Below are 144179 nucleotides of genomic sequence, written 5' to 3' on the forward strand. Positions count from 1 at the left end.
AAAATGCAAAATAAAATAAGAAATTAATGGATAGGGAGACACCTGGTAAAAGAGGATGAGTTATTCAGACTATTGACCATAATCAATTTTTATAAAAGTCTTGACCTGTTCTAAGTTTGGCTTCCAAGTTTGGCTTTCCAGTTATTAAGAGCACAATGAGGTTTGAGTTTAGTGAGATTATCTTTCCCGCAGAAGCTGTAAGCAAGAGTTACTGCATACTTCTCTTAGAAGATTAGTAAAATTCCCTTGATATTTGATTTCTTGGTCAGCTCTTAGGAATCCCCATAGATACAATGAAAGTTCGAATACTGGCTCTGCACTTACAAGCTGTATCACCTGTAGTGATATAGGCAAGTTAAGGTTAATTTTTTTTCTGTGCCTATTTAGTCATTAGTAAAGTGGGGGTAATAGTATCTACTTTATAAATGATTTTGAAGAATAAGCTAATACATGTAGTGTTCAGAACAGTGTGCTTTGTAGATAGGAAGTGCTATTTAAGAGCTTGCTATTATTCCAAAAGATGTGAATTTTACTATTCAGAGTCTTTAGAGAGAGCCCTTTAGATAGCATCTTAAGGAGCTAATTCCTTTTAAATCACATATGCACCCCTTAGTTGCTGTTTCTTCAAAAGAATATTTCATATTCAAGAATGTTGCTTTATTTTTTTGAGACAGTCTTGCTGTATCGCCAAGGCTGGAGTGCAGTGGTGCTCTCTGCAACCTCCGTCTCCCGGGTTCAAGTGGTTCTCCTGCTTCAGCCTCCCGAGTAGCTGGGATTACAGGCATGCACCACCATGCCTGGCTAATTTTTGTATTTTTAGTAGAGACCGGGTTTCACCATGTTGGCCAGGGTGGTCTCAAGCTCCCGGCCTCAAGTGATCTGCCTGCCTTGGCCTCCCAAAGTGCTGGGATTATAGGCATGAGCCACCATGCCCAGCCTTTGCTTTGGTTTTAAAAGTCACTTACAATATTCAAATGCCTATGTTGGCTATTTATTTTTACCCAGCTTACGGGCAGAAAAAAATAAAAGTTTATTTAGGTCAAATTCTGCAGCAGTTCCTTTCCCTACTGCTATTACTCTTAAAGAACAGTGTGCCATCATTAGGCCAAGTTGGCGCAGCACCTACAATACTTCCCAAATTGTCTTCTCCCAGACTGGAGGGGCTCAGGCAGCTCTTCTAGGATCCATCACATTCTGCATCTCAACTTTACCCATAACACTCCTACCCTTCTTGTACCAGCGATTCACTCAACAAACTAAATAATACACCATTACCAGGTCAGTTCTTAAATAGCTCAACAACAACAACAACAACAACAAGATGTTGGTGGCATTCTCATTTTACTGGCAGAAACTGAGGCTTTCATTGGTGAAGAAACTTGCCTAGGATCACAGGGTCTTAGTTTCTCAGGGCTACCATAACAAAACACCACAGACGGGTGGCGTAAACAACAGAAATTTATTTTCTCACGGTTCTGGAAACTGGAAGTCCAGGAGCAGGCAGGTTTGGTTTCTTCTGAGGCCTGTCTCCTTCACCTGCAGAGGGCCGCCTTCTCACTGTGTCCTCACATGGCCTTTCCTCTGTGCCTATCATCCCTGGAGTCTCTCCCTGTGGCCCAGTTTCCTCTTTCTACAAAGACACCAGTCAAATTGGATTTAGGGCCTATCCTAATGGCCTCGTTTCAATTTAATCATTTTTAAACGCTGTGTCTTCAGATAGTGACATTCTGAGGTACTCAGGCTTCCACAAGTGAATTTTGGAGGACACAATTCAGACCACAACACAAGGCAACATATGTCTCAGATGAGCTCTGAACGAATTATCAGCCTAACCTCCAAGCAGATTTTTTCAGCAGACTGCAAGGTGCACTGGAGAGCTTTAGACTAGAGGCTTAAGAGGTCATTTAGGCAATATTTACAGGACTGCTAAGTGCCAGGAGTGGGGGATGTAGCAGTCAACAAAATCGTTCTTCGTTTCACTAAGTTTACAGTCTACCATGGGGAACAGACAAATACTGAACAGGCAATTATATTACTCTCAGTAAATAACAACTGGGAACGGTTTCTGGGGATTACTTTACATATGGAGGAAATGCAAAAAACGCTTTGTCAGGATCATTCCTGTAGCAAATTAGCTGTGACTAGGTCAACCAAACATGGCCACTGTGAATCATCTTGTTGGGCATAGAAATAGTTTTGCTAGAAATGGATTTCTCCACAGAGCATGGTGGCTCATGTCTGTAACTCCAGCACTTTGGGAGAATGAGGCAGGAGGATTGTTTGAGACCAGTTTGGGCAACAAAGCAAGACCCTGCCTCAAAAAAAAAAAAAAAAAAAAATCAGGGCGTAGTGGTGGGGGCCTGTAATCTCAACTACTCCGGAGGCTGAGGCAGGAATATCACTTGAGCCCGAGAGGTGGAAGTTGCAGTAAGCTGAGATTGCACTACTGCACTCCAGCCTGGGCGACAGAGTGAGACCCTGTCAAAAAAAATAAAATTAACAATCAATCTCCCATATACTTCTGTTATAAAGAAGTCTTAAAAAATTGCTCCCTTAAATCAGCCTTTTCACTGAGTTTAAATTTAGTTCAAATCCATACAAATATGGATGCTAATGCTATCATTTATTGAGTAGTTACTAGTGCGTTGCATGTAACACCTTGAATCCTTACTCAAGTCTGCAAGGTTGGTTTTATGCCCTGATTACTGATGGAGACACAAATTCTGAACAAATGTGACTTCAGGAATGCTAAACACCATAGTGAGGCACGATGGGGGGATTTGAATCTTGGCCTGAGGGTTCCAGAGCTGTGGCCTTTCCTGGGGTTACTCTGTTAATTGATTTCTAGTCGTTTCTGATCTACAAGCTGTGGCATTATAAATTTTAGATGCTGAAGAAAACTAAACTATATGTCAAGGATTAAGGCTTGTGAACCCCCAAAATTTGAGACAGGTCTCAGTTAATTTAGAAAGTTTATTTTGCCAACGTTAGGGACGCGCACCAGTGATACAGCCTCAGGAAGTCCAGATGACATGTGCCCAAGGTGGTCGGGGCACAGCTTGGTTTTATACATTTTAGGGAGACAGGAGACATCAATCAATATATGTAAGTACACTGGTTCCTTCCAGAAAGGTGGGGACAACTCGGAAGCAGGGAGGGCTTCTAGGTCACAGGCAGATGACAGACAAATGGCTGAATACAAGTTTCTGATAAACCTTTCCAAAGGAGGCAATCAGAATATGCATCTATCTCAGTGAGCAGAGGGATGACTGACCAGAATGGGAGGCAGGTTTTGCCCCGAGCAGTTCCCAGCTTGACTTTTCCCTTTCGCTTAGTAATTTTGGGACCCCAACATTTTCACAGGCTTTAAATTTTATTATTCTTTAGTTACTACGTGCTAGCATACAAATAAATAGCACAAAACCAAGAAGGCATCCACCTTTCGGTTGTCTCTTCACGTGTAAAACAACACTTTAAGTATCTTCACAACTGGCGGCGCAAAGGTGAGAACCGATACTAAAAAAACGCATAGAAAATCGTCACCTCCCAGCCTGGGCAACACAGGGAGACCTCATTGCTACAAAAATAATTCGCCGAGCATAGTGGTGCGCGCCTGCGGTCCCAGCTACTTGAGAGGCTGAGATGGGAGAATCGCTTGAGCTCGGGCAGCAGGAGTTCCAGGCAGCAGTGAGCTAAGAAGGCGCCGCTGCGCTCCAGTATGGGCGACAGCGTGAGACCCTGTCTCAAACAAAAACCAAAACCCGTTACCCCACCAAGAAGGCGCTTTTGCGCGTTGTTTTAATGCTTAATGCCTTCAAGATGCCAGCGTGGCGGAAGCAGTTAACCACCAAGAGCTCAACACTAGGGCTAAACCTCTCACTTCCGGAGTGCTGCGAGCGCAGAAAATATACGTCATGTGGGGAGGCGGGGCTTCCGCCCTACGCGTCGTATTAGACGGACACCGAGCGGGCCCATTTTTCGTGGGTTTGCGGACCCACCAGCGAAGGCGAGCGGTGTCGCAGGGACATCTTCTGGCTGTTTCCGTCGCCTGCGTGGCCCTTGCATCCCGGTCGTCCATTAGAGGCGCAGACGTTTGGGCCTAAGCGCTGGGTGAGGCGACGCCCTGCCCCTCCCCGCCAACGGCCATTCTCTGGACCTTTCTTCCGGGAGGCGGTGACAGCTGCTGGGACGTGCTGCAGCCGGAGTCTCTCCGCTTTAATGCGCTCCCATTAGTGCCGTCCCCGCTTGGAAAACCGTGGCTTCTGTATTATTTGCCATCTTTGTTGTGTAGGAGCAGGGAGGGCTTCCTCCCGGGGTCCTAGGCGGCGGTGCAGCCCGTCGTAGAAGAATTAGAGTAGAAGTTGTCGGGGTCCGCTCTGAGGACGCAGCCGCCTCATGGGGGTCCAGGGGCTCTGGAAGCTGCTGGAGTGCTCCGGGCGGCAGGTCAGCCCCGAGGCGCTGGAAGGGAAGATCCTGGCTATTGGTATCCTTAACGCCGCGTTGGGACTTGGGGTGCACGGATTCGGGGCTGGATTCCTCGTGGGGCTCTGCCTTGGGCACAGTGGCATCTGCAGGATGATGGTCTTGGGTCGGGGTCGGGGTCACTGTAGAATCTCTGTCACTAGGTTTTCTAAGTACAGTCGTCCCTCGGTATCCCTGGGGCTTTGATTCCACCCCCCCTCCGCATACCACGATGTTCAAGTTCCTTCAAGTCCCTTATATAATGGCGTGGTATTTGCATATAAACTACGCACTCCTGTAATCTTTTAAAAAGTTTCTAGCTTACTTGTAATGCCGAATGCAATGTAAGTGATCTGTAAATAGTTGTTATACTGTATTTTAAAATTTTCCTAGTTTTTATTGGTATGTTTTATTTATTTTTTTCCACCGCAAATATTTTTGATCCGTGGTAGGTTGAGTGCGGAATCGGGTGATGAGGAGGGCCGCCCTGTCTGCTTTCCCCAGCTTTGCAGTCTTAGCGGCCTGTGCATCCTGGTTTGTCACTTTGTGGCAGTGCTTTATTTTCCTCTCTGCTTTAGTTCTCTCATCTGCAAAGTAGAGGTGGTGATAGTATCTACACACAGGATTGGAATGAGGAATAAAGAAATTACCTAAATGAGAGAAGTTTAGCGCGATTAATACAGTAAATCTTAAAGTTATTATCCCGTCCGGGAGGTCAGTAAGGAGAGAAGAGTAGACTTCGACCATTAGTTTTGCTTGAGTCTTGCCCCATTTATGTTTCTTAGAGGAAGGATAGTGTGGACAGGTGTTTTACCAATTTTTTTTAATTGACTTTTTAAGGACTGTTGTTTCTGTACATGTTTGGCTGGTTTTGTCATTGGAATTAAATTCTTTTTTCATTAGCAAAACGTGATATTGCTTTTGAAATTTTTATCTTTTTCTTTGTTACGTAGTCATTTTTTTTTTGAGTATTCTGGCGCAGAGTCTGGTGATACCTTACACCAATTTCCTAAATGGGGATCTATGAGTCTAGGGGCTCGTGGGCTTGTGGAAGGAGTCCTGTAAATGATTGCGGGGGGATTGGGGACGGGAAATGGAGTGCAAGAGTGTGTGGGCGTTCAGCAAAGGAGTCCATGACTGTGGAGCCCTAATTCTTCAGTAGGTACAAAACTTATAAATAAAACTACATTGATAAGTTTTAAAACGTAATGAGATTGTTATCATTTTTTGCAAGTGAATAATCTTTAAATACATCTGTAATTGATTTTTGGCTTAAAAGTTTTTATACAGGGTGCTTTGAATTGGGGAAAGCCAAAGGGTTTTTTGTTTTGTTTTGTTTTTTGTTTAGAGCATATGCGCTGTTGCTGCCCTCAAGCGGTTCGTCAGTATCATTGCAGTCTAGATTTTCTCAGAAATAAAGGGTAAAGGTTAGTTTTCAGTGACAAGAACCCTTAAAACTTCAGCAAAGATTTAGATCATTTTATGTAGCAGCCCTTGTGAAGAATTACTAAAGAGGACTGTGGCCAGGCTCAGTGGCTCACGCCTGTCATCCCAGCACTTTGGGAGGTCAAGGCAGGAGGATCATTTGAGCCCAGGGGTTCAAGACCAGCCTGGGCAACGTAGTGAATCCCTGTCTCTACACACAGTTAAAAAATTAGCTGGACGTGGTGGCCTGCACCTGTTGTCCCAGCTACACGGAAGGCTGAGGCAGGAAGATTGCTTGGGCCCAGAAGGTCAAGGCTGCAATGAGCCGTGTTCATGCCTGTCTCTGAATAAATAAATAAAGAGGACTGTGAAAGACATTCTAGTCATAATGACAACCTCATATATTTATAATAACCTCGTTTATGTCAAAGGAGTATATCTGATTACTTGTTCTACAATTGGTTTTGCTTTATTTCATTTTCATGGGAGTTCAGACACCTGAAATTATTTAGATTTTATTCTATTGTTTGTTAATGACAAACTTAACCGTTATTATACTAGTTTCATAATTTACTCTTGTATCTCTATAATAAATTGTTTGGTCTTTAAACCATCTATATAGCTTAGTGTCTTATTTATACAGTCTAAATGTCTGTGTCAAATAATGCAGAATTAAGTTAAACTTTTGTCTCTTAACAGATTTTAATGTTTGTAAGATGCATTTAAGTGTATTAGCAAGATATTACCATCTCTTTAGGCTATGTATACTAATGGAGATTAATTACATTTTAAGTCACCTAACTAAAGAACTAAAGAAATTTATTTTTTGTATTGAAATGTTATTGGTCTTTGGGTCTTATACCTAAAGTGATTTTTGGCTTTGCTGCAGATTTTAACTTTTCTGTCCGCAGAAATTTAATTTTGCATATATAAACTTACTGAAATTAGACAAGTCAAATTATCAAAATATTTTCAGATTGTCTCATTTTTCATATCTCTTGTCTAACAATTTATGTGAATATTTTCAGATCATCTAATTTTACATATTTCATCTCTAAGAATTCAAGCCAAAATTCTCAACCCTAGCTGAGAATTGGCACTACCTGTAGTTAATTGAAAAATAAAAAATAAAAGAAGACCTACCTCAGTCTCTATGATTTAGAATTTTAGGCCCATGGGGTTTAATAATCCGTATGTTTCAGAAGCTTCATATCCTATTCTAATGGATAGCAGGGATGAGAGCCACTGATCTGGAACTAGATTTCCTCACTTAAGTTAAAGTTTAAAGTACTAGGCCAAGTAGAAACTAATTTAATCCTATGTAATAGTGAGCTCCATGGCTTTTCCAGACTATACTTGCAGCAAGCAGAAACATCAATCTAATACAAGACAGATGTGCATCAACACCAAGTTCTACCTCTGAGATGTATCTTTTATCCGACCTCTTCTCATGGTCTCCACCACTACTGTCTGCGTTAACTTGGGCTATTGTAACTCATTTTAGAACTGGTTTCCTTATAATCTGTTCTTCACATGTTCATCAAAGTTATCCTTAAATCACGTTCTAGAAACTTCCCAGTGGCTGTATCACCTTTTGTCCTGCTGCACTGGCTTCATGGAGATAGGGACTATCTCTGTTTTGTTCATGGCTGAATTGTTTGGTGCCTATCCCTAGGGTCTTGGATATGCCTGGCCCATGGTATTGCTAGATATTATAGAAATGGGCATAGCAGTAGCTTGCTTTCCCCTAGGTATTTTGTTACATAATGTTTTGTAAGTTAATTGTTGATGGGCCTACATTTTTTTTATGTTAGTAAAAGTTAGGCTATGTACATTCATTTAAATACTAAACTGTTCAACTTATTTAATAGCAGATATTTATTGTGTGTAAGAGTCCCTGTGAAAGCGAGTGTGGTGCACAAATTGCCTGGGCAAGCCATGGAGCACACAGGCTGCGTTTTTTCTCTGCTAGAGTATAACCTCCATAGGGCCAATACTGTGTTTTGTTCAGTGCATTGGATATGCCAGTGCACAGAAAAATTGCTGCCACATAATAAAAACAGAAATAACTTGATAGGGATTCCTTCAATGTTCTTTCCTGTATTAGAAATTTACCTGCAAATATTAGTATCAGTCCAGGTTTCTCTCTGTTTTCTTTTTTTTTTCTTTTCTTTTTTGTTTTTTTGTTTTTTTTAAGACAGAGTCTCCCTCTGTCGCCCAGGCTCGAGTGCAGTGGCATGATCTCGGCTCACTGCAACCTTCGCCTCCCGGGTTCAAGCGATTCTCCTGCCTCAGCCTTATAGGTGCACACCACCATGCCTGGCTAATTTTTGTATTTTTAGTAGAGACAGGATTTCACCATGTTGGCCGGGATGGTCTTGGTCTCCTGACCTCAGGTGGTCTGCCTGCCTCGGCCTCCCAAAGTGCTGGGATTACAAGCGTGAGCCACCGCACTCGGCCTCAATGTATTTTTTAAATAGGAATGTATATGAGGAGGAGGTCTTCATCTAGACTGAGGAAGGGACCCATGGACTGAGACCTTAGAGTAGGAGAGAACTAGGCGGAGAGAGGGAGAAACTGTTTCAGGCAGAGGAAGCAGCATATGAGAGGAACCTGGAGGCAGGAAGGAGCTTAGTGATTTCCAGGGTTTGAGGAAAGCCCAGGGGCAGAAAGTGAGCAGAGGCCAGATCATTCAGGGCTTCCTAGACCAGGAGAAGAAGTTTTAGATAGTATCTTGAAGGCAGTGGGAAGCTTTGGACGGTTTTCACCAAAGATACGTTGGTGAAATCTAGTATATACCTTCAAGATATATTTAGAAGGTAGAATTGATAGACCTGGTAATAGCTATAGGGGGCGATACCCTGCATTCTGCCTCGGGTGAATGGCAGGGACATTCACTGAGATGGGGGCATGAGCAGCTGAGTGGAGAAGACATGGAGTTCAGTTTTGATCATGTTAAGTTTGAAATGTCTGTGAGGCATGGGGTAGAGATGTCATCTGGGCTCTCTGTTCTGGGGTCAGGAGAGCACTCTGGGCCAGACATACACATGGAGTCAGTGCGTGGTGTATGTGGAGGGGAGTGGAGGTTGATAGTTCAGACAGGAGGAAAGAAGAGGACCTGAGAAAGATCACTGACGAAGTGAATACTTTAACAGTGTTACAGGAGCTGGCAAGGAGTCTGAGAGCAGGAAAACCAGCAGAGCGTGGTGTCACTCTTTCTTTTGGACAAATATAAAATTTTTTGAGAAGCACCTTTTAGAAAAGTTAAAAAATGTAAGAAAACTTCAAGATGAAAATATAAATTATGTTTAATCTCAGCAGACATAATATCTTAATATTTTGGTGTGCGAACTTCTAGTTTTTTTATATTTAACATATATACTGTATCAGAAAATGGAGTTATACTTTATATATTTTTACAACCTGTTTTACTATCTTTAATAATATTTAATGACTGTCTTCCTTATCATACATGTTCCTGCAACTTCCATTTTTAAGGGCTTTTTGGTATTCTAGCAAATAGGTCTGCCATAATTCCTTTTTTTTTTTTTTTTGAAACGGAGTCTGTCGCCAGCCTGGGGTGCAGTGGCACGATCTCGGCTCACTACAACCTCTGCCTCCTGAGTGATTCTTCAAGTGATTCTTCTGCCTCAGCCTCCTGAGTAGCTGGGACTATAGGCACGCACCACCATGTCCAGCTAATTTTTGTATTTTTAGTAGAGACAGGGTTTCACTATGTTGGCCAGATGGTCTTGATCTCTTGACCTTGTGATCCACCTGCCTCGGCCTCCCAGAGTGCTGGGATTACAGGTGTGAGCCACTGCGCCCGGCCTATGATTAGTTTTTTAAAAAGACCTGCTGTAAAACTTTTAAGTTGATTTTTATATTTTCATTATTATAAACAAGCATTCTGTAAATAACTCTCATTATATATCCATGATGATTTTCTGAGGATCGATGTCTGGAAGTGGTAAAATAGACTGCAAATTTTTAAAAAGTTTTTTTCACTTTTTAAATTGTGAATTGACAATTCACAATTTGAATTGTCAAATTGTCCTCCAGAAAATTTGTGCTAATTCATGAAAATTCTTCAGCAATCACTTATTTTTTTTAAAGAAGCAATTCTTTGCAATGAGACTTCTTAAAAGGATATGTCTGTCTTTGTATGATTTTCAAATTCTGTATGTGAATAGGGGTAACAAGAGCTCAACTAAAGTTAACTGACTTTAGGTAGATCCCATGAGAGCTAAATGTTTTTCAATTTTAAATGAATAGTGATAAGTATTTAGTGTTCAACGTTTGGATAATATCAGTTATTAGGAAATTGAAGTTGTGAGGATGAACAGAAAAATTCCAGAGTTTTTTCCATTAACAATTCTCCCAGATATTAGCATTTGGTTAAACCAAGCACTTAAAGGAGTTCGGGATCGCCATGGGGACCCAATAGAAAATCCTCATCTTCTCACTTTGTTTCATCGGCTCTGCAAACTCTTATTTTTTCGAATTCGTCCTATTTTTGTGTTTGATGGGGATGCGCCACTATTGAAGAAACAGACTTTGGTAAGTGTCATATAGTTTTTGGTGTCAAATAATTTTTTTCTTTCTGCATTCTTAGAAAAGTTCACATAAAATTTTTGTTTTCTCTTTAGAATTTTAGAAACAGACTTATTTTGACATATAATTTAATTACGTCTACTTTTTTATCTTGAACAATTAATTTTTCTTTTAAAAAGTTTTATGAGAGTTCATCATGGGTACAACGATAAAATTTAACTTTTAAATAAAACTAACTACTAAAAACCTTGCCGTTGAGAGTTTTGCCCTTAGAGGATCTTGTTAGGTGTTCTATATTTATTTTAAGGATGCGGCCATCACTCAGAACACTGTGGAAACCCTCTTTGGGAAGTGCCTCCCTGAATCTGAGATCAAGTATCCTCCGTGATAGCAAGCCTTCTTTTAAGGGGAATTGGATTTTAGGAGTAAGCAATGTTATGTGGTGCGAAGTGGTAACTAAAGTGGATTATCTAGGAAGGAAATTGACCATGATATAGAAGAGTGAGAATGAGTTGCTGCTTTATTGTTCTGGAAGTAGTTTTTAAAAATGTTTTTGGAAGGCTGGGGGCAGGAGGATTGCTTGAGCCCAAGTCCAGCCTGGGCAACACAGGGAGACCCCATCTCTAAAAAAATGACATAAAATAATGTTTAAACAGTCCAAATGACAGCACCCATTTGGATATATGACTTTTATTTGTTGAAAATACCAAAGTAATGAAGTGATGACTTTGTAATCATACCAGACAGATACTCTCTAATTAAGTGAGGATATGGGATAAAAGTAAGGTTTTATAAATGCTGGGGGACCTTTGTTGCCTCAGTAAGAGTGTCTAGTCTTGAATGTTGCAGTTTTCAGTTACCCGAGGCATACTGTAAATCAGGTACTTTGTGGAAGGATTAGAAAGGAAAAGAGAATATCTTGGTTATTTTCATCCGATATTCAGCCATAAGCACAGGGACTATCCATTTGTCACTACTTGAACATTTCTTACAAGATATTTCTATACATTTTAGAATTTCTTATGATATGTAATCTTGAATATTGAAGGGCCGAATTACATGTAAGTAATGCATGTTTATAAAAAGCAATATTAGAAATTGTTTTTGGTGTCACTGTGACATTTTATAGAATAAATAAATAATTCCTTTTGGGAAGCATTTAGGCTTTCCACTTCTGGGGCATATTAAAGGATATTTAAAAGAAACTGAAAGTAAATTAATAGTTTCCCAAATATATTGTATAGTAGTCCATTAAGTAATAGATGGAAACTCTGGGTGTCCATTATGTAGCAGCAACCTGAAGATATTCGTTGATATGGCAATTAGGAGGAAATGCTAAAGCAGCCATAGTCTGAAAACTCAGACAAACCAAATTCTCTGGGAAATAAAATCACAGCAATGTTTCTAGTGGTCTAATATCCTGAAGTGAGATCTTACATTCCTTCTTCTCATAGGCGAAGAGAAGGCAGAGAAAGGACTCAGCATCCAGTGACTCCAGGAAAACGACAGAGAAGCTTCTGAAAACATTTTTGAAAAGACAAGCCATCAAAACTGCCTTCAGAAGCAAAAGGCAAGAGGAAAATTATAGTCATGTTAGAGATGAAGTTTTAAAAAAGTGATTTTTGTCTTGATTTCCTGCGATTCTCTTTCCTTATCTAATTTTGACTCTCAACAGAAAATAGAGAGTGAAATGAGACAAGTAGGCTGCCATTTGACCTGGTAATTTGGAGTTGTGGCAATTCTCCGTTCTGTGAGAATCAACTTTGCTAATGAGAAAAAAAAGCTGTCGTGTTGCATCATGTACACTTTTTACTTTGATTATGCTGTTCTTGACTCTAGGTGAGCAGCCCCGCCGTGGTTCCTTCCTTTCTCTCGGCTGCATTTATTTTCCACAGCAGTGGCCTGAGGGCAGCCAGGTCAGGTCCCTGTTCACCATCCTGAGCAGGGTCTGCATAATCTGTTTAAAGATTTGTGTACTTTCCAGAGATGAAACACTACCCAGTCTTACGCAAGTTCGAAGAGAAAACGATATCTATGTTTTGCCTCCTTTACAAGAGGAAGAAAAACACAGGTAAATGTTTAACTACTTAAGAATATTATTTTAGTCATTGCCATATTCAGACACATTTAAACCTTGATGTGTTATCTGCATGATAAGGCGTGTGAACATTTCTTAATGCATCTGAAATAGGCATGCTCTATACCTTTCAGAATATTTTTCAAAGACTAAGTTTTTTATTTACTATTCTTTGTGTTTTGGTGATTCATGATTCTTATTCCTCTTCATTCTAAAGAACTTCTGCCAGGGCTGTGGATTTAAAATTCTCCAAGGCATGAATTTTAGTTTTGCTTACACTTTGGTTACACATGCTGTCTCTAGCTGCTTTTCAATCCAATATGGTCTCTCTCACCATGATGCGAAAATATCACAACCCATGACATTCTTGTTGCTAAATCTAGCAGACGCTTTGCACTTCTTAGTGTGCTCAACTTCTCTGCCCTAAACACCATGCCACACTGCCCCGCTCCCCCCGGCATCTCTCTGGCCCTTTCTGCTTAGCCTCTCTGTGGACTCCACTTCCCCCGTCTATCTCTTAATGGTTGGTAGCTTCTGTGTTTGAAGTGAAGGTGGAGAACCAGAAGCTTGACAAGAACCAGAAGCCTTTGTCCCCTGTCCTTCCCTCCACCTCTTCCTTTCCCAGGAGTTCCCAAGAGCAAACTTAGCTTTTGTATCAGCTCAGTTCTATTTGTCTCCATTGCTACCACCGTTATTTTTTCTCCAGGTTACATTATTAGCTTTTAAACTTCTTTCTGTCTTTGTTTTTGATCTTACCCTCTTTGTAATAACTCCTCCCACCAAGCCCAATCTCTGTTTTGTGTTATAGTCTGTTTAAAATCCAAATCTGATATTGTCATTTCCTTACTTAAAACACTTTCTAGCTTTTCATTTCTTTCTTTTTTTTTTTTTTTTTTGAGATGGAGTCTCTGTTGCCCAGACTGGAGTGCAGTGGCACAATCTCAGCTCACTGCAATTCCCGCCTCCTGGGTTTAAGCGATTCTCCTGCCTCAGCCTCCGGAGTAGCTGGGATTACAGGCACCTCCACCACACCTGGCTAATTTTTTGTATTTTTAGTAGAGATGAGGTTTCACCATGTTGTCCAGGCTGGTCTCGAACTCCTGACCTCAAGTGATCCACCTGCCTGGGATTACAGGCATGAGCCACCACACTCAGCTTAGCTTCTCATTTCTTTAGGGTAAAACTTTAACTCCTTAATTACACTTTCCAGTCTTATCCCTTCCTTTCTTCACATCATCCACAGGCAGGCTTTCTTTTCCTTGTTTCTATATGGTTATAAAACTTAGTTCTTTTGCCTGGAACACTCTTCTCCATGAACCTCCCACTCCCTACAACTAGACTCCTCACTTATTCATGGCTAACTCCAACCAGTGTAATTGCAGGAGATCCTGAAGCTTTCGTGACTCCTAAACTGGGTGAGGTGACTCCCTATTGCATCTCTAGCGACCTGCCCTTCCCTTGTGGTGGAAGTTATTGGATCCCACTCTAATTGCTTACTTACACGTGTCCCCTACCAGACTGTGAGACCAGTAGTGGCACAGATCTTGCTGTTTTATTCACCATTGTAGCCCCTATAACGAGCAGCACCTTGTATTTTTGTAAGGAGTCATTAAAAATCATAGATATCGTAAAAGTATGTTTGACTTTCAGTTCAGAAGAGGAAGATGAAAAAGAATGGCAAGAAAGAATGAATCAAAAACAAGCATTACAGGTATTTAGATCATTTTTGAATTCAGAATGTATTCTGTTATTTGAAATGAATGACATGAAAATGAATATTAATGAGGCATATCAAACTATGAAAGTTCCTGATAAAAAGTAAAGACAGATGGCTTTTTTTTTTTTTTTTTTTTTGAGACGGAGTCTCGCTCTGTCGCCCAGGCTGGAGTGCAGTGGCGCAATCTCCGCTCACTGCAAGCTCCGCCTCCTGGGCTCACGCCATTTTTTGTGCACATATATATGTGTACAGGTATGTATACAAATACACACTCACCTATACGTGTGTGTGTGTATATATATATATATATGGAATTTGCCATTATGCACGTCTATATATTCAAAATAAGCCATTTTTCTTTTACAACCAACCAACCAACCAATAGTAATGTGTGCTTACATAGAAAATATAGAAAACATATCATTCATAAATAACTTGTAGTAACATTTTGATATATTTTCATCCATTCTTCACCTGCCCCATATAGTTGAATACCTCTGTATTTGTATATATGTATCAAAGATATATATGTGTACACATATGTGTGTATGTTCTAGTTATCTGTTGCTGTGTAACTTAGTGGTTAAAACATCATTTGTTATCATCATCTGTCTGGGTTCCAGGGGTTGATGAGCACAGCCAGGCAGTTCTCTCTGGGGTCTCTTGTGTAGATGCAGCCAGTCTGTAGCTGGTGCTGGAGTGACTTAGCAAGGCTTCCTTGCTGCCGTGGGCAGTGGTTGATACTGGCTGTCAGCCAGTCTTCCATGTGGCCGGTGCCAGAGCACCTACTTGTGGCCTCTCCACGTGGCCTGGGCTTTTTCCCAGCATGGTGACTGTGTTCTGAGGGTGGGCATCCCAAGAGAACGTTCTAAGCAGAAGCCTTGCTGCCTTTCTGACCTAGCTGTGGAAGTTGTGTAGCATCCTTCCCACCACATCCTGTTCCTCAGAAGCTAGTTACTAAGGCCAGTCCCTATGGAAGGGGCAGAGAGTTAGACAAGAAGAGTGTCCCACACATATTTTCATGAATAACATTTTTACAAATTGAGATTATGCTGTATATATATGTTTTTTTCATAGACATTTTTCAAGTTTCTTAGTGTCACAGATAGCATTTTTTGATTCCCAAATTCACTATTTCTTGTTTATTCATATTGTTTTGTTATATCAGGTAGAAGACTTTTGAGCTAAAACCTCGAGATCCTTCGGGTTGTGGAGGTGCTGTGCTATTAATGCAGCTAGTGAGAGCAATCTTAGTTAAGACCATGGGCCTCGTGGTCAGAAAGACCTGCATTTCAATCCAAGCTCCACTGTTCACTAGCTGTGTGATCTTACACAGATTAAATTCTCTAAGGCTTTATTTTTTTTTTGTAAAACGAAATTGATATCAATGCCTTCCTGATAGGGGTGATGGGAGCATTAGTGAGGGAAAGCACAGGAAACCCTGAGCGCAGTGGCAGGTCTGTCCTACATGTTTGCTGGTTGGTACGTACACATGTAACATACAGACATGCAGGACAACAGGTTGTATTAGCTCATCTTTTTTACTAATGAAAGATTTTAAAGTACCTTTGATAATGAGTTAAAGTTGAGAAAAGTTGAATTCCTAAGGCTCATTCTATCTTGGCTTCTTGCATTTTCTGTTGTCTCAGCCTGAAATGCTCTGTCCTCAGTGAGGCTCTTTGATTTCTTCCAAGTCCCTGCTCACACATCCTCTTTTTAGTGGGGTCTTCTTTATCTATCAAATAAATCTTTTTTTCCACTTTCTGTTCATGTAATCACTCTCATATCAGATAAATCTGCTTTATTTTACCATTATCTTCTTTGTTTGTTTGTTTATTTATTTATTTATTTATTGTCTTCTCTCCTCTACTCCTAAGAGCAGGGACCTTATCTGGCACCTCATCCGATCTCACAGTACCTTAGCACCTAGAACGGTGCCTGGTGCCTTAGAGGTACCTGCTAAGTATTTTTTTCTTTTGAATGAATTAAAGAGTGAATGGCTACATTCCCTAATTTGCCTCCTCACTTTGTTGCCTGTCACAGATTATATGCAACGTGTTTAGCCAATTGTTGATTATGTAGAAGTGTGTTTATTATATAAACATAATGCATATCCCTAATGGTGAATAGAACTAAGTGTACGAAATGTAAATTTCATGGTGCTGTGTTTTTATCTTTACAGGAAGAGTTCTTTCATAATCCTCAAGCGATAGATATTGAGTCTGAGGACTTCAGCAGCCTGCCTCCTGAAGTAAAGCATGAAATCTTGACTGATATGAAAGAGTTCACCAAGCGCAGAAGAACATTATTTGAAGCAATGCCAGAGGTGAAATATACAACAGTACATTCATGCTTAGAATTAAGAACTTCAGCAAAACTTTTTATTAGAAAGAAGAGAAAATTGATAAGCAATACTTTTTTTTTTTTTTTTTTTTGAGACAGAGTCTTGCTGTCGCCCAGGCTAGAGTGCAGTGGCGCGATCTCGGCTCACTGCAGGCTCCGCCCCCCGGGGTTCACGCCATTCTCCTGCCTCAGCCTCCCGAGTAGCTGGGACTATAGGTGCCCGCCATCTCGCCTGGCTAATTTTTTGTATTTTTAGTAGAGATGGGGTTTCACTGTGTTAGTCAGGGTGGTCTTGATCTCCTGACCTTGTGATCCGCCTGCCTCGGCCTCCCAAAGTGCTGGGATTACAGGCGTGAGCCACCGCGCCTGGCCGATAAGCAATACTTATACGATATCTCAGTTAACCGTAAACAGCATTTCTGTATCTCAGAGATTCTAAGAAACATCGTATATTTATATGTTCGAGCCTATAAACATTTACTCTAAGAAGTTTTTCTTGACTTTTGACCCACGACTAGGTCTTTTCTCCTGGTCTTTGTTCTCCCAGCACCCTGTAATGTCACTTTATAGTTCTTAGCTCCAAAACATGCTTATCTTGCTCACCTCTGTATTTTCAGTGCCTAGCTCAGTATTTTTCACATGGTATGTGTCCAGTAGATGCTTACTGACTCAATTCTTAGGTTAGGTCATAAAATTTATTGTAACCTATAATATACATTGTCTATAAAAACTGATAGTAATATAGAATCTAATCACAGTGGAAAAATAAGTTCTAAATTGAAATTCCAGGTGTATCTTCCTCTGCTGCAGCCCTAGAGATGCCATTGGCTCTCCACATTCCCTCCCCCTCTTCCTGGACAGTGGGAATGGGGCTTCTTCACCTTGGAACATCTTGTAGCTCGGCAGGCCCAGAAAGCTAGAGTGGAGGTGGTGTGTGTGGTTGGGTGCTAACAAATATGTCTCCTGATCATGCTACCATTGATACTTAATTCATGTTACTATTGATGACTTCCTGTCTTAGTTGCCAGTGAGTGAGTTCTTTTTCTCTTTCTATTGCTACTACCTGTTATTTCTACCATAGTTCTCCTTTCACCCACTGTAGGACAGAATAGAAGTTTTGCAGCATCATCGATCTTAGTGCATAGATGGAGTGTTTTTTTATTTTCTACAATTTTTGAATATTGCTTAAATTGATAGCGGAAATATGAAAAAGGAAGGGTACATTTGTTTTCTCATTACTCCCTGTGTTTCCCGCAAAGAATGTGAAGTAGCACACACTAAGGTGCACAGAAGTGACATTCTTGGGTCTTTGGATATACAAAGGACAGAAGTAATTTGATTTTTATTTCAGGAGAAAAATTCAGGCTCAGTCTGTCTATCAGGCATTTTATTTCTTGAGTATGAAAGGATCTCTGGGTGGCAGTTGAGGAAGTAGAATTTTGGTTGTGTAAACACTAGTAGGAAGAAATGGGAGAAAGAGAGACAGTCCCTAATGATTTACTCTTCTTTATTTTCTTTCTGCAACCATGAAGTCTCTGGAAGTGGTGGACTGTAGGGTGGTGTGGAGTAGCAGCTTATTGGATCTGTAATTTTGATAGAGATGTTCTAAGTCATCCACGTTGGGCCTTTGTATCATCTGTACGTCGTGCAAATGTAATGTTGATAATAGTAGTGATGGTAGGTAATAATAGCAGTAGTAATAATCATAATACCATAGTTCCATCTTACTCAGGGTTTTGGCTTCTGCAGTTTTCCGTGACCTGTGGTAAACTGTGGTCTGAAAATATTAAATGGAAACTTTCAGAAATAAACGATTCATAAGTTTTAAGTTGCACACCATTCTGAGTAGAGTGATGAAATCTCACACCCTCCTGCTCCATCTTGCCTGGAACTTGAATCCTCCCTTTGTCTAGCATCTCCGTACTGTAGACGCTTCCTGCCTGTTAATCACTGAGTAGCTGTCGCGGTGATCAGATCGACCGTTGCGATATTGCAGTGCTTCTCCTCAAGTCACTCTTACTTGACTTAATGATGGCACAACAGTGCAAGAGTATGATGCTGGCAATTTGAATATGCCAAAGAAAAGCTGTAAAGTGCCTCCTTTAAATGAAAAGGTGAAAGTTCTTGAATTAATAAGGAAAGAAAAAAAATCGTGTGCTGGCTGAGGTTGCTCAGATCTACATAAAAATGACTTTTCTATCTGTGAAATTGTGAAGAAGGAAAAAGAAATTGGTGCTAGTTTTGCTGTCGTACCATAAACTGCAAAAGTCATGACCTCAGCATGTGATAAGTGCTCAGTTAAGATGGAAAAGCCATTACTTTTTGGGGTAGAAGACATGAAGAGGAACATGTTCTGATTGATGACAATCAGGTTTGGTACTTCTGCAGTTTCAGGCATCCTCTGGGGGTCTTGGAACATACCCCAGGGATGCGGGGGCTGTCTACTGTGTTAATAGAATCAATTATAGTAAATCGACATGCTTTTGATCCCAGATCTACCACTTATTAGCCCTGTGACTCTAGGGAGGCCTAACCTATTTAAGTCCCGATTTCTTCATTTATAAAATGGAGGTGATATCTGTTTCATAGGATGATTGTGAGAATAAAATAAGGTATTATATGTAAAAGCACTTAGAAAAATGCCCTCCATGGGAAATGCCTTATAATGTTAAGTATTACTATTAATAACTGATTACTATGATTTATTGTGTCTTTTATGGGATAAGGTTGTGCAGGGCACTTCACTTGCATATTTACCTGCATGCTAGAAGATTGTTTGTTAAGCCACAATCAAATGTCATAGTGACTGCTATGCATTACATGCTCAATACATGTTTATTGAATAATGATTAAATCATAAACAGTATTCATGATTTTTTTTTTTTTGAAAGGAAGTCTCGCTCTTATCCCTCAGGCTAGAGTGCAGTGGCACAATCTCGGCTCACTGCAACCTCCGCCTCCCCGGTTCAAGTGATTCTCCTGCCTCAGTCTCCTGGATAGCTGGGATTACAGGCGCCTGCCACCACACCTGGCTAATTTTTGTATTTTTAGTAGAGACAGGGTTTCACCACATTGGCCAGGCTGGTCTTGAACTCCTGACATCCGGTGATTCACCCACCTCGGCCTCCCAAAGTGCTGGGATTACAGGCATGAACCACTGCACCTGGCCATAGTATTCATGATTTTTTTTTGCCCAACTCTTTCGAAGATTTTTTTTTTAAAAGGAAGCTGTAGTTTTTCTTGTTATTCAACTTTTATAATATGAAACTACCATCAATGAAAAAAGCCAATTGTTCTTTGTTCCCTGTTGGGGAAAGGGTGGAAATATGATAATATTATCTGTATTTAATATAAAACAGTAATTTTGTTTGTTTATTTTGCCTTTAGGAGTCCAATGACTTTTCACAGTACCAACTCAAAGGCTTGCTTAAAAAAAACTATCTGAACCAGCACATAGAACATGTCCAAAAGGAAATGAATCAGCAACATTCAGGACACATCCGAAGGCAGTATGAAGATGAAGGGGGCTTTCTGAAGGAGGTAGAGTCAAGGAGAGTGGTCTCTGAAGACACTTCACATTACATCTTGATAAAAGGTATCAGGCACCATCATTTATATATTTACATTAAAAATCAAAGATATATCATGACTCTGAATTCTATAAACTAGCACCCCTGGATAATATTAATGAAATTCTATTTATGTAATAACTGTATACTGCTATTAATGGATTAACTACTATAGTGCCAAACCACTTTAAAATTAGCTAATGAATTAACTCCTAGTTGCCGATTAAATGAAAATGTATATACTTATTTATGAGAACCAGTGTTCTCTTATTCATCTTACTAGAAGTGTATTGTCACACTGTAAAACTGCATGGTGAGAAGTGTTTTAATTCTTCTTAAGGTATTCAAGCTAAGACAGTTGCAGAAGTGGATTCAGAGTCTCTTCCTTCTTCCAGCAAAATGCACAGCATGTCTTTTGACATGAAGTCATCTCCATGTGAAAAACTGAAAACAGAGAAAGAGCCTGGTGCTACCCCTCCTTCTCCAAGAACTTTACTAGCTATGCAAGCTGCCCTGCTGGGAAGTAGCTCAGAAGAGGAGCTGGAGAGTGAAAATCAAAGGCAGGCCCGTGAGAGGAACGCACCTGCTGCTGTAGACGAAGGCTCCATATCACCCCAGACTCTTTCAGCCATTCAGAGAGCTCTTGATGATGATGAAGATGTAAAAGTGTGTGCTGGGGATGATGTGCAGGCGGGACGGCCAGGAGCAGAAGAAATGGGTATAAACAGCTCCACTGAGAACAGTGATGAAGGACTTAAAGTGAGAGATGGAAAAGGAATACCGTTTACTGCAACACTTGCGTCATCTAGTGTGAGCTCTGCAGAGGAGCATGTAGCCAGCACTAATGAGGGGAGAGAGCCCACAGACTCAGTTCCAAAAGAACAAATGTCACTTGTTCACGTGGGGACTGAAGCCTTTCCGATAAGTGATGAGTCTATGGTTAAGGACAGAGAAGATCGGCTGCCTCTGGAGAGTGCAGTGGTTAGACAAAGTGATGCACTTGGGCTCCCGAATGGAAGGGAACTGACACCGGCATCTCCAACTTGTACAAATTCTATGTCAAAGAATGAAACACATGCTGAAGTCCTTGAGCAACAGAAAGAACTTTGCCCATATGACAGCAAATTCGATTCTTCTGTTCTTTCAAGTGATGATGAAACAAAATGTAAACCAAATTCTGCTTCTGAAGTCACTGGCCCTGTCAGTTTGCAAGCAACAAGTAGCATAGTAAGTGTCCTTTCAGAGGCAGTAGATAATATAGAAAATGTGGTGTCATTTAGTGCTAAAGAGCATGAGAATTTTCTGGAAACCATCCAAGAAGAGCAGACCACTGAATCTGCAGGCCAGGATTTAATTTCCATTCCAAAGGCCATGGAACCAATGGAAATTGACTCAGAAGAAAGTGAATCTGATGGTACGTGTCTGTGCTTTTGTACAAATTTGGAACGGTAGGATTTCCCGTCTGTAGGAATTCAGAGATCCTTTAGTGTAGTCCCGTTTTAACTTTTTACAGATAAGGAACAAGAGACGTAGAAAGAAAGGTGAAATGACCTTCCCAGGGACTCAGAGCTAGTCATGAAATCTTCACCTTCCCTGTGTTGCTCTGCTTTTTGTTATCATTTTTAAAGGCATGAAGTGCCTTAGTTGGGGAAGGTAGAGTTTCCGTCTAGTTTTTAGGAACTTTTTATTTTGAAATAATTATGAACTTTAAAAGGTTGGAAGAATATTATAAAACACTGGTTCCTTCATCCAGTACCTCAGTGGCTAGCATGTTACCACATTAGCTTATAATTTCTCTTGGTCTCTCTGTGGCCCTCTATATGTATATCATATATCTCCAAATCTATATACATATGTATACCATTGATCCTCATTATTTGTAGATTCCATATTTGCAAAATTGCCTGATCACTAAAATTTATTTATAACTCCAAAATCAGTACTCACTGCAATGTCTTTGTGGTCATTTGTGGACATTTGCAGAGTTGGGGAAAAGCTTGAGTTGCCACACTGTCCCCTGCTGAGGTTAAGCAAGGTGACAGTCTGCCTTGTTCCCATGCTCTGAAAGAGATGACCAGAGGGTGGGGACAGTAGGGGATTATGCAATGGAGAGACAGCCAGAAGCTCTGGCCCCAGGCCAGTTGGACCAGATTTGAATCCCTATTCTGGCACCTGTTAGTGTGGCAGCTTCAGGCAGGTCACTAATTTGTTTCTTGAACTTTGTTTCTTGTTTATAAAATAAATGGAATCTATTAAGATGGTGGTTTTTTAGGATTTAAGATAATATATATGAAATATGTTCATATATATGTTATATATGTATATGTGTGTATATGCACATATATATGTTTAGGAGCAATGACTCAGTATTGGCTAATTTAGTGTTCACAGAGACTTCATAGATGATGGCCATTTTGAATAATGAGAATCAACCACACACACACAATTTGTTCCTGGTATCTGCTAGTTTTCTTCATTCGAAAGTTACTATTTCCCTTTTGTAATTAATAAGTATTTTGTGGAAAAGGAATTTTTGGAGCTATGTAAATATGATGTTCCTGAACAAACTTCCACCCACTTGTTAGCATCCATTGATGTTTACCTGAATAATTTGTTACTACGTGGGTTGCCAAATGATGGTTTTTCTAACTCCATCATTCCTTATATATTATCACTTGACATCCTCCTATGAGGAAGATCTTTTCCTTCTCCCCATTTATTTTTATTATTTTTAATCAGTGTAGACTCCTGTATTCCTATTTTATTCAGTGAGTTATAATCCAATACTGTCATAATTTACTTTGTTACTCAAATTGTCACAGCTTTGGCCAGTGGGGGCTCCTTCTAATGGCTTTTAGCAGTTTTTTCATTATATTTTGAGCTTTTCCTTGCTTTCTGGCCAAGCTGTTCCAGGCATATCTTGTACTCACTCTGCCCTGGTCCTGGAACCAGCCATTTCACCAGGGAGCTCTGGTTCCTTTCAGTGGAGCATGGGGTTTAGACACCACAAGCTGGATGTGAGTGTGCTTATGGATCCTGAGGTGTAACTGTCTCAGGCTCTTTCAGCAACAGTGCCAGGAAGTATATTTATGTATACATATACATGCACACACACATCTATATTTCTATGTCTATCTGTACTAAAATCCATGAGTTTATACTGTTATCGGCAATTCCATGGGGTTCAGTCTAGCCTCCTGCTTCTTTATAGTTCTCTAACAATGAGAAACATTGCTCCCCTTATCCTCAATATATTTACATCTGCTTATTCTCCCTTTATTTGTAACCATCTCCCCCTCCCACTGGCCTCCTCCTTGGCCCTGCTCTCTTCTTTGCTTCAGCTGTGTCCTTGGTGTCAGCTCCCAGTCCCTGAGAGCCCTCTCTGTTCCGATTGTCTCCTTAAACCCAGCTGGACAGGCCTTGCCAGCCCTCTCCACCTACAGGGAAGGAAGGGAACCAATAAATATATTTTAAGGAGAAGGAAAGACAGTAAGAGAGGAGAGAAGGGAAGTGGAAGAGGAAGAACTATTTCTTACTCACAGCTTTATTCTGTGCTGTGTGAATAGCATAAAAACATATTGAGCAACTTCCATGATTGTTTATATACTTTGATAATTCTCCTTTTTGAATTTGTAAAACAATGTCAGTTAACTTAGAACATATTTATATAAAGTGAATATGCAAATCTTAAGAGTTTCCTACTTTCAAAGACAGTGCCAGTTTACCTAATTGAAAAGGCTTGTTTTGAAGTTACAGGCATTTGTGATTACATGTATTTAATAATAACGCTACTATTACATGTATTCTGTTATAGTCATATCTTTCCTTTTTAGGATGTAGCATTTTTCAGGTTCCTCCAGAAAGCTCTTGATGATTGCAGGATCATTTTAATGTTTTGGCTGTAGATGAAGTGACCTTTTAATTTGTGTACAGGAAGTTTCATTGAAGTGCAAAGCGTGATTAGTGATCAGGAACTTCAAGCAGAATTGCATGAAACTTCCAAACCTCCCTCAGAACAAGGCGAAGAGGAACTGATAGGAACTAGGGAGGAAGAAGCCCCTGCTGAGTCCGAGAGCCTCCCAAGGGACAACTCTGAGAGGGAGGACGTGGATGGTGAGCCACAGGAAGCTGAGAAAGATGCGGAAGATTCACTCCATGAATGGCAAGATATTAATTTGGTAATACCGTAACATTGTGCTTTGACTTCTTGCTGAGGAAGCCGGGTTAAGTAGGTTTTGAGTTTTAAGGAGTTGCTGGATGAGTATTTAGTAGCTATTTGCAGTACAACTTGTGGTTGCTGATGGCTTTGTTTTTGTGTAGGTTACTGACTGGGATAGACTCTGTTTTCTATGTGGTTTAGTGATGGATCTCTAAAGATATTGCAGAGTCTTGGTTAGAAATCCAGTGGAGTACTTCCTAAGGAGAAAGAGCTTATTGGTAATTTCAGTCAGACTAAATGCAGGCTTTTTGTAACAAATGAACTCATTTGTATTATTAATATAAATCTATAAATGAAAAAAAATTTATAGGAGGAGTTGGAAACTCTGGAGAGCAACCTCTTAGCACAGCAGAATTCACTGAAAGCTCAAAAACAGCAGCAAGAACGGACTGCTGCTACTGTCACCGGACAGATGTTCCTGGAAAGCCAGGTGGGTGCAGACAGCTTGGGCTTCCTTTACCACCTTCCTCAGACCGCGGGGGGAATGCATTGCATGAAGTGGGTATGCACTGCGCCCCCTGGTGCTCAGGGCCTGGTGATGCCCTTCCCTGGGTGTCACTGTGTGTCCCTAACTCTGCAGGAATGAATGCATTACATGAAGTGGTAGGCACTGCTCCCCCTGTGCTCAGGGCCTGGCGGTACCCTTCCCTGGGGGTCACTGTGTACCCCTCACTCTGCAGGAACTCCTGCGCCTGTTCGGCATTCCCTACATCCAGGCTCCCATGGAAGCAGAGGCGCAGTGTGCCATCCTGGACCTGACTGATCAGACTTCCGGAACCATCACTGATGACAGTGATATCTGGCTGTTTGGAGCGCGGCATGTCTATAAAAACTTTTTTAATAAAAACAAGTTTGTAGAGTATTATCAATATGTGGACTTTCACAATCAATTAGGTAAGACTTCAGAGTCTTTTTGATCACTTTCTGACACTTACCTTCAGAATTTGTCCTAGGAATTTTTCTTTCCAAGGAACTAGTTTGATGCATTGATGGAAATTGCAGGTCTACGCAAATTTTCATGTAAGTGATCTTTGGCTTATATAGAGGAATAGGATTTTAAACATTTGAATTAAGGAATTAAAGTCCTAGTATGTTTAGGTAGTTAATCATCTGACTTAGTTAAACTTTGACTAGTTACCCAAGATCTCCAGAGTGAACCAAAGATGGTGGAGAGCGGAAGCAGGGGGAGTCAGTCCTGCGCCTGGGCTTGTATTCGGGTTTCTGGCACTGATCGTCTTCTGTTCATCCAGCAAATATATGTTTGGTGACTCCTATATGCCAGTTGTTCTTAACAAGGGGGAAAGAGCAGAGAGTAAAATAGGAGAAACAGATGATAAGCAGATACATAAATCATAATTTGACAGTTGGTGGTATGTGCCATATAGAAAAATATAGCAGTAAAGGAGAGGAGAGAGTGAACTTCAGGCATCGAGAGTGCAAGTGCTGTTTCAGAGAGAGTTGTTGGGAAAGGCTTTACTCACGTAACTTCATTCCTGCAGGGGCCTGCAGGAAATAGGAAGCAAGCACTGTAGATAGATGCCTCGGGACTAGTGTGTGAAAGGGGCTGAGGCAGAAGCCTGTGGGCTGTGTTCTAGGGAAGCAAGGAGGCCAGTGTGAGAGGAGGAGGGAGGAAATGGCAAGGGCTAATGTTAGAGAATAGGAAGACCCTGAAACCCACCAGGGTCTGGTGTGCTAGGGTGTGCAGGCAGATTGAATGTGGGGCGGGAGAAGAATGAAGTTGAGGAGGATTCCAGATACTGAGCAGCTGGTCGAGTGGACCTGCTTTCAGTAAGACAAGGAAGGAGCACAGTGGAGGAGGAGAAACGAAGCGTTCGGGTTTGGGTTTGATAAATTGGAGATGCTCATTGGATACCCAGTGGAGGTGTTGAGTTGATAGTTGAATATATGTGACTGTGGTTCAGAGAGACCCAGGCTAGATAGCTTACTTTGGGGGTCAGCTTATAGAGGGTATTTAAAGCTATGAGAATGGATGACACTTTAAAAATATTAACAGAATGCCATTGAATAAAATAATTTATTTTCAAATAATAAGATATTTGTGGTTGTTGGATATAGATATAGATATACACACATATATAATTTATATAATAAAATGTTTATAAATGTTATATAAGAAATCTTAATAAAAATTAAAAAATATTGTTACTCTTTAGGATTGGACCGGAATAAGTTAATAAATTTGGCCTATTTGCTTGGAAGTGATTATACCGAAGGAATACCAACTGTAGGTTGTGTAACCGCCATGGAAATTCTCAATGAATTCCCTGGGCATGGCCTGGAACCTCTCCTGAAATTCTCGTAAGGTCTTTTATTTCTTTAATTTGGATAATTGTGTAAATACCCAAATAAGCAAATACAACTATTATTTACAGCATGAGCTGTCACAAATCATTGTTCACTGAGAAAGCAGCAGGAAGTATTGGTTGTTTTCCGTTTCCTAGAGATGATGAAATCAGAGTCAGTTCTTAGTGGTGCTGGGCTTATCCTAGTTCAAGGGTACAAAGCCAGTCCTGTGGATTTCACAGGAATGTAGAAGTTGCCTTTTCATTCATTGACATATTTATAGAGCAGCTATGATGTGTCAGACACTGTGCTGGCCCTGGGAAAAGGAGAGATGAGTAAGGCATAGGCCATACCCTCAAGGACTCCCCCCATATTCTTGGAGGTGATGGAGAAGCAAAGCAAATTGTACTTGTCTGTGTGTTTGGTGTCCTGAGAGAGGTCAGCCAGGAAGCGACTTGGAAATATAATGCCAGGAATGTTACCTCCAGCACTCCTGTCCTGTTTCTCACCGTGTGAATCCCATGACGTGTTCAGTGGTGAAGTCTTGCTCCATCCAGAACCCAGAGTCGTGCTATACTCGGGGTACGTTTATCATTTTGAAGATTCTGAGATGGTAGGACTTATGAGTATGTCTGGGAAAGTAGTTTTTTCTTTGTCCTTGATGGCATCTTTTTAAAAAGTTGAAATATAGTCACATACCACAGAGTTCACCGATTTAAAGTATACAGTTCACTGGTTTTTAGTATATTCACAAGATTGTGGTGGCATCTTTTAACCATCACTATGTCGTGAGATGCTGTTTGGTGGTGGCTGATTTAATGATCCTTGAGTGTTCTCTCCAGTTACATATCCTGTGTTTGAAAGATGCTAGGATGCTCTGGTCTGAAGAGTCAGTGATTGGAATCACTGAAATGAACGGCGAAACTGTTGTAGTGATTTCAATCTTCCAGTCATAGCACACTTACCAATGTGTTGTATTTTATGCTTTCTTCATTTATCTTTTTCTGATTTTCTTATTGTTGAGGAAATTTATATACCGGGAATGAGTTATGAGGTAGACATACATCATGGTAGGTAAATAACTTGAAAACCTACAAATAATTTTATTATACAAATAAAGTAAATACATCATAGAAAATTATAAATATGTATTAAAAAGATGATTACAGCTTACAATTTGTTTATGTAATTTTAGACTTCTCTTCACACATATATGCATATACATTACATATATATGTATACTCATTTGAGTGTGTGTATTATATTTTTTTACAAGAATGGGATGATGCTATATACTTTTTATTTTACCTGTAGCCCATTTGGTATTAGAACAAGGCCTATTGTCAACGATGATATAGATTTATATCGTTTTAAATGGCTCCAAGTAGTCTCTTTTTGGGTCTGTCAGGACTAATTTAATCAAATGTCTTTTGTTATTTCTATTTTTAAAAAGGTATTAACAGACATTGATTTGAGTGTCCTTAATCTTCGGGTTCTTATCTAATGATTATTTCAGGATAAGTGAAATAGTATCTGACTTTTCCATTTGGTTTCTTGATAACTATTGAGAGGGAATTTTTTATGTTTATAGATGGTTTGTGTTTCTGATTTAGTGAATGACCTGTTTCTGCTGCTCTACGTTTCTTTGTTCAGCAGTTTTTGCTCATTTGTTGCCTGCTGAATCGTTTTCATATTTGAGCAGTTTCTGCCTTGGTCCTTCAGCTCCTTGATGCCATATAGGAGCAGCCTTCGCTCTGCCTGGCTCAGGACATTTAGGATGAATACAGAGTAAAGAGCAGGAAGGATGGTGGGAAACCAGTAAAATCAGAATGTGGCCTCACTTTCTTTTCTGTTCTCCTCTCCTGAGGGCACCCTGGCTGGTGAGTCATTCTTAGAGTGGGGCTGCATTGGGCCTGCAGGTTGAATTCAGCTGTAGTCACATTTGGTTTGGACTACACGGTATATTCTTCTCTTGAGTTTAATTTTCAATTGGCTACCAACACTTACCTTTGGGAGATTTTACACAAAATTATGGATTCTGTTGGGGGAAAAAGGAGATCTGAAAATACTGGGCCTAAATTTCTGGATAGCCCCAAAATAGCTGGCATGGAGCAACAGCAGTTCCCCTCCCCTACCCCAAGGCCTTGGACCGGGCATGAATCCTTCAGTTTCATCACAGTTGCCTCCACTCCCCCAGCTCAGCTGATTGACAGACACCTTCCTCCTTTCATCTTTATGTGAAGTGCCTGGCCCTCCTGCTTGAAGGAGTAACCATAGCTTTGGCTTGATGAGCTCACAAGTGCGCTGATTCTAACTGGCAGTCACGATTACAGTTTCAAAAACGAAAATCTGCAAGTAAAGTAGAGGAGAATTATCGGTACTCTCTCAGTGCACTCCTGGAAAGAATGTTGTAAAAGTAATGAAGAAAAATTATTTTTTCCTTTTTGCATTTTGTTGCTATAATACAATGAAGACCGCAGTTGGTCATTTCCAACGCTAGATGGCACTCCTGCATCGGTGAGGCGGACCCTGGCCCTGACAGCCGGTCTGGGTGGGTTCCTAATGTTGCATTAGCAAGCTTGTGAAGCCGGGGAGCCTGAGCTGCAGGCGTTTTTTCAGGTTCCATTGAGTACATGGATTGGTGAGGATTATGTTAGTAACTTTGATGGCATTTATTTTTTCCTAATTGTATAAATGTTTCTGGTCAGCTGTTACTGCATTACAAACTACCTTCAGCCTTAGTGGCTTCACACACCAGTAGTCACTCATTTTGCACATGCCTCTGAAGCTCGCTCAGGCCTCGTGGGGGTGTCTTGTCTCTGTTCCATGTCGGCCAGGACAGCTCGGCTGGGCTAGGACCCCTTAAGATGGCTCGCAGGGCTGATGAGGTGGCTTCGGCCTCGGGGCCTCTCCACCTGGATGGACACTTTGTGAGCTTGGCTTCCTCGCAGCATGTTGGAGCCAAGAGCAGGAGGTCCAGGGGACAGGAAGTGGCGAGGGCCTCCCTAGGCCTGGACGGCTTGAGTCACACTGGTCAGCCATGGCCGCCCTGCTCAAGAGGAGGCCACAGGGACCCCCTTCGTGATGGGAGAAGGGTCCGAGAGTGTGTCGCTGTCTTTATCCGGCCGATTTAGGCTTAGAATGGAAAACATTGAAAAATGAATAAAATATAAAGAAGAAACTGAATGGCTGTGTTCTCACGTAGAATATTGCCTAGCACACAGCCAAATAATAGTTGTTACTGTTATTTATGTTAAATATCTGTTTACTTTTCTCATATATGTGTTTTTCCAAAACTGGAATCATACTTTAAGTAGTTATCTCTGTTTTTATATATATTTATCTGTTTTACATACATATATATTTATATATATAAAATGTTAAATTTTAAAAACAGATACATATATCTGTTTTTACAGATTTGTTAAATTTAACATTTTCTTGGCATATTTACATTTTATTAAATATTCTTCGATCCATTATTGTATTTGATTTGAGGTAAATAATACAGATACATTACTTCCATTTTACTGCTGAGAAAGAGACCCAGAGAAGTTGTAACTTCTGTGGTATAATTACGAGTGTGGGCTCTAGAGGAAGACTGTACCAAGTCCAGCTGTGAAATCTTGAGCCAGTTACTTATTTTTGAGTTCAGTTTCCTCCTCTGTGAGGTGAGGGTAACGATAGGACATGGCTTGTGTGATGATTGGGCATGTGAAATATTTAACACAATGCCGAGCACAGAGGAAGCCTTCCATAAATGTTTGCCATCATTATACATTGTGGCTAATAGTACTAAAATTAATAAAATATTCTATATATCATATAATTTGAGTTAGAACTTGAGTTTACATGTTCTAAGTTTAGTTCTTCATCCATAGTGCATGAACTGTAATGTCTTATTGCTGTGTAAGTGTTTCCTTTACTTTACAGAGAATGGTGGCATGAAGCTCAAAAAAATCCAAAGATAAGACCTAATCCTCATGACACCAAAGTGAAAAAAAAATTACGGACGTTGCAACTCACCCCTGGCTTTCCTAACCCAGCTATTGCCGAGGCCTACCTCAAACCTGTGGTGGATGACTCGAAGGGATCCTTTCTGTGGGGGAAACCTGATCTCGACAAAATTAGAGAATATCCTTTGCTTTTAAAAGAGAAGGAAACACCTTGTCAAATATGTGTTTGGTTTAAAACTTACGGAAGAGAAACTTGGATCGTTTTTTTCTTAATATCCCATTAATCCCATTTTCTTAATATCCCGTTCTCCTTTTCACTCCTTTTTTCCTCTCCTTAGTTGTTGTTTTTTGTTTGTTTGTTTGTTTTAAAGGAACAGTGTATCACTCTGTCACCCAGCCTGGAGTGCAGTGGTGCAATCATAGCTCACTGCAGCCCACTTCCTGGGCTCAAGGGATCCTTCTGCCTCAGCCTCCTAAGTAGCGCAAGCCACTGCATCTGGCCCCTCTCCTTAGTTTTAAAGAGGGTCTTTGTTTGAATAAGCAGTGATAAGCATTCATAGATATAACCACATACTTAAATATTATTGATTCTGAAAGAAAGAAAGATGACTAATCTTGTCCTTTTTATTACTGGTTGTCCTTTCCGTGTATATTTAAGTAATCATTTAGATAGATGTTTCAAAACTTGCACTAGAATTAATCCAACTACATTTTATTTTTTCTTTTAATGAAGTAGGTAAGATATCTGAAACTTGTTTTTATTCCAGTTAACCTTTTTTCATAGTCACAAGTCTTTGATGTCCTAAAGTGAGAGCTAAGTGTGTTTTATTTTAGAGAATTGAAAAGAACATAGTCCCAGATGATTATGCTGGAGTCATTTATTTTGTTTCTTTTAGCACTCTAATCTTTATAAATAGGAAAATCTTAGGAGATACGGGGAATTGAATCAAGAGTGGGTTCTTTGGACCTTTTTATTTATCACTTGTTTAAATATCTTTCAAAATATTTATAAGTCTTAACTGCATGCATATTTTGTCAGCGGTATTTCGGCTGGAACAGAACGAAGACAGATGAATCTCTGTTTCCTGTATTAAAGCAACTTGATGCGCAGCAGGTAATCGTGGTGGATCCTTCTCATAAGTTCAGGATGAAGGGTAGGCTGTGGTTGACAGCTGTTAAAGACCAGTTAACTCTTTTATTTTAGGGCACAGAGCAGACATTTTGATGTTAGGATAATTTAGATGAGAGAAGAGAAGAAAATAGAAAAAGAAAAGTTAGACTTTGGCTTCATTTTCTGTGATCACTCTTAGGGCTGAACTTTGGAGTCCTTTCATATTCATTTTTTTTCTTTGAAAAAACCAGTCTAATAACTGATTTCACACTAAGGTGTTTCTGACTAAATACGTTACCCCTTGGGCATTACTTTCATTTTTTAATGAAAGGAAGTGTTCAATCCAAAGCAATTCTGATCATTTAAGTTTTTATAAGTACTAATATTTTTAAAGTCTATAAATGAATCTTGAAAGGTAGAAGTTCAGTCATTATCGTGTATCAGTAGGAGAGGTTTTTGTGGGGAAGGAGCCCTTTTGTATGATCTTTAGTTCCTCTAGGTACGTACTTCTTGCTTTATCTGTATGTTCTGACTCACACAAAACAAGCTTTTGCCCACACTAGAAACAACCCACAAAACATATGTACAAATAAACCACTTAGCAGAAATGAGAGTGTAGCTTTTGTGATAATATATTTAAATTAAACCTGTTTTCATTAGGCTTGGATAATTTTGAAAAACATGAACAAAACTGAGACAACATTTCTACGAGTTTCTCTTTGTTTTTTGGATGACTATCTACTGGAAACATTATAAACCAACCAAAAAGGAAAGCTGTTTGGCTTAGTGTCTAGTGACTTCTTAATTTCAGATAAATTTTGTTGTAATATTTATCTCCCTTTTCATTCTAAAACTTAATGTGTTTATTTTTCCAAAATTAGAAAATGAAGAAAATGAATTAAAACTACTCATTAGTTACCTCCTCTAATACAGATGTTAACATTTAGGTTAAAAAATTTTCCTACATTTATTTGTGACCATATTAAATGTAACTTAATAGATCTAATCCTCCCCCCAACTTATTAGCGTATTTTCTTCTATGTATTGTGTGGTTTTCTTAATTCCAGATGACTAGATTATATTTCGTGAAAGAGATTTAAATAATTAGTTCAGTTTATTTGTTGGACCTTTAATTTTCAAGTTTTTATAGTAATGCTGTGATGAACATTGGGCATATAGGTTTACCCATATATATATATATATTTTTTTTTTTTGAGACGGAGTCTCACTCTGTCGCCCAGGCTGGAGTGCAGTGGTGAGATCTCGGCTCACTGCAAGCTCTGCCTTCCGGGTTCATGCCATTCTCCTGCCTCAGCCTCCCGAGTACCCGGGACTACAGGCGCCTGCCACCATGCCCGGCTAATGTTTTGTATTTTTTTAGTAGAGATGGGGTTTCACTGTGTTAGCCAGAATGGTCTCCATCTGACCTCGTGATCCACCCGCCTTGGCCTCCCAGAGTGCTGGGATTACAGGTGTGAGCCACCGTGCCCGGGGGCCAGAGAATATCTTCTTAAAAGTGAATTTGCTGAATAAAAGGCAAGAATATTTCTTACAATTGCTAATATATACTGTGAACTTGCCTCTCAAAGGTATTGTATGATGATAATGTTTTTAAAAGAAAGATATAGTGGGACTTAGAAACAGGCCCCATGAAGTTGTGTCGCTCCTAAGGAAGATGAAATGTTTAGCTACAGAAAAATATTTAACGCTCTTTAAGTATCTTAAGAAGAGATTTCTCATTTGAGATGTGGACTAAAGATTTAGTTGACAGAGATGGTACAAGTACTGCTTTAGGTATGATTTAGAAAGTGAAAATTACTATCAGTAATTCATTGGGAGAGAACTGGGTTTTGGGAGATAATGAATTAATATTTTCTGACATAGTAATCCAATGTGAGTGATCAAGGTTGAGCTTGTTGATTTGGTTTAGAAACTTGACTTACTTCTCTGATTTATTATTGTTATTCTTTTGTTATTTTTTTAGACACAGCTCCGAATCGATTCCTTCTTTAGATTAGCACAACAGGAGAGAGAAGATGCTAAACGTATTAAGAGCCAGAGACTAAACAGAGCTGTGACATGTATGCTAAGGAAAGAGAGAGAAGCAGCAGCCAGCGAAATAGAAGCAGTTTCTGTTGCTATGGAGAAAGAATTTGAGCTACTTGATAAGGCAAAAGGAAAAACCCAGAAGAGAGGCAGAACAAATACATTGGAAGAGTCATCAAGCCTGAAAAGAAAGAGGCTTTCAGATTCTAAAGGAAAGAATACATGTGGTGGATTTTTGGGGGAGACCTGCCTCTCAGAATCATCTGATGGATCTTCAAGTGAGGATGCTGAAAGTTCATCTTTAATGAATGTACAAAGGAGAAGAGCTGCGAAAGAGTCAAAAACCAGTGCTTCAGATTTGCAGAACTCAGTGAAGGAAGCTCCTGTGAAGAATGGAGGTGCGACCACCAGCAGCTCTAGTGATAGTGATGATGATGGAGGGAAAGAGAAGACGGTCCTCGTGACCGCCAGATCTGTGTTTGGGAAGAAAAGAGGGAAAAGAGGAAAACTAAGATGTGCAAGGGGAAGAAAAAGGAAAACCTGATTAAAAAATATGTATCCTCTATAATTAGTTATGACAGCCATTTGTAATGAATTTATCACGAAGACATAATAAAATTAACTATTTGCACGGTCTTTGTATTTAGTGTGTGGTTCTTAAAAATTCAAATGCTAATTTCACATTTGTTTTTTAATGTTTTACTTTTCTAGTATTTTTTAGTTGAATATTTCAAGTATCATTGGATATTATCTTGTATTCACAGGCTTTGTCTTTTCATGTTTTCATTATCTTACAATGTCTGATCCTTCCTGGCCACATGTAAAAAAAATGAAAAAGGTTTCTATTGATCAGCACTCACTCTCAATAGGCATTCCCTCTGACATTCAGACGTAGCTGAGAAGAAACACGTGCATGTTTCTAATTCCACAATAGTGGCAGTTTTACACAACTGTTTAGCCCTGCTGCCCACGGCTTTGCGTTTTCCCTCAGGTTCCACTTAAAAGCATAGCAGGAGGGAGCCTCACTGCTGGAACATATTTGAATATGTTTGCTGTGGTGTTAGCAAACAATTAGGAAACCTAAATGGTGTGCATCATTCTACCTGTTAGCATTAAGTGTATGGGAACCTCTGTACCATTATGTTTGGCTTTTAAATGAGACTTCACTTATCAGAAGCTGACTTCTGCGTAAATGGATTTGGAGGCTCGGGGCTGGAGTTGAACTGGGGTAGGTGGGTCAGCTTTAGGAGGGGCCTGCAGGGGTTGATTGTTGTTGACACAGTGTTTGTTCAGAGTGGACAGGGAAGGTTATTTTAAGACTGCTCCTGTGGAGACCTCTCCCAAGAACAACCCCCAAGCTCCTATTCGCTTCGAGTTAAGAACGATTGGAGGAGAGTACTACCAATTACTTGGAGCGTGGGTCCTCTGCCTTCAGTGCTACCTTCCCAAGTCTGTGTCTTTTTGGCATCTTTAGTATTTCCATCCTTCCTGACTTTTTCCTTCAGCCTTCAAATTGAAAATCTTCACCAATGAAAACAAAATCCAAATAGATAATCTCCAGCAGTCTTTCAACGACTCCTAGATGTGTTGTTTTTTAGGTTCCCATTTATGTTGACTTGCCAGCCAAACTTCTCCAGTACTTGGACTACAGCAGCTGCTTTTCTTTGCACACTATTTTTTCCTAATTTCAAATAACGTCTTCTGCATCCATCATTCTTCTCCAGCAGCTTCCTTCTAAAGTCAACAATGATTTCCACATAAACTCAGATCTTTTCTTCATGCTTTTCTCTGGAGGTACTTGGAGCAGAACATTTTTGGAGGCAAGGGGAGGGGAAAATTAACTTTTTTTGTGTTTTTCTCATTTCTCAGAATTACTCGTCACTGGGAGTTTTCTGCGTATATATTTGCAGGTAGAATAACAGTCTTGCTAACAAATTTAATTTGATGCCTTTAGTAGATATTTACATTTGTTTTTCACTGCGTTAGCTGGGGGAAAGGATAAGCCACTGTAACAAAAGATGCTCATATACAATGGTCCGAATAAGCTAGAACATTACTTCTCTCTTACTCAACATGTCTGGCCAGTCTGAGCTGATGAAGCAGTTGTGCACCTTGAGGTCATTCAGTCCTGTGTTCAGCCAACCCCTAGGGTGCCATCTTGCCTGAGTGGTCTGTACTGGGTGATTACTTCATCTGCATTGCATCCTGCCAGAAGGGGAAAGAACCAAAGTCCGGGGCAAGCAGAATATCATGTTAAGGGTGACTAGGAACATCGCTTTTCTCCCATCTTGTTGACCTGGGCTGAGCATATGGCCACAGCTGGATATGCTCAGAAATGGAATTTCTACCCCGTCTGTGTGCCTAGGAAGAAGGGGAAATGGATGGTCAGGACCATGAGAAACCTGTTCTGTAACACTATTTATATAACAGTTTGATATATCTTCTTTTTCTCTTAACCCTGTGACCAAGACATAATGCTTTTACAAGGGGAGAAACACGTTTAAAGACATTAACTAGTTTTGCCAAATTTACCCATGTAGTAGGTAAAACTTCTTGCCTGAACCAAAATCTTCTAACTCAAAATTCCAGGGTGCTATTGTACCTATAAAAGAGGTTGCCTGTTTAAAATAATCAGCAGCTGAACAAATTTTTTCTTGTTCACATCAAGTTGGTGTACCTGGAGCTTATTTAGGATGATGACCATCATATGCCTTTTCGATTATCTTCCAGCTCATTAATATTTTGTTTAGCTTTATCTATACTTGCTGTTAAACCCATATATTGAGTATTTTATTTCATTGATTGTTATTTTTCAGTTTTATTTGACTTTTTTTTTTCAATTTGACTCATTTTTATAGATTCCAGTTCTCTGGTGTACTTCTTGTCATCTGTTTTTGAGCATCTTAATCACAGTTACTTTAAAGTCTGTGGAATAACTCCAATATCTAAGTCACCTATGAGTTTATTTCTGTTGTCTGTTTCTTGGTATGCTTGGGTAAATTTTGACTGAATGTTGGACAGTCTGTGAAAAATTAGAGGTACCCTGTATCTTCCTCTAGAGAGGATTCCAGAATGTATTTGGACAGGCAGCAGGGGGGAAGATCACCTCAATGCAGCCAGGGAGGACCAAGTGGATTGAAGGCTAGTTTGCAGTTTTTTCTGTAAGACTCCAGCTTCTAGTTTCACCCGTATTCCAGGAAAGTCACTTTCCACGAGTGCCCTCATGTTTCTTCTTTTGCGCTTGGATCTGCTTTTGCCACTGAATGCTTCAAAAATTAGCCTTTTGCCCTAAACGGCTTAATCAGTCAGTTCTTCGACTGAATGGTCAGCACTAAGTGTCAGGCTTCTCTGTCCCTTTTTTCTGGGATCTTGGGCCCACAAATCTGGCTGTCTTGGCAGCCACAAACACTCTTCTTTTGTCTCCACAGTTCTGTGAGATTGCCTGATGCTCCGCTGCTATCCTTACATGCGATCTTCTCTCTTTGGCTTCCTCAAGAAACAGCAATGCCTGGAATTCTTGGCTGCCTTGACAGCTCTCTGATACTTTATAACAGAGGTATGTTTGTGTGGGGTGTGTGTGTGTTTAAAAATCTGCTTTTCTCATTCTTAATAGAAGCTGAGGTTTGCTATAAGCTATTTACAGCTGGAGGCAGAAGTCAGTATGTAGTTGTTAAACAGTCATGTTGGTTAAGATGCTTGATTTAGGGATTCTGCCTCTTAAGAGATGTAACAGTGAGGATTGCATGATCTTTCAAAAAAATCCTTAAAAAAGACAATGGTTTTTATTCGTCATTTATTTTGTTTTTAAAAAAGCCCCAAAGAGAGAGTATTCTCTGCCCCAAATTAACTGCTTACGAATAATAGTTCGCATTGCTTAGGATTTTGAACTTTCCAGAATGTTTTTACCTATAATATTCACCCCACAAATATATGTTGTATGACCTTTGTATCATTTTTAAAAGACATTTATATTTTTTTGAGACAGGGTCTTGCTCTGCTACCCAGGCGGGAGTTTGGTGGTGTGACCACGGCTCACTGCAGCCTCCATTTCCTGGGCTGAGTGGTCCTCCTGCCTTAGCCTCCCAAAGGCTAAGGCACCCTGCCGATATATCCTTGTTTTATAGATGATGAAACCAAGAAACATACTAAGTAAATGGCTTAAAATCACAATCTAATTATAGGCAGGAATAACTAAAATCAGGCTTCCCAACTCCTAGCCCTTCCAATACATTCAAGTGACCTCGATTCATCTGTGTATACATCATGGACCTGTAGTCACACTCCTAAGTTTAACTGTCCAATATTGCTTCATCTTAACTCTGTAACTTTCTATCAGGGAGCTTTCCAGTGGCATGGGAAATGTGTATGTCCTCTGAGAGGCACATGTACATGCACTTGGGCAGGTGCACAGGTGGATCTATATTCTCAGCCTGCCCATTCAGTCTGAATAAAAAGGAATCATGGTAGTTTGATTCCTGGGTGCAGAGCAATGCTACACATATTCTAGTATGGTTGTTGGAGTCTAAAAACAGTGTTCCAATGCAGATAGGTGCCATGAAAAATATGTAGCGTTCATTTCCTGGAATGTCATAGCCACGGAGTCTTAGAATAACTCTTGGCATCCAAGATAAAAGCTGGATCACTTCCTCCAAATAGTCTTCACTCACTTCCGGGAGTGGGTTGTATTCACCTTTAGCTCTGTTCATGAGACACTCACGTGGGATATTCCTAGCCTTCTGCCCCCTTAGTTACGGGCATTCCAGCCTCACTGCTGTATAACCAGAGGCATGGGAGCTGCAGCTGTCAGAATCCTAATCCTTTCTGCTTGGACTCGTTACCAGTGTGTGTAGTACTAAACTGTGTGCTGTGATGCTAGCCTTTCAGTCACTACCAGAGGTCTCAGCAGCAAAAACAAAAATTGTGGATGATACATTTTAACCATCTAGAAACTCAGCTAACTCGTTTAGGTATGTCCAGGCTTTCCATTTAAATATCAGCCTTAAGGCAGACACGTCTTTCTTTAATGGAAGAGATCTAAATTGGGAGCAAAACATGTGACCACTTTTGCTATCGTTTTAGCTGTGTAGCCTCAGTGACATAATTTAACCTTGGTTTTCCTGATTTGCAAACTGTAGGGAGAATGTCTTCTAACTTGCTGAAGTATGCTGTTAAAGAAAATGTGGTGGCTGTAAAAAGTGCTTTCGGATTCTCAGAAGAAAGGAGTGCTATATTAATTCACAGTACTGCAATTGTTATTTTACCCCAGATTGAGAAGTAAAATATCAAATTGTTATTTTCTAGTTTGAATAACTGTTAAATTTATTCAGGTAATCTGCTCTATTCAAGAGGCATAGTTTCTTCAGTTTTAAATATATCGGCTGTGATAGTATGGACTCCTTAAGGTAGACGCTGCTCAAAAGATTATCTGGCAGTGAGGCTGTTTGACATTGCATAGGTGCTAATGATGCATTGATGGTAACAAGTGAACTTTCAATGTTTTAATCGCCTCTTAAATTTTAGGATTGCAATCTTACTAGTCAATATGAAGATGATGCCTTTCTTTGTTACAACTGAGGTAGTCTCTGGTGAAGAATATGTTTTCTTTCTGTAGTAGCTTTTTAAAATTTCTAACTCAGAAGCCTTTGTTCTCATTTTAATTTCTTCTAGATAGTGTTTAGATGGTCTTTCTTAAGTCACGCTTCGTTAATATATGATATTTTAATAAAATTTTGTCTGCTGTATTTGAAGTTAAACTTTATTAAGAAAATATAAAAGCACTCCATACATATTTTGAATTAATTATTACCATTTGATATTTTAATGTATTATCTGTCTAGTTTTCAAGAAATAATGAAGAAAACATCAATATATCACCTACCATCATTTCGTTACTTGATGGATTCAGAAGCTCAAGAAGGTAAGTCATTTTATGTTTATGTAGCTTACCAATTCTAAGAAGACAAATAACTAATAGAATATAAAGTGTCACCTTTGCAGTATTCATTAATGTCTTAAATGGAGCTGGGACTTTTATCAATGGCATATTATGTCTTGGTTTATATTTGTGAGCCTGCAAACATCTTGAATAATGTTTAAGTCTATTACTATAGCATGATCTTGATGATATGTTAAAGATACTTTTGACAGATTAAATTAAATACATAGACTTACTAAGCATGTACAGGGTTTTTGATCTTCAAATAAGGAATACATTTTTTTCTCAAGTGCTGTACACTAAATGTATGATGTGATTTCTAAGCAAATTTTATTTCAGATAAGAAGCTTGTAAGAAAGATAAAAATAGTTTTATGTAAAAACTATAAGTTTTTACTAGTAGTTGGATGAAAGGTGAATTTAGGCTGTACAAACATCTGTAGCCTGAGTTTATGATTCCTCTAACTATTTATTAGAGGCAAATACATAATGTAATTTGACCTCTGGATGTAAGGAGATTAAGTTTGAATTCTACTATCAGTGTGGTTATCAGAAATTGAACCATCATTTTTATATAGTCTTAAGTATCAAGCGTGACTTTGCATGGGTTATGTAATATAACTGTCCTCATTGTCTTGAGATCAAAAGTACAGACATACACTCTTGACAGACTAGAAAAATTACCATATTTTTGTAGAGCGGTTGTAATACAAATCTAACTATCTTGATTTCTTTTGTTCTGTCCTTATCTGCACACACTGTAGATGTTTTCTGAACACTATAGTCCTGGTTTTTCTGTTTTTGGCCATTCCAGGTGGCTTCTACCTAGGAGAGCACATCTTTAGGCCAAGAGAGCTGGGTGTATGCCCAGTGTTGGCAGCCTACCTGGCTTAAACACAAATAGTTTAACCAAGCGATTCTTGCAAACCTAACCATTTAAGTTGATCACTTAGAGAACCTAGCCATTTAGATGATTTGAATGAAGATGCAATTTCTGTGTGGTTTATGAATAAAATTATATCATTATCATTACCATTAGTAGCAATTCTTGGTTTCAACTGTGTAGAAGATAATTTGGCAAATTACAAAGGAAATGGAAGAAGTTCAAGGTAAGGTTGAGACGGAACTAGCATTACAATGTTTTACAACACAAACAAACACACTCTGTAATCATCTATATAGCCAATTAAAGCTTTAAAAATGTGTTCACACACACAGAGCTAAGGGAATTAAGGATGTGCCCTTGGAGCAGATCAGGTGGCATTTGCTTGGAAAGGCATCACCAAGTAGAGGAACACTCAGTTCTCAAGTACTGAAGGATACTGACTTTTCCTGCGCTAACTCTTTTATACTTAGAATCCTGTGCTTGGAAAGGATGGAGCAAACCCATAGCTCAGTGCTCATATTTCAACACTGGCATGAAGATCCAAGAATTATAGGATGTCACTTATTTATACACAGATTAAAATTAGGGCTATGGTGGGTGCTAAAAAATTCTTCTATATGTGTTTCTAAGGCTGTATTATAATCTAAGGTGTCTAAAACCTTACCCACATTAACTATTCTAAATATCCTATGTTGCCTGCCTTATGCCAACAGCCTCTCTCCAGCTGTTAGTACAGGTAGCAATCTGTTATAGAACAGTAGGGTCACCTAAGGACCTGCAGCCTTGGGGCAGATTCATCCTTGCCCAAGGCTCAGTGATTCTGGCTCACAATGACCCTCAAGTCTGTCATGTCAGCTGCTTACTTGACATCCTACTTACTACCTCTTGTCAGTTTAGGGCCTTCAAGACATAGATGCCAAAATGGGGCTAAGCATGTAAGGGATTTACTGGGGGAAATGTTTGTGGAGGATAAGGAAGAAAACAGAAGTAGGCAAGGGGAGCCTTCAGAGCCCAATGTGGGTCCAGTGCCCGTAAGAGGAGAGAGAGGACAGATTGGGTGGGAAGAGTCTCCAATTGCAACACAATTCTGAGACAGTCTCAGGTGGGCTGATGAAAATCCCTGAGCGGGAGTTGCCCACTAGAGAAGTGTCCTATATGGAACAGGAACCGGCTGGCTTGAGTAGGCAGCCCCAGGAGGAACATGGTCTCCCAGAAGCCACAGGTGCAGCAGTGGGCAGTGTTGGGCAACTCTGCTCCTTGTGGCAGGTTCTCTTAATCTGAGTGGCACACCCAGAGTAATATGTATTTAAAATAATTTTCCTTTACAGGTTTGCCCTTCCACCTATATTTTCGATCTCAGTCAATGGCAACATCATGCCCCAGGCTACCCAGAAACCTGGAATCATCCTGATTTTCTCCCTTTCCTTCATACCCTTCATCATTACATCTCATTGACTTTACATTCCTGATACATTTCCCTACCCCTTGTTCCATTTCCACCATCACTTGCCTTGATTCAGGTCTTCATTATCTCTGCTCCTGACTGCTGTTAGCCACCTTCTAATTGGCTGTCTCACTCCGGGCCAACTCCCTTTCTTTACCCTCTCTAGTTCTTTTTCCATACTGTAACCTGCACTGCATGATCTTTTAAAAATCCAAATCTTGTCACATTTGTCTTCTGCTTAAAATTCTTCAGTGCCTCATTATTTCTTATAGGATAAAATCAAGGCTACTTAGTATGGTGTAATGTGTTTTACCTTGTGCTACTATCCTCATTTATCCTGTATTCTGGTTCTCAGGATTTCCAAAGTTGGTCAGGAGACTTTTTGCCAGTGGGCTTTTGCACATGTCATTTCCTGTGTATGACAGGTCTTCCCTTCTCCTATTTGACAAACTCATAATTAGGAAGGCTCAGATAATTCTTTCCTGAGCTCTCTGAGAGGTAGAACTTCCTATTTTTGAGTTGCCTACTGAAGCCTCTGTTATAGCACTTTTACTGAACCTCTGTTATATAGCACTTGGTCTGCCTTCATAGTGCCCAGGTACTTAATAAATGAGTGAATGAATGAATGAATTAGCTATAACATAACCCTATTGGCTGACTTAAATTTGCTCATTAGCGATGATGTTGTATTTCTGATCATCAGTCAGTTGACTCCCTTCAGGACCTAATATAATGTTCTACTCAAGGTATCACATTAAAAATTTTCAGGAGCATCTTCATAAATCTTTGCAGAATTGGATTAATGAGTAATATGGTTTTTATAAACAGTATTGCATTAATATATATGGAAATTTGTGTAATTCTACCACTGTTTTAAGAAACCTATCAAACTACAGTCTGAGGCAATATATTTAATATACTAGTTGGAGTACTACAGCACATATAGTTACTAATGTGAGAATAACTTATTAACACATTTTAAACATTTTACAAGTAACATGAATAATTATCTTCCAGATAAGACTAATAAATTTTCTACATGTTGAATAAAAATAACTCTTGAATATACCAGTCTACTTCAGATGTCTTCAAAACTCAGATTTGAATGTCAAGTTTGAATGTCATTTGTTGCCCCTAGGGGAGGCATACCACCACTTCGAAAGCACACAAGTTCATACTTGGCTCCTTGACCCAAGGCCTTCATTTAGACTCTTGTCATTTTTCATCTAGATTGTTCCAATAATCTTCTAATTAGCTTGTAAGGTCACCAGTTCTTCAGCTACTGCTGTCAGATGTAGTTCTTAAATATCAAATCTGATCATGTCAATTCCTGTTCTAATAATCTTTATTAGCTCCTCCTCACCTTATAGAACAAAGGTCAATGTTGCACATAAATTTAATTCCAACCTACTTCTTCAGGCTTATTTTCTATAGTTCCCCTGCGTGCACCTTGTGTAATGCTGATTATAATCCCTAAAGACACAATCCCAAATGCATGATCCTGAATGTTGAAATCCCCAAAGATCAAACTCCCTTACATCTAATTGAATTTCCAAACCATAATGATAGATTTGGAATTAGGTGCCATCAAAACTTCTAAAGGTGGATTTCAAGGTGTTACCAACAGTTTCTTTTTCCATTCAGCCCAATACATTTGCTGGAAAAGTCAGATGAATGGATTGCCTGTAGAATATAGTAACATGGAAAACTTCAGTTTATAATGCATTATTTGTCTGCATTGGCATTCCTTCTAGCTGATGAAATGCTAGGAGCCCTTCATGAGTTAAAGCTGAATTTGCCTGATGAAGCCAGCAAAGTTACTGACTCTAAAATAACTATGTGCACGGTAGGATAAGAAAGCACCCAATGATGTTGCTGTTCAATCACCAATATTGTTTCAGCCAAATCTGTGGTCTGTATATGAGTACATGAGCAAAGGATTTCCGTGTGCCCAAAACAACATAGAAGCATGACACAGAAGATAGGAAATTTAATAGGAAATGCTCATGTGAGTGTATATTGAATCAAACTAGAATTTCAAAAAGAGCAGCATCATGTAGAAAATCAGTGTGAATGTATTCTTCAAGAAGAGCCATGTCCTAAAAGAAAAGAAACAGTTACTCATCTCCATGCAAGACTTCAGAATAGAGTTAATTATTGTGGAAGTCGTCCAGCTCTTATGGGCTACCTCCGTGCAGTTACCCATAATTTATCCCTGTAATACACTTTCATATGTTGAATTTTCTTTTTAGTTTCTTTGGGAAGGTTTTGTTTTTCTTTTTCCTTTTTTAAAGTTTTTTTCCTCACCATTTTAAATCATCAGCATTATTTTTTACAATTCACTATGGTATGCTACATGTTTCATCTTTACATTTCCAAATCTAGAGGTATAAATTGTATGAGCTTTTAGAGAGTTCTAATTTGTTTTATGCACTTTTTTTTTTTTGCAAATTTGACTCCATGGAAGTGCATTTTAATAACACTGACTTTGTGTGTAAGCATTGTGTATACATATGTAAAAACCTTAAAACTTCCTCAATAAATAAAGGGATGTCCTTTTTCTGCATGTGCATTTGTGAAAGATAACATTTTTCAAGATCTCAGCTCTTTAGGCAACTGTATATGTGGTGGTGACTCATTGTTGGTATTTAATTTTAATTTTTTTAGCAAGGGGCATCTCACTATGTTGCCCAGGCTGGGCTGTAACCATCCTTCCACCTCAGCTTCCTGAGTAGCGGGGACTACAGGCATGAGCCACTGCATCCAGCTCCACTGTAGGTTTGGATCAGTTTCATCAAAAGACTTAGGTTGTTCATCAGGATATTTCAAGTGACCAAACTATATAAGTGATTTCTTTATGAACACAATTTTTCTACTCACAACTGTTATGCCCGTGTAACTGTGGGTAGCACACCTGAGTGCTTATCATTGCAAAATTATGTATATTATTATTGCCAATTTTATTGTATAAAGTAGCCCACAAAGTGTTCTGTTGTGTTTTTATGTTTCTAAACTCTTTTAAAAATGTAAATATGTTTTAAAGAACTTTTAGAATTATTTTTATCAGAATTATGTATTTGGGGTTTTGATCTTTCAGGATTCAACACTGGGGATTATGGCGTCAGAAACTGTGTCTTTTGGGATTCTGGCCCAAACCCCTAGCCTTGTACCCTCGCTCCATAGATCTTCTAACAGCTCCTGGGCTTACATATCTCATCTTTTATGATGCTTCTCCTGATTCAACCAACCAGTGGTGCTTCCCATAGCATTTTAGAAAGCCCTGTTTTATAGCATTTATCAAGGTATTGACATTTGTTTAGTTGTCTGCCCCTTCCGTGATCCCAGTAGCAAACTTGTAGTACAACTAATTTAGGTTCTTTGTTTTTCCACTTGCATCCTAAGCAATCTCAATAAAAGATGCATTTTCTTTCTTTTGTAAAGACAAAATGTAGCATTGTTTGGTTTACTTGATTAGAGTTACAACCTCCGTACATTCTTGAAACTAAGAAGACCAGCAGACAGAGAATATTTGTAGAATCTTCTCAAGAATTGGTTTCAACATAAGGGTCCAAGACCTTGGCATTGCTAAGGTTTTCAGAATTCTGTCTTTTAAGTTAAGCCTGTAACTATTTACTAATTTGAAAATATCTTTAACTTCTTTTTTTTAATCTGTAGGCATTTCTAAGAAGCACATGACATTCATCTTTGAATAGAAGATTCATTTGAATGACAGTTTCTTTCATTTAGTAGAGGGGATTTTACTTTAAATTTTGCTGACAGGTTTTCATGACAGCCCTCAAATGGAAGCTTGAATTCACTTGTCATAGCTATTAAAGAGTTGTTTTTTTGTTTTTGTTTTTGTTTTTTTTTTGGTGGGGGATGCATTTCTGTGATCTGGTCCTTCCACTTATTATCGCTATTATTGACCTTAAAGGTATAGAAGAGAAGAATATAGACAAAGCCTCTATTTTTGAGGCTTGCTGAAGGCCAGCATTGAAGTTAATTCACTGTTGAATTTTCCTCTTAAAATTCATCATCATAATGTGGCAGAATCTTGCTACTTTTCACTTTATACTTGAAACCCCTTTAATTCTCAGGAGAACAAGAGCACCTGGTAGATTTTATTCACTATCAGCAAAGACTGAATAGCAGGAAAATGGTGTTAAGACTTTTTTTGTATCAAAAGCATTAAAATAGATAAGCCCAAGATAGCAACATAATTGTAATACTCTGTCTTGACTGTGTTTTGTTTACAATCTATTTTAATATTTGTGTTTTTTTTTTTTTTTTTGAGACAGAGTCTCGCTCTGTCGCCCAGGCTGGAGTGCAGTGGCGCAATCTCGGCTCACTGCAAGCTCCGCCTCCCGGGTTCACGCCATTCTCCTGCCTCAGCCTCTCTGAGTAGCTGGGACTACAGGCGCCCACCACCACGCCCAGCTAATTTTTTTGTATTTGTAGTAGAGACGGGGTTTCACCGTGGTCTCGATCTCCTGACCTCGTGATCCACCCGCCTTGGCCTCCCAAAGTGCTGGGATTAGAGGCGTGAGCCACCGCGCCCGGCCAATATTTGTGTTTTAATATTAAATTCACCAATAAAATAATGTTCTAAAACTATAGTAGATAGCTTTTATCTGAAGATACAGTTATCAGAAGTTTTCTGCTTTTCATATAGGAAAGTCGATGTACAGAATCTTGTATAATATTATCTGGTTTTTGTTATTTTCCTGGGGGCTAAGTGCTAGATAATGAGGAAAGAATATGTGTGGAAAAATTATTCTTCAGAAATGTATATTAAAATTCCATTGTATGACAATGCTATTAATTTTTGTAGGAATTGCTCTTCAAATCTTAAAAACCAGAGTATCTACTAATTCACCAGTCTTCTCAATATTTGGCACATATTCAACAACTAAATAAGCATGCAGTTTAAGGGGCATGTTCTTTGTAAATTATTTGGAGCATAGATTTTTTCCTTTTTATTACAACAAGGCTGCTGTAGGGATGCCTTTATAATAGGGCAGCTCTTTCCATTACATTCTAATTTGGAGATTCTTATTATCAACCTTGAAATGGGTGGTGTTATTGTTAGAGCTTAATATTAAACATGTCTTGATTTACATACATAATTACCATTAAAACTATCACCTCAAGGCCGGGCGCAGTGGCTCACGTCTCTAATCCCAGGACTTTGGGAGGCTGAGGTGGGTGAATCAGTTGAGCTCAGGAGTTGGAGACCAGCCTGGGCAACATGGTGAAACCCCGTCTCTACGAAAAAAATAACAAAAATTAGCCAGGTGTGGTGGCGCATGGCTGTAGACCCAGCCACTCAGGAGGCTGAGGTACGAGAATCGCTTGAACCCAGGAGGCGGAGGTTGCAGTGAGCCGGGATTGCGCCACTGCACTTCAGCCTGGGTGACAGAACCAGACTCTGTCAAAACAAAACAAAACAAACAAACAAAACAAAACCCTCAAAAAACAAAACAACAACAAAAAAACCAAAAAAACTATTACCTCAAAATCTTTAAATAGAAGTTCACACTGGAAAACAGCAACCAATGTTTTAAGATGGAAATAATTGTGTGTTTATGTGTATATGTTTGCTTTTAAAATTTTACACCTTTAGACAAATTATTTTTTTCCTTGTCATAAAGAAATTGCATTTTAATCGTCATTCTTCTAAAAGAATTTTTTATGATTTTATCAGCATGATACTTACAAAGAGCATATCCCCCTTTAGACGAATCATTTTAGGCAGCCAAGTTTGGTTTATTTGGGTTTCATGCTATAAATTATGCTAATTTATGAAGGTTACTTCTTGTTGGATGCTTGTAGTATTCATATAATATTTAAATGCAAAAGAGTATTAATATAAAGCATTATCAATTAAATTTTATTCAACCAGATGTTTTCTGTGATACATGATCATCTTAGGTGTATAACTAATTTTGCATTACCATTTATGAGTGATAGAGTTGTGTTCTTTTTAAAGTGTATATGCAATTAGTAGTGGTTATATTCATTTCATGAAATCTCTTTGAAGGTCGTTTGTTTTAGGAGTGTAAGTAATTTCCATTATAATATATTCATATATTTTTAAATCTCATTTCCATATGAAGGTAAAGATGGGGTCATTCTTAGAACGAAATAACTCTTTTTCAGAAGGACACAGTCAAAAGCTAGGAATTCATTTGTTATCCCTCTGCAGTTGTTAGGACAGGAGCACTAATCTGGCCAACTTACCTTTAAAAGAACATGCAAAGTCAAAGATGTCAGGTTGTACCAGTAAATATTCACCAGCAAAGTTTTTATATCAAAGACTGGAACTTTCAAAGATGCTCCTGGGACTTAGTGTACTCTAACATCTATTAATCCCTGATACCTTAGGTGACTTGTCATAGAAGTGCTACATTTACAAGTAGTATACAAGGAGGCCCAAGAGGACAAATTCAGTTAAAGGCCAAGGAAGCAATTAACGTTCTCTACTTTTCCCTAAAGAACTTCCATAGCAAATGTTGCCCTCCCCCTGCACCCCCAATCTTAGCAAGGCAAGTGCATATAGTGAAATGGAAGTTAAAGTTCAAATAAAACATGTTTCCAGTATTATTTGGTTCTTAGAGCTCTTCCTGAATGTGAATGCATACAGTTGTTTAAGGTGAAGTACAGTGAAAAATATTAGAAGAGATGGCTCTTGCTGAAAAATACCAAATTTTTATTTCTTTGTTTCCCCTGCATCTCTGTCAAGGGTCAATGTTTGCAGTAGTGGTAGAGGTGGATGGTAGGCTGGGTCCTTCCTGTGGATATGGTTAAATTGGAGTGCTTTTGAGGAGTACATGATTCTGTTTGTATTTTAAGCAGGACACACACACACACACACAGACACACACACACGCATGCACCCCAACCTTCTATTTTCTAGTCCTTCAAATTTTGAAAACTCTTGTGTTCACTCAGGTCTTTTCTTCTTTTTGATGAACATGTTGAACTCCCCAAAACTGTCCTTATAAGGCCAGGTTTCAAGATTTCTCACCTCCCAGTTGCTACAGTTTCTCAGTGTCCCTCTAAAGTGGGCCTTCCCTAACTGGATGTACAAGTATAATCTGACTGGTGTAAAATAAAGCCTCTACCTCCCTGATTTTGAAAATTATATTTTTAATGTGGGCTAGGTGCACTGATTTTTTGATGGTCATGTTAAACTTTTGACTCATATTGAGCTTGTGGCCAAGTAAATGTATCTATCTGTCCCCACCCCCTACACAGTGCTGCTAAACTCAGGCTGAATATGGTCTTTAGACTTATCTTTATTAAATTTCACATTGTTAAGACCAATCCATTGTTATAACTGAAGACATTTTCCTTCACATTTAGTTTTCTATTATACTTGTTGTCCCCATCACGTTTATATATTCTGAAAATTTTATAATACTTGTATTGTCATCAGTTAGTCAAACCATTGACAGAACTGTTCATCAAGGCAAAGCTGAGAACACACCATTTATTAGAAATGTCTATCCAGGTGGGCACCAAAGCCAAGAGCCTTGGGACTACTGTGGAAAAGCACTTTCATCCAATCCAACAATTCTTCATAGGGATGCCATGAGACACCACATGTTTGTGTCTATGGATTTCCAATTTTTCCAAGGGCAGGGACCATGTCTATTTGGCTAGCTACTATACTCCATCACTCAGCACCGTGCCTGGGACACAGAACAACTAGAATTGCATTGGGACGCCAATATGAAGAGGTGGGTTCTTATATTCCATCACCAATCTCTCTCTTATTCTATAGGAACTGATTGGTGGCTCTTAAAATATATTGCTTTAAAAAAGTACATCAATTATTTTTTGTTGCGTGTAGCATTGCAGAAGTAGATAATGGTGGTTTGAACTCCCATGAAAATAAGAAAGATGTTGCCACCCTGATGAATGGAAATATTAGCTTATATTGAGAGTCATTTGCAAATAGTTTACCTCATTATTTCTCACCTAAAGTCACTGAATATTCAAAAGTTCCTTAGACTAAGCAGAAATGCTGTATTTCCATCAAGTTCTTTTCTCTTTTCATGGATTTACTTATACAACCATTACCTTTTTCCTTTCCTTTCAGAGACCAGAGAAGACTATGATGACAAGCAGGTGGTCACAGAGATCATGGCAAGATGTTTTATTCCGACTCTGATAACAACTACTTCCTGGGAAAGTTTTTATTTTATTGGTCATGAGATTCGAATTACTGAGGCCATGGATTGTTATGGTGCTGTTGTTTGGCCATCGGTATAATTTCATACAGAATTTGTTACATTCCAATTATTTTTCTAGCCAGTTTTGTTCATTATTATGTTCTATTTGGAAGAAGAAAACAGATTCCATATTCCTTCTTTGTGACCTCAAATAGCACTATGTTTTAGAAATTATGTGACTGGGAAATTATTTCTCCCAATTAATTCTGTAATTCTATTTCTTTTCTTTTTTTTTTTTTTTTGAGACAGAGTCTTGCTCTGTCACCTAGGCTGGAGTGCTGGGCTTGATCTCAGCTCACTGCAACCTCTGCCTCCTGGGTTTAAACGATTCTCCTGCTGCAGCCTCCTGAGTAGCTGGGACTACAGGCGTGCACCACCACGCCAAGCTAATTTTTGTAATTTTAGTAGGAATGGGGTTTCACCATGTTGGCCAGGCTGGTTTTGAACTCCTTGCCTCAAGTGATCCATCCACCTCTGCCTCCCAAGGTGCTGGGATTACAGGCATAAGCTACCACGCTGGGCCTCAATTAATTCTATTTCTGACTTTCTTGAAATTTGTAGGATTAATACAGGGTGTTGTTTACTTCTTCAGTTTTTAAAATAAGAGTTTAGAGCAGTAAACATTTTTATTTCCCCTTTTATTAGCTCCATTTGAGTTAAACGATTACAATGAAATCTATATGAGTCTCACATGTAGAATGTCCTCGAAGACCCTCAATCCTTTACCAACTGTCCCATGAAGAGTAGTGGACCCACCACCCCACCTGCCCCAATCGCACACACCACTTGGAAATGACTAGTATTATCAGAAGTTGCTTCCTTTAAAAATGATCAAACCTAAGCAATTGAACTCCACATTTTTAGTTATTTCTCTTTTCCTCTCAATAATCCCCAAGGAATTTTTCTAGCAGAAATGTTGAACCTCTCAGAGGATGCACTTTGGTTGATATTTTTTGGAGTGATGTACAGGTACACACATGAGTACTCTCACGTACTCATATGTGCACGCATACATATCATATCATTAGCAGCATATTTATCCAATAAAGTTTAATTTTACTTTCTGTTATTACTTGCCAAGCATCCCTTTTTTCTTTTTTCTAACTTTCATAGGCCCTTGTTCTATGCTATTTCCTGGAAACAAATGCAAAGCAGTATAATATGGTTGACAAAAACGTGATTGAAATTGGAGCCGGAACAGGGCTAGTCTCCATTGTGGCAAGTTTACTTGGTAAGCAGATATTTTTGATTGAATAGAGGGAGTGTCAGAGAATTTAATGATCAAATATTAGTTGTTTTACTATCCAGTGTACTAAGACCTGCGCCTATCTGTGACTCCTTAACTGTTTGAATGGCCTTCATCTAGAAACTACAGATTTTAAAGTCTCCTTACCAGTCTCTTTCATCGTTTTCTGCATTAAGTTGTGTTAATTCTTCTTGTGGAATACTGTCACAAGCCTCAGATGAAGTGTTCTAAATAAGAGGTGCACAGAAAGCATTCTGGTTGCAAGAGGAGAAATGTGAAATACCAGGCAGAGGCAGATTCTATTGCTGCTGATTCAGATGCACTTTAGATTTTAGCGCCATTTCAGTGTTCCCATGTAGCTGTAGATTCCTTTTGAGTTTTGAAGTGCTATGCTTTTATGAAAAAGCACGTGTCAGAATAGGGAGATAATATTAGAAATCACATAAAAATCACACGTCTACTTCTATTTTCAGGTGTTTGTCCTTGAATTTGTTTTCTCAGTTCATTCAATTCTTTTTTTTTTCCTCTGTCACCCAGGCTGGAGCGCAGTGGCGTGATCTCCACTCACTGAAACCTCCGCCTCCTGGGTTCAAGCGGTTCTCCTGCCTCAGCCTCCCCGAGTAGCTGGGACTACAGACACGCACCACCAAGCCCAGCTAATTTTTTGTATTTTTAGTAGAGACAAGGTTTCGCCATGTTGGCCAGGCTGGTTTGAACCCCTGACCACAGGTGATCCGCCCACCTGGGCCTCCCAAAGTGCTGGGATTACAGGCGTGAGCCACTGCGCCTGGCCTATCTCCATTCTTTTTTTATTGTGACCTTGAGTTCTCTCACCAGTATCTTTTCCAAATGAGCATGTGATAGTTTTTAATGTATGCCTGAGCCTGTTTCAGTTCAGTCTTTTTGTTATTGTTATGTATCTCATTGCCTTAGTTTAGCTCCTTCTCTGATGTGTGCTACCCAGATCCATCCTGATTTCCTTGATCTTCAGAAGTGCACGCCTGCCACTCTAAAATCTTGAGAGGAACTGAACATTTAGCAATTTACGATTTCAAATACTAGAGATTTATAAGACTCTTGGAGTCTTCCCAAATATATTTTTTAAAAGTTGCTGTGTCCTGATATTGTTTTCCAAAGTCACTATTCCATTTAGTAAGGATAAGTCAGAGTCACCATTCGATTTATACCTGAAAGCCTGACTTAGGAGCAGAATTTGTGCTTTGGGGAGTCATTTGTTTTATTAAAAAGAATTGGTCCCTTGAGTCCGCTTGTCTAACTTGAAACAAATATTAAAATATAGAAACTTTGTTTAGTCAGTATTCTGAAAGTGGCAGTGTTTATCTCTCTAGGCACAAAGATATTAAGTATAAGGGAGAGTTTACATTCAATATGGGCAAAGGTATATTCCTTACTCTGAGATTTAAGAAAGATTTGTTGAAAATGATAGACCCACCCATAGTAGAATGTAAAGGCTTATATCTCTGTGAGTGTACCAATATGATAGGCATATTCCCCTCCCATTTTAATATTTTCACAAAATACAATTGATGCCAAGAGACTTGTGATATTGCAGCTGAGGAGTGGCTTCTGATTTGGTCTGAGCTGAACTAGACTTCTCTTCCATTTCTGCTTTCTTGTTCTTTACCTGGTCTGTGCTTTTCTGATGCTGTAGAATTGGACAATCTTAGATTATTTGCAGATTATTTTTAGCCTTTGCTACTGCTCAAAGTTTACTTTAGTGACCAAATTTCTACAAATTTGCTTCTGCCATATTTCTTCCTCAAAAACCCATCACTATTCACTTCTATCTGGAAATTGTTTACATCTTCATCTATGAGTGGTAGCTTTATGAGCACTATACACACGTTGTGACTAGGTTTTTAGCATGTTTTGGTGGGAAGATTTATAATTGTGGTGGGCCAAGTTGAAAACCTGGGCATAGCATGGATGTCATAATACTTTTCAGTGAATGCCATTGAAAGGTCTTCTTTCTTCCCTCCACTTCTCACATGAGCACTTCCTGTTCAACTATAGGATGTCTGATGTTACATACACTCATTTGGTCTCACATGACTGAGGCTCAGAATTCTTTTAGGGAGGTACCTATTCTTCCATCAATGACTTCTCATTGGTCCAATGAGGGTGCCAAATATTTTGACTTTCTCTTTCTCTCGATTATTTTTCTCCTGGTATGTAGTAGATAAATAGCAAACAAAAGCAATAGTAACAGCAAAACATACCAGAACAAAAACCAGGAGAACATAAAAAATGCAATGGTGCGCAAAAGTACCATGGGTCTCTCTCTCTCTCTCTCTTGTTTTTTTCTTTAAGCAGAGGCATATAGCTGCTCTGCATCCATTTGAATGGGATTCCCTTTTTGTGTAGAGGTACTGATGAGTGTTTTTTTAGGGGTGGATGAAGAACTGTGCAGAATTGCAAAGTGCATGTTGGCTTGAAACTTTTGATTGTTCTACCTTATCTCATGAGGATTACTTTCTCTACTGTCCTTTGCTTCACAGGTGCTCACGTGACGGCCACAGATTTACCCGAATTACTTGGAAACCTGCAATATAATATTTCCCGAAACACCAAAATGAAAAGCAAGCATTTGCCTCAGGTTAAAGAACTCTCCTGGGGAGTAGCTTTAGATACAAACTTCCCCAGGTCTTCTAATAATTTTGACTATATTTTGGCAGCAGATGTGGTCTACGCTCATCCTTTCTTGGAAGAGCTCCTCATTACCTTTGACCATCTGTGCAAAGAAACCACCATCATCCTGTGGGCCATGAAATTCAGGCTGGAGAAGGAAAATAGATTCGTAGATAGATTTAAGGAGTTGTTTGACCTGGAGGAAATTTCCAGTTTCCCTAGCCTGAATATTAAGTTGTATAAAGCTGTGAAGAAAAACCGGAGGAGTGTATGACATCCTCAATCCGATGTGGAAATGCTAAGGCAATTTTTAGCAAATAATCACTTTAAAGGAAACCCTGAATAACTTTATGTGCCACTGAGTTTCCCAAGGGGAAATACACACACAGATGCGTGCGCGCACACGCACACACACACACACACACCACAAGAATAGAAGATATTTTCCCAAATTTGCCTCACCCCAGGCAGTAATTTTTCCAGGTACTGCATGTGAGTCTGTAGGATTGGGGGTAACTTGTTCCTAGTTTGTCTCTATCAGCACCAGGCCCTGGGCCTGCCTTCTACTCATGCGGTAATAGAAGCTCTTGGCAAAGTCACACTGTGCCGTCATTGTCTGCTCTCCTTATTCCTTATGTCATCGTTTATTATTATTTTAATAATGGTGCAATTATTATTTTTAATGTATAATCACAAAATGATAGTTTTTAATAATATCTCTTCAGTGAAACTTGTTATTCTTTTAAACATAAGCGTATATGATTCTCTCTTTAGAAATAATGAAATTGACTACAGTGGGATCTGCAAATAAATCTGAACAGGCAGATACATAATGTAATGGTAAATCTCAGACTTTTGTGGTTTTCATTAGTGCCAGCTTATAGGTGGTCTATCATCTCTGCCTGGCAGAGTAGACCTCTGATGTAACCTCTGATGAAATCAGTCAAACTTGTGGATTTGAGGTCATGGATGAGGACATTTTATTCTACCAAATGAAAAATGAATGAACGTAAGCAAAAATTGTTGAGACTTTGGAGAAGTTACTGTTTTAAGCCAACTATCATTATTTTGTATCACAAAAACAGAAATAAGTATAAACGCTTTGGGTTAAAAATACATATGAAAAGATTCAGGTCTCTAATCTCAGATAATCAGACATATAGCTGGTTTTAAAGTTTGAAGCTCTTCTGATGAACATATATATATATATATATATATATCTAGATACTTGAAATATGTGATTTTTTCACATATGCTTTCCTTAGAGACTAGAATAAAGTCTGTAGTAATTCAAGTCAGTGCAAAAAGAGCAAAGAATTAGGATTTTGTACTATGTAACTGCCTAGACGACACTGGTTGGCAATTATTCTGCCGTGTCCCCAGTAACATTTTTTAGGCTGTTGCTGTGCCCTCGGGGTGATACTTTCCTTCCTAGAATCAGTCCTTTCTGCTTTGCTGAAAGTTTTCTGTCTACTCCAGGTTGAGTATAGTTGAAAAGAATATTTTCTAGGACTCTGATCAGTAAGTCAGGATACAAATATACTCCAGTGTATTTTATTTTATTTTTTTAGTACATGTAGTTCATAGGACCATCTCTCAATAATTCCCAATATTTACATGGATCTTTGTCATTTTCACAGTCTTTACTTACATAAAGTCATTTAATCCTCACTACCTTTCTAAGAGGTGGAAGCTATGCTATCCCTACTTCACGGATAAAGAAACTGAGGCTGAGATGTCCCCTGGCTACACATCTGCAGAGTGGCAGTCAGGACATTCAAGTCCAGGTCTGTATGAGCCCAAAGCCTGTATTAACCACTGCACTGTCTTTATGTATTTAAAAGAAGAATTTTCAAACTTTTAAAAACAGGTGAAGTCATTTCTTTAAAATGTAATAAATATCCAGAAAGAAAAACAAATACATTAGAAAAAAAATGACAACTGTTCCATTTTAAAACTTTTATTTCCTATATGAGTAGGTCAGGGTAGGCTTGTTTTGAAGGTGGTATTTAGGTGAAGCTGACAGGAGGTAGCAGTGCAGGTGTCTGGGGAAGGGTGTTGCAGGCAGAAGGAACAACCACACAGGGATCTGGAGGCAGGAGCCAGCCGATCCTCTGGAAATATCAAAGGCCAGAGTGCTTGGCACAGAGTGAGCAGGAGAGGCTGGCGCAGAGTGAGCAGGAATTCAGAGAGGCTACAGGCAGCTAGATCACGTTGGACTGTGTTGCAGGCTGGGTTCTCTAGAAACAAGACTCTGAGAGGGAATTGGGTGAGCAGGTCATTTTTTATGGAGTGCCGTTGAAATGAAGACCTGTGGAAAGGAATGGAAGGAAGTAGGGCAGAAACAGGTCGAGCTGCAATGCAGGCCCAGTAACAGTCTGAGGTGACCCCCACATGGAGCACTGGCCCAAGAGTGGCCTCTGGAGTTGTCCTGACTGGGGAGATATGTCTGGGCCTTTATGACCCCGTGTGGCCCAGTCATTGGATATGTGCTGCCCTGGGAAGACTCTGTGACCTTGGATGAGGTGACTTCAGCTGAGGCAGTCCTGAACATGTTGACAGCTGTGGGCTGCCTGCCACCAGCTCCAGCAGCAGGGGTTAGGTCACCCTCAAGAGGATCTGGGTGGCTTATCACAGGGTCCAGCATGATCTTTAGGCCTCAGAAAGAGCTCTGGTTTTTCTTCTGGTGGAACGGAGAATCTCTGAATGGTTTTGTGAGTAGAGGAGTGAAATAAACTTTCCTCATGTAAGGACCACTGTGGCTGGCATTTTGAGACTTGAATGGGCTGATGTGGCAGCCTGCGTTGGGGTGGCGAGAAGTGGCCAGTTCTAGACGTGTTTGGCTGCCAGAGCCAAGAGACCTTCCCACCAAGTAGAGTGTAGAGTGTGTGGGAGAGAGTCAGGGCTGAGCCACTGTGCATACATTTAGAGTCAACAGCTTAGAGATAGTTTGTGAAGCTCCCTCAGGGAACAAAAAGACTAGACAGGGAGTAAAACAAGGACTAGGCCCCAAGTCCTTAAGAGATCACATATGGGTGTATATACTGAGATGATTTTGAAGGTTCTACACACTCTCCCCCACTCCAGTTATATGAGTATCTGTTGACTCTGAACAACATGAATTTAATACCACAGTGGTTTTTGAACTGGTCAGTAGAGTTCCAAGGTTCCCGAAAGCTGCCTCTAGAGGCTTCTAGGAGCCTGAGAGTTGTAAACGCAGCAGGAACCTTGGGGTAACAAATGAAAAAATGGCTCCTCTGCTAAGAAAATACTCGAATATCATTACTAAGTTATTTTTAGGTAGAATACATAAGGTGTCCTTTCAAAGACAGCATTAGGACCAAACCAACCATACAATTCTATAAAGTTCCTCTTTCTCTATGTGCCAATCTGTCAAACGCAGTGTTCCAGATTCATTGTTTTATTCTGTTTATAGCATTCACACCCAAAGTTTAACACCCAGCCACACACATCATGTCCCTCTTTTCCACTTCGTTCTATTATCCACTTCGTTCTTTTATTCTTTTGTCTTTTTGCTGGAGTTTCTCCATACTTTTTAGATCCAATTTTACAATAATTTAATTTCAAAAGATGTAATTAGAGTAGGCCTTTTCTACCTGACTTTTTTTTTTTTTTTTTTTTTTTGGACTGGGAATTGATTTGTTAACTTCCATCCAAGGGAGTTATACTGTGAATTTTCGCACCTTTTTATCTGGCTTTTTGACAAGTTAGACTATGTTATTAAAAACCTTAGTCCAATTCTTTCAGTAACTTTCTGGATTTTCAATAGAATGAACTTACTTATCGTCAAGGTTTTAATATAGGTTAATACAGAATAGCTATCACTCAACAGAAGACGCCCCAACCTGCAGGAGATTCTCTGCAGCTTAAAATTACACACAGGTAACCATGAGAGTTCTGTTCCCTAGACCGTATCAACTGTCTTTGGAAACTAAGTACTGCACTAAAACCTTCTATCTTGGAATGTAATGATATATCCTCTTTTATTTGTACCAATTTTTGTCTACCAGAATTTATAAAAAAAGTTTTTTTTCATTCCATATTCATACTCTGTTCCCTTTCTTTTGGATAAAGAATTGGTGACATTGGGTAACTTCCTAACATATCTGCAGCCAAATAGGATGCTCATTATATTGTGGAAGAGATGAGGAAGCATAACAGAATGGACTGTTCCTTTTCTTCATTAAGGCCTCAGAGTCTAGGAGCTTGGCCTTCTCAGTGAAAGCCTGGTCTTTATAGACAGAGACCATGTCTCATTTGTTTAGGTAGCACCATTTGCACATGAGCAGACGAATAATTTCTAAATATCATTTGGAAGTGAAACACATCCACTGAGTAGAATTTTGATACAAAAAGAGATTTGCAGGTATTAAATTTGAAAACTAGCTGGTGACCTTGGGTTGTAGATATGAAAGAATTAAAGTCAACCATAAGTAAATCAGACAAGTAAGCTTATTGATAAGGCTAAAATAAATTTTATATACTGTGCTTGTTCATACTTCATTTTAATTTAGTTTTCATGGAAATTGTCGGTGAAGAAAATAAAAATGGTCAAAAATACGTATTTTTAAGTCATATATAAATTATAAGGTGATAATAGGAAATAAAATTGGGAATGGAGCAAGTGAATAATTTGCAAAAGTGTTAATAGGAATACAGGCACAGCAAGATTTAAAAATTATAGGCATTTGTGTTAGTGTGTATGTGTGTGGACCCAGGTCCTTCTGTCTTCCTTATGAAGCCTGGAAGTGGTTTGCGAATGAGTTCCACACCCAGGTATCACTATGTTTGAGTTTGTGATGTGAAATTAAGTCTAGGATATTACCTGCAAGTTAAGTCTAGGATATTACCTGCAAGTCCAGTGTCAATATTTGCTTTGCTTTGAAGTTCCATACAAAATCAAAGACAGCGTTCTGTATAATTATACTGTAGTATTAACGGGATAGTTGTGTCTTAGGTGCCTTGGTTAACATCAATTAGTTCTGCGGTCATATTAACTCCTTTTTGAAGGATTCCTGAGCTGGACATTTGTGTTTACTCGGGTCGCATATGGCTGTGTGGTACTTAGATTGCTGGGCATACACTGTTGGCTGCTTATTCTGTTGAACTAACCTTTGGTCTCTATCATAAGCAATGCTTTTACTCTCAAAAGTCCTGCTCAAAGGCAGGATTTTTCCTCTCTATTCCTTGTTTGTTTCTTTATTTCTAAGGCAATTGTCTTTTCCTGAAATCCAATCAAGTTTTAGAATTGGCATTTACCATCAAGCAATTTCAAGGGATTACTAAAAACAATAACAGATAATCCAGGTCAGTTTTGTGATAAATGGTATTAATGGAAAAAAACATAGAAAAATATTGAATATCTTCTGCCAACAACGAACACTTTACCAAACCAAAAAATATTGCCTGGTGTTTCAAACAAAAGCACAAACAGAATAAGATTAAAACATGCCATTAAAAATATTTTAATAGCTGGGCATTATTTCATGATGCTACAAATATAAGTATAAAATTTTTAAAGTGACTTATTTGGCAAATGCTAGATTTTGTAGTTTAGGTTTTGAAAATTTCTATATTCTTATTGTCCATAGTCTGTAATGCCTATACTCTTTGTTTTAATTTTAAATTACCTTCACTGGATTTTTTTTTAAATTTCAGTGTCATGATTTAATTTGGGTGTTCTTATCTAGTGCCATGATTTAATTTGGGTTTCTTATCTACTTCTGTGTTTTCTTTGTTAGTAGAGTATAAATCATAATGGCAAAGGTTGTCTCTTTGTCACAAACCATCATGAATAAGCCCAAAGGACAGGCCATAAAAATGTAAGAAATTCTTAGATTAAAACACATGAGTAATGCTTCTACCTACCTGGCATGCAGAGGTAAAAGTACAGTTGGCAACTGGCAAATTATTAACAGTTTTCTACCAAGGATTTCCTCATTCCTTAGTGTCTCTGTGATTAATAGATAGTCAATTTAAGAATTAGAAGATGTAAAACATAATAAACACATTTTGTAATCACGTATTGGAAAGAAATTAAGGAAACATTTTGTGCAACATTCAAGGGGTCAGGGGAACAAAGTACTAGAACTCTTGGAAACAGATTTCATATTTTTTAAAGAAATAATTCAAGGAGGCTTAAAGGGAATTATAAGAATACAACTATTAATTAATGCATAATAAATAGTTGAATAAAGAATAATTAATGCAACTACCTTTTACTTTACTTGAATTTTAGTTTTTCTTCTTTTGGAAGCCTCTAATGGTTGTCATTCATTCATTTATTTATTCAGTATTTACTGAAAACCCACAATGTGCCAAGCAGGGGCCGCAGATACAATAGCGAACAGACAGACAGGGCCAGTCCTCACAGAGGCCATGAGCCCAGTGCAGATGGGCAGAGGCAGAACTGGGGATGGCCTGGTAGGGGGAATACATGAAAACCAATCAGTGCTAGGTGTCCTGGCAGGGGTAGCCTAACCCACAACCAGGGCATAGTGAGGGCTTCCGGGGGAAGGTGTAGCTGGGTGAAGGAGATGGAGGTGAGGGCAGAGAGGAGAGACAGGACATGTCCTAGGCAGAAGGAAGTGTGTGTGCTAAGCTTTGGGGGCAAATAGGAGTGACTTGTTCCGATGACTCGCTGGAAAGATTGTAGCTTCTACGAACCTTTGCTGAAGTAATAACCATTATTAGTGGAATACTCACTGCTTTCAGGACTGTTTTTAGAGATTTCCAATATAGCATCTCACTGAATCATCCTGACAACCCTGGCGGCATTAACCCACTTTATATATGAAGATATTGTGGCTCAGCAGAAATAAGCCTCCTCCCAGGTTACACATGGGTGGCAGTTGGGATGGGAACCTCTGTCTCTATGGCACCAAAGCTTGTGCTGTTTACAGAGTATGGCCTTGTGTAAGTCTTCCACTCTGAGCCCTGCAAGGAAATCCCGAATTTTAATTTTATTCTAGCTAATTTGGAGCTATCCAGTTTTGTAAACCTTGTCGTCATTTGCCACCTGAGCACAAATTAGCTTAAAGTGGGCTACTCTTGAGATGAGCCTGCAGAAATGTACTCCTGTTTATAATGTCTCCAAGAGTAGAATTTTATGAATCCACATACATACCCAGCAAAGACTTCACTAAGTTTTTCTTTGCAAGGAATATGGAGCACATATTAGAGCAATTAATTTAAAGGCATATGTTGATCTTAAAACAACCAATGTGGGAAGCGAAAAAGACCTTATTATATAAAGGAGGTGCCGAGGTGGAAGCAAACGCTGTTCTTTTGCTTGGGCAACAGCTCAGGAAGAATGAAATGAATGAAATGCGGGCTGCCCTCTGGTGACTTTTCAGCAGAGAAGGTCAAGGGGGTGGGGATGAACTTTAAAACCTCATCTGATCTGTTTGTGGCCGTATTCTGTGAACGTAGCTGATGTTTATAGGTCTGTTACTAGGCGGGAACTCTCCCTGAATCAGCAGAGTTAAGCCATGGGGTGATGTGAGAACACCAGTTCTTGGAAACCACCTTTCAGCAATCTTTCAACGGGAGGGCCCGCATGGACTCAGGCAGCACAGCCTTCCAGTGCCAAAGACCAGGCCAAAGGGACCGAGTGGGAGAATGGAAGGACACCAATATCTTTGGCAGCAAAGTGCTTGTCTAAGTGGAAATGGCCTTTGGTGCCCGTTAGCCTGAGGTTGGCCAGGCACCTCTGTCCCTGGAGGGCGATATTGCAGAGTAAGCCGCAAGTCCTGGCTGCAGCCCTCCAACAGGTGACAGGATGTAAGCTGATGCAGGAGCAGGGTGGTGGGTGAGGGGTGGTGGTGGGGGGTGGCTCGGAGAGCTGCCACGATGTCAGAGGTTGTCCTGTGAGCATGAGATGCAGAGGACGGTGCTGACTGCCACAGGAGAGCAGAGGCAAGGCAGCCACTGAATGTTTCAGAATGGAGAGGAGGGAAAACGTTGTATTTAAAACTTCTTGTGGGAAATGGCTACCTGGCACAGGCACAACTTCAAAAGCAGGATGGTAGAAATGGAAACCCGAGGGAGAGATCCCAAGGTTATTGAGGAAAGGAATCACAAGATGTTTCTCTCTGATAGTCTCTTTACTGTCCTTATTCCTGGTTGATTTTTGAGCTGACCAGCAGAGCCCGAAGCCTGCCGATTGTCATCTCTACGAAGCAGATGACTGAGTACGGAATTTGATAAATGCAAGAAGTCAAAGCCAACATCTGAAGAAATTTCAGCTGGGATGCTGATGCAAACTCTCTTAGACAAAATGCTTGCTTTGCTTCTATTTCATGCTCCTACCAAGTACGTGAAATTCTAAGGATTTAGATACCATTTCCCTAGAGCTCCCAGTATAAAATTCGAGTATGAAATTACAGATGATCGCCACTGGGAGGCCCCAGTGATCTGCAAAATGAACTTTTCCTTCTGAATAAATAAGTGAAAATAAAAGAAATGATTTAAGCAAGTGAATTGAATTATAGAAGATGATATGCAAATGCATCAAAAGCGGCAAGGGGTAAATGCACAACAACGTAATGTGATAAACGTGTGGTGTTGTCTTCTTTAATTAGGTATTGTTTAAATTCCTCCCCTTGCCCGCGCACTATGCACACATTATAAAATACATTCTCCAAGAAAAGGAGAAATGGGGGCTGGTTTCTAGTTCTTTGAACGTTGTACAGGTATTCGTTGGTGTGTGGTGAGGCGGAAGGGGTGATGAGGGAGGAGAGGGAAGAGGAGGCGAGTGTAAGGGAATGAAGACAGGGAGCAAGCAGAGAGGACACTGGGGTGGGAAGAGAGGTTTTCATTCTTACAGCCTAAGAGGAAATGTCTGATCGGACTTGTCAGATTTCCATTTCTGGTAATCTAGTGGTTCTCAAACCCGAGGGTGTATCTGAATCACCTGGAGGTTTTGTCAAAAACACAGGTTGCTGAACCCCAACCTCAGAGTTTCTGATTCAATGATTTGGAATGCGGCCCGAAGATTCGTGTTTCTAAGTTCCTGGTGATGCTGATGCTCCTGGCCTGGGAACCAGACTTTGAGACACACTATGTGGCTGTACACTACATCTCCATCTTCAGAGATCATCATTTGAGACTGGGGCACGTTGGTACAAAAGGGAGATGCTTCCACTTACCTGCTCCACTGTATCCTCCACTCATTTCATCTGCTGTGTCTGATGATTCACATCTCTAAAATGCACCTCTTTCTGGAAAGAACACCTCCCCAAGAGGCCTTCTATGAACCACCTGGACAAATTCCTCTAGGTTCCATCCTTCCCAAGTTCTTGCAAGATTGCATGATACAGGCTACCATTTTTGCATGCACTTAATATTCTTTATGTGCCACATGTGCCCATTTGAGTCTAACACTTTAAGCATAGTCTATGAAGTGAAGACGAAGTGAGAAAAATTGTGCAGAGATTATTTGACAGCCAGAGACTAAGGGGATATTTCTTAAAATTATAATTTGGGGACTTTGAATATGAGATATGTGTCAGCTATTAAAGAACAGAGAGTGACAGTGTTTAATTTTATTGCTACAGTGTGTAATAGCTCCAAATTCAGACAGGCTCTTAATTAAAAATGTGCTCCTAGTGCCAGAGATTGGATTCCCAACCTTTATATGGTCTTCAGAGGTATGATTCTGATATACACGAACAGTGACAATGTTGAGTGTGGGATTTGTGGGGTACAGAGGAGTTTGTAAGGGATGGGGGAGCATGGTGGGCGAAGCTCAGTCCGAGTTTTTGATTTCGTCATTGTAGGGGTGTACCTGGGCATGCACTTGTTTTCACCCACCTTCACCACTTGCTGGATAAGCTAGAAGATGATTGGCATTGCTGAGATTTTTTTTTTTTTTTTTGAGATGGGGTCTCACTCCTACAGTCTTGACCTTCCAGACTCAAGTGATCCTTCCACCTCAGCCACCCCAGTGGCTGGGACTACAGGTGCGTGCCACTACACCTGGCTCTTCTTTTGTATTTTTTTTTTTTTTTGTAGAGATGGAGTTTCACTATGTTGCCCAGGCTGGTCTCGAACTCCTGGGTTCAAGCAATCCACCCACCTTGGCCTCCCAAAGTGCTGGGATTACAGACATGGTCCACTATGCCCAGCCTTGCTTGGTGAGGTTTTTTTTTTTTTGGTCACAAGTGAAATAATCTGGCAGCAGTGAAGTATAGTATTTTTTGTCTTCAAATTTGGGATGAATTCAGGGCATATTCTTCCATGAAACTGGCATCAATACCTCCAACTAGATAATCTCCATTAAGTAATTTAAAAAACTGAAATTCATCATTATCATTGTAAAAAATAATTTTAAAATAAAATAAATTTAAGAATTTCGACAGTGGAGGTGAAGGGAGGTGTTCATTTACTCTTTCCTATATGAAGGGATGGTCATCACAGTGAAATACACCAGCCTGAAGCAGTACTTCTCAACCTTGGCTCCTGAGTGGAACCTCGTGGGAAGCTTTATGGAAATTCTGTTTCTCTGGTTCTGCCTTAATCCATTGAATTTAGAACCATCAGGAGTGGGGATGGGTGTATTTTGCTGCATAAATCTGTGTTTTTAAAATGCTCTCCACAGGATTTTGTTGGCCATTTTTTGGGAAATATTGGTGAGGTGAATTTGGCTAAATGCCCAGACTTTCTCTCTTTGGCTCTTCCTGTACTCTTCATGGCTTGTGATTTACTGAAACACTTATGAATTCAAGTTTTCTCATTGCATGTAATTGCTAAGTAGAGAATTTTCCACATGAAAGACTCCAACTGTATTGAAACCAACCTCAGCTATATCCTAGGAAACATTTCCCCTAGAGCTCAGTCAATACAGAGTAATTGTTTTTGGAGGAAAGAAAACATACTATCTCACCCCAGCACTAGAATATTAATTGATCTAATCAATAGAAATTGGAATATTCCGATGTTGAACACAAACTACACCCTTTGCCCAATGAACCACAACACCGCCATTTTCCAAGAACCCGAGTAGTTCAGCCTCACAGAAAAGGGCTCTGCTTTTCACCAAGCAGTGGTCAGGGGTTCTCTAGGAAGGAAGACTCAGCAGGGAGTGACAGTGTCTCAAGCTAAAGTGAAAAGCTGAGAGTGACTGCACAGATCTCCAGGGAGAATAGTCCCAGGTTCTCAGCGCTTTCACGGCCGGGTCCACTCAGCAACATTTATTATTTCCACTCTTCGTCTGCATCGGTAAATTGGATGGAGGACAGGAAACTAACAACAAAGCCTCACAACAGAAGAAAATAGATAGATTACATAAAAATAGCTGGATTACATAGGTACGTGTAAAGAGTACATGTGTCTCTCTGTATTATTTCTTATAACAGCACGTGAATCTACGACTATCTCAAAACATTTAAAAAAAGAGTTGTGTGTTTAGATGTATTTATGTATTTGCTTATGGACTATGCATAAAAAACTTTTGTGTCCCTCCCCTTCCCCATCCATCTTACTCTATGTGTATATTTCTAGTACATCTTGGGGCATGTAGAAAGTATTCAAACAGTACAGGGAAAAAGCACATTCCAACCTCATGTTGTAGGGATGTGGTAGGCATGATGTCTGATAACAACTGCCCTATATTAAGGCGTTTCTTTGAGCAAGGAACTTTGCCTAGTTCTTTATGTTTATTATCCTGAGGATAGGGATTGGGGAGAAATGGGGAATGACTGCTGCTGGGTACAGAGTTTTTGTGGGGAGTGATGAAAGTGTTCTGGAATTAGTGGTATTGGTTGTGCAATGCTATGAATATACTGAAAACCACTGAATTGTACACTTTAAATACATGGCTTGTATGAATGTGAAAAAAAATCCTTACAACAGTCTTATGAGCTAAACACTATTATCCCATTTTACTGATGAAGAAATTAAAGCTTATTGAGGTTAAGGGACTTGCATAGGTCACATCAGGTTTTAAATGGTAGAGGAGGGATTTGAACCTAAGCCAAACATTGAAGTTTATGCTTTCACAGTTTTAGCAATCTGTAAGGTAATGGGGATCATATCTACTGGCATCAAATCAAGTGTTTCTGACTTAACCAGTTGCTTTAGAAGAAACTCTTGGTTCCAGAATGACTCAAAATTCTCATGCAAAAAATGTGTTTAAGTATAGTATGTTATGAGTTAACCAAATATACAGATTATTAGGAACCTAGAATTTAAAGCTACCTTAAAGGTTAGGAGTCCAATCTCTTATTTAGTACAAAAGTATTGGTAGCAGATGGTGAATGGGAATTCTTTCAGGAAAGTGACCCTTCTCTTTGACAAAACAGTGTATTCTAATTATGAGAAAGTACTTCCTTATATGGAGCTGAAATCTGCTTACCTCTTATAACCAACAAAAAAATGAGCCTTTTTCCATGCAAAACAAACCTTTTCTATGAAATTGCAATGAGAAGAGTATAAGACAGTCTTTTTTTTTTTTTTTTCCAGGCTGAACATCGCCAGTTCTTTTTCAATCATTTGTCATTTGAAGTTACTTTCACAATCTTGATGACACTCTTTGGACATACTCCAATTACTCAATATTGCCTTTTAAATTGTGGTCTCCAAAGCTCGAGGCAATGGTGTAGATGTGATCTGACCAAGACAGGAAGCATGCTTTCTGAACATTCTTAATACCTCAGTAATTGGATGTAGGCATTTCATAGATATGGTAGGAACCAAGAAGTGTTCCTTCCAGGAATCTGACTTCAGTTGGTTCATAGGAAATATAGTATTGGAACACATTGGTGTACCAATGTGGATCCACCCAGGGTGATTATAATATGTGGGATTTCCCATGGAAATTTTTGCCCTTTGTGAACCCAAAGAGTTATTTGCTTTGCAAGATCAGAGTCCAATGCTTCACTTTTGGTAACTGATGAAATTACTCAAATCTATGCACAGGCTGAGTAACAGGTAAGAGGGAGTGGTCATCTACCAGTAGCTGAGAAGTTGTAGGTACCCACCTGAATTTGGCTCCTGGATGAAGGGTCAGGAAGGTATATGACCTTTATATGTGGCATTAGGCATTTTTTATGTATATGTAGGTTCATTTAGGGATTTTGAAAGCCACATTCAATATTTTCTTAAAACCAGTATGTTTTCTTCAGAAAGCTCAAGTTAAGTCATAACAATAAATGTGCTTTGGAACTTGCCTTTTAAAAAAGATCTTACCATTCGACACAGACTGATCATTTCAAAATAGCGCAGAGCCAAAGACAACCGTATTGACTCTAAAGAGTTGGCATATTTATGTCCATGTTTTATTTGAGTTGAATTTCCTAGGTCTGTTTACGTTTCGCTATTGAAACATACATAAACTATAATACTGGTGTAATAATATTATACTTCTCACATTTTTTAAAAGATTAAGAAAAAATTGGTATGCTCCAGTCTGCCTGGTTAGCAGAAGAATATTACGTTGGTCTTATTAGGGCTCTACTCTTTGAATTGTTCAAGAACTTTAGACGCTTGCTTGGTCTTGAAAAAAAAACGATGGAGTAGTCTTCGTCCAGGACAGTTGATACTGTTGCTGTCATGCAGGCAATGCTCTTCGGCCATGTGTAGGACGCTGACTCTCCCTATGGACAACAGAGATCACCCACTCTGGCTGGGAACCATAGGAACCCTCATCCTTGTTCACAGGACCTGTGTTCGGTGCCTAGCCCCTTGTAGTTACTGATCATAGCCATATTTCTACTGACAACGTAGCTTCCAAGCAGAGCATAGGCCCCCATATCTCCAGAAAAAGATTTTTATTTTTTAAAAAGATTCTTATTTATTTATTTCTTTATTTGAGATGGAGTCTCACTCTGTCCCCCAGGCTGGAGTGCAATGGTATGATCTTGGCTCACTGCAAACTCCGCCTCCTGGGTTCAGGCAATTCTCCTGCCTCAGCCTCCCGAGTATCTGGGATTACGGGTGCTCACCACCGCGCCCAGCTAATTTTTGTATTTTTAGTAGAGACGTGGTTTTGCCATATTGGCCAGGCTGGTTTCAAACTTCTCACTCAGGTGATCTGCCCGCCTTGGCCTCCCAAAGTGCTGGGATTACAGGCGTGAGCCACCACGCCCAGCCTAAGATTCTTATTTTTTAACTTTAATTCCTTTTAGAGAAATTATTTCTCTTTCTACATCATCTTACCATATTACCTTGTTTTAAACTCAAGTCTTTTGTGTAAATAGATGCATGCAAATGTTAAACCTTTAATTTACTTAATTTTCTCACTGCTAAATATCATCAAATGCAAATGGCCACTTAGGTGAAAGATCTTTAATAGAAATAACTTCTCTCCTTTGTCTTGGCCAATATCTGCATGCATGGCATTTTATTTTTTATTAGGAGAGATGTTGTTGCTACAGTGAATGACCCCCATATTTTTTTTGTTTTCCTTTCCCTTGATAGCAATTTAAAGATGACTTCTCTGGGTTTTTGTCCCTTATCACTTTGATGCTTTCCAGCTTTGTTACTGACTTAAAAAGAGAATTCTGTTGGAATTCTTGTTTTATTCACTGAAGAAATACATAAAGATACTAATAAGCTGATTTGGAATTTTAATAGACCATTATTAGCAATAAAACCAGGCAGCTGTGATTAGATGTCAAGAAATCTGTTGCGTTGGGAGTTAGATCCTGAAAATGTTTTGTACAGGGCTCAGGAAGAGAAAATTGTTTACCCCTAACAAATGCTGTCCAGGCAGAACTGAGCGGGAAGATGGCCTGGCCTTCTGTTTAGAAAGGCTCTCCTCAGGGTGCTCAGTTTCCTGCCTCTCTTCTGTTTTCTTCAAAGTCTCTGTAAGAGAGTTCATTATAAAAGCCCTTCTTGAAGGTAAAGGCAAAATACCATTGCTAGGGATAATTCATAAGGGATTTAAATTCGCTCATGCCTCCCATTGCCTTTGGTGTATTTCAGATAAGAAGTAGAAGAGAAAAAAGAAAATAGCAGAGTAGATCATGATATCTATTGGATTAGCTGACTTGACAGGTATTACCAAGAAATATAGTAAGAAAAATTAAACGCTTCACTGTGGGTATGATACATGTGAAACAATTGAGCAATTCAGTTTATTTGAGTTACAAACTCAAGTCAACAAAAGCAAAAATAAAGATTCTTTTGTAAGTGGGTTTATTCTGACATATCAATTCCTCAGTAGAGGAATATTTGGAAAACAGGACAAGAATATATAGCTTTTACTTGAGAACAGCATACATGAATAAAATGGCTATTAAATGTTTCCCTTTTAAAATGCTTCCTAGGCCAGCACGGTAGCTCGCGTCTGTAATCCCAGCAATCTAGGAGGCCAACGTGGGAGGATCACCTGAGCCGAGGAGCTTCAAGACCAGCCTGGGCAACACAGTGAGACCCTGTCTTTACAAAAAAATTTAAATATTAGCTGCATGTGGTGGTGCATGCCTGTAGTCCCAACTACTTTGGAGGCTGAGGTGGGAGGATGGCTTGAGCTCAGGAGGTCGAGGCAGCAGTGAACTGTGATCATGCCACTGCATAGCAGCCTGGGCAACAGAATAGGACTCTGTCTCAAAAAAGAAAAAAAGAAAAAAACAGGAATGTTTAAAAGGCTTCTTGACTTTCCTCTGTTTACATTTGTAACATAAACATTGTTAATACTCATTTTATCCTTAATTTCCTGAGATTCCGAGAGAAAATACAAAGTAAGGATATAGAATAAAACCTTTGCCAGATCTAGTTAGGAAGTAGTAAACATTTTACTGTCTAGTTTTGATACAGATTAAAAACCAAATGAAACAGCTTATTGTGCAAAACCATATTTAAGCTGCTTATAACTTTTAAAAAATACTTTCTCCTTTTGGAATTGAGTAAAACTCCTGCACAGTAGGGTATTTGTTAACTTCAGTGTAAAATTGAAAAATTTACCTGGTTTTGAGTGTTTAAAATGCCTGAGGGAAAGCTTGGGAAGATGTGGTTTTCAGGTGCATTTTGCAGTGGGGAAGTGACTACTAGCATAGCTATGTCCATCCATCTGTCCATGCAGTTGAAAGGTGTGCTCTGGGTGCCAAAGGCAAAATGAATAATGTACAGACCTGGATCCCCGAGGCCTGCGGCAGAGGAGGCAAATATCTGCAAGGCCAAGGCGGAGGGAGGGGCCGCTGCTGGCTCAGACCTGCCAACTCACATTCCCGTGAAATGTGTTTCACCTTTCTATCATTGTTCATTGTCTCTGGACCTTGAGTAGTTGCACAGGTTTCTGAGTCAAACTTTAATAAGAAAACCAAATGCACACTCTCGTTCTTAGGTGAGATAAAATCAAGATTGCATTTAAAACCTGGAAGTTAGGAGTGAATGAATGTGGAGCTTTATCACTGAAATGATTTTTCATCCTTAATTCCAAGGTAGCCTTTGCTTTCTCATTCACCAAAGGCACCAAAAACACAAACTAGACCTCTGAGAAATGATAATATTTTAAGGTCATAGTTTCCTTGATCTCTGCGAGGCTCCTCTGTATTAAAGTATTTTTTGCTATTTTCTGACACAGCTCGGAAACATGCCATTTGTTCCTGTCTTTAAGCATATAATAGTTCAACATAGTGATGACAATTTTGAGACTATTTTGATGGCCAGGTGTCTCTTTTCTGGAGTTAAAAGTAGAGGTTCTAGTCTTTCAAGAAGCATTTCAACCACTCAGTTGTCCCGGCTGAAAACACCTCCATTATTATCAAGTCCATTTTTCCTTTTAGCTTTTGAATTATTTCATCATCAAGGGTTATCAATTTTACCTCCTAAACTTTGCCCTTAAAATAGCTATCAAACAGTCTCCTGACTTTATTTTTCTTCTGCTCCAACCCATTCTCACAGTATTATTAAAAATATTATATATATACATATATTTAATTGACAAAGTATATGTTTATCGTGTATAGCATGTTTTTGAAATATGTATACTTGTGGAACAGCTAAATCAAGATAACTAACATATGCATTCCCGCACATACTTATCAAGTTATTGTGATGAGAACACTTAAAATCTACTATCTCAGCAATTTTCAAGGATACAATACGCTATTAGCTACAGTCACCATGTTGTACAATAGATCTCTTGAACTTATTCCTCCTATCTAACTGAAATTTTTCATCCCTTGACCAACAACTTCCATACACTGTCTTTTTAATTTTTTTTAAGTCTTTTAGTATCATTTGGAAACATTCATTTAGGCAAAGCTTCCAGAAGCACACTCAAGGAATGAATGGGGAATGAAAGGGACACTGCTTTGTGGTTAATTACATTGTCTTCCTAGACAATCTGATCTTGTCACTGTCCTGGTTAAAACTTGTTTGTGGTACCCTGTTGCCTTAGGTTAGAGTCCAGACCTATATTCCAGGTAGAACACAGGCCCCTGGCCAAACGATCACAGGCCAAGCTCTCTGAGTCTCCATCCTTTTTCTTTTCTTTTCCTTCCACCCCCTCTACCTCCTTTCTTCTCCACCCCATCCCATTTCCCTATCAACCTGATGCTCAGTGACTTCCTCTCCCTCAAGCCCATTCTTCATCACAGCCATTCTCTGCTTTGCCATTGCTCTCTGAGCCTGGAATACCCATCTCTTTCCCATTTTGGTTCCCTGCTTACTCTTCAAAGACCCAGCTCAAATGTCCCTCCTCTATAAATTCCCAGAGCGGGCAGCCTCTTGCTCTGTACTCTCCATGATGTAGTCTAGGATGGCTATTTCACATCTCTTTGTCTTTCTTTCTGTATTCTGATCTCTGCCTTTTCAACTAAACTGAACTTTATGAGGCAGAGTCTATGTTTTTCATTTTGTGTACAATTGCCTTGCATTGGGCCTGGCATGTCACAGATGTCAATAAATGTTTGTCAGTTGATTAAATGAAAGTGTGTCACTTTCCTGGCTAATGTCATATATTTTTCATTTTGCTCTAGGTCTCCAGAAAAGAGCATCCCTTGAGCAGAGTGGAATGAACTCAGTTAGTTGCTATAAAGTCTATACCTCTTCTAGCCTTTCAGTGATGATTCATTTATCCATTCTTTCATATAACGCACAGTTGTTGAGCATTTTCTATCAGGTGTTTTACTAGCCATTGAGAATGAAAAGATATCTAGGCCAGATATCACATCAGCTTGTCTTGGAGCCCTTCTAGGAAGGGAAAGGAGCTACAAAAACCAGACTTGCCGCCTTACATGATCTGTGGCACCTGTGAGCCTTCTGGCAGTTTGTTTCTAGGCTCTTCTTTCAGTTTCAGCAAAAACTCGAGTGAGCTGAGGGCAGGACCAGTTGACGTATCAATCTAGTTATAAATTCTTCTAAAAGGTCCCTCCTGGCTTTGGTAATGTCTGGGCTCAGACATCTCTGCAAGGCTGAATTATTTCTAGGTCAACCATTTTGAGGTTCCTTACTCCCAGATGAATGGTTAAAAACTCAGATAAGAAGTATTTTTTTAAATAATGCAAGGTGGAAAGTGAATGGCTTTTGTTTAGTTTCAAACCGATTCCTCATCTTAGGAAGACAGAAGAGCACAGATGATATTCTGGTGCTGTCGTTTATTTGTTGTGAATTTGCTAATCAAACGCCCACTCCCTTTTCTATTCCTCTCTGCTCAGCCTTCAGAAGAGTGCTGGCATCTGACTTAAGCGAAAGGGAGGAGCGAGTTTTCTAAGGTGGCAGAATGCCAACATCCCTTTGCCTTCTGTTGTCTTGTGAGGTATGCCAAGTCATCTGGTGGCTACTTGTAGCAGAGTAAAGGATTATTAATTGTTCTCTGATAATTCTGTCAAGGATTCTTTAACCCCTTGACTTAAAGTAGCTATGGTAGAGATATTAGAATGACAAACCCAAGGGCACGTAGTAGAATTAATATTCTGCAAAGACCAAAGTTTTGCACAGGTCCCATTTTACTTGTTTTCACGTCACTCCCGTATCTCTGGTGAAGTGGACAGGATGAATTGATAGAGTAGCAAAGCGAAGACAAATGACCACATCTCTTCCCAGCCACGCGGTGACCCGGGTTGCACAGTAATGAGTATAAACAGCAGGCACTCTGAGGCTAAGGAGAGAAAAATGCTGATAGAGCACTTGCTTTGATTGGATTTATAATATTATAGGGAGAAATGGAAAGTGAGAGGGAGAGATAGGAAGGGGTGAGGCAATACGGAGTGAAGACGGGAAGACCTATTTATGGCTCTTTCGTGGTCATAACTCAGCTGCTTTGTTTTGCCCACTCAGTGAACTGAACTTCTTCAATCCTTTTGTTTGACAGCCTCAGGGAATAAATTCCTCCTTAATCCACCTCCTAGGCCCAGCTGAGGTAGTGGGAACAGAGCAGCTTCGCACAGAACCAATAAGTTCACTTCCCAGAGGCGAAAGGGTAATTTGTCCTGCCTGTTCACTCCATCACTGACCTTGCTGTTCTGCGGGTGCCCAGGGTACCAATTAGTGCTAATTGCTGCCGATGGTGGTGAAAGATTCTGTGACAAGTCTCTGCTGAGAACAGGGCTGACCCCTAACTCATTTCATGTAGAGCATGCCCGTGAGACCAGGTACTTTGGGATAGTACAACAGTATGGATGGGTGGGGAAGAAAGATCCTTGGCAAGAGCACAGGCCTGTCCTGCTACAGTCCACTAACAGCTACTGAAAACCACAATTAGTTTTTCCAGAAAGAGGAATTTTGCTATTGCTTCTCTAGATCTTACTTTGATGTGGAAGGATCCAAAAGTATGCCCAAAGTAAGAGTCAATCTAATTATATGTGGAGTACAAATTCACTGCTTCACTTCTGCCTAGCAAAGCAGCCAGAGATCTTTATGCCCAGTGAAATAAATTTTTAACAGACTTGCTATAATGTATCAAAGTTTCCTGAATAAAGTTGAGCGAGTAAGCATGGCTTTTAAGATCTTTCAATGTGATGGACAAGAAAATATCCACGTAGAGAGAAGTAGGGCTGCTTATTGCAATTAGCCACATTATTGCATCTGGAAAATCCTCTCCATGGGGGATCAGTGGTCCTGGCATCACACATTTAAATTAATATAAAAGAGGTGCTTTGCATTAGTCAAGAAAAAGTTGAGAGTTTTCTGATTTGACCACTGTACTCTTGAAAAAGGTAGTTCATTTCGTATCTAAAGTAGCCAGAGCTAGCTTCAACAATTGCCAGCTACCAGTTATAAATAGCTTTCCTCTCTGAAACAAAGCCTCATCTTTCAAATTGCTACTTTCTTAAGGAAAAAAAAAGCCCTGACATTCTTTCAGCACTCGCCAGCTGTTCCAGATGTTATGATTCCACATCTAGGGCCACATTCCGAACTAAAAATATATACATTAGCTTGACTTCCAACTTCTTCACTAAAGTAACATCATAAGTTATCTTATTTGTCCCTTTGTTATGTCCTAGAAGTGTTGGTAAGTAGTTTTTAAGGGGAGAGAGAATTTAATCCTCATTTTTTTCCGTGAAACCTCTTATGACAAATAGTAAATTTCACTCATAAAATTGTAACCTAGTCCATTAGAGTGTAGTCCAGATTTCTTTTTACTTATACTGAAAAGTAACAAAATATCCTATTGTTATCACATTCACAAAACAAGAGAAAATAAATAAATTGAATAACAAAAACTTTTGAAAGTGGGACTTAAAATAGTTTGATTACAGACAGATCTTGCTGGTGGTCTGAAAAGACTTGGATGTTACCAGAGCCCATGGAATCAAACAGTTCCTACTACGGCCACCAGATGGCCCTATGAGACCAGAGCTTTTCGTGTAGATGCTGGCGGTGGTAGTGGTAGTGGTGGTGGCAGTAACTATAGTTTCAGGATGGGTTGGGAATCAGGCAGAAAGCAGCAACCGCCCAGCCTTCACGTTGGCTGCATCTCCTCCAACAGTTCTCCATCTCAGACATTCACCAGCTAGTGTGACATTTTAAAAATGGAACTTGGATGATCACATTTTCTTGCTCAAAACTCTCGAATGGTTTCTCAGTATGTGTAGAATAAATTCCAGACTCCTGATCCTGGTTTACAAAGCCCTACATGATCTGGTACATAGTTACTGTTCTGGCCTTACTGAGGCCCACTCTCCCTCTCATCTTTTTTTGAGACGGAGTCTCGCTCTGTTGCCAGGCTGGAATGCAGTGGCGCGATCTCGGCTCACTGCAACCTCCACCTCCCGGGCTCAAGCGATTCTCCTGCTTCAGCCTCCCGAGTAGCTAGGACTAGAGGCATGTGCCTCCACACCCGACTAATTTGTGTATTTTTAGTGGAGACAGGGTTTCACCATGTTGACCAGGCTGGTCTGGAATTCCTGACCTCAGGTGATCCGCCTGACCCAGACTCCTAAGGTGCTGGGATGACAGGCGTGAGCCACCGCGCCCGGCCGTCCCCCCTTAATCTTACTCCAGCCACACAGCCTTTTCGTATTTCTATTTGTTTATTTACTTTAAGTTCTGGGATACATGTGCAGAACCTTTTTGTGTTTCTTGAAGGAGCAAAGCTCCTTCAGAACCTGTGCATTAATTGTCTCATTTGCCTCAGATGCTCTTATTCATATCACCAAATGGCTTAGATCTTATCCTTCAGCCCTCAACTCAACATCTGTGTAGAGTAAAGCCATCCAATCCAAGCATTAACTCAGCTGCTCTCCAATCTATCACTTTAGTTTTCTGACTAAGCCTTAATCGTGATTTCTTTCTTCCTTCCCTTACTTTCTTTCCCCTTCTTTTCTTTTCCTTTTTTCATTTCCTCCCTCCCTCCCTCCCTTTCTCTGCCTCTTTCTTTCTTTGGCTTTCCTGCCTCCCTCCCTCCCTCTCTCCCTCCTTTCTTCCCTCCTTTCCTTCCTTCCTTCCCTCCTTTCCTTTCCCTTCCTTCCTTCCTTCCATCTTCCTATTTACTTGTCTAATATATGATCTATGTATTATCAGTTTATCTCCACTGGAATGTAAACACCATAGAGCAGGATTTTTTTTAAAAAAGTTCATTGTTATTTATCTCATCATCAGGACCATGGCTGTTCTTGTATAGAGAATGAATAAATGGATGTTTGAGATATTTGTAAGTCAGGCATTTATAGTAGAAGTACGGTACATCCACAGATTACTAGCATTTGGATAATTTGTAATGGTAAAATTTATTATAAATTAGTTAAGTGTTTTCATTTTCCAAACAGTTACTGAACAGTAAGTACCAGGCATTGTGATGGGCACTAGAGATAACCCAGTGCTGGATGCCAGCAAGAAAAGTTATGTTCTGAGATCCCAGGCTCTATTCCAAGCGCTTTTACATATTATCTCATTTAGTACCTACAACAATATTCTGAGACAAGTGCTTTAGTCTCTAATTTCATTTTACAGAGTAAGAAACAAATTTAGTCAAGATAAGTAATATACCCAAGATAACATGACTGTTGCATTATGGAACCGGACTCAACCTGATATGACATAGTCCATCCTGAAGGAATCAACAAAGGCAAACAATGGGACTAGACTCCAAGCATGTCTGGCAATAGAAGTATCAGGCAGAGATAACAGCATGATTAAAGACATAAAACAAGTTACCAAAATGTGAACAAGACTATCAGAATAGTCCAGATGTATCTAACAAAGAACCACATAGGATTTCTAGAAAGAAAAAAATAGTAATTGAAATACAAATCTCAGTGGATAAGATAAAGTCTAGCTAGATTTAAAGAGAGTAGTAAACAGATGAAGAGAGAATTCGTGAACTAAACGATTGATCTTAGGAAATTTCAAGATTACAGCACAGAAAGATTAAGTGATGGAACTATATTAAAGAGAGGTTGAGAGATGTGGACAACAGAATTAGAAGGCCCAATATATTTCTAGTAGAAATTCTAGGTGAAAGAAGAGAAAGAAGGGAAAGGCCAATAGTTAAAGAGTTGATGGCTAAAACTTTCAGAAAATTGATTAAAGCCATAAATTGACTAAATTTCTTTCTTTTTTTAAAAAAATTCTATGTTAGGTTCAGGGGTACATGCACAGGTTTGTTACATAGGCAAATTGCATATTGTAAGGGTTTGGTGTACAAATATTTCATCACCCATGTAATAAGCATAGCACCTAATAGGTAGTTTTTCAATCCTCACCCTCCTCCTACCCTCTGCCCTCAAGTAAGCCCTGGTGTCTGCTGTTCCCTGCTTTGTATCTCTATGTACTCAATGTTTAGCTCCCACTTACAACAAATATGCAGTATTTTGTTTTCTGTTCCTGTGATAGTTTGCTTAGGATAATGACCTCTAGCTCCAGTCATGTTACTGCAAAGGACATGATCTCATTCTTTTTCTGGCTACATAGTATTCCATAGTGTATATGCACCACATTTTCTGTATCTAGTCTACCATTGATGGGCATTTAGGATGATTCCATACCTTTGCTATTGTGATTAGTGCTGTGATGAATTTGCATGCATGTGTCTTTATGGTAGAATGATTTATATTCCTTTGGGAATATACTCAATAAATAATGGGATTGCTGGGTCAAGTGGTAATTCTGCTTTGAGTTCTTTGAGAAATCATCAAACTGCTTTCCACAGTGGCTGAACTAATTTACACTCCCACCAGCAGTATATGAGCATTCCCTTTTCACCACAACCCTACCAGCATCTGTTATCTTATGACTTTTTAGTAATAGCCATTATGACTGTTGTGACGTGGTATCTCATTGTGGTTTTGGTGTGCATTTCTCTAATAATTAGTGACACTGAGTATTTTTTCATATGCTTGTTGACTGTGTATGTCTTCTTTTCAGAAGTATCTGTTCATATCCTTTGCCCACTTTTTAATGGGGTTGTTTATTTCTTGTAATTTTGTTTAAGTTCTTTGTAGATGCTGGATATCAGGCTTTGTCAGATGGGTAGATTGCAAAAATTTCTCCCATTCTGTAGGTTGTCTGTGTACTATCTTGATAGTTTCTTTTTGCTGTGTAGAAGCTCTTTAGTATAATTAAGTCCCAGTTTCAATTTTTGTGTTTGTTTTGCAATTGCTTTTGGAGGTTTCATCATGAAATCTTTGCCAGAGCTTATGTCCAGAATAGTATTTCCTAGGTTATCTTCTAGAGATTTTATAGTTTTAAATTTTGCATTTAAGTCTTTAATCCATCTTGAGTTGATTTTTGTATATGGTGTGAGGAAGGGGTCTAGTTTCAATCTTTTGCATATAGCTAACCATTTATTCCAGCACCATTTATTGAATAGAGAGTCCTTTCTCCATTGCTTGTTTTTGTCACCTTTGTCAAAGATCAGATGGTTGTAGGTGTGCAGCATTATTTCTGGGCTTTCTATTCTGTTCCATTGGTCTATGTGTTTGTTTTTGTACAAGTATCATGCTATTTTGATTGTGTAGCCTTGCAGTATAGTTTGAAGTTGGGTAATGTGATACCTCCAGCTTTGTTCTTTTTGCTTAGGATTACTCTGGCTATTTGAGCTCTTTTTTGGTTCCATAGGAATTTTAAGATAGTTTTTTTCTACTTCTGTGAAGAATGCCATTGGTAGTTTGATAGGAATAGCATTGAATCCGTAAATTGCTTTGGGCAGTATGGCCATTTTAACAATATTGATTATTCCTATCCATGAGCATGGAATGTTTTTCCATTGTTTGTGTCATCTCTGATTTCTTTGAGCAGGGTTTGGTAATTCTCGTTGTAAAGATCCTTTCACTTCCCTGATTAGTTGTATTCCTAGGTATTTTTTTTTTATGGCTACTGTGAATGGGATTGTGTTCTTGATACAGCTCTCAGCTTGAATGTTATTGGTATATAGGAATCCTACTGATATTTTTACATTGATTTTGTATCCTGAGACTTTGTTGAAGTTGTTTATCAAGTCAAGAAGCTTTTGGATAGAGACTATAGGGTTTTCTAGGTGTAGAATCATATTGCATAAATTGACTAAATTTCATAAATCAGATTAAAAAATGCAACGTGTCCTGAGCTGAATAAATAAATCCACACGTAAACATGTCTTGATAGAACTTCAGAACACCACAGGCAAACAGATCTTATAAGCAACCAGAGAAAAAGACATAGCTCTCCTACAAAAGGATAACCATTAAACGAAAAGAAGGCTCATCAGCCAAAATAGATGTTAAAATATAATAGAATAATATTTTCAAAGTGCTGAGGGAAAATCATTGTTAATAAATATTCTATACTTAAACTATATTTCAAGAGGCAAAATAAAAAAAGACACTTAAAGATAAAGACTGAGTTAGTTTGCCACCAACAAAGTTCTTGATTGAAAACATCCTGTGTAAGAGGTGCTTCAGGAAGAAGGAAACTGAACTCAGAAGGAAGGAGTGAGCTGTGAGAATGAAGGTGAATGTGCGGCTCCATGTGTATAAGCATCATCCACATAAAACCACGGAGGCGGTGACTGTGAAGGGTGGCAAAGTCAAGATGGAACTCGATCGCTGCACAACATAATATGTCACATGGGAAGAGGATGTCTGTACTTAAATCACTGTAAAGTCATCTAAGGTTAGAGACATTGACAATCTTCAGACTTTAAGTATGTTTTTGACTATGCTGAGGTAATCAAGAAAATCTTAATTTCAGGGTGACTTTGTTTAAAGGGATGACTTAGCAATCCAGGCTTCTTCCACTTAGTGAGGCCACTGTCTTTGATGCACCCACAGCTGCTGTGCATGCTGCTAACAGCGGAGTGAGTGCAAGATTGCAGAGGACATGTGCAGCTAGGCTTGGAAGTGCAGACATCAGGTGTGGCCTCATCCTTTGCCAGGTGCCATTCTCATCATCCCAAACTCATTGCCCTACTTTTGTGTAACTAGAAATAGGGACAGCTTGTCAAAATACTAAAACGCTAAACACTAAAAGAATAGAGGTAGGATCTGTAGCTTGCAAATAAGTAGAGGAAAGAAAAAGAATAAATAAAACTTGGTGAAATTGGTGAAATCAATAGAAAGCAAAAAGGAGGAAAAAAGCATAGAAAAAAATGAAGAGAAAGTGCAAAATAAAATAGCAGAATAAGCACAATAAATAACAATTACATTAAACTTACCAGTTATTATGCAGAGATTATCAGAATAGGTAAGAAACTCCTTACAGTCAAAGGCAAAAACTAAAACACAAAGCCAGCTGGATGTAATTTGTAAGGAACAAATCTAAAAAAGATTGAAAAGTTAGAATATAAAGAAGATAAAGATATACCAGCTAAATAACCAAAGAAAGCTAGTCTAACCATATTCATTGCAATAGATCCTTAAGGCAAAAAACACTGTTAAGGCTGATGAGGGTTACTACATTTGGATAAAAGGAATAATTCAGGAGGAAAATATAAGAATTAAGAAGTCTGAACTTTTAGTCACCTAATAATGCAGTTTGTATTTAAACAGCCAAAATTGTCATCATCACAAGGTTAAATTGACAAATCCCTGTTGTAGTGAGAGTTTTTTAGCACATCTGTCAGTGATCAGTAAATGATGCAAAATAAAAATTGGTCAGGCTGTAGTAGATTTGAGCAACACAATTACTTTACCTGTATAGAACCTGCTCCCAACAGAAAGAATACACATTTAGGAGGATTCTGCCATAATTTTTCAAGAGATGAAGTGAATCTCGACCAAAACAATCACAATGAGTTAAAAGCAAAGAACTGGAAAAGTAACAGGGTTTGCTATTTACTAAATATGGGAGTTGAGGAGGGAAAAGGTGGAATGGAAAATTATTAGGGCCAGCCAGCTGGATCGTGGTGCTGTAAACGGTGCGAACAAAAAGGATTGAGGAGGAAGTTTGGGCAGAGGGGAGGATGATGAGTCCAGGGGAGATCTTTTGAGTTTAAAGTGCATTTTATGGAGAAAGCTGAATATCAGCTCCCCGGGCTGTTCCATTTGAATAGTCTTCTCTGACTTTCCATATACGTGTGTTCAGAAATAATATTGCTGATTCATCCATATTTAATAGATAACTCTTAGTAGAAATGCTACTTGATCAATCAGGTAATACTTAGGGGGCTTATGTTGGAACAGCTAATTTTATTACGCACTATTTATTATTAATTGATTAGGGCTCTTAAGTGGGTAAGAGCTTTTCCTTTCAAGTGGGTTATAGAAGTAACTATTGATGCCCTAAAGCTGATCTATAACATGAATCAGATAATAATAATAATAAGCTATCATTTGTAAGTATGTACAAGCTCTTCCACATATGCTATTATTATTTTCACAGCAATGCCAGGAGGTAGATAGAATAGGATATATATTATTATACCCATTTTGCAGATGAGGAAATTGAAGATAAAATCACACAAGTGTATTCTCTGACCTTCAAATCCTGTTGGTTTTATAATTTAGACTTTCCAAGATGGTTGCAGGCTGAAAAGGTTGAAATGAAAAAAACAGCCACTTCTGTTTTTCTTTGGTGCTTAATTCAGGGTGCTTTGCTCCCCATCTTATCTCTTGCCCCGGGCTTGCTGTTTTGAGGTCTTTATTTCTCAGGAGGCTTTTTTTTTTTTTTTTTTTTTTTTTGAGAAAGAATCATGCTCTGTCTGTCACCCAGGCTCGGGTGCAGTGGCATGATCTCTGCTTACTGCAACTTCCGCCTCCCGGGTTCAAGCAATTCTCCTGCCTTAGCTTCCCAAGTAGCTGGGATCACAGGTATGTGCCACCATGTCTGGCTGATTTTTGTATTTTTAGTAGAGACGAGGTTTTGCCATGTTGGCCAGGCTGGTCTCGAACTCCTGACCTCAAGTGATCTGCCCACCTTTAGCCTCCCAAAGTGCTGGGATTACAGGCATGAGCCATCGTGCCTGACCTCTCCTGAGATGTTTTGATCCTGGAGCTTGTGGATAGGTTTACATGTGTGCAGATATTTTTGCATATGTTTTTATTCACTCCTTTTTTATGCCTTTTTTTTTTTTAAAAAAAACTCAAACCTCCTTTCCTCCTTCCATTGCACCTTCCCATACCATAATGGGTGGAAAGATAAAAGCTACAGTTTCTGGGGGGATTCTGTTCTCTGCACTGAACCCTGACCAAGAGTACCTATGTGATATTTTCTAAAGAGAAACTTGACAACTTTCATCGATTCTCAGAAGTCTCCAGAACCACTGAGGAGAGAAAAGGGAATAGTAACAGGAAGACGTGCTTTAAGCAATCATTAGATTTCTCTTTTGCATTTCACTCTCCTTTGCATTTCTCCGTTTTTCTCTTTAGGGACTGTAAGTCCAATTAGAGTTATATATGACTTGATGACGTAGCAGAAGCAGGGGAGGTTTCCAAAACTCTATCCTTTTTATTTGGGAACAAACAATACCTAGGTACTAAGTTTCTCTATGGTTAAGCTAAAGGAAAATGCCCCTAATACCCTATACTATTTTTGATATCTCTGGAATGAAATCTATATTATACAAATGCAGCTTCCAAAGGACAGAAGTAATTATACTCGTCCTTACATTTGTTCATTTCTGTATACTTCAGAAAAGTCACTTGCCTTCATTGGAATTAACACAGACGGATGGCTGAGAAGACTTGGATGTGGCTTTCAGCCTCTTTATGCCTCTAGGTCTTAATTCTTCCACTTCTTTCATTTGAAATTTTCTCTCCTCATCTTCTGCTTGCCAAACTCATTCTCATTCTCAAGAATGAGCTAATGTCCCTCCTTTGGGAAGGTAGCTCTGAACTCACCCCCAGTCTGATGTAATCACTTTCTAGTCTTCCTCTCTAGACTGTGTGCTCCTTGAGCACAAAAGAACTGGGTCTTTTCGTCTTCAAAAAAAAAAACCCTTCTCTAGCACCGAGCATAGTGTCTCACATAAAAGGAAATTTATATATATTTTATTTTTTCGTATTTGGTGTGAGTAAATATTAGCAGTAAAGTGTGTAATTCTTAAAAGTCTTTTTGAGGCCATACACATAGCAAACAAGCATATGAAGAAAATATTCAACATTACTAATCATTAGAAAAATCAAATCAAAACCACAATGAGATACCACCTCACACCAGTCAGAATGGCTATTATTAAAAAGTCAAAAATAACAGATGTTGGTGCGGTTACAGAAAAAAGGGAACACTTACACACTGCCGTTGGGAATTCAAATAGTTCAGCCACTGTGGAAAGCAGTTTGGAGAACGTAGAACTACCATTTGACCCAGCAATCCCATCACTGGGTATATACCCAAAGGAATAGAAATCGTTCTTCAATAAAGACACATGCAGGTATATGGTCATCACAACACTTTCATAGTAGCAAAGACAAAAATCAATCTAGATGTCCATCAACAGTGAACTGAATAAAGAAAATGTGTAAGTACACACCATGGAATACTATGTAGCCACAAAAAAGAATGAAATCATGTCCTTTGCAGCAACATGAATGCAACTGGAGCCCATTATCCTAAGTGAATTAATGCAGGGACAGAAAACCAAATACAGGCTTGCACTTCCCTTCCCTCCCCTGCTGATGCCATGCAAAGAGAAAAAGGAAACTGAATCCAACATGTTCTCACTTATAACTGGATGCTCAACATTGAGTACACGTGGACATGAAGAAGGGAACAATAGACACCGGGGCTTACTTGAGGGTGGAGGGTGGGAGGAAGGTGGGGATTGAAAAACTATGTATTGGGTACTATGTTCACTGCCTGAGTGATGAAATCATTTGTACACCAAATACCAGCAACACACAATTCACCCATTTAACAAATCTGTGCATGTACCTTGTGAACCTAAAAGAAAAGTTGGACCAAAAAAAATATTTTCTCTCAAAGATTTTTGAAAATGCACGCATAATATGCATGAATGAGGGAAAGAAGGAATGAACTAAAGATTTGGCATGCTGGAGATCTGATTGTGTTGATATTGATTGGGAATCCCAACGTGCTCTCTCTCTTAACAGTTCAGAAAAACAGTTCCCACTAGTCTACCTCGCTGCTCTGCCTCTGGCTGGACATTGTTCTTTCTGGGTAAGATCTGAGCACAGAAAACTCCTGTTAGCAATAAAGCATTCCCACTTACCATTCACTCACATTCATTCCAAAGAGTTTATTGAGTGCCTGTTAGGTTCTAGACACTATTTTAGGCACTAAAACTCAAGAACAAAACCGAGAAGAAACATCTGTCTTCTCATTGAGTTTACATTCTAGTGTAAGGAGATCAAAAATTATCCATAAATACAAGAAGTGAAATATGTTAACATTTACGTGTTATAGAAAAAAATCGAGCTGGGTCAGAGGCTTTGGGGGGTCTGGGTGATAGTGGGGTGCTTTCATTTTAAATAGAGTGGGCAGGAGAGGCCCCTCTGAGAAAGCGACTCTTGAGGGAAGATGTGGGGTAAGTTGGCCATGAAGACATCTGGGAGAAGAGCATTCCCTGCACAGGAATAGTCAAGGCAGAGGCCCTATAGCAGCTGCTGGGGCTGGAGCAGGGTGGGCAAGGGTGAGAGGGAGGGGGTAAGGGGGAGGGATTAGAAGGAGGTAGTAAGGGCCTTTGATGGTTTGGCTGTGTCTCCACCCAAATCTCATCTTAAATTGTAGCTCCCATAATTCCCACGTGTTGTGGGAGGGACCAGGTGGGAGATAATTGAATCATGAGGGCAGTTTCCTCTCTACTGTTCTCATGGTAGTGAATGAGTCTCATGAGATCTGATGGTTTTATGTGGGGAAACCCCTTTTGCTTGATTCTCATTTTCTCTCTTGTCTGCCACCATGTAAGACGGGCCTTTTGCCTTCTGTCATGATTGTGAGGCCTCCCTTGCCATGTGAAACTTTGAGTTCATTAAACCTCATTTTCTTTACAAATTACCCAGTCTCCGGTATGTCTTTATCAGCAGCATGAAAATAGACCAATCCAGTCTTCTAGGCTATTTTAAGGACTTTGGCTTCTTTCTCTGAGGGAAGAAGGAAGCCACTGGAGGGCTCTGAGCAGAGGAGGAATATAACTTGGCTCAGCGATTTCAAAGACTTCCTCTGGCTGCTGTGCTGGGAGTGGATGGGGGGTGAGCAATGGTGGAAGACAGAGGAGGTACTGCAGTGAGCTGGAGACAAGGGACAGGTGGCAGGGGACTGGTAGCAGGTGGACAGGCTTGGGTCAGAGGCGTCTGGTGAATGGTGCTTTTGACTAATCCTTATCAACTGTGAACTTAAACTGAAGACTCAGGTATCTTTTGAAAGGCTTCTATAAAAGTGTTGATATGGGTAATAATTGGTAAGGTTTTTGGATGACAGTGCCTATGCTCCACATAGACTCATATCTTGCTTTTTTTAAATGTGGGTTTTCTTCCTATAAAAGAGTTGCTATTGATTCAACATCCATACCATAAATTGAAAGTCATCTTGGTTGTATTGTGTGAGCTCTGTGGAAGGAATGCTTCCTGGATTTGATCAAGAAACATCGCATCTAAGTAATTTATTAGAGGATTGTGAAGAAGTGTAGGTGCTAGGGGATAATGTTTAGACTTTTCAAAAAGTTCTGGACAATATTTTGTACTGTGGGCTATTGAAGTGTAAGTGTTTGAGTAAGAAAATGTTTAAAAAATAAAAAACCAGTGGTATAAGTAAAATTTTTGTTGGGGGGCTCATTAAGAAAATTCTAAATAGCAAGATTCTTGGTGAATTCCACAAGTCTGTGGTAAGAGACCGTTTCCAGAGAAACAGGAAATACTTTTCACATGGGTAGTATGCTAACAGAACACATTAACCAGAAAGCTGGAATCTACTGAAAATAGTAGTAGATCTTAAAAGTCTGAAATAAATTATTTTTGTGGATACTTTCCTAGTTTGACACAAGAGATATAAAGACATTTGTATGTAAGCCTTTGAGATTGAACCCTAGAGAAGACCAAGAAGTTTCTGCGTGGATAACTCACAGATAAACCTCAAATTCAGATTCCCCTTTCCCTTGCTCCAGGCTCTTTATCTTGGAGAACTGCCTCATCCTCTCGGTCTATTGCTCAATCCAGAAGCCACGAATACTTCTGTTTGCCTGTTCCCCTAACAGGTGCACAGCTCGGCTGAGTCTTCGATTCTCATCTGTTGCACTCCCTCCTTGGTATTTCTACCCCCAGCATCCTCCTTGGGGCTCTGCCGTTTCCCTCTTGGAATATTCCCCTGGCCACCTGGCTGGCTTCGTGGCCTCCATTGCAGCCCCACTCAAGCTTGTCCTCAGATGGGACACCAGGGTGAGGGTTCTCATCCACAAATCTGATAATGTCAGTTTCCTCGGAAAACCCCTGCATGGCTTCCCCTTGCCTTCCAGATGAAATCCAAAATCCTTAACGTGGCACACAAAGTCTTCTGTTATCTGGCCCTCGCCTTCATATTCTCGATTCCCCTCTTACCACTCCCTTCCTCGAACCCTGGAACCCTAAATTGGAACCATGTGCAGCTCCCTGTGTGTCCTGCTCATCACAGTGAGGGGCTTTGCATATGTTTAATTTCCTCGTGCAGCACTGGGCTTCCTGCACGGTTCATTCCTCCTCCTCCTCAACATCCCAGCTTGAGGTCACTGCCCTAGGAAATCTTTCCTCTCTGTCTCTGTTTCTACATCAGGTATCATTCCTGTGTGTTCCCTTAGCATTTTGTGTCTATTGCACTTATTTCTTGAATTGTTACTATTGTTGAAAAAATTTTTTAAATCTTAGTCTCCTTAAGCTTTAGTAAGTCTCAGAAATGTGAAACATGCTTAGTTAATGTTTGCTAACTCAGACCTTCCATTACATATCCTTGTATATGACTATCAAACACATCTCTATTTTCAGGACTTTTTTTTTTTTCGAGACAGAGTCTTGCACTGTCGCCCGGGCTGGAGTGCAATGGCTCGATCTCAGCTCACTGCAACCTCCGCCTCCTGGGTTCACGTGATTCTCCTGCCGGGTAGGTAGGATTACAGGCTCACACCACCACACTTGGCTAATTTTTTGTATTTTTAGTAGAGACGGGGTTTCACTATGTTGGCCAGACTGTCTGGAACTCCTGACCTCGTGATCTGCCCACCTTGGCCTCCAGACTTTTGGTTGAGTGTGCTTGTAGAGATCTTATTTTTATGTGGTAGTATTTTAAATAGGGGACTGAAAGGACAAATGACCTCAGTACCTATGTTATCTTTTATTGCATTCCACTAACATTCCCATGTTTCTCTTTTTTGCCTTCTCTCATCTTCATTTAGCATGTCAATATTTTATAAAATAGGTGATAATGCAAAACTCTCAAATATATATCCCAGAAAGGAAATAAGATGGAACCTGGAGTTGGTCATGAAGAATTCTTGAGAGCCAGTATTCTGTTTTTCTTCAGTGACCCAATGTAAATCACTTTGAAAGAAGAGAGACAAAGAAGTCTGTTTTTCATTCCATCTCTTTGCCTGTGTAAATAATTACTATCAGTTTCTAGGCTTTAGGACCAGTGCCATAAAGGCATTTTAAGGTTCAATTTCACAGACTCATTTCTGACTATCTCAGGACACCATGGGAATGATCTGTGTACTGTGCTGTTTTCTGGAGTGACTTAGCCATGCAGCCCTTTTGCTATGACACAGCAGCAGAAATCGGGCCTGTTTTATTTAGTGCCTCCTTCTTTCTTCCATTGTTCTCATGTGTTTCAGACCCTCACCACCTGGTGACCGGCTGTAACCCCCTCTCCAGCTTCCTTAGGGGGCAACATCCCTATGAGAATGTGAGTCAGGGCCACAGTGGCCACTGGGTACAGCATTGCTAGAGACAAGCGAAGATCAAGCAAGCTGAGGTCAGCACAGGTAGACAGGTTCAGCTGGAAAAAGGGCTGGGTGAGCTGTGCTTGGAATGAGACTGGCAAGTCTGATCTGGCGTTAGGCAGAATTCTGGACTTAAAAGTTGACAACAGGTGGGAGAAAATTTCAATAGGGCTGGACATACTACGAAGAATACACAGAGAAATTACTGGCTTTGATAAGGATCTCTGCAGATGAGACATTTTATCTAGGGCAATTCAGATATATTAAATTGGCCCTACTCCAGGTAGAGACTTATTGGTCTTAAAGGGCTCTCATCAGTTAAGGAGAATCCAGTTCCCTTAAAAGGAAAGGCGTTTGTTCATCTAGCTGTGCTTCTTCAGTAGGTGAACAAGAGGGGGAAGGCAAGTGAAGGAGACGGGCACAAAGCCCGTCCTCCTTGTGGACTTGGGCTTCTCCAGGGAATGCTTGTTCTCGGGGATGTGGTTGGATTAGCCCTGGGAGGTGGGGAGAGGAGGAGATCGGTAGAGGGCAGTTTTCTTACTTTTCCCTTTGCTTGGATTTCCCCCTCTGAGATCAAGTCGCCATATGGCACCAAAGGGAGAGGTTTGGCCCAGGAACATAGACTTCTCATTTTCCAGTTTGCACAGCTCATCCTGCCCATGTAGATCTCTTCTGCACTTTCAAATAAAGCTTCCAGAAATGTAATTTTCATTGTATCAAAAGCCTTTAATGACTTCTTATTGTTAATAAATTGCAAACCCCTTAGGCTGACATTCAAGGATCTTGACTATCTGGCCCCAGCCTACCTCATTCTTCCCAAAGCAAATCCTCGACTCAGTGATGCAAGTGTACTGGCTGTTTCTTGAAGACACATGCAGTTCCTGTCTTCAGGATTTGTCCATACTACTATCACCCATCTAGAACACCTCTTCACTCTTCTCCACTGATGTGAATTTTTAAATACAGCTGCTCAAATCCTACCTTTTCCACTCTTTTTTTTTTGAGACGGAGTCTCGCTCTGTCACCCAGGCGGGAGTGCAGTGGCGCCATCTTGGCTCGCTGCAAGCTCCGCCTCCTGGGTTCATGCCATTCTCTTGCCTCAGCCTCCCAAGTAGCTGGGGCTACAGGCGCCTGCCACCATGCCCGGCTAATATTTGTATTTTTGGTAGAGGCGGGGTTTCACTGTGTTAGCCAGGATGGTCTTAATCTCCTGACTTTGTGATCTGCCCGCCTCGGCCTCCTAAAGTGCTGGAATTACAGGCGTGAGCCACCGCGCCCAGCCCTTTTTCCACCCTTGACCCTTCTGAAACCAGTTGGGTTCTTGCTTTTCTTTCCATAATGTCTAACTGAGTTTGGTGATCTCTGGTGAGAGTAAATGAGTGAAAAGAAAAGAAAATATTAATACCAAAGACTGTGTGGAGGGACTATGCTTTCCAGAAGTAAGCTGTCTAAACTTCCTCCAAGAGATAAATGCCTTCAAGATATGCATCTCTTACTTTGCCCTCTTGAGTATCAGATATCTTCCTCTCTCAACGTGGCACTTGTTTAAAATCCACTGGGGATATTTTTGCATCACTGACTGAACACACTTAGAGGGCTCACGTAGCAGAACATTCTCAGGGCACACTCCGTGTCTTGAGTCCGGGACATTCTCAGTGACTTGCAGCTATCAGTTTTCTTTCCCAGCATGCAGACACTACTTATGTAATTCTGGCCTCAAGGGTATTTCCAGGACACTTGTCTGCAGACAGGAGCAGGATAATTAGCACATACACGATGGCCCATACAAGAGGGGGACAATTAGGATAAAAGTTGGAATGGTCCAAATTTTAAACTGAAACTGCTAGCTTGAGAAGGACTCAAGACAAGGGCTCTATGGGGTGTGGACCAGGAAATGTGGGTTGGTGTGGTGTTAGAAAGTACCTATGAAAACACAGGATATGATTTATTTTATGCTTTCTTTTATTTTTTGTTTTTGAGATGGAGTCTCGCTCTGTCACCAGGCTGGAGTGCAGTGGTAAAATGTTGGCTCACTGCAACCTCTGCCCCCCAGGTTCAAGGGATTCTCCTGCCTCAGCCTGCTGAGTAGCTGGGATTGCAGACGCCCACCACCACACCTGGCTAATTTTTGTATTTTTTGTAGAGACAGGGTTTCACCATGTTGGCCAGGCTGGTCTTGAACTCTTGACCTCAAGTAATCCACCTGCCTTGGCCTCCCGAAGTGCTGGGATTACAGGCGTGAGCCACTGCACCTGGCCACGAGGATATGACTTAGACCCCTAGCATGTTTGCAATGCACACTGGACACTTGGAGATCTCATGTTTGAATGATGGGAATTGACTAACTTTCCAAAATGCTAAGACGGGTGGACTTTGGTTAAGGGAGGTCAGGAGCATCCAAGTAGTTGAAAGAGTTCTGAAGTCGTTGTGTAACTGCTTCCTTAATGCAGCAAATGTTCTGTGGATAATATCTTCCTGCCGAGTTACATCAAATGGAAATTGAGCTGTGTATTTTCTTAGCATCTTAGACCACAGTGCCCTGTGCGTTTAACTCAAAACTCTTTAAGCTATAATGGAACGCCCTTAATGGATCATTTGGCATATGTGGATGCTTACATGAAGCAAACTTCTAAAAAATTTAAACTAAACCTTTTAGAACTTCCCACTAGGGAGAACAGTTGCGTTGAAAGGCAATATAATTTGTGACATCAGAAGACTCTTGTTAGTCTCTTTAGAAAGTGTTCTTCTTTTCATTTTCCTGACTACGTTTTCTTTTTTTTCCAAAAGAAAATCAATTATTTCATTAGATGAAACATTTTAGGATGCATTTATGTTTTTCAGGAATCACATACAAGGTAATAGACTGTTATGGTAATTTCTATCCAGCACAAGCTACATACAAGTAGTATTTTATTGAGGTTTTCTGGCGCATTATTTTTATAGGTAAAGTTATATTTAGGGAGGGGTAATGGTGTGTCAGGGGAAATGGATGCTGAGACATTATAATTAGCTTGCATTTTAAAGAAAGGCGAGTTAGACACTAGTCTTAGTGTGTAAGTTGTAACAATTAGAAAGAGATCTTTATTCTAAAATTATTAACTGCAATAATTAACTTTTAATAAACTCTGATTCTGAGATACTATTGGTTGGTATGACTAAATTTAAAAGTCAGCGTTTTGTGGTCGCACACATGTATCTATGTATTTATTTTACTATGATGCAATTGGTAAAACTCTCATTTTTCTTATTTTGAGTAGAAGTCAGTAGTAGTTTGTAACATAAATCCAAAAGAATTTAGCAAGCAAACTGTTCAGCATGATTCTGTCTTTCTATTTGTATGAGTGAGGTTTGATGACCCTTGGACCACAAAGACTTCACTTGGAGACAAAGTGTGACCCAGTACACTCCCGTAAACTTTTAAATGATCCAGCCTGATGACCGTAGCTACAATTATAAAGAATATTATAGTTCATTTTTCATTTGTTTATATATACACAGCAACTTATTTTATATACAATCTTGATGCATAACTCAGTAATTATGACACAGTTACCCCAAAATATCTGGGCTATGTGAATTAAAAACTGTTCTTAATAAGCTTGTATTTCTTTCAGAAGAACCTATAAAAAGGAATGATTGCTTTTCAGAGCAGCAAAGGATAATCAGAGAGCCCGGAGTGGGGGAAATCTCTTCTCTTGGCCTTTGCTTAGGACTCATCCATCTGCTGTCTCTGTTCTCAACTCTCTATTAAAGCAAACGAGCAGACTCATATTCTGTTTCTGTGGAAGAGCTCATTACCTCCCACCTTTAGGATGAAGCTCTAACTTCTTACATAATGCTCAGTGCAGTAATACTGGGGTCAAGACTGGAATTCTTCCTTAAAGCAAGTTATTGGATTATGATTCTATAGTTAGGGACCTCAGTAATCTTTGGTGTATCTTTTTTTTTTTTTTTTTTTTTTTTTTAAGGTTTCCTTCAAGCCTGGAATCCAGAGCAGACTTTCTTGGTAAAGAGATGATGCTTTATTGCTTCAACCACTATTTTAGTTACAAGGTGCTTAAATAATGCTGACTCTTTGCCAGATGCGTGAAAATGTCTTAGAAATAATTAACTCCTTTAATCCTCACAATGACTCTAAGATAGACTCTGACTTTTCCTATTTCACGAATGAGTAAGTCACACGCCCAAGGTCACAAAGGTAGACCAGGAGCAGAGGCAGGATGTGAGCTCTGGAGTCCGTGTCCTTGGCCACAGTCTCTGCAGCCATTAAATCATCCATACAGGTTACCTTCTGGAACCTAAACTCTCATGTGCCCTGGCTGGTGTCTCTAAGCCTGTCCTGGAGGATGCATCACTTCTCTTCACTCCACTCTTATGGGAGGCTTTTTCCCTTTTTATTCATAGGATATTCTCCCAGCGACTTTTCAAGATATAGCTCTTTTGACCATTGCCTCCTTCTGGCAGATTGAAGCATGTGCTTGGTCCACACCACTCCAGTGCTTCTTGTTTGATCATGGCCCTCTTATGCCAGCTTTCAGCCTGATTTGAGTCCTTTTGGACTGCATCTGGGATTTGGGGCCTGGCTCAATAGGCCCTGGGGCCTGATAATTCTGGGTGGTGAGTGTGGGGCCAAAGTCCCACCCCCTTCCTTAATGAAACCCTATAGAATTTTTAAGAGCTGGCCACCTTTTGAGCAATGCTTATTATCGTTATATGCTTGACATGCTCCTTCTTAACTGGATCAGCCAATCTGTTGAAATGGCTCTCATAACTATAATAAATTGTCTGGGATGTGAGCTTCAGAATACAGATATATCACTAGAAAGATCTAATTGAGTTTAACTTTTATTTTTTACAATTTTTTTAACCAAGCAGCAGCACTGATGGGTTTAACTTTTATAGACATACGTATTTACAACACTCGGACCAAAATGCTAAAAACAGATATGAAATAACACTCCACCAAAACATTACATTGAAAGAATATTAATTTCATATTAAATATGTCTATCATAGCCTCATGAATACACAGTTATTAGTATTTCCATAGGAGCTGAAAATGCTGAATAGTTAAGAATTTCCTCAGCAATTTATTTCTTGTTAGGATTTCTCCTGTAATCTCTAATAGTTTTGGCAAACTGAAATAACAATATATTGCTATAATCACATAAATCTCTAATAGTTCTTTAGTCAGCCTGGTTTTGATATTTGAAAAATAGATATATTATTTTCACATGCAAATTGAGGATAAAAAAGTGAGAAAAAATCAGTTCATAAGCCAAGTGTGTATTACAACAAAGTTTTTAATGTTTTAAAAAAATCTTGGCCGGGTGCGGTGGCTCATGCCTGTAATCCCAGCACTTTGCGGGGCTGAGGTGGGTGGAGAACTTGAGGTCAGGAGTTTGAAACCAGCCTGGCCAACATGGTGAAACACTGTCTCTACTAAAAATACAAAAAAATTAACCTGGCGTCATGGCACATGCCTGTAATCCCAGCTACTCGGGAGGCTGAGGCAGGAGAACCGGTTGTACTCGGGGGGTGGAGGTTGCAGTGAGCCGAGATGGCACCATTGCACTCCAGCCTGGGCGACAGAGTGAGACTGCATCTCAGAAAAAAAAAAAAGAAAGAAAAAAAATTTCTTACAGTCGGTACCCTTAGGTGCACCTCATGTGACTAATTCTTAACTGTTTAATACACTATAGCTACCTTTTAATTATCTGGGAAGTGAAATTTCTTACTAATTTTAAGAAAAGAAAAGGAAATAAATATTTTGGGTAAATAAGCTACCTGTCTGGAAAATCTTGCTTTAAGTAGAACCAGCACTCGGAATCATTGTCTACATCAAGTACGTTTCAGGTCAAACAGAAACAAAAGTGCTCAGAAATGGGGAGAAACTAGGACCTCAACATAAAAGAGTCCTCAGGTGTGTGCTTGGGTGAATGTATGTGTGTTGTCTCATAGGATGATTTCAGGAGCAGTTGAAATAATACCAAAATATTCTCTTTCCTTTCATGCGCAGGCAGTGTGGGGCAATAGTTTGAGAAAAACTGAAGAGAATAATTAAATGATCAACTGCAAAGATATCAGGAATGTTTGAACAGTGTCTGTCAAGAAGTTACCTTGGCTAAAGAGATTTGAGTTTTATTCTTTACCACTTGCTAGGTGCTGTTAAGGTTAATACATGTTTTTGTTTTTTTCTGAAGTTAAGTGTTTACTTGGGGATTCTGGTGCATTTTGATGTGGAGATGTTTGAAAAGTAACTTGAGAGAAAGGATGAACACATTACTATAAAGTGAAGTACACTGTTTCCAGGGATGGTTGGCTTTTAATTTTTACCTTGACTCACTTCGCTATTGAATTGAACATAAACTTCTTTTGTCAACAGATGAAATGAAACAGAATGACATCTATATTCTACATGTTTCTTCCCAGAAAAAAAGAAGCACTTTATTGCTAACTGGTGCAGTCAAAGAGGCATTTGTGTCTTATGTTTCATTTACTGAAGTTCTTGAAAATGAAGTTTCTTTAAGAGCCTTTGTAAATATTCCTCTTCTGCACGATAAAGGTTTTCTGTGCAAATTCATAAATTGCTATATGAAGGAGGTTTAAATCTATTTGCTGGCACTTGTAAATTAGAAATTTTGCACACATTGTAAGTGCAGCCATGCAGGAAACCACCACTGATCTCAACTTGAATTTATTCTATCCAGTTTTTACCTGGGAGGCTTTGATTTCCAGTGCAATTAATTAAGCAAACAGGAAGAAAGTTGGTACCTTTTATAAAACAAAGGCCCTTACACTGAGGCTTTCACGGGTCTTATAAGTAGACAGTTCTCCTAAATCCTGCTTCACAGATCTTTTGATTCTCCCTCAAAAGCTTTATCCTATTCCAATTGATACTCATCACCACAGGAGGCTTGCTACTTGCAAATTTCTCTATTGCTGCTTTCATTTCCTCTTTAGTAATAGAGGCAATCAGTTTCTCATTATCCAGAAGATCCAGTTTTGGCATTTTAATTTTAGCCAGAATTTTCATAATCTGTTATCAGCTGCTAAGTCTGATGCAAATATCAGTTTGGAGAACAACAACAAAAAGAAACTTTTTACATTATTGCCATCTATTGATAAGATACAGAACCTACTAAAATAAAACTGTGGTCTTTCTGATTTTGATTCTTATTAATATATTTGTTACTCCTAACATTGGGATACTCATTTACAAAATTTAATAGAGATTTATTAAGAAAATCACAGTACATAATAATACTAATCTTTAAGATTCGTTAAATTTCTGCTTTGGGAATAGAACCACATCAGATATTATCAGGATCATGGAGAACAGGTTTGGGTCCTAGTAGGAAGAAATTAGTGCCCCTCAGTGAGGGTGGTATTGTGCTGAAAGACTGCAGTATAGTTGGGCCTAACTAGTCTCTAGTAGTTTTTGGCCAATCCCCCTCTCCACCCTAATCATTAGCCTTGTGTGTTTTTGAAGAATTAGAAGTTAGAAGAACTACCATTTAGGAGAAGAGAAAAGAACAAATAAAAACTGGAGAAAAAATTCAAGGGCTTTATAATTCATATTAGTAGACAAATTTTACAAAAACAAAGAAATGACTTTCTTGTTATAAAATATATAGTGCTTCACAAAGAACGTTGGAAAACAACCTGTGACTGTAGTCTTTGACATTCATTTGGTATTTAGGGGTCCGGGGTCTAATTTTAAACTTACTTTTTAACATTAATTTGTATAAACATGTTTGAAATTCTATTTGATTTATTTGAGTAAACTTACTTTTATGTGCGTGTGTGTGTGTATGTGTGTTTGTGTGTGTTTAGAGACAGGGCCTCACTCTGTTGCCCAGGCTAGAGTGCAGTGGCATAATCAGGGCTCACTGTAGCCTTCATCTCTGGGGCTCAAGTGATCCTTCTGCCTCAGCCTCCCGAGTAGCTGGGACCACAGGCATACACCACCATGCCCAGCTAACTTTTAAAGTTTTTTTTGTAGAGACAAGGTCTTGCTATGTTGCCTGGGGCTGGACTTGAATTCCCGGGCTTAAGTGATCCTCTTGCCTCAGCCTCCCGAAGTACTGGGATTACAGATGTGAGTGATTACACCTGGCCTACTTATGTTATAATTTCACTGATTTTATTAATTTAATTCGTAAGTGATTCATTTTTTATTTTTTGGACCTGTGTTCCTGATGGTACATCCATCTGCTTTGGGGCAACATTTCATAGACTCTGAGAGCTGTGAGTTTCTTTAACATGCCAGTCTGTCTAGTGGGACAGCAGCCTATGGGCTTGAGGGCTAGGCAGGGGGCACTCTAGCGTCCTTGTTGGAATCTTGGACTCTTTCATTAGTCAGAAAGGCAGCAATGGGAGACTGTAGTTATTAGGAAAAGCAGGCCGTCTTTCTTGCCCCCTTGATAGCTGCAGCTGCTTCATGCTGAGTTAGGAGGATATCACTGTGGCACAAGGAAATGTATTTTACATAAAAGGAGAGAGGCAACTACCAGTCAGGCCTTCTGTGTGACTAAGGCTCAAAGCGCCAATTCTTTTTAAATTCTGCTGAGTCCTGCTGCAGGCCGTCCTGGCTGATCCTCAGCTGAGCCGACAGGGACATTCATCTGAGAAAGAAGATCCTGTTGGGGGTGGGAAGCAGTGGTGCATGGCGGGGTAGGGGGTCCCCAGGGGTTGTGGTCTAGAAGGGTCATGGTGAGTTGTAGAACGGAAGCACTCAGCATAGGTTAATTCAGTACCCACCGTGAGAGACACATTGCTGTAGGCATGGCGGATGTTTGTGAATGGCATGTGGTCTTCACACATTAGAGACGCTTCCCGTGGAAGTCTGCATATCCACATGTTGGCGGTGCTACAGAGGGACGATTTCTGCCTGAGGGAGTCAGAGAAGGCGTCTGGTATAGGTAACTTCTGAGATGAGGTTTGTGGGGCGAGGGGCTCACCAAGAGAGGAAACATAGGGGTGGGAGGGGGTGACAAGGGCATTCCTGTTGGAGCTTCACCCCATGGCGTGAATCGTGAGACTCCAAGGTAGGTTTTGTGGAGTGCAGTGGTGACCTGGTATGGCTGCAGCATAAGGGAGGGGTAGGGAAGGAAAGTGGAAATGTGGATTGGGGTGAGAGTGGGAAGAATCCTCTATCAGTGCAAGTGAGTACACATTCTATGTAGACGGAGCGGGAACTTTTACTCAGTGGGAAGACGTGATCCATACCTGTTTGGAGAAGCTAGCTCTGCTGGCCTCAGAGTATGGATTGAAACTGGGGAGAGACTGGCGGAGGGGAATGACATAGTCATGTGTATGGCCGACGCAGAGGACCTGAGCTAAGATCGTAATGTCCACTCGAGATGCTGGATTTGAAATAAAATTCAGAGACAGAAGCAACTGGGCGTAGAAAATGCAGCAAAAAAGAGAGGGGCTGACCCTGAGATCTTGAACTTAGGGATCTAGGAGATGGTTTTGCCATGAACAAAGGGAATGCAGGCAGGGGCAGGTTGGATTAGTAGGGAGAGATGATTCCAAATGGTGGAGCCCATACTCCAACTCAATGCAAATACAGAAACACTTCTATTTCCAGCATCTGAGTCTATCCCAGCATGATCACCATTACTGACAGAGCCTCAGAAGACTTTTTTTCCATGATAGAAGCATATTTTTTAGAACTATTTTAGATTTACAGAAACTTGTGAATATAGTATAGCAATTTTCTATATACTATGCATCTAATTTCTATTATTAACATCTTAGATCAGTATGGTACATTTGTTACAATTAATGAAACAATCTTGATTTATTATTTTAACTGAAGTCTGCAGTTTATTAAGATGTCCTTAGTTTTTACCTAATGTCCTTTTTCTCTGTGGCAGGATCTCATCTAGGATACCACAATACATTTAGTTATCATGTTTTCTTAGGATCCTCCTGGTTGTGACGCTTTCTCTAAGTTTCCTTTTTTTTTTTCCTTTTAGAGATAGGGTCTTTCTGTTGTCCATGCTGGAGTGCAGTGGCATGATGTTGGCTCACTGCAGACTTAACCTTCTGGGCTCAAGTGATCCTCCCACCCACCTCAGCCTCTCAAGTAGCTGGGATTACAGGTGCACGCCACCATGCCCATATAATTTTTGTATTTTTGGTAGAGATAGGGTCTCACTTTGTTGCCCAGGCTGTTCTTGAATTTCAGGGCTCAAGTGACTCTCCTGCCTTGGCCTCTCAAAGTGCTGAGATTACAGGTGTGAGCCATTGTGCCTGGCCCAAGTTTCTTTGTTCTTGACAACCTTGATAGTTTTGAGAATGCCAGGTCAAATACCATCCCTCAGTTAGGGTTTTCTTATGATTAGACTGGGCTTATAGGTTTTTGGGACAAAGATCACATAGGTAAAGTACAACTCTCATCACGTTATATCAAGGGAGCACACTGTGAATGTGACATAACCAGTTTTTTTTTTTTTTTTTGTGATATTGGATCTTGCTGTGCTGCCCAGACTGGAGTGCAGTGGCTATTCATAGGCATGATCATAGTGCCTTGCAGCCTCAAACATATGGCATCAAGCAATCCTCCTGTCCCAGCCTCTTAAGTAGCTGGGACTATAGGTGCAGGCTGCCATGCCCGGCAATGATTTATAAGTGATGTTGACCTTGATTACCTGGCTGAGGTAGTGTTTGTCAGATTTCTCCACTGAAAAGCTACTTTAAAAAAATCCCTTTTTCATAATGCACTCTTTGGAAAGAAGTCACTATGGGTGGCTCAGAGTCAAGGAGTAGGGATTGACACTCCACTTCTTTGAGGGTAACATATTTACATAAATCACTTGGAATTTTGCACAGGAGATTTGTTTCTTCTCCCTTATTCATTAATTTACTCAATCACTTATTTATATCAGTATGGATCCATGGACATTCAATTTGTACTTTGGGTTATGAAACAGTACTGCTTTATCGTGTTGCTAAATTGCTTCTGCCCTGGCCATTGGGAGCTCTTTCAGTTGGCTCCTGTGCTAGCAAGGGGCAGTTGTAAATATACGCTAGGTTGTGGCACCATGGTCTGTGTCAGAGGGAGGGCTGGGAGCTGTCAGGAGAGCCCTTGAGGTTTGCCTGCAGGAGGCATGGGGAATGGATAGCAGAGGTTGGTGGGCCCAGAGTTCTGTGTTTAGCAACTCAAAGGTTTTGCGCATTCTTAAGCAGGAGGGTGACATTATGAATAATGTCTTGGATGATTACTTTGGAAGCTCCATGCATTGCATAGTTTCACTCATTCATTCATTTAACAAACTTATAAAAATCCTATTCTATCACCTGCTGGGGAATGAGGGTGGAACATGATGAGGAAAGAGAACTAACACTTACTGAGAACCTACCTGCTACACAGCATTTTATACCCTCAATTCCAATTAATTCTTATAGCAAAACAATGAGTTAGGCATTGCTTTCAACATTTTATAGCTAAGGAAACTGAGTTTTTTCTAAGAATAGCCAGCTGCCATGTATGAAATCTAACTACCCTGCAACTGCTGTCCTGTGAGGTAGCATAAGCCAACCATATGAAACATCTGACCAATCCCCAGTTGTTCCAGTGTCTTAGCCCCAGCACCAGAAATGTAAATAAAGAAACCCTCTGATGATTCCAGTCCCTGCCAGCAAACAACTGCAATTGCACAAGGGACCCTGAGCAAGAACCACCCGGCTGAGCCCAGTCAACCCTCAGAACTATGAAAGATAATAAATTATTTTATTCCACAGAGTTTTGGAGTAGTTTGCAGCAATACAAAACTGATAAGTAGCAAACAGAGGTGTTTTTTTCCTCTGCACTATCTTCCCTCTGGTAGTGTCTGCTGTTCTGACAGGGATTCTAGTTTGAAGCAAAGAATGTGGGAAGCCATTACATTTATCTATTGAGGATGCCATGTGGGTCTGGCTTGAGCTGGGCGCTTGTGGATGAGAAGAGGCAGAACTAGGTGCCATCTTAAGAGAACTTGCATTAGTGCATTGTAGAGGGAAAAGATAGTGAGTTTGTTATCAGATAGTATTGAATTAGCAATTGCTTTCTCACTTCCTGGTAGTCTAACCTTGGGCATATTCTTTAACTCTGATTCTCAGTTTCCTTATCTTTACAGTTGGGATGATCTGAGGATAACAACAGATCCAATGAGGCAAAAGTAGTAAGTACTCAATAATTGTGTTCCCATAGTTTTCTAAACATATCTGTATTTTAGCACCCATTGCATTGCATTTGAATTGTTTATTTTCCAATTTGTCTCCAAAATACTCAAGTCAAATAGACTCTGAGCTTCCTTAGGAAAGCTTATATTACATATTTTGTATTCTTGCTGATTAGCACAGTATACAGAACAGATATAAATAGCTGCTGAATGAAAGAAGGAATTGATGAATCAGTGAGTAAAGATGAATTGTGGAATGAAAGAAGGATAAAAAAATAACTTGAAGGTAACTAGCCTATTTGGTTTGGGGTTTGAAGGTAGCATTTGTTAAAAGGGGGAAAACCAAGGTGGAAAGAATTCTAAGAACAATAGAAAGTGATTGGTAGTAACAGATGTAATACTAGGCTGAGAAACAGATTTGGCCAAGAAAAAAGTTTCAATGGAGTGTTCAGAAGCCCCAGATGAAAGTGTTAAGGAAGAAATGGGTGCTGAAGGAATGGAAGCAGCATTGGAGTCCTCAGGGTTGGCTGGAGATGCCTGTATCCACACATATAGAGTACATGCTTTATCCCCTGAGGAGTTTATTTAGCAGAAGGTGGACATATTCGATTTCATGATACTTAAAGAACACATTTTCTACTCATCTAATCATCAAATATTTATGAATCATCCAATGTATTCTAGCAACTGTGCCCAGCATGGGAACATTGTGCTGATCCAAGTATGTATAATGTTTCCCCCTTATCAAGCATATGTTCAAAAGAGAAGAGAGTCATTGAACAAATTATCAACCAAATAAATAGGTAACTATTAATTGAAATACAACTTGTGAAGAGAAAATATAGAGACTGTTAGCTTTTCATCAATTCCATTCTGTCCATCTTTAATCAGAGAATGCGTGAATTTCAGCCAGGAACACGACCAAGCATCTAGCATCTTTTGCAACTTGCCCAAGTGACTAAGTTCTGGCCAATGGTAAATAAACAGAATTATTATTATTAATTTTATTATCACTTCTTGAGTGTGCCTCAAAAAGGAATCATGTATATTCTCTTGGTCCTTCCCTGCTTCCTGCTGGCTGGAAGATAATAACTGAAACTGCAGCCTTCTACTGCAAGATAGAAACCATGAGTTGTAGACTGTAGAACTTCCCATATAGTCTTGGACTATGGATTATAATGAGGCAGAAGAATGAATTTTCATCTTTTTTAAATCACTGTATCTTTTGATCTATTTATTATTGCTGTTTAGCCCATATCTTAACTAGGAAAACTACCAAAGAGGGTGTATTAGTTTGCTCAGTTTGGTGTAACAAAATACCATAGATTGGGTGGTTTAAACAGCAGAAATTTATTGTCTTACAATTCTGGAGGCTGCAAGTCTGGGATCAGGATGTCAACATGGTTGGGTTCTGGTAGGGGCTTTCTTTTTGGCTTGTAGACAGCCACTGTCTTGCTGTGTCCTTACATCATGACTGGGATAAAGAGAGAGAGAGAGAGAGAGAGAGAGCAAGAACAAGAGAGCACTCTGGCCTCTTCTTATAAGGGCACTGATTCCATCATAAGGGCCCCACCCTCATGACCTCATCTAACCCTAATCATCTCCCAAAGCCCGCATCTCCAAACATTGTCACACTGGGGGCTAAGGCTTCAATATATGAATGTTTGGGGGACACAATTCAGTTCATAGTAGAGGGCAAGGGGAGGACCCAGTTTAAATGGGAGTAAAGGGACAGGAATCTCCCATGAGGAAGTATCTTTGAAGCTGAATGAAGAAGAGTGCTCCAGATAGAAGGAATAGTGTGTATAAAACCCTTGAAGCGGGAAGGAACTTGATGTTTTCAAAGAAGTATGAGGGAAAGCAGGTCAGAAAGGACTGGGGTAATCCCAAATGAAACAGGAAGTAGCTGATGGGTTTTAAGCAATGAGGTATCATAAACTGATTTGCATTTCCAAAAGCTTCCTCTCTACTGGGGGGATTGGAAGGAAAAGGAATGGATGAGGGGCTATCACTCAGCCTCATGGGAGGATGATGGCAACTAGCCCTAGAGCTGTTGATGGAGCTGGAGAGAAGTGATGAATTTGAATGATATTTTGAAAGTAGAACTAATGGGTCTTTTTAATGGATGGGATGTGTGTCAGGGAGAAGCAAGGTGCTTTCAGGGTGATCCCCAGGTTTTGAGAGGGAGGATACTAGAGGGCGGAAAAAATTGGCAGATTAAGACCACGTGTCCAGTGTCTTTTGAAGATGTTATATGGAAAAAGAGCCCCAAATCCAGCATTCAGTACCCACCATTGTCGATTATTAACCATGACTTTGGGAATGTTACAGTTTTACCAACAAAGAAAACAAGGTTTTGAGATTAAGAAACTTAGTCAGCATTTTGAACTTAAAATCCACAAAAGTAATATGTCATAGTAGAAAGCATGGGCTGTGAAGACAGGTGTCCAGTTATATTTCTTCCTTATTGGGTGACCTTGAGGAAGTCACTTAAATTACTAGAACCTCAGTTTTCTCATATGAAAAAAAATTAGTGGGCTTGTCCTGTGGATTAAAACTGATAATTTCTGTAAAACAGTAGCAGGCTGTCTGGCATGGTAAGTGCCAAGTAGATATATGCTTAATTGCTCCAGGTAACTTACATTTAGTATTCAATATGTGTAGAAATCAGATAACTTAATTGTATATTTATATTCCAAAACTCAGAAAGGGGAAGACTGAGAGACAAATACAGGCTGATTTGCCTGAACTGCTGCAGTCATTACACAGCCCTCTTTCTCCCCGGGTCTGAATATTCAAACTGGGAGGTGAGTCCCTGAGGGGTATTGGAGTTGGACGCTGTAACTCACTGGTCAACATGTTCTGTTTTACAATTTTCCAGAAGGTAACGGTGATCTTCTGGAAAAGTTGTCAAGCACCAATAGTAAGCTCTGAATGCAACTTCAACAGTTGCCATTGTTTTTTGGATTTTTCATTTATAGAAAGTCCATGCAGCTTCCTGGAATTTGGGGGTATTTGCTCAATGTACTGTGGGGAAGTGGTCTGAGCCTACAGCAAGAACACCACTTTCATAGTTAATAACTAAATAGTCAACAAGGGCACCCACCCAAAGGGGAAAGCTGGCCAAGGTATTAGGATTTATACTCAGAAAAATGCCTAAGGTATTTCATGGATATTTGATGAAAGTACTTGGTCATCACCATGATTTTAAGTTCAGTGACCTGGAAATTCTGAAGGATGATTTTAAAAATGTTTTTACTCTTTTTCATCTCAGTGTGTGTTAGATGGTACAGAATGCATTCCTTCTGTAGAGTTACCCACAGGTGATAGCCTTCTTCTCAGTGTAGCAGAGGGGACATGGCGGGAACCCCCAAGGTAGCTGGACATTTATCTGGACCTTGGTGAGAGAGCCTGGCCCCCTGGGACTTTGAAAAGATGTGCAGTTTAGATGGAAACCTTTGGAAGCGCAACACTGGAGAAGTGGTGGGACTTTGCCTCCATGGGGTGTAACTTGATCCTACTGGGAAACAAGGATTTGCCATTTACAGAGTTTTGCCTCTATCAGATGATTATAATGAGATCCTTCAGCTTCTCCTTAGGCATTACTCTTGCACCTGTTGCTTGTGGGGCTTGAGATTTTAATATGCTAGATACCACTTTATATCTCATTCCCAGTGATGGGTTTTAGCAACGCACAGGCAGAAAGCCTGACGTTCTATAGCCATATGCTTGCATCGTTACTTAAAGAGAAAGATAAAGCGGAAAACTCTTGATGTTTGTTATTTTAATTTTTCAAACAAAAGGAGCAGAATGAATTTCCAGAAGTGAGAACAAAACTAAATCGTGCTGAAGAGAAAATCTATTCTTCTATCCTCTGGACTTATTTTTTGTACAAGTAGATCATACATACGTTAAAATAATTACAAAACTTGGAATTTATCCAGTTGTGTAGTGGGTAATTACAGAGTTGCTTTATTTAATGATGTGGTATTTTATAGAAGGACATTTTTAACCTTTGACACTAGTGCCAAATGGAAGGGGACACAGCCCTTCATAATAAGTATCATAATTCTAATTGCATCTAAAGTTTATTTAGAAGCAAAAGACGTGTTCCAGTTTGTGTACTTTGTTTTTAGTAAGTAAATATTGTGGAAGTAAATTGGTTTGTGGTAACAAAAGTAAAGTAAGAGCAAGTGCTTGTTAATAATCTGTTTCACTATTCATATTTCCAAAGTCCAGCTCTGGCTAACAGAGACACTGCGAATTCATTTCTAAAACACAAGGCAAGGCCGTTATGTAATCAAGTGGCTCATTAGAGAAGAACAGAGGATTTCAAAGTACACTTTAAAAATCAGAACTAAAGTATTGCATTTAAAAAGAAGATCAAAGTGGACATCATGTCCGGAGATCCTTTGCATATATTATCCTTCTGTATTATTATCAGAAGTGACTTTCATTGACATTCACTGTAAGTCCATGCACGTACTAATGATAGATTAAACAGTTAAACCACCACATTTATTCATTTGACATGATTATTGGGTGACTTATGTGCAAAGTGGTGTGAAACCCAATACCGCATATAGTGCCTGTCTTTTGTCTTTGAAATGCTGCTACTGAAGTGGCACTTTTAAAAGAGAAGTCATGACACCTTGAATGTTGTCTTGGGGCCAGGATCATTTAAAATAATTAATAGAAGTGGAAAATGTATTAAAATTTCTAAAGGCTTTAAAATGTGAATTTAACTAAATTCAAACATTTATTGAGCACCTCACGCACAAGGTACAGGGCTAGACAAAGTGGGTTGTGCAAAAAGGAATAAAACGTGGTCTTTGTCCTTGAGAAGCCTTTGGTTTAATGGGGAGACAGTATATGCAGATCTATGATATTATAGGAGTTCTGAGAAAGTGAGAGGCAAGATTCTGCATGATCACAGAGGTGAGAGGAATGCTCTGTTCAGGGGCAGCAGGAAAGGCTTCATGTGGAGACTGAGTCAGACCCTGAAGTACAGGTTTCAAAGCATATAATGAGGGAAGAGCCTTCTCCATGGGTACTACTCTGGACAAAGGATGGAGGTGAGGAAGTGCACTGTGCATTTAAGGAAGCATTTCCATGTAGCTGTGCTAAATGTCCCATGAGGGGGATCATTGCATGAATGGCAGAAAAGGAAGAGGATGAAGTAGAAAGTTTCATTGATCTGAAAGTGATGATCTGAGTTCATAGTCTGATATGGTTTGGCTGTGTCCCCATCCAAATCTCTGTTCTCGTGACAGTGAGTGAGTTCTCAGGAGATCTGATCATTTTATAAGCGGCTCTTCCCTCTTTGCTCCTCACTCTTCTCTCTCCTGCTGCCATGTGAAGAAGGTCCTTCACCTTCCACCATGATTGTAAGTCTCCTGAGGCATCCCACAGCCATGTGGAACTGTGAGTGAATTAAACCTCTTTCCTTTATAAATTCTCCAGTCTTGTAATATTTTTATAGCAGTGTGAGAATGGACTAATACATAATCCTTCTACTTATTAACCATATGCATTTGGGGGTCATTTGCCTTTTGGAACCTTAGTTTTCTCATGTCTAAAAATATGTAGTTAATTTCTACCTGGATGGTTAGAATAAGCTAGCTTATACTGCAATAACAAACAAACTCTGAAATCTCATGGACTTAAAACAATAAAAATGGAATGTTTTCTAACATCAGGGTTTAACTTGGTTTCTATGGGTGGAAGCTCGGCTACAGAATGAGTTTTAAGTGCTTCATCTTGAGATGCCTTTGTCTCCCACACAGGTCTCCACATTCACCACCAGAGGGGAAGAAAGAGGGAAAGAGTGTGGGCAATCTTTTAGGGAGCAGGTGTAGAAGTACATTAAGTCTGTCCACATTCCATAGACCAGAACCAGTCCCATGGTTCCACCCAGATGTCAGGGGCTTAGAAATAGTCTTCAGTGTGCCCAGGAGGAAAATGAACTGTGTTGGGAGACACATGACAGTGCTCTGTGAATCTCCAATGTTACTGTGAAAATAATTCATAGGGCACTGCGTCTGAAATAATATGTATGAAAGGACTAGGGCAATGCAAGTCACTCCTGTCATATTAGTTTCTTAAAACTGGAAATAGATATGGGCCAGCATATCAAGGGGCTTCAACTGTTGTCAATTAGAGAATTTATAATTTACTTCCTAGGTTGTGGGGTTAAAAGCTTTTGAAAAGGGGAGTTGAAAAAATTGTGCTTGAGGAAGATTGGGCAACTACTTATAGGGCTGGAGGGTCCTGGGGAAACCTGTAGGCAACGGTCTTTTGTGGTTGTTGAGGGACTATAGAGCCTAGACATAAGCCAAAGCCAGGGTTCTGGAAAGGCAGGCAGGGAAGTAGGAGGATGGCAGTAGACCAAGATATTTTATTTGTCTTTATATCCACAGTATCTTCCACAGAAGCAGTACCTTCACATGCGGTAAATAAATGTTGCCGAATGAATCAATAATGACTTAATGAATGGATGAGGAAATGAATTCCATTTTGCAGAACAGTTAATTTTGCATTTGACTTTCTCTCCATATAGATAATAAATCCTTTGAGGTTGGGAATCATTTTTTTTTTCCATCATGAAAGGTCATGATATGGGGCTAATATGCACAAATAATTTATGGCTCTGGGTGGCAGTGAGTCCTCATGCATGCAAATCGGGGAAGAGAAATTTGCAGCTGGGGATTATCCTGGTGGCGCCAAGACTAACAAACAATGGAGGGACAAAGCCCATGGACATGGGGAGACAGAATCATTGTGAGATAGGAAAAGAAAACTGGCCTATGCAGTTTAAATCTTTTATTGATTTCAGCATGTTTCTCACTCATCAGCATGACATTTTAAATAACAAAGTATTCCTTTGTTAAAATCCCGAGGATTATATGAAATAAACACTACTTCATATGAGAAACTCAGAGTTGAAATAAATGAAAATTGTAAAACCCTATCCATGATTTTACAAAAGAGAAACTATAAAGATAATTTTGTTTGCTTTTCAACTTAAATGTAATATCTGTGTAAACAGAATGTTATCTATGTTTGCTGTACTGTAGTGTTTCACTCTATATAATCCTCAGGATTTTAGCAATTCAGTTATTGCTTCTGATAAATCATTTAAACATTTCTGTTGTGTTTTCTCTGTTTCTCTAACAAACTTTTTTAGTCGTCTGAATCAGCTGGATTGGTGGTAAAGAATTTCATAAAAATCAGCAAATGTGCTCAAAATTGTACAATACAGTTATCAAATCAATTATAAGGTAAAACATTCATTTATTGATTTAATAGACATTTTGACTGAATATCTTCTACATGATAATATGGTGGTGGTGGGGGTATTCAATGGTGAGGTAATGATAGATTAGAATCCCCTTTTTTCAAAACATTGGCGAGCCAGTGCATTGAATTTCTGCCATTCAACAGGCTGAAGCAGATGATGACAAACTCTTCCAAACATTTTTGGCCAGTGGAGCTTTTCAATTAATCCTCCCGTCAACTTTAAGGAAACAGTATTTGCTTTTTATTTTAGTGTGTGCTTGTAACAATAATTAAGCCATTTTTCAGCTATAAAATGGCCAACAATCAAAGGGCTATCAAATTTGGCCTGCTTGGCTTCCTAATTCTTTTTGTTTTAGAGTTAAGAAAAACTTGTCTAGGTATTTTCAGTGTATATATAATATATATGAATGCAGATATAATACATATATTATTACATATATAATATATATATTTCCATACTAAAATGATATGTGTGCAATACTATATTTTCAATGACCTAGAGTGTAATAAGACTCTGAAGGCATTCTTCAGCAAAGTAAATAATGTCTGAATTATACAGGGTAAACCTCCAAACTTCTGTGTTCTATTGTACTATACACACACACACACACACATATATATATTTCAGTATTATGTAAATTGTTCTTACAACAATTTAGTCAACTAGAGGTTAGGTGTATGAGTTAACATGTTCCTGTGCAATTAATGAAATGATTTATTATGTTTCAAGTCATTGGAGCAGAGAACAGATGCACGCAAGCCTCTATAGAATTTCACTTTCTTTAGGTGATCAAGGCTAGGATCACAGAATCCTAACCCGTAGATATATTTTCAAACTAAATCCAGCTAAAGATTAATTTTACTCATTTGTAATTTTATTTGTTTGTTTATAATAATGATATAGTGATTTTTAAATGGATAGACAGACATTACTCATATCAGGAGGAGCAGAACAATGATTCTGGGAAATGTTAATCAGGGTTCCCCAAACAAAGGATATCTGATCAGATTAGCTGGGGCTAGCTAGACTCTATGCTACAGTTCCCATCTGGTGATTCAAAATATTGATTGACATTTTAAAGTATCCAGAAGGGCTTCAGTAAAAAAAGTATCGAACTTCGCTTGCCGTTAACAAACTAACTTAATTGTGCAAGGAAAGTCTATTTTTCTTGGCACAGGATTAACGCTACATTACAAGGAAAACTACAAAGTTTTTCTTTGACACCAGTTTGGGAAGCACTGCATTAGCTAATTTAGACTATGCTTAATGCTGTTAAAAATTTTAACTCAAAATGAACCCTAAGTCTAAATTGAATACATCAGTTTAGTTTCACAGCTGTCTGCGAAATCTTTGGCGATGATCTGGCCATCCTGTTCTACTTGAATTTTCCTAAATGTGTCATGAGGTGATGCCGCCATGCCCTGCTATGTGCTTTTCTCTTTGTCTTCTAGAATGTCCTTACGGCTAACTTACACAAAGCCTGTATGTCTTAGCTCAAGTGGGACGTGTGAAATAGTTCCCTGACCTCCTCTAAATGTCAAGAACTGTGTTATTTTACCCCACTTTTGAGCTAACACTTAAGCCTGCCACTGATTCACAGATGCTGATAGAAGGCACAACACTCCTGGGTAAGAGACAAAGGACTTTTTTCCTAAGGACTTCCTGCATAGCAAGTGGCATGCAATGAATGCTTGCGTCAGTTCCCTTCGTCTCCCAAGTCCCACGGGGCCACACAGAGGGGTCCTGGATGTTTAATTAGATATATTTATTTATGTATTTTTATTTTATTTTATTTTTTTAAATTTTACTTTAAGTTCTGGGATACATGTGCAGAATGTACAGGTTTGTTACCTCGGTATAGATGTGCCATGGCTATCAACCCGTCATCTAGGTTTTAAGCCCCACATGCATTAGGTATTTGTCCTAATACTCTCCCTTCCCTAGTCCCCCACCCACCGACAGGCCCCAGTGTGTGATGTTTCCCTCTCTGGGTCCATGTATTCTCCTTGTTCAACTCCCACTTATGAGTGAGAACATGCGGTGTTTGGTTTTCTGTTTCTGTGTTAGTTTACTGAGGATGATGGTTTCCAGCTTCATCCATGTCCCTATAAAGGATGTGAACTCATGCGGGGCCCTGGATGTTACATGTGTATTTGAGAAACCCTCAGTTTAGGGAACACCAATATTTGGTAATGAATGAAATGCAAGCAAACCTACCTAAGTTTTGCCGAGGAGGGAGACATTATCTTTTTTTTTTTTTTTTTTTTTTTGAGGCAGAGTTTTGCTCTTGTCACCCAGGCTGCAGTGCAATGGCACGATCTCAGCCCACTGCAACCACTGCCTCCCGAGTTCAAGCGATTCTCCTGCCTCAGCCTCTTAAGTAGCTGGGATTACAGGCACCCTCCACCACGCCTGGCTAATTTTTGTATTTTTTTTTTTTTTTAGTAGAGATGGGGTTTCACCATGTTGGCCAGGCTGATCTGGAACTCCTGACCTCAGGCAATCCAACCACCTTGGCCTCCCAAAGTGCTAGGATTACTAGCGTGAGCCACCATGCCCTGCGTGGAGACATCTTTATTGTACTGTACAACATTCTTCCCTCTGCTCCAGAAGAAGACACTGTTCCTACCTTTCAACTGTTCATGTCCATTTCTGAAAAGAGAAAAAAGGCAGTCATGCCTCTGCTGAGAAGATGTGTGAAAATGAGAAAGACCAATGGAGAATTGTCTCTCAAGACTAAAATCCTAGTCACCAACTTAGTGCTCTTCCTTGAATGACCCCAACCACCAGTACAATCCCACGATCCTGGTCTTTCTTGAACGGCTCCAAGTGCTGCTTTTCTGGTGGGGATGTGCTTTTCTTTCTGCTTTTATTGCAGCCAGCTGAATAACAGACAGGGTGGGTGTTCGGCAAAGTTGATGAGATACCAGGTGGTGTCTTTAAATGTTTTCTGAAGCTGTCTTCAAGTGCATTTCCCCAGTTACCTAAGGAGAAAGGAGAGAGGAATGGAATAAGCAGGCTTTCACTAAAAGGCTCAAATGGCTTTAGTAATTCAAGGAGGAAATCTTCCTTTCTTACAGAAGCACCAGTGCTGCCCCAGTGTTGGTGGAGGCAGCAGGACTCAGTGGCCTGCAGCTGTTAAGGCAGGGAGAGACCACACTAACCAGAGAGCTGGCAGCCATACAGCAGTGTCGAGGAAGGTGATGACAACCAACCATCGGATCAGGGATGAAACAGGGCCTGGCAGGCAGCTGCAACACTGAGTAGCAGATAGGAAGACTATAGATCATGCAGCGTCTGCTTAGGAGTTTTCTGGTCACAAAAATGTGAAGAGGAAGAGGAAGCAGCATGTGGGAAGGAACGGAGATGGATTATACATTGGGGGAACCCAAGTCAATAAATAAATAAATAATATGTAAGTGGATGAATGCACAAATGCATAAATAATATTTTGCAGGAAGAGTTGGGGTGTGGGGGAAAGGGTAGATTGGAGGATAAGATTAGGAAAAAACTAGATGGACCTAACTTAGGTGTTTCTCAAAGGGCAGCTCTCAGTCCAGTAGCTGTTTGTCAGGGGTCCATGAAGAGATGAGTGGAGAAATCAGGACTGTGTGTTTAGAAACTTTGCAGCAATTTGACAGACTCTTTTCTTTTTTTTTTGAGACAGTCTTGCTCTGTCACTCAGGCTGGAGTGTAGTGGTATGATCTCGGTTCACTGTAACCTCCACCTCCCAGGTTCAAGCAATTCTCCTGACTCAGCCTCCTGAGTAGCTGGGATTACAGACATGTGCCATCATGTCTGGCTAACTTTTATATTTTTAGCAGGACAGGGTTTCACCATGTTGACCAGGTTGGTCTCGAACTCCTGACCTCAAGTGATCTGCCTGTCTCGGGCTCCCAAAGTGGTGGGATTACAGGCGTGAGCCACCATGCCCCATCAGCAATTTGACAGACTCTTTATGCCCATGACATGTGACAATTAAAATTTGAGGCTTTTATTTTGTATGTGTTTTGGTTTTTTTGTATTAAATTTTTCCAATAAATACTTTTTACTGTTTTACACATGTATGTTCTGTTACTGAAACTTGGTTAGGAAACAAACTGATCTTCAGTCCAAATAGTCTGAGAAGACAGCAGTAGGTGAAGGGCTTTTAGAAGGAAAGTGGCATCCTGGGCTTGTCCTTTTTCACTGATTTCCCTGGTGCCTGCGGGGAGGATGGATTAGAAGAGGTGACATCAGGTGCTGGATTTAAGTTAGAGGGTGATGAATGGCACTCACACCCAAGAGGGATGGTGAGAGCCTGAACTGAGGTAGCAGCAAGCAGAGATGGAGAGAGAAGGAAGGACTCGGGGGCCAACAGTAATAGCTAACCCTATCAAAGTACTGGGTAGGTAGTGGGCACAGTCTAAGTGCATCCTGTACTGTTATTATCACTCCCATTTTACAGATGAGGAAACCGAAACAGAGAGATTAAGTGACTGGTTCAATGTCAGTCAGTGAGTCAGTGGTGGTGATGAAACTGAAGCCAGGTAGTTCTATCAGTAGGACTTTGTGGTGAATTATTTGAGTGAAGCAGATGAGAACCACGTCAAGAAGGACTCTCAGGGTCGTGTCCTGAGGCCCCTGGTTGTTAGTGCTGACAGGGGACAGACACGGAAGATGTGTAGCTTTGGTAAGAGACCCAAAAGATGACGAGTTCATCCCTGATACTTAATGTTTGTTGAGTAAAATTGCAGAAATGCAATGAACTGATTTTGATTATTAACAAGCCTTTTAAAAATGAAAAAAAAATACAGAGAAGAACTATGATTTGATAGGCACTTTGTTACGTGCTTCAATGTAATTCTTCATGATAACCCATTAGGTGGGCAGGTTGAATACGAATGGGCAAAGGAAAAGGAAAATGTGAAAATGGCCATAGTGTTTCCATCAGCCTGGATGAGTGAGAACACGTCAATAAAGAAATTTGAAAAGGGTAGTAGGTTTCTCTAGGTAATGGGTGGAGAATACAAAAAAATTATGGAGTGCCTACTGTGTGTTAAGGGTTGACAGTACACTATCTTGTTTAATCCCCATAATAACTATCAAATATTTATTATTATTTTTGTTGAAAATAGAAGGAAGCCATTCTCAGAGATCTAAGTAGCTTAAACCGAAATCTCACAATAAGTAGAATTCAAACCCAGAGCTGACTAGAAGCCTCGTTCTATTCATTATCCTGTGTTGGCTAAAATATGATGAATTTCATACAAGTGAAATTTGAAATTCAGGGAGGACACCATGAGGAGATGTCTAGCAGGCAGTTTAAGTAGGATGAGAAAGCAGAATTAGAAATGGAGATTTGGGAGTGTGCTGGCTTGATTGCTGTAATGACACCCAATATTGATGCAGTTTGATGGGGCCTTCCTACATTGACCCTGGGCTTGTCTGTGTGGCTTGCTTTGCCAGTGGGACAGCAGCACTTGTGAGGCGAGCGGAGACTTGAAAATGTGGAAGATGTGCATGGGGTTTACTATCTATGTGCTTTTAGAACCTTGAGCAGCCAGGGGAAAAAACTCAGCCTAGCTGGGTAGATGATAACAGATACATGGCCTAGTTGCCTTCGTGGTCTCAGCTGACAGCCAGGCAATCCCCAGAAGCAGGGGCTCCCAGTGGGACTGGCAACTCACTGAAAACGCATGAGTAAGCCCAGCCCAGCCTAGCAGAAGAATTGCATAGCTGATCCCATTCAATGTTTCTGACCCATAGAATTCTGAGCTAAATAGATGGTTGTTATTTTAAGCCACCATGTTTTGGGGTGATTTGTCATGAAGCAATAAGTCATTGATGCAGAAAGCCATTGCATTAATGGAGTAGTTGCAGACTTTGCAGGTTTGAGAGTGCATGAAATCACAAAGAAGAGAAGTATTGAGATTTAAATGATTTATTTTACTGAGTTTCTTTTATATAATTTTATTTATTTTTAAAACAATCCCCAACTCAGCAAAGTTGCGAGGACAGTAAAAAGAACCTCTTCTCTTTCTTCTTCCTTTCCTCCTTTCCCTCCTCCCCCTCTTTCTTCTTTCTGTATCATTTAATGCCCATCATTTCCAAATACAACCATTAAAGTCAAGAAATTAACACTGATGCATTACTAACATCTAATATTCAGGTCCCACTCCAGCTCTCCTGTTGGTCCAGCAACACCTGCTAGAGAAAAAACAATCCAATTCCAAATTATACCTTGCTTTCAATTGTCTTATCTCTATGTTCTCCTTCATTCTGGGATCATTTTCCAGCATTTTATTTCCAGTGTTTATAACCTCGAAGAGACTTACTAATCAGTAGCAGCATTTTGAATAGTAATATCCAAAACAAATGCCAGTAATATTTCCTAGGTTCTAAAGAAGAGCTACACCACAGTCTAATTGTTATCAAAAGGAATTCAAATATTGCCCAGAGCCCAGTTACAGGGAAAAATGATTTTAGGTTTATTTTCTCCATGCCACCCCTGTCCGCTTTCCAACGGTCATATAATTTAGTGAAAGGTCATCTTGCATTCCCCCAATGACCCCAGAGAGCTCCCACCTTCGATCTGGGATCTTTCCCATTTCTCCACCTTCGGTACACACAGATGGAAAAGAACACTGGAGTGTCAGTGATGGGTGGAAAGCTAAGCTATTTTACCAGGTAGTTTTACAAGACAAACAATATTCAGATTTCAGGAAATGGTGAATTTTATTTTTTTTTTGGTAAATACTTCTGGAAGCAAATAGTTTTCAGAAAGGGAGGTGGGAGAATTGCATTGATCAGGGAAGTGTTTTTCCCTTTAAGTTTTGGGGGCAGTTATCACCTCTGGCTTTTGTGCCATGTCTTGCCTGAATGGCTGTTGTCTTATTGACTCTGCCGGTATAATCTATCTGTATTTTCAGGTACTTTATTAAACATTTTTGGGCTACTGACATCCTCTGTCAATATACAACACTTTTATTATTGAATATTTAGTAATGTTTTGGAGGATCAGATTAAGGACTGAAAATGGTCCCACTGTCTCCTTATCTGATCAAGGAACAAGTGCAAGGATAGCAAGAATGTGCTGGGAATAAGATGGTTTACGTGAATCTTTGTGCTCCGTCTGAAATTATCAGCTGGTTTCAGCAGACACTATGGACCTTATCACCTGAAGGGAGCTCTGTGCACTAAAAAAGAAAGAGTAGAGTGAGTGTGAGTGTGTGTGTGTGTGTGTGTGAGAGAGAGAGAGAGAGAGAGAGAGAGACAGAGACAGAGACAGAGAGAGGTTTGTTTGTTGGTTTGTATTTTCCCAATAGCATTTACTTGATGGCACTTTACTGTACTCATTATGTTCTTATGATCACTCCAAACTTCTTTCCATTTTCATTTTTTCTTCTCTCAGCTTAAATTAAGAAAAGTGAGAGAGTTTGAGATAGTTAATTTACGGTTAATGTCTACATCTTGAAACATAGCCCACTCTTCTTTGTATATGTAACAGTTATGTTTCAGTAATTCCACTTAGGAATTTTTGAGGCAAAGGTAGAAATTTGCTGTGTGTTTAGTCACAAGATAAATACACAGTCTTCAGTCTTCTTCAATATCTTCTAACTGCAGTCACTTTCCTCTAATGGTAACTCACAGAAAACCAATAACGTCCCCAATAAAAGGGTTAATGATATCTGATTCTCCTCTGGGGCCCTTAGATTCTGCTGAGTCTCTTCTCAGATCTGGGGAAATATGATTAGCGGTGAAGTCAAGGCAGAGTATCCTGCCGCTGATGGACTCACTCTGTCTCTGCTCAGGGAGGATGGCCAGGGCTGTGGCTCCTTCCAGAACCCATCTGAGAGTCAGTTTTAATCTACTGCTATCAAACTAGGATGTGACCAAAGGCAGGATGTCCTGGTCAAGAGAGCCCAGTGAATAACAAAATCCAGCTTGCAACTGTTCAAGGATGCCAAACATTTTCAAGGCTGAGTTCACGGGGAGACTGCCCCCTTTTGTATTAAAATTGAGTGTGAGGGTGGGTAAATTAAAGCCAGCTGAAGAGACAGTGCAGAAATTCTTTACCAACTTCACAGGTAAGATACCTTTCTCCACCCTCTCACACAAAAGGGCAATAACTGAACAAAAAAAGACCTGTGTCTATCTAAGAGGTTTTTAGAATAAATAAAACATAAATTACTCCATTACTTTTCCCTGTTTTTAACTGTTGTAGAGCAATATTTCTCAGACTTTGATGTGCACCGAGTTACCTGGGGATCTTGTTAAACTGCAGCTTCTTACCCCAGTAAGTCTGGGAGGAGGCCCAAGGTCCTGCATTTCTAACAAGCTCCCGGGTGAGGTTGATGCCATGAACCGAACTTGCAGTAGGAGCAGCTACTGTATAGACATCCTCAAAGGATGGATCAGCAGCATCACATCAGCATCGAAGATAAGTTTCTAACATAAAAAATCTTGTTAGAAAGGCATATTTCCAGGTGGGTCCCAGTCCAGGATCACTGTAGCAGGTGGAATGGCCCCTCAAAGATGTCCACCCCCGAATCCCTGGATTCTGCAACTATATTACATGCAACAGGAACTTGGCAGAAGATTAAAGTTTCTAAACTTTTAAGATAGAAAGTTTATTCCTGATTATTCAGTGGGCCCAATCTAATCACAGTAAATCCTTAAAAGTGGAGAACTTTCCCTAACTGGTGTCAGAGAGGTACAGCAGAGGTGTCAAGAAAATTCAAAGTGTGAGTGGAACCATGCTTGCTGGATAGGCCACAGGGAGAGCATGAGAAGGAATGGAGACGGCCTCTAGCCTCCAGCCATTCACCAGCAGCCAGCAAGGAATGGGGACCTCAGTCCTATAACTCTAAGGAACCGAATTCAGGCAATGACCTGAATGACCTTGAAAGGAGGTTCCTCCTCACGGCCTTCAGAATGGAACACAGCTTGGCCAGATGTGGTGGCTCAAGCCTGTAATCCAAGCACTTTGTGAGGCCGAGGTGGGAGGATTGCTTGAAGCCAGGAGTTTGAGACCAGCCTGGGCACATGGCAAAACCCCATCTCTACAAAAAGCATAAAAATTAGCCAGGCTTCGTGATGTGCACCTGTAGTCCTATCTACTCGGGAGGCTGAGGTGGGAGGATTGCTGGAGCCCAGGAGTTCAAGGTTAAGGTGACCTATGATTGTGCTGCTGCACTCCAGCCTGGGCAACAGAGTGAGATCCTGTATCTATTAAAAAGTAATAATAAAGAATGGAACATAAGGCCAGGTGTGGTGGTTCACACTTGTCATCCCAGCACTTTGGGAGGCTTAGGTTTGAGGATTGTTGAATCCAGGAGTTCAAGACCAGCGTGGGCAACATGGCAAAACTCTGCTTCTACAAAAAAATACAAAAGTTAGTGGGACGTGGTGGCATGCATCTGTAGTCTCAGCTACTCGAGAGGCTAAAGTGGGAGGATCGTTGGAGCCTGGGAGGTTAAGGCTGCAGTGAGCTGTGATTGTGCCACTGCACTTTAGCTGGGGCAACAGAGTGAGAACCTGTCTCAAAAAAAAAAAAAAAAAAAAAAAGAAAAAAGGAATGGAACCTAGACCTGCTGACACCTTAATTTCTGCCTTGTGAGACTCCGTGCAGAACAGCCAGTTGAATTGTGCTGTACCTGAACTTCTGACCTACAGATCTGGGAGATAACAAATTTATGTGTTTTTAAGCAACTAACTTTGTGGTAATTAGTTGCAGCAGCAATAGGAAACTAATATTCTGCCTGATGAGAGACTCGGAGTGCAGGGCTCAGCAATCTTTTAACAAGCTCGGCAGGTCATTCCCATGCATTCTTTAGAAAGATCCTGCTTTGCAGTCCAGCATCAGTGAGGTGCTGCCACTTAATAGCCATTGTTTTTGTAGCACTGGCCAATCTTCCGAACATCCTTAAACTTGAGTTTTTTTTTTCATGCATAAAATGGGATTAATAAAACAAAGGGTTAGTAACAAACCTTTGGTCAGAATCTCTGGTGGAATATTTGACAGTTCTTATTACAGCGGGCCCTCCAGTGTTACCTTCCTTCCACATTTTACCTCCATGGACACACTAAATACTAACAGTATTGGTGATTCTGATGTCAGTTTTCTGAGGCTTAGGGCTTGAAACTTGACCTTAATGCTCATTGTGTAAATATGAGCTGGAAAGGAAAACAGGTCTAATTTATAAGTAATTGCCCTGCTCAGCTTAATTGCTACTCTTCAAAGAGAGAACAATGAGTATGTGTCCTTTGCTTTTAGGAAAACATTCAACATTATTCAAATCTGGATACAGAACATTTGGTTCTAAATGTGACCTTTTAATCATAGCAAGACTGTAAGCTGGTTCTTTACATCCCACAGTCTTTGCGGTGAGACCACAAAAGCTAAGATATATTTATATTCTGCACATTCTTAGAAGTGCAATGTGCTAATTCTAATTTGCTTGTTTACTGGAGTGCTCTAATAAACATTAATTTTTAAAATTTCAAGTGCATTTTTTTCCACTTGTGTCCATTTCTGAGGTAAAAATATTCACTCATTCCCTTTTCTTTAACCACTCTGCAGGGTGCACTGCTTCCTCAGATGATTATGTATTCTTCTCCTCCATGATCTCTACAGCCTTTCCTTTCTGACCATCAATCACTGTGGGATGAAACTGGTTGATCAGGTTTGTTTTGCAAATGATGCAGTTTGCAAAGTCCCAGGTTCATAGTCATTTTCCATTGCTGTCTAGACCATACTAAGACTCTCAATCAATCAACACTTGCAGATTAATTTTTCCCTCTGTGAAATAAAAAAATTAAGAGTTAAATTAGGCTTCCTGGCTTATGTATTTATTAATCAATCAACCTTCCACATAATACTAAATTAATGTTTATGGTACAATATCTGCATACCGATTTCTGTGTCTGCCAGCTCTAAAATAGTGCAGTGCTGAAGCAAGATTCTATCTGCTGTGAACATTTTTATAACGAGCTGCAGCCCTGGAAACATTGAAACTCATTTAAAAAGTGACCTGAATAATCTCTCAGAGAAAATTAAATGGGTGAAAATCATGAATAAGAAGTAAATATATATTTGAACAGCATCAGGATGGCATCTATTCTTTACTGTGCCGGCCTTGCTTTTACTAGCATAAAACTCTAGATAATTCAGAAAGGAATTGTGGTGGGGTGTGCGGGGGGGTTGTTCTACGACTTACAGATGCTCTTTCTTCAAATATATATATAGCACAAATCTCCCATGTCCAGATCATATTTCTTCTTAGGATGTGTACTAAATGTTCTTAGTGTCCAGAGAACAATACTATTTTTTTTATGTCTAACAAGATTTGCTTTTCTCCAAGAATGGGGTCTAGAATAGAGGTTAGTTACCTAGAGTGTGGTCCTGGGACCAGCATCATTGACATCACCTGGGAGCTTGTTAGAACTGCTGAATCTTTCAGATTCCATCACTTCTAGCCAGAATCTGCTTTTAACAAAATCCTAGGCAATTTATATGTTCATTAAAGTGGGAGAATCACTGGAGTAAAAAACTGGCTGGGAGGGGGAATGTGGGAACTATGGAGGATGTGAAGAATAGAGGTAGCGAGAGACAGTATTGAATCGAAATGTGCTTCTTGCCTGCTCACCATCGAGTGGAGAAGGGTTGGGGAGGCATCCCTTGCTCTCCCTTGCCTTTTTATCCTGGAGTTCGGTAGAATGCATGTGTTAAAAGGCTGAGTAGATTTGAGGGCATAGTTTATAAGTACACACTGATGTTCTGTATGGCTTGCATTCTCTAATGGAGTGTCTTCAGATTTTTACTGTGACCTTAAATGAGAAGCAGTGTAGGGTAGTGGAAAACCCAAGGGTTTTAACTCTAACTCTGATAAGGTGTTAACAGTTTATATACAAAATTGGCAAAATAGCCATGCCAATCACAGATGGATTACATGAGATAATGCCTAGGAAGCTCAAAGTTCAGTGACCAGAGTAAAGTAGTTATCTACAAAGTGTGTCTTTGCTACTTTTTTTCCTTCTGATCATCCACTGGTCCATCCATCTGCACATCCCACACCTACTTCCATTTAGATATAAATATAGTGCATCTATCTATCTAGCTAGCTAGCTAGCTAGCTAGCTGTCTGTCTATCTATCCATTCTCACACTGCTATGAAGAAATTCCTGAGATTGGGTAATTTATAAGGAAAAGATGTTTAATTGGCTCATGGTTCTGCAGATTGTGCAGGAAGCATGGCAGTGTCTGCTTCTAGGGAGGCCTCAGGAAACTTACACTCATGGTGGAAGGGAAAGGGGAAGCAGGCAGTTCTTACCTGGCAAGGGCAGGAGGAAGTGGGGCAGGGAAATTCCACACACTTTTAAACAACTAGATCTCATGACAACTCACTATCACAAGAACAGCACTCAGGGGAAATCCACCCCCATGATCCAGTCACCTCCCACCAGGCCCCACCTCCAATGCTGGGGATTACAATTCGACATGAGATTTGGGTGGGGACGCAGCTCCAAATCATATCAGTCAGTCAATCCATCCATCTACCTACCTACCTGCCTGCCTGCCTGCCTGCCTGCCTGCCTTCCTACCTACCTACCTACCTAGTAGATTTATCTTTCTTTCTACCTTGTTTTTCTGTCTTCTGATATCAGTAATGATTTTCTGTCTTCCCGTCAGGTATGCCACTACCAGTATCTCCACTCACTCCCCTTTCCATCTACTCAGGTGAAGACATTGAGGGAAGTCAAAGAGCTTGGGAAGAAGTATTCCAAACAGCTGAGCTTGCAAGGTATTGAATGCTCTCGGGTTAATATCACGTGTACATTATGTCCAGCGTCATGGGCTTCTATCCTTTTCCTCCTAAAAGATGAGTGGCACTTCCCAGGACCAATCTTATTTCTTCCAAAGTGTTCTTATGACACCGATCTGGATCAGATGAGGCCATGCACACCAGTCGGCTTCCTGGTCCCTGCATACATTTGTTACAAGGTTGGATACTCCCACAAATCCTGGTGAGGAGGGCGAGATTCCGTTAGGTTTTGTTGGAATTTAAGCTTTGAATACAACCCTGATAATGTTAGACTCTCAGTTCCCCCCTCTCTATTGGGATGTGTGGGGAGGGATGAGGAGGGCATGTACCTTGTGCTTGTGTTTTCGCAGGGATAGCTCTTGAGCCCGTGTCTTCAGGTAATTGGTATCAAGGATCCTGACATTGAGAGAATGAAATTTTGATACTGAAACTGATCCTTCAATATGAACTGGAATTATTCCCTGCTGAGCCAAACTGCTCATTTATCTCATACATGACAAAAATTCTGCTGTAGCATATGGTTTCACCTTTTATTGAAAAAAAAAAAGAGTCATTTTAATTGCTAGTTAAGACTGCTGGGTTACTTTAATTTGCAGGCTTTTTATTAACTGTGATCTATTTCATTTAAAACAGCAATAAATGAGATTTGGTGTTAGCCTCCTAATTATTAAATTTCACGGGCACTGTTAGAAGACTCGAGGTCACCGTTTTGAGAGTCTGAGCCATTTACATTTAAGGATTTAGTATACTTGAAGTGAGGGCAGAGTTCTGACACACAGCAGGTTCTTAACACATGTTTGAAAAGTTGAAAAGGTAGATGTGCACAAGCTTGTCTCCATTTCCCTTTGATACACTTGTTCCCACCGTCTAAGGGTGGGATATACTTTCCCTTCATTGTATCTCTCAGATGGAAACATATGTGGCAACAGTTGCTTAAAATATCTGCTGCAGGTATTGAAAGCTGTACATTTGCTCATTGAGGGTTAATCTGACTAATTTCTTTACTTTTACTTGATGAAGGCAGGCAGGAGGAGGAGCTATTCCAAATATTAATAGCATGGCTATTATGAACAGAGATTGAATGACAGTTTTTAGTTTGTGGAATGGAAGTCCCATTCAACTATCTTAGAATAGAGACAACATGATTTGTCTCTATGATGGAAAGAATTCTTGAGAACGGTATTTTTTTTTTGAAATTTAGAAGTAGAACTTTTTGTTTTTAATCAGCTTTTTGTTTTAAAATAGCTTTGGACCTACAGAAAAGTTGTAACAATGGTACGGAGAATTCCCTTATATCTCTCATCCAGTGTCCCCCGTTGTAATCATCCTATATCACCATGACACATTTGTCACATGTAAGAAACAAGCATAGGTACATTATTCTTAATGAAGCTCAATACTATATTCTGATTCCATCAGTTTCTCCCAAATGTCCTTTCTCCATTCCTGGACCCCATCCAGAACACCACTTACATTTAGTTATCATGACTCCTCAGCCTTCTGCGATCTCTGACGGCTTCTTAGACTTTCCTTGTCCTTGATTACCTTGATGGTTTCGAGGAGTGCTGGTCAGAAACCTGTATTCTTCTCTCGATTCTACTCATCATTGAATTATGACCTTGAGTAAGTCACTTATCTCTCTAGATCTCAATGAGTTTACCTGCAAAACATGAGGCTGGAGATGAAAATATTGTTTAGGTTCCATCGAGTTTTCAGACTCTCATTCCTTTTCATATTACAGGCAGGTATCAGAACCTGAAGTGTCATGTTTTTTAAAAAAATATTTTTATTAAGATGGGGTGTCACCACATTGCCCAGGCTAGCCTCTACCTCCTGGACCCAAGCAATCCTCCCACCTCAGCCTCCTGAGTAGCTGGATTACAGGCACATGCCACCATGCTGAGATCCATTTTGATTTTATCTCTAGCTTGCTGTTTAACTCTGGCTAGATATTCTAGGTCTCCAAACTATAGTTCTGTGAGGAATATTGCAGTGTTTTAGCCTTCAAGTGGTTAATTGGCCATATTAAAAAATATTATGGGAATCTTAAATGTGTTGTGTTTACGTGTCTCTTGGTTACTGTAAGAGACAGAACATAGCTTACCTGCTTTTGATGACTCAGACATTAGCTGAACATCAGACATTAAACTGACATGTTTTGATGTTTGTGCGCCCTTGGGGTCCTGGAGGTGTCTCAGCCCATTCACCTCAATCAAGGACACAGGATTGTTGTGGTGTTTTGTTTCTTTCATCTTGTCCTTTGCTGTCAGTTGTCACTTCTTATGCTGTTGGTTACCAGAAGAATACAGGTAACTACACTTCAAGTCAGTAACCTGAAATTTGTACATCATACTAAGCTCATGGCCTCTCACTCAAGGGTGACTCTATTTCTTTTTCTTCAGAGCAAAGTGCGTTAACTTCTTGACAACCATTTTCTTTGCAGCCTTCTGGCCTTTTTAACTGATTTACATAGTTGATAGCAATGACTTGAATGTCTAGAGTTGCCAGAAATCGACTTCATGTGATCTCAGTTGAAGTTGGGGAGGAGTTGTTATATATGAATGTATGCAAATACATATTCAATGATATATCATGTTTGGTGTATAAAATAACTACGCTTACAACGTCTTTTTTTTTTTTTTTTTTGGACGGAGTCTCGCTCTGTCGCCCAGGCTGGAGTGCAGTGGCGCAATCTCGGCTCACTGCAAACTACGCCTCCCAGGTTCACGCCATTCTCCTGCCTCAGCCTCTCCGAGTAGCTGGGACTACAGGCGCCCGCCATCACGCCCGGCTAATTTTTTGTATTTTTAATAGAGACGGGGTTTCACCGTGGTCTCGATCTCCTGACCTCATGATCCGCCCGCCTTGGCCTCCCAAAGTGCTGGGATTACAAGCGTGAGCCACCGCGCCCAGCCTAAAACATCTTTATCATCCCATACAGTACTTAGCACAGTGTGCTATATGTAAGCAGACAACTAATAAATTTTGTTAAAATGCAATCTGAACTTGATCATATGGGTTGTAAATCCCAATTCACAAGTATTTGATGGTCATTTAAAATTTTTATGTATTATAAAGGCATGTATATAATCTCTTGAGTTTCCTCAGGCCTCGTTGGATTGTGGGTACACAAATGGGGCACTTTAACAGGAACAATCCAAATTTCACTTGTCCCACGATGCTCACAGAGGACTTTAAATACATAGAAATTCCTCAGGTGTGCTTAGAAGTGTGTCTATCACTGCCAGATGTGAACACAGTCCTCTGGCTTTAACAAGGCAGCCTCTGGGTTTGGCTGTGTTTGCAGATCGCTCCCATCTCTGGTAGCATGTGAAGTCCTGGAGCCCAGGGGCGATGGGATGTGCATGACATTTTATTGTGGAGCAGAGGGAGGAACTGCTCTCTCTCTTCTGTCTCCCTCTTCCCCCATCTTTATTATTATTATTATTATTTAATATTGATAGGGGGAAAAGGGGTATTTCCCTAAGCTGTGTGTTTTTAGTGAAACAGCTTTTCTGGTTCCCCTCCCCTCTCCCTCACACATACTCTCCCTCTCTTGCTACGGGCCTTAGTCAGGTGTTTACTGTGGGCTAAATTGGGAGACAAAGCCGAATAATAGAACCCTTTGTGCTCGGAACCTCCTGACACTGAGACACCGAGGCTTTCCTCCCAGCTCATGCTCATTCTGCCTGTATTCTCTTGCTTTTGGTGGGGTCTCTAAGAGGCAACTCCTTCGCACCTCTTCCAGATGTGCTTCTGATGGGCTCACCCTGCAAATTCACTGGACATGCCTAGGTATTTGTGACTACCAGCCTAGGCTCCTGCTGGGACCCCAAATATACAGAATCTCCAACTTGCTGGATATTGTACACTTCATGTAGGAGCATACACTTCATGTATGTCCAGCAGGTTACCTATGCTCAATATGGACAACCTTTGGCAATTCCAGGTTTGAGGAACAGTTTAGATATCATTCGGGCCTTATTTTACCTTTGTTATTTCATGCCATGGTGTCCACCTCATGGCTGAACTCCTTTACCAATAGAAGGGCAGAAGCAGATACAGAAAGCAGCTTAAATATCATTTTGGCAAGCAGCTTAAATACCATTTTAGCAAGGTGTATGGTGAAGAAAGAGAGTAAAAGGATTAAATCAAATTAAATGTTTGAAATCAGTGATAGATTTCAATTATACATAGATTCTTTCCTCTGAGCACAGGGTTAACAGCAGATTGAGTGTATGTGCACGTATACCTCCACATACACACCAGTTCCCAAATAGAACATGTTCTTTTCATTCTACCTGTAATATGGCTGCGAGATCAAAGACTAACTCCTGTTGCTTTTTTATTTCTCAATATCTGTTGAGAAAGTGCCTCTGTTGTTTCCAGTTGGTAGAATAGATCTTGTAGAATTTCAAAAGTAAGCCAAAATGTTAGTGGGAAAGATGGATGTGTGTGTGTGTGTGTTTTCTATTTTCCACAGCTGTCACCTGCTTTGCAAAGATGTTCTTAAAAGGTACAGAGAAATCCAAGGCATTGCCCATGATACACTTAGGCACTTAGCCTTGAACCATACTCAGAATGACCTTCTCAAATCCAGTAAACAGTAGCTCTGTGACTATTTTATTACATGCTGTGATGCTCACAGTCATAAGTAGTTACCCTGAACTTTGGCCCCTTTTTGGTTTTTGAAGTTGTGAAACAGTGAACTCGAAGTGACATGTATAGAGGAAACCCACCTTAACCTGCTCCTAAATGGCTTCCCTTTGCACAGTGTCCTGAACAAAAGTGAAAACATATTCTACAAAGTGGTGATATTTTTGATCTAACTAGTGGAGAAGAAAAGAGGCTAAAAAAATAAAATTCAGAGGAATCATATTTTTATAGATATAAACCTTTTTCTTTCCAACTTTTATTGTAGGTCAAAGGGATACATGTACAGGTTTTTTACATGGGAAAATTGCATGTGACTGGGGTTTGGTGTACAGATAATTTTGTCACTCAAGTAATCAGTATAATAGCCGATAGGTAATTTCTCAATTCTCACCCTCCTCCCACCTTCTACCCTCAAGTAGGCACTGGTATCTTTTGTTCCCTTCTTTGTGTCCTCAAATAGACATTTTAAAAATTCTTATAAAAACATTAGGTTATGGCTGGGTGTGGTGGCTCATGCCTGTAATCTCAGCAGTTTGGGAGGCCAAGGCAGGCGGATCACCTTCGGTCAGGAGTTCAAGACCAGCCTGACCAACATGGAGAAACCCTATCTCTACTAAAAATACAAAATTAGCCAGGCATGGTGGCACATGCCTGTAATCCCAGCTACTCGGGAGGCTGAGGCAGGAGAATCACTTGAACCCAGGAGGCGGAGGTTGCGGTGAGCCAAGATTGTGCCATTGGACCCCAGCCTGAGCAATGAGTGAAACTCTGTCTCAAAAAAAAAAAAATTAGGTTTTTGTGATGGTTGATAGTTCCCTAAAAATGTCACCCTGAAAATGTTTGATTTTCGTGGAGCTTTATCAAGCACTCATCAATCAACCAACAAACCAATCAGTAAATCAGTAAATACATATTTTTGAGTGCCTATTATATGTCCAGGATTTTATTAATTAGTGAATAAATCTACTTACTTGGCAAATATTTATTAATTTCCTTCTTTGTATAAATAAGGCATAACTAGGTATTGCCAACACTACAAAGGGCAGATACTTTCAAGAAACTTATAGTTTATTAAGGGAGACAGAAGTGTGAATGCAGGGTTTAAATACTATGTAACAAGTATAGCCATAGAAGTATTTTCAGGGTAGTGAGATTCACTCATTCATTCATTCAATTACTCATTTGCTCATTCATTCAACTTTGGCTTATGTTCTAGACAGTGTGTTAGGGTCTGGAAATAGCAGTGTTAGACAAGACAGAAAACTAGCCACTGTTCTCATGGAGGTTATATTTTCATGGAGAAGGGAACTAAACAAACAAAAAAATAAGTAAATGCATTATATAAATAAATGCATTTTAGAAAAGTAAATAACATGAAATTGTGATAAGTACCATGAAGGAAAGCAGGAGGATGCATGAGAATGTATAGCAAATGTCCTTAGAGACACTTGGAAATAAGCAACTAACCAAGTAACTTTGCTTTTAGCTTCCAAGTATTCGTATGTGAGGTCATGTGTGCAGCTCTGAGTGGGGCCACCATCTGAAAGAATATCAAGACGCATTAAAACCTTGACTGCACACAGTTGGGCTGGGTAGTGGGACAGGAGCTGGTGCAGGAATCAGTAGATCTGGTCTTCAGTCTTGGCTTGGATATTAATTGACCTTAAGATATCACTGAACACTTCTGGGTGTCAATTTTCTCACTGGTAGATCAACTACAAGTTCATCACAAATTGGGCTGGGTGATCTGTAAAGCCCTATAATTCTGCATTCCCAGTAGGATAGATGTTTCCTCAGCCTTTTACAGAGGGGCTAAGTTTTACATTGAGACAAAATATGTACATATTTTGTATGTACATATTTTGTATGGCATGTCTTTGTATGTACATATTTTGTATGGCATGTCTTAGCACACTATACAATACAATCACTGAAGGAATTAGGCTAGACAGATTCATGTGCACATGCTCAGAACTCATCTGTATGGGATTTGGAAGCAGAGGTAGTTCATCAAAGGCACCCCTGTTCCAAAGACCATGTGCCTTACACAGTTCCTAGGTCTGCCTGCTTTTAAAGATTTGATGGAAGAATCACCTGTGCACCTTATTTCACTTATGCATTTACCTAATCGGGAAAAATAACAATAGACTTCCAGAGCAGGAGTAGAAAGAAGCAAAGGAAATGGTGGACAAAGGTTCCAGATGTGCTGGTTGGGCTCTGGACCCAAAATCCAAATTCTTAGGTTCCAGTCTAGGCTTGCCACTTTCCAGCCTTGACTCACTGGGCAAGATACTGAGCCTGGCGTTCTTACCATCCTCATATAAGTAAGTGGTAGAAGTTGTCCTGAATTAGTGGCATTCTGACTTCATCTTTAGCATTAGATACTCCTTCCAAACAAACCAGGCATGAAATTCCAGCATGCATGACAGAAAAAAGGGGAGCCACATTGGTTGAAGGAAAGGTTGAAGACCTATGGCCATGCTAACTGGGCCTTTGCCTCTCACTTCTAAAGCAGTCTTGAGGCAGGAAATCAGGACTTCTGGAAATCCAGTTTGGAAGCCCTTGGGCTAAAGAGCATCTGCATCGATGACAATCTGGTAATATTTCCATGCATAGTCCTTTGAAGTCCCCTCATTTGTCACCAATGCACCCACTGACTTTTCCCCTGCTTCTACTAACTTACTACGTAAAAGGACACGAGTGAATAAAAGAGTCTTTCTCCCTCGGTTTCTGACCTTGGTGGCTTTGAGTACTGGAGAGCTCAGCTGCAGGTCCCCGCCTTGCTGCTTCCATATTCCAGCCACTCTTCTTTAAGTGAATTCTGGCTGGCATTTAGGGCAATCTGGAGGGTTAATTAGAACCCACCACGGCAATTTAATCCTGCATTAGGTAAAGACGCTGTACAGATTGTGGAACACTTGACTTATGCAAATATGACCTTACACAGATTGTTCTATGAAGCCCATAATAACATTTTAGATACGGAAATTTTCACTGTGGGCAGAAGCACAAAGTTCTGCGGTGTGTGGCTGATTGCCGGGCAGCCAGAGTGCTGGGCAGGCAGGGCCATACAAGGGGAGGGTCTCCGGACTTTGCTTTCACGTTGCTCTGTTTTCCTATGGATTTTTGCTAGGCTACGTGTGCTATTTCAGTATTGTTTGTGTTGTTACTCCATTTATTGCATTCTAACTGTGACTGAATAAGCCAGGTAATAGCAAGGGGGTACATTAGAAGAAAAAAAAAGAAAGTTTAAAGGTTCTTAAAAATGCCAAAGCCTTTATTCCATTGTATGTGGATTTTATTTGGCTACTTCAACATTGACAAGTATTTTGAACAAAAGTGCAAGCATAAAAGAGCACATAATGTTTTCTGCACATGGTGCAATGCTTAAGAGTCTAGGTTTTGGAGCTAGACAGATGGATTCTGAGTTTTGTCTCCTTTTCACTATGTGACCTTGTCAGATTGCTTACTGTCTTCCAGCTCAGTTTATCTTCTGTAAAGTGGGTGTGATGATACTGGAGTCTCTTAAGATTTTCCTAAAGATTAAATAATACATGTAAAGTGCCTAGCTTTTGGCCTGGTACTTACAAAATCATACAACTCACAATTAAATTTCATTTTTGCATTGTTGGTAATGTTTACATTTCATAAATAGCACCTGCTGTGATAGCACTACGGATTTTTTTGAGTACTTACAAAAGCAGGATCTAAATGAAAAGTTAGCAATAACGCAGATAAAGGATGAAATTTAAAAATGTATACTATGTACTCAAATGATGATTTAAACAAAGAAGATAGAGAGGGAAAATATAATGCTTATAATGCAATGCTGTGGGAAGCCATGGGTGGTTCAATAGATTTAAAATTTGTGCCAGTGTTCAAAATGTAAAAGTGAGAGGTTGAGAAGGCTAGTGCAGTCATAAAAGCCATAAAAATTATCCTAAAATATTATGAATAATTATAAGGAGAACCTGGTATGGCACATAGCAACTTTTTGTTGTGAATTAAATTGGGATCCTTTAGGGAATGATGTCAAAAAGGGGCAGACAATAAACTGTCAGTATTAAAGACCACATAAGCTAGTGATGCATTACTCTTCCTAAAGGGTTCATGTCTTAGTTAAAGCTAATACTGGCACTGGTTTATCATTTATAACATCCATGTGTACTCGAAGGCCTGGGCAAGCTTGCAAATGTGTATATGTTCAAGCCAAACGTGCTTTGCAAGACAGTAGGAGCAGCATGGCTGAAAAAAGTGAGTAGATCTGGGCCTCTATGAGGAGACTCAGGACTAGACCATGCTTTTATCTTTTGAGATCTTTGGCAATAGAATAACCATCAGTCCTAGTGGCTTAGTGTTGCCTGATGCTCTCTTTCCATTATGTAAATTTATATTTTTATCTTCTTGACTTTCAGTTTCTGATAGGTTCTCCCTGATTGACTTATTGCATTGCTGTTTGGCCTACATTTACTTGGCGTACACCTGTATCCTTTTGAGAGAGACCTTCTTAGTCTTGCTAAATTGAAAGCTTCATTTATTTACTTTTATTTGTCTAGAAGTTGGACTGGCAAGGCCTCTGAAGTTGTGAGTTGACTCCGCCTAGGCTGCTTGTTCTCCAGTCTCAGAACATCCTTAGCCACAGGTCATCTTTAAGAGCAATTTACTTATTTCATCCGGGTGAGAAAGAACACTTAACATGAGATGGACCCGCTTGACACATAGGTGCAATATTGCATAGCAGATCTCTAGAGCTTATACTTGCTGAGCAGCAGGTGTTCACCTTTATAACTGCTGGAACTTTACACTTGTGGAACAGTGTAAACTTTCTGTTTCCCTTTCCTGTAGTTTCTGGCAACTGCCATTTTACTTTCTGTTTCTATGAGTTTGACTATTTCAGGTCCCCCACATAAGTGGAATCACTCAGTATTCACCCTTCTATTGCCACAGATAAACTTGCATCCACTGATGCTGTCTCGGATAATCTGGGATTTTTTTTTTTTTTTTTTTGAGACAGAGTCTTGCTCTGTTGCCCAGGATGGATTGCAATGGCACAATCTTGGGTCACTGCAACCTCTGCCTCCCAGCTTCAAGTGATTACCCCCGGCTAATTTTTGTATTTTTAGTAGAGAAGGGGTTTCATCATGTTGACTAGGCTGGTCTCGAACTCCTGACCTCAGGCGATCCACCCGCCTCAGCCTCCCAAAGTCCTGGGATTACAGGCGTGAGCCACTGCACCCGGCCAGATCACCTGGGATTTTAACCTTTCAGCCTAGCACAGTGCCTGGATTGTAGGAGTCATTCAACATATACCCTTTGAGAGAGATCTTATTTAGAGTCATTGAATTAAAAGGTATATTTGGGCTGGGTGTGGTGGCTCACACCTGTAATCCTAGCACTTTGGAGGCTGAGGCAGGTAGATCACCCGAGGTCAGGAGTTCAAGACCAGCCTGGCCAACATGGTGAAACCCTGTCTCCACTAAAAATACAAAAATTAGCTGGGCATGGTGGTGGGCGCCTGTAATCCCAGCTACTCAGGAGGCTGAGGCAGGAGAATCACTTGAACCCTGGAGGCAGAGGTTGCAGTGAGTGAAGATTACACCACTACCCTCCAGCCTGGGAGACAAAGCGAGACTCCATCTCAAAATAAATAAATAAATAAATAAATAAATAAATAAATAAACAAACAAACAAACAAAATAAAAGCTTTATTTATTTACTTTTTGCCAAATAATCAATTTTTGTATTCTTTGGATGCATGGAGGAAAAGGATTGTGTCCAAATATACAAGTTTACCAATAAAATCAATTCATTGCTAAGTACTCTAGAGTAAAAAATTACAGATGTGACAGTAATAACAACAACATTTATCCATTGAGGGTTTCCTGCCTGCCAGCCCTGGCGCTAAGCTTCAGGTTCATTTAATCCTCACAACAATCCTGGAAGGTATGTATTAGAATCTCCATTTTGTAGATGAGTAGCAGTATTTTAAAGTTTGGAGAATAGCCCGGAAGGTCACAGTATTGTTGGAACTGAGCTCATGCATTGGAGATTATGGAATGATTTGATCAGTGTTACTCTGCTTCCTTCATTGTCTCCAAGCTCTGATGGAAAAAGTAGCAGACCATCTTAGTCACTACCTGGGCAAGCTTTTCTTTTTTTTCTTTTTGTTGTTTTATTTCAATAGCTTTTGGGGTCCATGTGTTTTTTTTTGTTATATGGATGAATTATATAATGGTGAAATCTGAGATTTTAGTGCATTCATCACTTGAGTAGTGTACATTGTACCTAATGTGTAGTTTATATCCCTGGCCCTCCTCCCACCCTCTCCTTTCTGAGTCTCTAAAGTCCATAATGTCACTCTGTTTGTCTCTGCATACTCATAGCTTAGCTCCCACTTGTGAGAGCTAAGTGAGAACATATGGTTTTGGTTTTCCATTCCTGAGTTACTTAGAATAATGGCCTCCAGCTCCATCTGAGTTGCTGCAAAAGACATTATTTCATTCCTTTTAAAGGCTAAGTAGTATTCCGTGGCGTATATATACCACATTTTCTTTATACACTCATTAGTCGATGGGCATTTAAGTTGGTTCCACATTTTTGGGCAAGCTTTTCTTTCATAACGTAGATCTCTTTGGTTATTTACTTTTGGTTTTACCATTGAAGGTGACAGAGGTATTTTAGATACTCTGATTATGTTAAAGAATAAACCCCAAGAAAGGTGTTTATTGAAATGAATTTAGTTTATCCAGACATATTTCTGGTTCTTAAGCATGTTTCCTTGTTCAAGTTCAACCATTTCAGTTTGATTTCCTGCTAAACTTGGAGGAATCAACTATTCTCTTAGAGTAAGGATTTTGCTTCTTGTCTCTGAAATGATGGACTTGAGTGCCCCATGAGACATAAATTGCCAGCATGCATCCTGGCATCCTGGAGTGAGGTTTAGAGGGGAGTGGTAAGACTGTTCTACAGTAGTTTCTGGGGAAATGTCTTTCTGTCTCTTCCACTCTCTCGCTATCATGTTTTCTCTCTCTCTACATTCTATGTTGAGGAGCACCAATCCCATTAGTAATAAAAATCAATCGCACTGAAAACAGCTGTGGTCAGAATAACTCCAAGGAACCATTCTTCAAAACCCACCGCTGCATGTCAAACCCCAGACCTCACAAACAGGGCAGTAGTTTGATCTTAAATTATTTGAATTTACCTTATATTCTCCAGCTGTAAATAAATAAAAAGCCACTTTCTTGCTAAATTTAGATCAGAACTGTTACTGAGTTAATTTTAAAAATTTGCTCAAGCTAATTTGCAGTCATTAATTTCATGCAGATTTTTAGTGCTTTGTAAAAATTGCCCATGAAGAAAATCCACGGACAGATATTCTGGGTAAGTGCAGAGACATTAGGTTTCAAACAGTGGGTTTGGGCATAGGCACACCTTTTAATTACACTGAACTTATGATGGGTCAACATTTCAAGGTTTATCTGAATCGTGCGTTACCTTGAGCACTGTCATCACACTCAGGGCAATCACTGACCTTGAAGGAAGAGAGTTAATAATGAATAGCAACTCAGCAATTGGCCATGTCACAAGATAACTGGGAGAGAGAGGGAGAGAGAAAGAGAGAGAGAGAGACAGAGAGAGAGAGAGAGAGAGAGAGAGAGAGAGTTAAAAACATGAAGCTAATGATTCCTTAGGCTTTATGTTCTTTTTCCAAGGTACAGTGAACATGCACTCAGCCATCCATCCATATTTTCTTTCCAACTTCCCTCCAGCTGTATTTAGGAACCCTGTCTCTGGCTGTGTCTTTTGTTTTGTGACCTAAACTGGCTTGTATGGGAATAAAACTTGCCAGCCTTTTTCCTTGTGCGTGTTAGAGAATGAGTATTGGTTGAATTGATTTTACCCTAATCTCATTAGGATTATGCTCCAATAAGTGTGAGTTAGTTGCATCACAACTCAGAAACTCAGCCCTTAAAAACTCATAAATTTTCCTCTTTTTCTTTTTAAAAATTCCTTAAAATAAAAACCTCTCCTTACTTTCTCCACGATCAGGAAACCATCCTTAACATAGAAAGTTAATTATTCCACCTTATTATTATTTTAATATTCTTTTCCTCATCTTCTTTGTGATGGTACCACAGTTTTTTTTAAAGCACAAAATAATTTTTTTCAGCCTCATGCTAGTACTGAGACATACTTGTTATTAAGACTATCGGTTACAAGACGTGTTCTTAAATAAAAGTACCCTGTCTTTGGAAAGCAAGACTCCCAGTATGGACTGAGTGGGATGGGCAACGAAGGCAAAGTGGAGGAACAGATCACCTGTGCAGCTCAGGTGTGATCTCTTCCAGGCAACCCCTACCTACTGTCCCGTCTCTGTCCTTCTGTCCACTGAAAAGTGCCTGTGAGAGCTCACTGAATTCCAACCTCACCTCCCTGACAGGGCATCTGTGAACAGAGACTTGTAAGAATTCCTGCCAAGTAAGCTGCAGAATGCAAAGTGGTATATGAATATGTAATAGCAGCCATTATCAGTTGATCCCCCTGTCTTTGGAAAGAATCATTTCATTCATTGTGGAGAGAAGGAGGGGCAATTTGAAATGGCCTGAGGTAAGTGGCATTTCATATATTGCCAATCAAATTAACCTTGAACCTTTCTCTGCTACTTAGAATTCCTGTTCTTTTTCTTCTTTCTCCATCATTGAGAATTAAGATGATATGTATAAAACCACTTTTCTCTCTGCAATATTGCACTTCATCTTCCCTTCCCTCCCCAGGGAGGAGGGAGAGGAACAGTTCTGTGCATCAATCAAACTGACTGAGACTTACAGTGGGGAAAAGTGAGACTCTGTCACCGAATGCAGGAGATACAATGGTGTCTCGGATGCAACCCAGTAATTGCTTCTCCCAAACTCCCCTTCCCTCCAGCACTGGATTCGCAAATGCAGCTTGATCCGAGTCGGGCAGCGTGAGCCTCAGATCAGAGCTGCCAAACATGCCCTTATAAACTTTTACAGGAGTGTGGATCTGAGACTCTTTCATTTCCTGGTTCTCACAAATGGAATTTGAATCTTTGATAGAGTAGGTCTCTTTGGAGCTCCTGGCTGATTTTCTCTTTATCTGAGCAGAAAGGAACCATTGTATAAATGTGTGCGGTAGGAGGCTATTTAGTCTGTGCATTTTGTAAATGAGTATTTAATAATCATGTACCTTTTCAGTAAAATCATAGGTACACTCACATACACACACATGCTGTGAATATATACATTTTTCTTTCTTAACTTGATCTCCCTAGATACATTAAGCAAATAAGAAATCTACCCTTTTAGACAGGCCATGTCTTACTGCTAAATAGTCATTCTGCTAGTTAGAATGACTATTTTATTTCAGTCGTGCTCTCCATTTTCTAACCCCCATAATTTTATTTATGCTGTTCCCACCTGGACTGCCTGTCCCTCCTCCTCAACATTTCTACCATGTATGTAACCTTATTCTATAACCTCAAGACGACACAATTTTAGTCCTATCCACTGTTAGTTCTTTGTCTTATACCTGCCTTAATGGAAGTGATTTCTTTCTTTTTTAAAACCTTAATACAATTTGTAGCTATTTCATGGTACTTACTACATCGTATTTTGTACTATATCTATATGGTTCTTATTTTCCCAATTCTCCGAAATGTTATGATCTATGTAGGCAAGAGCTATGCTTGATATTCATGTGTTTCACACCTAGAGGCAGAAGGATTGAAGAAGGTTTACAAAAGTTTACAGAAAATAAAGGAAATTAAAAATAAATGAGAAAAATGAGGCCAACAATTTTTCTTTGCAGTTGGGCAGTATCGGGAACAGTGCCCTTTAAGCAGAAGGGTGGGGTACTGCGAGTACCCCAGGTGGAGGTGGTCTCCAAGCTTCTCTAGTCAGCGGGCAGAGCAGTGGAGCTCCTGGTCAGCAGCTAGAGTTTCCTCAAATGCACCCAAGCTTGGACAGTAGATTTTGTCACTTTGTATCTATATTCCACCCAATTTATATTAATAGTTACGTCTGAGCAAATAAATATAATATACATTAAAAAATACACTTTTGTCTCTACGATCTTTGCCCAGTGAGGTAGAATGAAGTCGAATCCATAAGAGAAAGTGAGAAAGTGAGTCTTGGTCTTGGTATTGGATAAAGTACACTGGCAAGCAAGAGCTGATTCTTGTTTGGGGGATGGTTGGGCGAATATGTAAAGGCAGTACCAGAAAGAAATTGTGGTATATGTGGAGATAGAGATAGAGATGACAGAGATAGAGATGACACAGATAGAGGATATATATATATATATAGAGAGAGAAACTCTCTGTCAGCTGGAGTAGAAGGGTCAAGTTGAAAGTTGCTGTTAACAGTACACTTATTGGATACTCTCATCAAGACTGAGGAATATCAGAATGAAGGAAGTAGATGGAAGGTTTTCTTTAAGGTTATACATGTATTTATTATGTCATTGTTATTTCCCTCTAAATAGTAATACACTAAAAATTATGGTGACCGTAAAATTGGTTGTCCAAACTGGAATATTTCTGATAGTGGAAGGTGACACTGTTATTGATTCAGGATGGCAGGCACAAGCCAGCCCTTTCCTTGGCAGCCAGGATGTCCAGTCACCTTCTTGGTATTGATTGTCATTTCTGTAGACGTGATCAAAAGACCAATGTGACAAGTGGATTTTTTTTTTATACTGAAAATAGTTTAGGTTTATCTTTAATTGTTCACTGAAAAGTTTTTTTTTTTTTTTAACCCAGCCTTACAGAATCACAGCTGGTCAGTATCTTCCTCCATATATTAGATGCGCTTTCCTATAGTGTTTTCTAGACAACCACAGGATGGTCGAATTCCCTCACGGAGTGCTATGGATTTCCTCTGCGTCTTTTTCTCCCTCTTGACTTCCCTCTTGACTTAGCTAGGACTTCTGTTGTCCTAGCTTGCCACATTTCCATTTGGGAGAAGTTGTATTAGGATAGGCATTGCTTTAATCTGTGGCTGTGCTGTTGATGACTTTCTGCCAGTTAAAATTCAGCAGGGCTTGGGGTGATGTTGATTAAACGAACCAAGATGTCAGATGTGGGGAGAGCCTAGTTTCACTACTCATAAAAAAATTCATAACAACATTGCATTATAATCCATTAGTTTGGTTTGGATACAATGTGCTATTAAGAGTGGCAATGTGAATGTCAGGTATGTCTAATTTAAAAGAAGGTAAAGTTCCCCCTATTCCCCCTAAAGCTTCGTTCACATTGACAAAGAGAAATATAGAGTTGTTTATCTAGAAAATCCAGGCTGAAAGCATTTACTACCAAAGACTAAAATTATACTGTCTTGAATGACCTATATTGATGGCTAACATTGATTAAATTCTTTGAATTATTGCCTAAATCTTTATTTCATTTATCTAGTGTAGAAAATAATGCAGAGGTGCTCTATAATTGAATGCCTGACAGTCTGAAGAACACTCCTTAAAGGGTTTCCAGTCTTTTAAAATGTTATCCCCATTTTGGGAGCAGAGAGTAGGAACAATAGTAGTCAAAATTCTAAGGATGTACTTGGGAAACTAAGACTATGACACTGTTTTTTTTCTTTTACTTTATTAAAATTGTGAACAGAACGATATTATCTTAACATTGGAAAGCCAGATGGGAGTGACTGGAACTCAGGCACTCACTGTTTTTTTGTTGTCTTGGTTGCTTGGGAAAGGGAAGGGAGCCAGCTGATTTGATGTCTTATGTGTCAAGAATGCATAACCATCCACACACAAATAAAAGTTTTACAGTATCTAATAATCTGTAAATGAATACTGATTTACAATGAAAACAATTATCCCTGTACAAAATGTCTCAATACATTTATTATGGTTGCTTCAGATCAAGGATCAGATCTGATAGCGTAAGAGTTGGATACGATTTGTCTTCTCCGGCTGTTCCTGCCTGAATCTGAGCTCCACTGAGCACTGAACATTGGGTGATAATAGACATTCTAGAAATATGTCAAAGGAAGCAGAGAGAAGCACTTTGATAGCCTTTCCTTTTACCAGTGGCAAAGACAAGGGCTGGCAGGAAGGATCCTTCCCTTTACACAATTCCAGCAAAACACAGTGATTTTTGTGCTTTCATTTTTAAAAGCCAAAATGCTCTGAACATTTCATGCTCACTTCATAATCCATTTTCACATTTTCCATTACTCAGAGGAAACGGGAGGCCTGGGCTTTAGATACAAATAATCAAAAATACTTATTCACTTTTCATATGTTGCTGTTGATGCTTTGTTAATATTGTACAAAGCAAATTCGAGAAGGCTCCACTAAGGAGCGTGGAAATGGTCTAGGAGATGATGTCAGCTCACAAACAATGTGAAAAAGAAAAGTTTCTGTTCAGTTGGAGGAAAACTTGGCAAGGACTTTATTATCTGGTTAGGAACTAGTCATCTCTTGATTTCCACGCCCCTACTTTCAATTCTGTATCAGCTTTGTACAAGGACCAACACCAAAATGGTTATATTTTAATTCCTCTTACCTAATGAGCTTGTAAATTGGATACATTAGTTATTATACTCTGGGAAGTTTTCTCTTTTTGTGAAAGTTATGAAGGGATAAGACACTTTTTATATGGTCTTTTGCTTCTGCAGTCACATAGAACTTTTTTTTTTGTTTGTTTGTTTTCAGATGGAGTCTCGCTCTATCTCCCAGGCTGGAGTGTAGTGGCGCGATCTTGGCTCACTGCAACCTCCACCTCCCAGATTCAAGCAATTCTCCTGCCTCAGCCTCCCAAGTAGCTGGGACTACAGGCGTGTGCCACCATGCCCGGCTAATTTTTTGTATTTTTAGTAGAGACGGGGTTTCACCTGCTGGCCAGGATGGTCTCAAACTCCTGACCTCGTGATCCACCCGCTTTGGCCTCCCAAAGTGCTGGGGATTACAGGCGTGAGCCACTGCACCAGGCCAGTCACATAGAACTTTTAACTAATATCATAACAATAAACACAAATAAGGTTTCAATCAATGACATAAACTTTAATTTGAAATCTGGGTGCTCATTCTCTCGATAAATATTTATCACATTTTAAAAAAATGCACCTAGCTCCTCTGATGAGATAGCAAGAGAAAAAATTTGGGACCACTTCCTCAAGGAGCTTAACTTCCAATAAGACAGAAAATTGTGCAAGTCATACATGCCACTATAATAGAGATATGAAATTCTACCAGAGAGGTACAGTTTAACCTTATGTGATTTTAGACACTATTTCTACCCAGGTGAGCTAGGAGTGATCCATGGAGGAGGAGACATTTAATCTGACAGTTAAATCATACTTAGGATTTAGACATTTGAAAATGAGTCAGTTTATGTAATATTTACCTATTAGCTAGTTATCATTACTGTTAGTTATCTATTGCTGCATAATGAATTACCTCCCAAACACAGTGGCTCAAAACAACAAACGGTTACTATTTTGCAGTTTCCATAGGGCAGGAACTTGGGAACAGCCCAGCCAGGGGTTCTGCTCAGGGCTGTCATGAGGTTGCAGTCAAGTTGTTGGCCAGTGGTCACCTGAAGGTCTGAAGGCGCCAGCAATGAGAGAGAGAAAGAGAAAGAGAGAATGACAGTAAGTACACAAATAATACGGAGGAGGTAGCATCTAGGTTTGAGGGCATTTTCATCACTTCTGCTTCATTCTATTCATTAGGAATGAGCCACTAAGTCCATCCCACATTCAAGAGGAGGGCAATTAGGTCCCATCTCTCAAAAGAAGAGATACCAGAGAATTCATGGACATGTTTCTAGAACTTTGCAATGGGGCTGGGGAAGACGGGGGAAGGGCATTCAACCTCAGGGTGGGGCTGGCCATGGCAAAGATCGACACTTGGAGATAAATGCAGGATATGCTGGGTAATTCAGTTTTTAGAGCTTCAGGCTGAGATAATAGTGGAAAATAAGACAGGAAACGCAGAGAGAAGGGAGTTAGACTCCATGAGGAAGGGCTGGGAACCGTGCAAGGCTTTTAAGCAGGGTGGAGAGAGGCATAGTCACGGTTATATTTTAGGGCTTAATCTAGCAGCAGGAAGAATCGAGCTTTGGGAATTTGGAGAGAGCAAAAGAGGGGGCCCTTTAGGAGGCTACCGTGGTCAGCAGGGAATGGACCTGGAAAGAGATAGTTGGAGAATGGCTTCAAAACAAACACTGCTCTCCTTCTTTCCCACTCTACATAGTACAAATAGCTATAAAGATGAATACATTTTTATGTGTCTGACCCAACTGTTAATGGAATCTGCCTGTGTTTTAGATGCTGCACCTTATGGAGCTTTTACTAGGCTGGTGAGCTGAGCTGTAAGCTTGATGCACGGTAGCCGTCCTTTATGTGCTGATTGAGTGCAGTTTGTCCCCTGGATGGCAATTGCACAGAATGCCCACAGGGTACATTCCTAATTGAGTCTGTCTCTTAACTGTAGGAAGAGCCCGGTGTTATTGCTCGAATAAAACCATCCTAAATTGGAATTGTTCATGGCAAAATTGCCACCCTTTTCTTTCTTAGTTCTCAACATCTCTATTACTGAGAATGACATTATTCTTCTACAAGCACTTAAAGTGTTCATTTACTCACCGTGTATATCATGTCTTTGCATTTGCAATGTAGAAGATTCCTGGGCTTCGTGAAGCTGTCCATTCCTGTTGTACTGGCAACACAGGCCACTAAAAAGCCAGGGGCATGGCCAGAGTCAGAATTCCAGCACGGACTTCTTGACCTCCCCATTGTTTCTTAGGAAATCTGATAACTCCAGGCTGTAGGATTTATTTTCTCTCTCTCTCTCTCTCTGAATTTATATGAATTCATGAGTCTCTAAGAGTTTAGCATGTAACCATTTTCCTAATTGTGGGTTGAACATGGGTTCATTTTCTCATCAACTTGACTGCAAGCTCACAGAATGTGTAGGCCAGTATCTCGTGCATTCTTTTAACTGCAGGTAGGGGGATGGTTTGTGCCCAGTGCATTAAGGAAACTTAGTGAGTTCCCAGTTGAAGAGCACCATTTAGATGAGACTGGTCCCCTTTATTATATTATCCCATCCTCCACACAGGTGTTTTATTCTTTCTCTTTGTACCTCTAAATCCCAGCTGTGGTTGAAAGCTAGGATTAGGATGTATAGCACCTGCCCACTCCCCTCTTTATGTGGGCTGCCTTTTTGACCCTATGTAAGGGCTAAATGAAAACTTTAAGTGGCCTTTAATTTCCCTAATGTTCATTTGCTTCCAATTAATCCAATTTACCTGTGGATAAATTTAAGTGATAATAATGTGATGTTTTGTGAATATTTATGATCCTGAATGTATTGGGTTGTTTCTCTATATTGTTAATGTTGCCCAGGAGTTAATGCGGTGTGATTCATTGCCCATTTAGTAGTGCCTCTGGTAATGTCTGAGATAGTTCTTAGGGTGTGCACCAAGGTTTAGTAATGGAATGATACCTTTTTTTTAATATTGCGTTTTTGTTGCTGCTTACTATCAGTGAAATATCCTGAAGCCCTCAGAATATCTTCCAACTCCTGGAATATCAGTAAATACAAATTGGAGGTGAAGGGATTATGATCTAGGCATACCTTTCTGCCTAGGTAATTTTACAGGTAATTTGTACAGTTTTGGGGAAACTATGAATAATAGTTGTACTCTGAGGGGATCAAATAACCTTCTAGCCCAACTCTTTCATTTTTCCTGTGAGAAGAGTTGTCTTGCAGAGACGTGGAGTGGTTTCTCAAGGGTGCAGGGCCAATTCCTAAGAGAACATCCATGACTTATATACTAACTTTTCTGTATCCAGTGCTCTGTCCAATAAAAACACACAGAAAAACCCATTGCTTCTCAGAAAAATCCCTCCAGCCCTCCTCTCCCTAAGTCTAACAATCTAATACCAAATGAAACCAAGATAAGAAATCTGTACTTGCTAATTTCTTTTTCTTTTATCTTCCAAGTCATAAGCTTCTGTAGAACTGGTGGAACAGTATTGTCTTATTGTAATTCAAATAGCAAATATCAATGACCATTTGCTAAGTAATCTTACACAAAAGAAATTACTGGCTGGTCACAGTGGCTCATGCCTGTAATCCCAGCATTTTGGGAGGCTGAGGCAGGTGGATCACTTGAGGTCAGGAGTTTGAGACCTGCCTGGCCAACATGGTGAAACTCCATCTCTACTAAAAATACAGAAATTAACTGGGCATGGTGGAGTGCACCTGTAATCCTAGCTACTCAGGAGGCTGAGGCAAGAGAATCACTTGAGCCCAGGAGGCAGATGTTGTTGCAGTGAGCCAAGATTGTGCCACTGCACTCCAGCCTCAGACCCTGTCTCAAAAAAAAAAAAAAAAAAAAAAGAAGAAGAGATTACCTAGATTACCTACACTAATATAGAGTGGAGTAATGAACATAAGCACTTCAATTATCAGAAACATAGGAATACCTTTCAGGTATAAACACACACAATTGATTTTCAAAATGTAAGTATTATATTTTGGAGTATGTTGATGTCATAACAACATTGTTTTTTAAAACATTAATTCTAGAGGTAGTTGAAAAATCTTTATAGGGATTTGGGCTTTGAGAACATCTTGGAAGAAGGAGAAAAAGGAGGAGGAGGAGAAGAAGAAAAAGGAGGAGGAGGAGAAGAAGAAAAAGGAGGATGAATATGAGGAGGGTATTTGAATGAGGCAGAGGTGGAAGACAAGTATTTCTCAATGTTCAGAGCCACAAGTGGACAGGCATGTAGTGTTATTTGGGTTATCTATAAATAATAATATAACAATATATATTATTTTGTTATGCTTTAATAGAGACCATGGATGTAAGATTGGAATGGGTGTATCTGAAAAGGTGGGCGGTAAGTTGGATGTGGTACACAGAGGATTGGAGATGGCTATACTGCCTGATAGTTGAGGATGGAAATTCCTGAAATAGAAACTAATAAGTCTGGCCATTCTTCTTTAAGAAGGGGCAATCAGGTGCTCTAGGAGTGGAAATTCTTGCAGGCTAGAGGAATATGAGTTACACAGTACCAGTGGCAGGCAAAAAAGACTATCCCAGTATTGTGAAGAGACACCGTGGACTTTAAAGTCAGCAAAGTCGAATATTGCTGAAATCATGGTTTCAGTTGTTTGACAAGGAATGTCAAAGCCTGCTAGTCACCGCATCTACCTCTCTAGTGCCCCAAAGAGGGCTGGCACATAGTAGGTGCTCAACAAATATTTATAGAATACGTAGACTAGGTATTTGTGGCAGCATCAGGAAGAATCAGAGAAATCTGACACTATTATGGAGGAGGGAGAGTAAAATTTTCCAAAAGAACAAATACAAAGTCAAAGGAGAGTCTTCATTTGAAGGTTGTCAAGATGACAGATTTAACTGTATTTCCCCAGGAGCTGATGGTGTTGGAGGGCAATGGGATTGGAGCCTGAATAGAAAACATCTGGGGATGTGAGGCGTGCCCTCAAGCAGTCATGTTTCCTTTTAGTGTTGGTTCTGGAACTCATTTAGATACTTTGACATTTTTGTGCTTCAGCAGTGTTAGAGCCAAAGACCTTGAGGTCCTCTGAAGATTCATTTCCTATGATGCAGCAACCTCTAGCACAGTGTTCACATTCCAAGAAGTGCTTAATATTTAACACGCTCTGACTTCCTTAATCACCTTTCAATATCAGAATCCTGTGCTTTATCAGATAAGCCTTTTTAGCCTATGGCAGGTGATATTGTTTCATCCAATCACAAGGCGTTCAACTCGGATGATGTTGTCTTCAGTGCTGATTCAGGATCTTTCACCAAATTCACATGTCCTGTCCCTTGCCCAGGAAGGAAGTTAGAGAAAAGTTGCAAGGTGAATATTGATTTATTATCTCATCCTGAAATTCTGAGATTCAGTCTCTGATAGAGTGGAAGTGGGTCATGTTCTATGGCTAGCTATATAACATTAGAATGTGGCTTTTTGGAGATATTTTTAGCCTCCTTAAAAAACCTCATAAAATACTCTGCTTTAAAAAAAATGTTCTAAGTAATGTGAAAAACAGATATCACCACTGTATCCTTGATTCTTAGCCTATTACTGGATATGTCCCCTGGAGTGGGGTAGAGGAGGGCGTCAGGAATGGAGTAGAGCTCGATTTCTGTTATTTGTGTTATTGAGTAAAAAAATTGTGCTTTTAACATTTTGTCATGTTCATTTTTATGCAACTGCATTAATACAGAAGCATTAAAATGCTTTTGTCAAATTGTCTATGTCAGCATGTTCTGCTTCATCTCTGGAAAAAGAGAGAGACTTTGAGAAAGAGCTTCTTAGAGAAGAAGCTTAGGATATGAAAGGTTCTGGGACCAGTCTGTAATTTTTGCTATATTTTATGGAGATTCTATGGGTTTATTTGATCCAGGAACTCATATTCTTGCTGCAGCTCATTTGATCACCAGGATGGTCATGTGCTGTTTATTCAGTCTTGAGCTAGGTTGGTTTCCCTGTCATAAGCAGTCTAGAATACCCACAGGTATCACTTTCTCTATTGCAGAAAGTTTTGAACTGATCCATGACCTAGCTACATAAAGAAAACCATGCTGCATTAGCAATAAACCATGTCCTCCAGTGTCTTACTGGGATTGGTCTCTCATGCGAGTATGGTTAACAGCACGGTATGACATGTTTACATGATCATAGTGCTCTTACAAATACTATCTAATTTAATGTTGATGGAGCCACTGTAGTGAGCAGTGAGATCTCTCCACTCAAAACATCTATGCTTTTTAAATTCCACTAATGAAGAATTTCAGATCACTGATCAGTTTTCATTTGTAAATAAAACCTCAACTATATCTGATGAATACAAAATGATAATCGTCATAATTAGTGTGTTTTATTGCCATTATACATATATAGGAAAGTTGGCAGTACTTTAATATATCTATTCCATCACTTCAAGTTTTTTTTTTTTGAGACAGAGTCTCGCTCTGTCGCCCAGGCTGGAGTGCAGTGGCGAGGGGTTTCACCATGTTAGCCAGGATGGCTACGATCTCCTGACCTCGTGATCCGCCTGCCTCAGCCTCCCAAAGTGCTGGGATTATAGGCGTGAGCCACCACGGGTGGCGCAAGTTTTTTTTTTTTTTTTTTTTGAGACAGAGCCTCGCTCTGTCGCCAGGCTGGAGTGCAGCGGCGCGATCTCGGCTCACTCCGCCTCCCAGGTTCAAGCAATTCTCCTGCCTCAGCCTCCTGAGTAGCTGGGACTACAAGCATGTGCCACCATGCCTGGCTAATTTTTGTATTTTTAGTACAGATGGGATTTCACCATGTTGGCCAGGATGGTCTCGATTCTTGACCTCACCATCACTTTGAA

The 144179-nt window shown here is 39.9% G+C and overlaps 2 protein-coding genes across 8 annotated transcripts; both read left to right on the top strand.

The window, feature by feature from the left end:
* The first annotated feature begins 3931 nt into the window (after positions 1–3931).
* On the top strand, positions 3932–34418 carry ERCC5 (ERCC excision repair 5, endonuclease). 3 transcript variants are annotated; one of them, XM_030813662.1, is made up of 15 exons: positions 3932–4483; positions 10271–10446; positions 11895–12010; positions 12425–12511; positions 14168–14228; positions 16417–16560; positions 19965–20172; positions 20487–21560; positions 24080–24324; positions 24676–24795; positions 25046–25259; positions 26540–26684; positions 30603–30803; positions 31655–31779; positions 33721–34415. In XM_030813662.1, the coding sequence occupies exons 1-15, from the start codon at positions 4396–4398 to the stop codon at positions 33747–33749; spliced, it is 3033 nt and encodes a 1010-aa protein (XP_030669522.1). In that variant the 5' UTR covers positions 3932–4395; the 3' UTR covers positions 33750–34415. The 3 variants fall into 3 exon arrangements, with proteins under 3 accessions (XP_030669522.1, XP_003270208.2, XP_030669523.1); XM_003270160.3 differs by having other exon boundaries at positions 3938–4483; positions 31655–31739; positions 33721–34418; XM_030813663.1 differs by lacking the exons at positions 3932–4483; positions 10271–10446; positions 11895–12010; ... (1 more) ...; positions 14168–14228; positions 16417–16560 and adding an exon at positions 18535–18691 and having other exon boundaries at positions 31655–31739; positions 33721–34418.
* Positions 34419–34512: 94 nt separating this feature from the next.
* Positions 34513–111029, top strand: LOC100582280. 5 transcript variants are annotated; one of them, XM_012506883.2, is made up of 5 exons: positions 34513–37338; positions 39620–39699; positions 50151–50317; positions 51397–51514; positions 54049–54945. In XM_012506883.2, exons 2-5 carry the CDS (start codon positions 39633–39635, stop codon positions 54450–54452), a joined length of 756 nt encoding a protein of 251 aa, XP_012362337.2. In that variant the 5' UTR covers positions 34513–37338; positions 39620–39632; the 3' UTR covers positions 54453–54945. The 5 variants fall into 5 exon arrangements, with proteins under 5 accessions (XP_012362337.2, XP_030669530.1, XP_030669532.1 ...); XM_030813670.1 differs by lacking the exons at positions 34513–37338; positions 39620–39699; positions 54049–54945 and adding exons at positions 55819–55965; positions 109947–111029 and having other exon boundaries at positions 47495–50317; XM_030813672.1 differs by lacking the exons at positions 34513–37338; positions 39620–39699; positions 54049–54945 and adding exons at positions 55819–55965; positions 69469–69508 and having other exon boundaries at positions 47495–50317.
* Positions 111030–144179: the final 33150 nt, after the last annotated feature.

Source organism: Nomascus leucogenys, chromosome 5 (assembly GCF_006542625.1).
Source record: "Nomascus leucogenys isolate Asia chromosome 5, Asia_NLE_v1, whole genome shotgun sequence".
NCBI classification, from domain to species: domain Eukaryota; kingdom Metazoa; phylum Chordata; class Mammalia; order Primates; family Hylobatidae; genus Nomascus; species Nomascus leucogenys.

Coding starts and splice junctions, on each gene's coding strand:
- ERCC5 (XM_003270160.3), top strand. CDS start 4,396: ATGGGGGTCCAGGGGCTCTGGAAGCTGCTGGAGTGCTCCGGGCGGCAG. Junction 14,229..16,416: donor ATCAAAAACAAGCATTACAG/GTATTTAGATCA, acceptor TTATCTTTACAG/GAAGAGTTCTTTCATAATCC. Junction 16,561..19,964: donor TATTTGAAGCAATGCCAGAG/GTGAAATATACA, acceptor TTTTGCCTTTAG/GAGTCCAATGACTTTTCACA.
- LOC100582280 (XM_030813669.1), top strand. CDS start 49,970: ATGGAAATATTAGCTTATATTGAGAGTCATTTGCAAATAGTTTACCTC. Junction 50,318..51,396: donor GTGCTGTTGTTTGGCCATCG/GTATAATTTCAT, acceptor TAACTTTCATAG/GCCCTTGTTCTATGCTATTT. Junction 51,515..54,048: donor CATTGTGGCAAGTTTACTTG/GTAAGCAGATAT, acceptor TTTGCTTCACAG/GTGCTCACGTGACGGCCACA.